Source organism: Triturus cristatus, chromosome 6 (assembly GCF_964204655.1).
Source record: "Triturus cristatus chromosome 6, aTriCri1.1, whole genome shotgun sequence".
NCBI classification, from domain to species: Eukaryota; Metazoa; Chordata; class Amphibia; order Caudata; family Salamandridae; genus Triturus; species Triturus cristatus.
In genome coordinates this window covers 571,183,262-571,327,440 of record NC_140589.1, presented here as the reverse complement: position 1 = coordinate 571,327,440, position 144,179 = coordinate 571,183,262, and positions in this window count along the sequence as shown.

Here is a 144,179-nt window from a genome sequence, read left to right as displayed (position 1 = left end):
TACTGCTCACCAGGGAAGTCTGCTGCTGGTATTCAAAGTGCATGTTTCAGTCTGCATGTCAGAACTTTTTAATGAAATAGAAGAGGATTTGAAAAGTCAAAATGTGCCCTAAGTTTTCTTTCTGCAGCACTAGTCATAATTTCTATGGCAAAATGAACCCCCTCGTTTTGTTCCTTTGCAAATTAAATGTTTTAAATGTTACCACTTTATTCCAATCAAGATGGCTGCAGGTGTGCCATACCTTTGTCATAAGTAAGGCTCCCTGTTTTCCGTTTTTACGGATTTTTACAGATAAATACAGACAGAAAACATTTATTCTCTTGTCTGTATTTATTTTTAAATGTGGATAAAAACGGAAATTGGGTTGCTTTTTGAGTAATTCTAAATACTGTCTGCCATGACTGCCAGGCCAATTGCTGTGTGGATTGATAGGTATGGGAAAGAAAAAGAAAGGAATTTTAGTAAAGAGGTTTTAACAGCAGTAGATATGCACAAAGTTGATACTGAAATATGTATATTTTCTTATCAGTGCATTGATTTTTCTTCTGTGGGGGTTTACAACATTGAAACCTCGCAGCCATTCAAGCATGAGTGCATATTTACCGGTTAAATAAATGTGGAAATATACTAATTTTAACTTAATTTTTCCACAAATCCCAAAATAAATATGGATAAATACAGATAAAATTAACAAAAAATAAATATGGATAAATACAGACGGAAATGTCAAAAAAATAAATACCATAAAACCGGGAGCCCTAGTCATAAGTAAGACTATTAGCGCTCTAGTTGTTCTTTAAAACACTCTGAGATTTCTGTCATTGGGCTATACTTGGGCTACATCTCGGTGATATTTGTGCTACATTTGGGCTCTTTTGTCTCTGGTGGCCATCTTGGGAGACTAGTTATGAAGTTTCCTAATTTCCTCATTTACTGCAGTCTCCTCAGTAGGCATACTGTCAGTTTTTTTACTTTGATTCAATGAAGAAGGCATTCAGATGTGTCACACATTTGCCATAAATTCAGAATGTTAGCACTCTAGTTGCTCATTAGATCACTGTAGTAAAGCTACTGCTCACCAGGGAAGTCTGCTGCTGGTATTGAAAGTGCATGTTTCAGTCTGCATGTCAGAATTCTTTAATGAAATAGAAGAGGATTTGAGAAGTCACTCAAAATGTGCCCTAATTTTTCTTTCTGCAGCACTAATCATACATTCTATGGCAAAATGAACCCTCTCATTTTGTTCCTTTTTAAATTAAATGTTTTAAATGTTACCACTTTATTTCAATCAAGATGGCTTCAGGTGTGCCATACCTTTGTCATAAGTAAGACTGTTAGCGCTCTAGTTGTTCTTTGGAACACTGTGGGAAGCTGCCGTAGAACACAAAGGAATCAACTGACAGTCTCTGCCCTTGTTGGATGTACATGTTTTACTGAGAATGTCAGACTTCATTCTCACATGACTGAGAAAGATAATGTGAATTTACAGAAAATATGCTCTCAGTTTAGCTTATAGATCACCTTCCAAACCTCTGTGGGAAAAGCATGTGAAAATAGTTTTCTCTCAAACATGATTCATGATATCCCAGCAGAAGGCTTTTTCACATGGTAAAATCACCTTAGAACATACTACAATTCCTAAAATGAGTATGGTACCATCAACAAATGATTTATAATGTAACTAAAGTCTTAAAACCTTCTATTAACTGCAATGCTTTTTAATAAGGTGCTATCATGTATATTGGTCCCAAGATGGCTGCCAACACTTCTTGGATGAAGTGCTGACAGCCAATCAGATCTCACAATGAGATGTGTGGTTAGGCTCCGCCCAGATATGTATATGATTTTACTTTTGATTTTCTCAGGAACTACTGAACGGATTTATACCATATATGCAAAAGGCACATGCCTGACCTGAGGACTACCTCTTTGCCAAATTTCAAGTAATTCTGTTCAGCCGTTCTGGCTGTAGCTGTGTCTAAACGTCCTATGGAAAAATGCATGGGGAAAACGCGTTTTGGGACCCCCCTTTTTTCTCGGCCCCCGCTTGACGAATCACCCCAAGACTTTTAGGGTAGGAGCTGAACGGAACGCCCCATTAGTTTTGAAAATTTCGCGAGGATTCGTCATCCGGCGCCAAAGTTATTCAAAATAGAATTTTGAGATTTCCTATGGAAACTAGGTTGTAACTATAACTATCTACTGGCGACCGCCAGTAGATAATATATATATATATATATATATATATATATATATATATATATATATATATATATATATATATGTGTATATATATATATATATATATATATATATATATATATATATATATATATATATATATATATATATATATACTTTTTTGTCACTGAAAAAAACAAGGGTTACATGGACATTATAGTTAGGAAATAGAATTAAAAACAAACTGAGAAATTCACTGGAAAAACCAAAGGTTACAGAGACATTATAGTTAGGCTGACATTTTACTCATACAAAACGAGAGAAATTTAGCAGTTATAGTTAACTGAGCTAACTATAACTGGTACCTTGCAGTTTCCTTTATTAAAGGAAGTACACACCTATGTCTCCCTTCTTGAACTTTCCAGATACTGGATAGTTTCTTGTAGGAGCTGTCCCAAACGATTTTTGAAAATTGTGCTAGTTTTTAACTTTTTTAGGCTGTTTCTACCTCCAGCCCTTGCTCCTGGTACTAAAGGTCCAGCTGAAGTGCAGAGAAGATGCAGTGAAATGTTACCAGAACTAAATCATTTTGCCACCTTCTACATGTACTATAACAGCATGGATCTAATTTTTCACAATGTGAAAAACAATAGTTGTTAATTTTTATTCTTTTTTTATTGCTGTAGTTCAAGCACTGTGAAAAAATGTAACCAAACAAACAAATATGTATTAGGATTTAATTTTGAACATTAGGCAATCATAACAAGATACAATGGTGAAGTGGAGACAAGACTTCTTAGACTCAACTTAAGGCTGCTGGTATTATAGTACCTCCAAATGTTTTTTAAATGTGACAATAGAATGTAGTCCTGTAATGTTTTATAAATTCCTTTCCTCCAGTTAAATAGCATCTTTCATTTCTAACAACTAACTGTAGACACTACCCCTAATAGGCCAAATAATGTCTCAGAATCTCATAATTCATATACATTTCAACACAATGCCACATTTTGTTATCCAAAATTTGCTTGGTACTTCTGTTCTAGAAATAGCAGATATAAGATTGTTAGATTTTATGTAGTCTTGATTTGAATGACATTTCTATGTCATTGCACTCTGTCCATCCTCTTTGGCAACTTTAAAATATTGTATAGAGGTTTATTAACTCCTTCATGAAATATGTTTGCTATAGTTGTGAAACTTCTTTTTGAAGTGGAAATGTGTCCAGCTACAAAGTTTGTAATTTAATTTTCAAATTAATTACCATCCACTCTGCATCATTGTAGCCATATTTCCATATGTTTGTACTAACAATGTATACCTAAGTTCTAATATGCAGTTTTGACAGGTCATATCTTGATGGGCCTTTTTTGTTACATTTTATAGGTCACAACTTTACAATCTGGTAACATCAAGTAGAGGAATCATTCTGAATTAATGTCAGTGCTAGAGGTGAATTCACAATGTTCACATTATGACTGCATTTATAACTTAAACCAGATAATTCATTGACATTCACATTCTCTTTCTCTAATAGGCCTAGCATTACCATTAAAAATTCTTGAGCATCCTGCGGAACATTTTGAGAAAACACTAGTGATCCAGTATACTAATCCACCTTTTAGTCCTTTCTGCAGCTCTGTTGGTGGTAACTTGCCTATCTTTGGCTCCATACGGACTATAGCCTCAAATGAAAGCATACTTTGGATAAGAATTCACTCATAAATATTTAAACCTTGAAGTGGTTCTGGAATGGAAACCAGTACTAACTTGTTAAGCAGAGCTCTAGCAGGCATTTCATTATCAACTAATTTATTGTAACAATACTTACATATAACTTGCTGTGTGGACAAGACAATGCTTTCCACTACAAATAGGTACGCAACAAACTTTTCTCAGTTATCATTATTTTCTTTTTCATATTTTAAATACCAGTCAACAGTCTGTGTTTGAATCTTGTAGTGAGTGTATCAACAACATATACAAACATAATCTGTTTCTTTAGAGCACTATGTGTCAAAGTTTGTGATCTCTTCTTCAAAGCTGTCAACTATAATACCTGTGTCCTGTTCGGCAACTCCTCCTGTAATCAGCTCTTCATTATCCAGAGAATCCTGTTCTGGACAAAAGAAACAAAAGTGCACATCATCACAAACCTTTTCTTCCTCTGCCACAATATCATACAAAAGTGTTCTATTCATTTCTCCTAAACAAAACTCAGGAATAGTGCAACCTCCTAACTAAAGTCTGCATTGTTGAGAGGTGTGCAGCTTACATCCTGAAATGATAAAAGGTGTTTTGGCAGACTTTCTTTGCTATACAATGTAGTGAGTATCCCTCCAAATTTGTTTACTTTCTAACCTTGCAAGGATTCAAACCTTGTAAAGTGCTTATTTTGTGTTTTAAACTTTGCCTTGGAAAGACGTATAAATGTTCTTAGGATATCAATGGATTGCTGTTGAATACTACAAACACTACTACAATTCCATTTGTATACAAGGCCTGACTAAGCCTTTCCTGTACCTCTTTTGCAATAATTTGTTCTACATTTCTAGATAACATCTCCTCTTTCACTATAGGAGTGCCATTTTTCATTTCATAACATTGTCCTCTTTCATCAGTACCATAAACTAATCTGTTATCCTGGAGATAGCTTTCTTCATTAAAGAAAGGCTCTGTAGTAGAAGTATGTAAGTTAGTTCTATTGACTAACATTGTTCTTCTGGTTTCATCTCCTCATGTGCAACACTATTTTGACAAGAGTATTCATTCTATTGAAAATCAAAATTAAAAGCTTCCTCTTCAAAGCAAAGGCCTTATCAACTACTCCCTCAATGTGTTCTTTCTATTTTAGTGCCTCTCTCCTTCTTTTATACGTCTACATATTTCTCAGTAAATTTACGACCACTCTACTGTGAAACATCCTGGCTCTGATTTCCTTAAACTGTCTCTGTCTTCTGATTAAGGTGTGTCCATCGTTGTTACATTCTTTCCCATTCTTGTATTAAAGATTTTGTCCACTCTTCTTCTTTCTCATAGTTTGATTTTTATTTTTATTATTTTCTAATCTTTACAATTGTCCACATATATTTTTAAGAAATTACTTTGTCCTCTTACCAGTAGCTCTTTCTTCTTTCACCACTTTTTCTGCATTTTTCCCCTTTTGTGTCTCAGTTCGGTGGAGATACTGTAGTTGCTTCTGTTGCTTTTCCCTCCAAACTTGTGTAGGCATTCTAAATGCCTGTAGTTATGTAGATATGGTTCCGTAAAATAAAAAGGTATTTGCATTTTTAGTCTAGCCAATGAACCAACTATTTTACTATTTACTTACATATAATACAAAAACAGTTTTTATGTTATGTTGCAGTTTTAACTCTTCAGATTAACCTAGCTATATAACTACATACACTTACTTCAATATACCAAACCCAAAGGAAAATACAAATCTTTATTTATTACTTATCTTTTAGCATTATAGCACCCTCTCATACAACACAGCTGCACCATTTATCAGGTCTGACTTATACATAGTGAAATACCAGTTTATCACATCTGTAGTACATTTTAAAATGAACATCAACCAAAGTGTTGAAGTACATACAAATCTCAACACTGTAAATCCAAAAGGACAACATAAGAGCAACTTGTGAACCTCTCTACCACTGTGCTAGTGGTGTATTTAGTATCTCAGTACTTTTCTTCTTAAATGTATCACCTTTACATTTTGGAAAATAGTGCATATAAAAATCTGTACATTAGTCTCTATCAGAGCATATAGCTCACTAACTCTTCTGAGTACATGCAAAGAGTGTGTCACTGTTTGGATATATAATTCACCAGATGGTTCTTAAAGATTACATATTCCTCACTAAAACTTTTAAATACATATGTTTGTGGTTGAAAACATGAATACACCCTGAATGATTGAATGAGTGCATAGATAGTTCCTAGGTGATTCCCTGAGGATACAGGTAATGCCTAGGTGATTCTCTGAGGATACAGGTAGTGCCTGGATGATTCCCCGAGCATATGAGAACTCCATGGGTCATTTCATATCTGCATTGTTACTGCCTGTGTGCTTGCATGAGTATATCACTACTATCTGGGTGTTTGGATGAGTGGATGAGTAGTACCTGAATGATTAGATAAGTGCATGACTAATGCCTCAATAATTCAATACATGCATAGATAGTGGTTGGATGATTAAATGACTGTAACTCTAGTGCCTGGATGATTGCTGGAGTGCATAGATAGCATATAGGTGATTTGTAGAGCGCATTGATAGGGCATACATGATTGTTTAAGTACATGCATAAGACCTCGCAGATTGGATGAGTGCTGGGAAATGCTTCAGCGATTGGAGGAATACATGGCTGCTGCTCATCTGTTTTGGGTGCTTTGAGCAGGTACCTCGGTGTTTAGATTAGTACATAGATAGTGCCTGGATAATTGAATGGGTGCATCAGTGGTATGTGGCTGATTAGATGAGTGCATGACTAGTGTCTGAGTGATTGCATGAGTCCTTTGTTAAAGCTTGAGTGATTGGATAAAAGCAAGTCTACTGCTGGGGTGATTGTACTAGTGCAACAGTATTGTCTCAGTAAATGAATGAGTCCATAGGTACTGCATGGGTGATAGGTTCACTGCAATAGTAGTCCTTTCATAATTAGATGAGTGGATGAGTAGTGCCTGAGTGTTTTCATAAGTGCATGGGTTGTGCCTCAGTATTTTGATGAGTACATGGGTTGTAAGCGGGTGTTTGGATGAGTGCATGGTTTGTGCCCAGGTGTTTGAATGACTGCATAAGTGCAGCCTTGGTGAATGTATAAGTGAATGGTTAGTGCCTGTGTGATTGGATGAATGCATGGGTAGTGCCAGCCTAGTTCAATGACTACATAAGTAGTACATGTGTGATTACAAGAGTGCATGTGTAGTGCCTCAGTGAGAAAATAAGTGCGTGGATAGTGCATGAGTGATTCGATGACTGACTGAGTAGTGGCTGGGTGATTGGATGAGTGCCTGAGTAGTGCCTGGCTGACTGTAAAAGTGCCTCCATTGCTGTTAGGTACAAAACAGTTGTGACTTTATCTGTGGCTCATTGTTTAAGACATTCTGTCAGTACAAAACTAACTATTTTAGTGTATCTATCCTTCTCTACTGAGCACTGTGTGAGTGAAGTTGACATATCACACTTGATTTATAATTGGATACATGGCACACTAGGAGCATGCATTGCTCTGTTAATCAGCGTGCACATGCACCACTAACTTTCGAAAACTGAAAACTACAATTCTCATATTTTCAGGCACAACCCTTTTCTTAATAGCATCCCTACTTCATTTCTCAAATTTTTCTTCTGTCTTGAAAAAATTTATTCAGCATTTCTCAAAGAAAAATTACATACCAAGTGAAGCTAGCACAAGAACTCTCAAGAGACATTCGGCACTTTTAATCCCCCTCAATTTTAAACACAGCATGTTTAAGGAAATGGACCACCCTCACCATATACATGACATTTTAACAGGTTTTATAATAGATATCCACCTTCAGTCCATCGATTCAAAAATATATACTTCTGTACATTTTTGAGTCAACTCAAGAATTTAATCTTACATATAACTATCTGCAACCAGAAAAGCCATATCTCACCATCTAAACATATGCAAACTGGTCATATAAGTTAAAAGCCACATTGACAAACACTTCCTAATACATACCTAACAAGTATTACTACTTTATCATTCATATACAGGCACATCACATTTTCTTATCTTTCATTCATGACTGCATGACTCCTGTTTAATAATGTGACTAAAAGTACTACAATTCCCAGAACGCAATTAACATAGATCGGTCTGTTCTGGACATTACACTTAGACATTTAAAATATTGTGATTTTTAAAGGAATCACACATGGTAACTTTCAACTCTACTTGCATCTTAAACACATACCCTCTGCCAGATACAGTTCATCTGATATATTTTGTCATATCATTGTGATAGATGTTTTGTCAAACTCCCATGTACATCTTAATTTCTAATCTACATTTTTTAAATAATTAAAAAGCTATATACATACAAGTGAATTCAGTTTGTAGATTATATTGTTGTTTTAGCTCTTTCTAGATAGTTTGGACAATGTTATGATTTGTAAAAACTAATCAAAGACCACTCTCTTAAAAAGCACTATAAAATGGCAACCTCTTCAACTTTCCACTCTCTGGTCTTCGGGAAGACAGCAAATGAAATCATGTCTTTCAAATTCGACTACTCTGTCTCCATTTATGAAAAGTTAGCATCTGTTAACCCTTTCCCTCTCTTTGAAAACGAGGCTTCTGTCTTCACATGTTCACAAGGATCTCAGAGTAATCGCGAAAAAAACAGGGATCCAACCCCCAAACTTCAATTTGTTTTAATTTAAATACAGCACAACAGTCTATTACATAGTCCTCAACTGGAATTTAAAGTTTACCATTACTTAAATTATGTCATACCTCCTCAACATTTAAACAAATGTTCTGTCTCTTTAGCGCCCTTTCCCCCAAATTACTCTTAGCTCAGTGTCTATAGCAACCCAGTGTAACAATTTGCAGCACATTCTGGATGAAACAAGCTACTTCCAAATGAGATACAGGAGGTGTGGTTTATTCCACTGTTTCAAAAACTTATTCATGTTTGAATGAAATTTCGGGGCATATCATCAAGACACATATTGCCGCTTTTTCGGCACATAGCACCGAAAAAGCGGCGATTCTAATATTGCACAATCATCAAGGTGGCGCTAACATGCATTAGCGCATATTAGATGCCGTTTTCCGAACGCCTCGCATTGCATCGCTAATTAGATGCAAAGTCGGCGTTCCTCACATAGAATCCATGTAAAACATCGCTGACACAGCATCGCGATATATACAAGGATGCCCCAGAGCCGTGAAGCGCCGATAATAGTTTCGCTAATGCCCCTTAATGCTGGATCCTAACGTCTGGTATTTTCTTGACTACACTATGTGTACTATTGGAGGTGGATTCTATGGTTGAGGCCACAGGGCCCTATCAGCAAGCTCATCTCCAATTTTGCTGGATTATCGCTGGTTTTCCAGCAATGTCGCCCCATATCGCTGGCTATTGCTGGAAACATTATCGCCAAAGTGCTAAGCGTTGTTGATACAGCGCTAGCCTGGCGATAATTTCCTGCAATAGCTGGTTTTAGTACAAAGCGCACTAAGCGCGTTCATCGCTGAGGCTTGCTAATATGCCCCTTCTTTTTTAAACAACAGTCAATAATAGGACTACTTCGTAATGCATATAGCACACTTTCTAATTGTATTTACTTACAAACTGAGAGCATCCAATGAAAGATATATCTATATATATATTTTTAAAAGAAAACACCTCAATTTTAACTGCTTTTCATTTGGAAAATTATCTCATTCAGATCCAGGACTGCTATTGCTACTTCACTTCAAAATGCTTAGAGTGTGCAATCTTGGCCACACCTATATCTATTTGTCTAAGGAGCCTGCAAAAAAAAAGGTATTGACAGGGAATTGGGTTTGCCAAATATGGAGATTACTTGGTTTGGCCAGAGAGGCTTAACATTTCATCAGTTGCTGCCTTTGGTTAAAACCAATGTGGAAAGTTGAGCTCCTCACCGGATGATTGTGCACTGTGGTGGCAATGACCTAGGTACATTGACTAGGGTAGGGCTGGAAATCCTAGAGAAGGATACCTTTGCAGAGCTGATATCGCTTTTTCCTCATACTGTCTTGGTGTACTCTAATATATGCCAAATGGAAGTGGTCAAATCAATTCTGTCCACAGATTGACAAAGCCAGGAAACATGTTAATAAAACTGTTTCTCCTTTCCTCAGAGAATATAACATTGTCTCTATTTGCAACAACAATCTGTGTTTTGACATGTATGGAATATGTAGTGCTGATGGGGTTCATTTTACAGACGAAGGGTGTATCTTGGCAACCTGAAACTCTGCATACAGCCTTATATGTAGCTGTCTTATACACACTTTCAAAACAAAGGCTCTTGTCTGAGCCACCGAAGAGTGCAAAATGTTGTTCATTTTCTTGTAAAATTATTATTTTTGTGAATTTTTCAATCTGCAACAATGTCGCGATGATCGTGATCACGTCACGAAAAGCAGACTTTCAACGAACACAAGCATTTTAAAAAATGTTAACTTAAAAAATGTATTCTAACTATTACAATGCATATATTACTAACTTAAAGAACATGTTTGTACACATATTTTTGTGGTAGCGTTTACAAAACTATGTTTGAACCCTAATTCCTATTTTTGTAATTACGCTGAGATTCGTGATGACTTAGATAACCGCGACGATACCACCTTTTTTTAACAGCTGTAAAACACACATATGCACACATTTTATAGTATTATAGACACTAGGGGTGTATTACTGCACTGTTTAAAGTCATATTTTTATAGGGAGTTTGTATAAAAAAAATCTTTTAAACCAATTTTCCATGTACACTAGTACTCTGAGAATCGTAAAGACATCGGTATCTGCGATCATGTCATTTTTGATAACGTGTAAAACACATATAAGCAAACATTTTACAGTAGTTTAGACACTTGGGGCCTATTAGGATGGTGAAGGACTGGGTTTTTCTAAGACCCAGCGGTGCCAGGGAACAACACCTGAAACCTTCGTGGGTTACCTGTTCTGGCGTACTAAACACAGAGACACGGGACACTTCCAGCGGCGTCAGAGATCAGCGTTTATTTTACTGCAGGGATACAGAGGTCACAAGAAGTACACAGCGTGTAGGTTCTCGGAGACTGCTTCAATTTGCAAAAAGTGGATCGCTCCTTTTATACACGTTTTTCCCATAGCCCAATACAGTGAACAAAGATTACAACTCAGTTCCCACAATAAACTTCAAAAGGGTCGCGTTCATGTTTCAGGAGGCCGGAACATGATTACCACGGTATTGCCAATTCCCAACTGTAAAAGCATATCTTCTCTGCAATAAAACACATTCCATCCTGATCGTAAACACATTAGGAGAAGGGACAAGAACAGATGCAAAGAAAGAACAAGGATGCACAACAGGTTAAAGAAGAGTGTTAGGAGTAATAAAGGAAACTTGATAACGGGATCAGAGACACCGTGTCTAATGTATGCATGGCTGAAACAATAGACCGGCACGGCAAGATGAGCCTCGAGCGGGGCCATCTGCCTTCGTCATGTCGTTTCCCTCATCATAAAAGTCATACTCAAAGGAACACGTGTCTCTCGTGTAGGCTTGAGAGTCCCAGGGTCACGAAGCGGACAAAAGTCCGTTCGCTGGCTACTTGAGGGCAAGAAACAAAATGGATGCCGTATCTAAAATGGAACCCAAGGGTTCAGATGAATAAACCCAAAAATAAGACGAACCATACGTGGTTGCGTAGCGAAACTGCGTACACCCACTATACTCGTCATTTGCGGTTCGTAGATACCCAACTCATCCATATTCGTCACCACTCAAAAGTGTCGTTCCGTCCCACACGGAACCTCAGACGCTCCTTTTGCCCTCATGTAGGCAAGCACTAGTCAAGATCAGAATCTACTTCAATATTCATCAGGTCGTTCAGTTGCTGCTGGAACATCATTCTATTCATCAACATCTCCTTGGTAACAGATGGTCGTCTTATACACGTTGTAGCACATAGGCCACATAAGGCAGGACCACACTGTACACAAAGACAACACGTGAACAGAAACGTTACAACAACCCCTACGATCATCAGAATCTTCCAACCCCAAGTTGACATCAGGCCCCAAAACCATCCTAGGAGCGTCCAATCACCTTCGTCCACGTGTATGGACTCAGAGATCTTGTGCAACTTCGAGATGGCTTGGTAAACAGTTGGAGCATTGTCAGGAATATAAATGCAACAACTCAAATGGATAACTTTACACACACCACCTCTATCTGCAAGAACAACATCTAGAACCATACGGTTCTGTAACGTCATGAGTCTATCCGCCTGAAGTTCAGCCGTGAGATTACCAAGGGCACTTGCAGTAATATTAGCAGTCGATTCTACTACACGTGTCAGTTGTCTTAAGTTCCTACTATTAACCATAGGTCCCCAAAACGGCAAGAAACCCTTAAAGAAGTCTCCTGCTTCTTGACCGGCAGTATCCTCTTTGCTAATAACACCTCTCACAACTCTAGTTTTGTGATAATCTGAGGCAACTGTGAAAGTCGGTGGTAGAAGATTCGCAATATAACAGGTACCCGAAAAATCACGGGGTAACCATGTATACGCGCGTTCATAACATACAAAATAAGTGCCCTTAGCGGTCAGAAAAACAGGGGAAGAGAGCATCGGCAAAACATACGTATCAGTGCAAGCACTGTTCCCAAGTTGTGCTCTCGGATTTCGACCCAAACCTTTCAAGCAGAAATTACCGAGGTGTGGTACAATCCATATTGGGGACGAGCTCTTAAGCTGTCTATCACCCACTGACGTACTATACTCAGCCTCGCTCAGATCCTTGTAAGCCTGTACCTCCTCACTTGGGATAAGCGATGCATCAAAAACATCTCTATCTAAATCCGCTATCGCTATCGCCAAAGGTTTGTGATACGGCCCAGGACCAAAGGTAGCAGAACGTGGCTCTCGACTGGGGTAGGAATCTAGTGCACTACGGAACATAGTTTGGAATGCTCGAGCCGAACCCTGGGAGCTGTAGGGAAGAACCAAATACGGAATACCCCTATCCATGGTATGTGGCATTAACCCACACACCCAACAATTGGTAGTGTTCATAACCAACTGATGCTGATGTAGAAGTTGAACAAAGGAGTTGTTCATGAACTCCGCACGTCTAACCTGTTCGTGTTGAGGCAGAGGATGAAAATAATGTGGGGAAACAGTGGTGAGGGAGCTTAGTTTAGGAGAAAGGGTAGGTGAAACAGAAGGTAATAACAACTGTACTCCGAAATATACTCCACCCACCAATAACATAGATACGGTCAGGAACAGTAGGAACACCTGAAACAAAAAACATTTTGTACATTCAACTTTTCTTAATTCTGATCTCTGCGCCGACATCCTTTCTACTTCCAACAGCTTAGAGAATGCCATCCTCTACAAACCGTCCGTGACGTACTTGACGCACTTCGTTCTGAGAAGCAATTATCAATCCCCAGGAGTTCCCAGGAATCGACAAAAGTAACCGACCTAGCGTCAGAAACCTGCTAAACAGAAAGGAGTACCCGCACGGCCCTACGGTGACCCGGATGGAGAGGTTTCCTCGAAAAGCTCAAATCACAAATCTCTTAGCCGCGGGACAGCACATAAAAACTCAAAAAGAAAGGATATAATTGTCCATAATGTTCATAACATCAAAAAAATAAATAAAAAAAATATACAACTAATTTTTATTAGTCCTTGAACGAAGAAAATATCGGCTTCTTCCAGGTTGAGTTTGCTCTACAAACAATTGTTCAGCTGGCGCAACAGTGTTCGATGAAATGGACAACGAGTCAGACCTTTGGTTCTCTGCTACCGACGACTCTTCATGTGGGTTTGGCAGTGACAAATCACTCCCCACCGGTTGAGCGTCGCTAAACGGCACAAAGTGCAAAGGAGTCTCAGTTTCTGTTGCCGAAATCCCAGTCCTCACCCAACCATCCGTTGGTAAGGGGATCGGCACCTTCTTCGTGTGACTGGCGTGTACCCAATTTTTCCTGCCCTCCAGTCGAACCGCAGTCCTCGTCGTCAATAAGACTTGGAAGGGTCCTACAAATCTTGGCTCCAAGTTACGCTTTCAACCAAAATTTCGGGTAACGACCCAGTCCCCAGGCCGGAGCTGGTGTCCAGGACCCTATGTCTGCGCCGGTAGAGCTTCAAAGACCTGTTGATGGATTAACCGTAGTTTAGTGGTCAAATCATGCAAGTAATCAATTAACATTGGATACTCAAGACTATCAAAGGCCCTTGGCCTCGGAACCCCCCAAATATTCGCAGGGCGGCCGAACACAATCTCATATGGGCTAAGCCCTACTCGAGAGTGTACGGTCGCTCTGGTCGATAGGAGAGCCAGAGGCAAGGCATCAGGCCACGATAAACCAGTCGTAGCTTGAATCTTGGCGAGTTTCAGTTTCAGGGTACCATTGTACCCTTCAACCAAACCCGCTGCCTGAGGATGATTAGCACTATGGAATTTCTGACAAATTCCAAGGCCCTTACACACACTCTGCATTACACTTCCCACAAACTCACTCCCATTATCCGACCATACAATCCGTGGCATTCCATACCGAGGAAAGTATTCCTTCAGCAGGATTTTTGCTGTGGACAAGGCAGTGTTATCCTTAAGAGGATAGGCCTCAATCCATCTGGAGAACGCGCAAACCACAACCAAAACATATTTTAGGTTATTGCATCTCTCCATATGGATAAAGTCCAGCTGGATAACCTCAAAGGGACAAACAGGAGGAGCAAAATGACCAGGTGGAGTGGGGGTACCCTTGCCAGGATTGTGCATCAAACACACCATACAGTTCTTAACCACTCTCTCGGCACATTTAGCAATACCCTCATTTCTCCATACAGGGGACAAGAACCTACATATTCCTTTCGCACTGATATGTGCCAACCCATGAGCCATCGTCACAACAGCTAATACATACGCATCTGGTAACATCCACCTCTGACATTCCGTCAGGTCAACCCAACATCCATACATATCCAACTTTCCCGTACTTTCTTTCCACTTAGTCTTCTCAGCTTTGGTAGCCTCGTTCTGAATTGCTTTCACACTCTCAATAGTATTTTCACACATACCAGTCTCTGTCGGCCACCTTACTGAACTCGTGACATACATTCGGGTCGCAAGATCCTTAGCCGTTTCCTTAGCAATCTCATCCGCAAATGCATTACCACGACCGACATCGTCCGTCACTTTCCGATGTGCACTACATTTAACAATTGCCACTTGTTTAGGCAGTGTAAGTGCATCCAAAAGGTCATTCACGAGCTGTCCATGTTGGATCTTCGTACCATGCGATGTCATAAATCCTCTTTCTCTCCACAATCTTCCAAAATTATGCGCAACACCGAATGCATACTGACTGTCGGTAAACACATTCACTCGCTTTCCTTTAGACAAAACGCACGCTCTTGTCAATGCGATCAACTCTGCAGCTTGTGCTGAATTCTGATTCAATCTCGCAGTTTCCACAACCGTGCTCAACGTTACTACAGCATACGCAGTCGTCACATCACCATTCGGCAATTTAAAGCACGACCCATCCACATACAAGGTACCATCGGGATCTGTCAAGGGAGTGTTTTTCAGGTCCACACGACCTTTTGTTTCCTCCTCAGTTCGTAAATAACAATCATGTGGTGGCACATCATCTGATTCCATATTAATCGGCAACAATGTCGCTGGATTCAGTACATTACAACGTTTGATCTGTATATGACTTGCCAAAAGGGTCAGCTCGTACCCAGACAACCTTGCACTCGTCAGATGTTGAGTCTTTGTCCGATTCAAGAGAGTATCAACTGCATGCGGAACCATCACCATGAGCATATTATCCATAACAAGACCTGCGGACTGTTGAATAGACGCCGCTGCTGCCGCTGTCGCCCTCAAGCAACTTGGCAACGCTCTAGCTACCGGGTCTAGGGTCGAGGAAAAATATGCACACGGGCGCTGCTTGTCGCCAAATTGTTGCGTTAAAACACTCAACGCACAACCTTCCCTCTCGTGAACGTATAATGTGAATGGCTTGCTATAATCAGGAGTACCTAACACGGGAGCCGAACACAGCGCATCACGTAGTTCAGAAAAACTTTTCTGACATTCCTCCGTCCACGGCAAAGGAGTCGAAACATCCTTGCACGTGAGAGCTATCAATGGCTTCGCTAACAGTGAAAAATTCGGAATCCATTGTCTGCAGTACGACGTGATACCCAAAAAGGCACGCACATCTCTCTGAATTGTTGGCACAGTCATTCGAGCAATTGCTGCGATTCTTTCAGGGGTCAACCTTCTTCCCGCCTTTGACAATAAGTGACCTAAGTAGGTAACTTCTTGACAACAATATTGCAATTTAGAAGGTGACACTTTCTGGTGTAAGTCACAGAGATGCTGTAACAGTGACACAGTAGCAATCTTGCAAATTTGTTCAGTATCTGCAGCTACCAACAGATCGTCAACGTACTGGATCAAAGCCGCACCAGTCGGCAGCACAAATGCATCCAATTGACTTTTAAGAGCTTGGCTGTATATCGATGGGCTCTCACAATAGCCTTGAGGTGCGCGTTTGAACCGGAAACTGCGACCTCCTAACGAAAATCCGAACAAATCACGACTTTCCTCAGCAATCGGAATGCTAAAGAACGCATTCTTCAGATCGAGTACCGAGAACCATGATGCAGAGGCTGGAATCAGAGTCAGTAAAGCTGTAATGTCTGGAACCACAGGAAACTGTGGGACAACAATTTTATTGACTTCCCGTAAGTCAATAACTAGACGGTACACAGGAGGCTTGGACGGATCAGTTCGTTTCAAAATAGGCAACACGGGACTATTACACACGTTACCTCGTGTCTCCTCGATAACATCTTTACCGATCAGATCGTAAATGATCGCTAATAGTGCCCGTTCACCATCAAGAGAAATACGATACTGTGGTATGCGTGGTAAGCGCGCATCAACTTTCAATTGAACAACATAAGGTGGGATATCCAACAGGCCCACATCATTGGGACCTGTAGCCCACAAAGAAGCTGGAAGAGAACTCAATTCCGGTGGGAGCTTATCGATCGATAGATACATAGGGGAAATCACATTCTCACCCAACGTAAGCTCCACACCCTTAGGAGAGCAGTACAGAGTCGCATGTAACCTCTTCAACAAATCCAAACCCAAAAGATTCTCACCACAACCAGTAGTCAAAATCAAAGGAGCTTCTAACTCATGAGACCCAATCGTAAGTGGCAAGGGGCTAGAAACTGGATTGCTAACGGGGGCGCCAGAGAATCCAACGGAAACATTCGTTAAGCCAGACAAAGGTGCCCAAGGGAGTTTCGAATGCATAATGGAACTTTTCGCTGCACCAGTGTCCAATAGAAAAGGCTCAACGATACCCAATGTAGCTACTTCAACATAAGGCCCTCTCTGATCAACCGGAACTGATACTTCTCCCTTCCTTCGTCTATGGCTGTCCTAGTAGATACCATCCATATCAACATCACGCTCAACGTAACAGTCATCCACATGATACTGAGCAGATCTACCAGACGAGAGATCGCGTCGATCGAAACAATTCTGCGAGTCTGAGGAAGTGGCAAAACGCTCGGCCTGATTCTGAGTAACTCCACGACCTCTACCACGTGAAGCTTGTTGAGGACCACCACGTCCTCCTCGAGCTGACACACCATTATTCCTATCACGGAGAACCGGACAATTAAACTTCAAATGGCCCTCCCCTCGACAGTACGCACATTGATTATATCCCAACACAAAACGAGGTGCAGGAGAGTCATTTCGCGTCTGCGATCTAGAGAACTGTGATTGCGATCTATTTGGCTGTTGCGAATCATTAAAATTCGAGCGCGGAGGATACGCTTGCTGCAATAAGACCTTAGTTTTAAGATCCTTTGTTTTCTTATCTGCACGTTCACTTTCCTCCTTTTCCCTATTTTCGTAATATTGGGCCGTAGCCAATATTTGAGCAGTGGTAGAAACAGCCCATGAACTCTCAGAATTTTTCAACTTATTGCTAAGTTCGGGCAACAAGTTCGACACAAACTTATCAACAAACAGCCGTTGACCACCCTCTGAGCCCATGTCCTGGCCACTATGATCGACAAATGCTTCCTCAAATCTCGTAAAGAAGTCGGATACGCTTTCATCCCTCTTTTGCTTGCACGCGGACAGCTTGTCCCAATTAACGCGCATCGCCGGCATAAGCGTTTTCATAAGAGTAATAATCCTCTGGGGCAACGCCACAATAAGCTGCTCAGGCTTAGCCCCACCGACTTGCTGAGCGTCTGCCGCTGTAAGGGCAGCCCAGTCACCGCCGAACTCAGCCGCGTGATTCTCGTGACGAATTTTCGCCCAAATCGGCTGAGGCACTACATTGCCAAACAACATATCAATATCAGCTAGATTCATAACAGTAGCATCCACCAATTGGGACAACTCCTTATAATAACCTGCTGGATTTTTACGGGGATCAGGCAAAGTTTGCTTCACCTGTAAGACTTCCGATCGTTTCCAAGGGAGGTGTATCCACACTCTCTGAAAACGGCCTGGGACAGCAGGGTTAGCACTAGGATCACCTGGCATCCATACTGGGGGAACTTCCCGCATCGGATATTGACCAGGTTGTGCCATCCATGCTGCCGTCTCCTCCTTAAACAACGCTCGGGGTTGCACTGTACATCGAAAGGATAACAAACGTTCTAGAGCTTCTCGAACCTTGTCACCTACAATCACACCAGTTGTGAACCGATGCTGGAGCTCAGAAACCTCTGACGGTACAGTATCTACCACATCATAATCCCACTCCTCCTTCAATGATTTACACAACTCCTCAAACACGAATCGTTGAGTGGGCGCATTAAACTGAGAAAATGTGTCAAACACTACACGCGAAGGATATTTAACAGGATTACGAACCCATTTACGTGCCATTTTTACCAGTGATTCGCGTTCCCTATCGTCAGGAAGCTGACTGCGCCTCTGAGCGACATCTGAAAGAGTCGAGCCGAGTATTGGCCCAAAAAGCGGAGAATAAAGAGAAGCAACAGCAGTCAAGAGACGACTATGAACAGAAGGAGAAGAGGAAGAAGATCCAGGCGCGGCGACAGTAGGGGTGGAGACAATAGCAGTAGACGCGGCACCAGGAGTAGCAGGAACAACAGACTGAGGAGGGACTTGAAAAGGCGCAGTAGGAAGAGAAACCGGTAAAAGAGGAGGAACGATCTGTGGCACAAGGGGATTCGGGAGAGCGGGAGGAACAGCGGGCTGACCAGCAGCCGCCAAAACAGCAGGTGGAGGAAGAGGTAGAATCACAGGACCCAGAGTATCGGGAGCATAGGGGGGTGGTGATTTCAACAGATAAGACAATAGCGAATCCTCTACCGCTTCTTCTCCTGACTTATCATTGTTAGGCGGTAGCACCGGATAACACTTATCCACCGCCATATGATGAAGTCGAGCACTAACTTCCTGCTCTTTCTCATCTTTGTCTCGCTGATACTGTTCAGCATCTCGCATCACCGCAATAACGCCTTCTCTTTTACTTTTCTTACTCTGCTTGATTTCTTTCTGCTTGGCCTCTTTCCGCCACAACCGGAAGGAATCAAACATGGCCGGCCTAGCCTTCTTTTTAAACAATTTAGATTCTAAATTATCTAAAACGGCAGTTTCGAAACTACCATAAGATGGCCAACTAAGAACGCCATCATTTTTAGTATAGCGGACCCAATATTCATTATACACGATAGGACCTACGCCATGGCGACTATAGAGCTCATAAATCGGAGTTCCAACCGGAGGTATCGGACATGAATCCTCCAGCCGGGAATCCATTCTGCAACATTTGAGAAACCCAAACAAAGTACTACGGCTAGGCATCGCGCACACTAACCGAGTTTACAAACTTCAAGGGCTATCGAATTTACGATATCCTCACAAAAAGTTTGCGAGACCCTCGGTTTTTGGCAATTGCAATCGTCAAATAAAACCCAACAACTAAGAACCACAAATGCTATGGTACCATGTAAACAACAAAGGAACACAGGGAGCGACCCACAAATACTTTACTGAAAGAACAATGGCGTCACCAGGAAGGCCCGTCTATCGTCTCGCCGTACAAAGGACTATGCCAGGCGCCAAAAACAGGTCGACAGTCAGGGCAGCAGTCCGTCGCAGCCGTCAGGAGGCGGGGATCTTCGCGGGAAAAGACGTCGGGCCACTTATTTCGACAACTGGATCGATGAAGCGGGGTGCACCTTCCCTCGGAGATTTCACACGAAGTTCCTCACGATCGTCGGGCTTTGGACCGGTACCGCTGATGTGGCCCTACGTTGGGCGCCAACTGAAGGACTGGGTTTTTCTAAGACCCAGCGGTGCCAGGGAACAACACCTGAAACCTTCGTGGGTTACCTGTTCTGGCGTACTAAACACAGAGACACGGGACAGTTCCAGCGGCGTCAGAGATCAGCGTTTATTTTACTGCAGGGATACAGAGGTCACAAGAAGTACACAGCGTGTAGGTTCTCGGAGACTGCTTCAATTTGCAAAAAGTGGATCGCTCCTTTTATACACGTTTTTCCCATAGCCCAATACAGTGAACAAAGATTACAACTCAGTTCCCACAATAAACTTCAAAAGGGTCGCGTTCATGTTTCAGGAGGCCGAAACATGATTACCACGGTATTGCCAATTCCCAACTGTAAAAGCATATCTTCTCTGCAATAAAACACATTCCATCCTGATCGTAAACACATTAGGAGAAGGGACAAGAACAGATGCAAAGAAAGAACAAGGATGCACAACAGGTTAAAGAAGAGTGTTAGGAGTAATAAAGGAAACTTGATAACGGGATCAGAGACACCGTGTCTAATTTATGCATGGCTGAAACAATAGACCGGCACGGCAAGATGAGCCTCGAGCGGGGCCATCTGCCTTCGTGCCCATGCCGGGCCGGTGGTAGCCACCGCAGGCCAGGTGGGGGTGAACCGCCCACGATCCACACCAGAAAAAAACCCAGCCATATTAGGCTGGGGGGTCCGCAGCGGAAGGAAAGACCGTCTGCTGCTTTAGCGCCGGTCGACGAAAAAATGTATAATATGGTGGCGGTGTCTGCAAGACACCGCCATCCATATTAGGATATTGGCGGAGATCAGCCTTTCAATGGCAGCGTTGCCACCATGGAAAGGCATGCGGTCTTTGCTTTTGGGAGCCGTTGAGGGCCCCCAGGGTTTTTGGGGTGTGGGGGGTACACAAGGGGGGTACCTATGGTACCCCCCTGGATTTGCATGCACAAGGTGGCAGGCATCGCGTGGTGCCTGTCACGTTGTGCATGCTAATGCATGACATGCATTTCTGGCATTGCCGCAGGTGCTGCTGACAGCATCGCCTGCCGCAATGTTAGAAATGCAGTATGCACCCAACAGTGTGTCGGGCGCATCCTAATGTACATGGCGGGACCGCTGAGACCTGGGCGGTCGGTCCCGTGACCTGATGCGGTGGCGTGTGAACTTTGTCCGCCCGCTATCGTAATAGACCCCTTGGGGCTTATTAGTGTACTGTTTAAAATCATATTTTTCTATGTAGTTGGTTTAAAATTAATCTTTAAACTCAATCTTCTGTTTTCGATGTGACGCCGGGCATCATGAGCACATTGATACTAGCGACGGTACACAGTGGGCCGCACTGACGGTTGCAGCACCATCATGAAGGCCGTGCACAGTTAAAAAAATCAATTTTGGACACATAACTAATACCACCATTTGTCAAACATGGGGTCAGAGTACCTGTACCCTAACCCTTTATGTCACTTCACAAAAAAAAAATCGGCCCTGGGAACCATCCCCGATACCTAAAATGGTGGCTGTAACTTTTTGTTCAGGTTGCGACCAGCCAATCAGAGAATCCCGGGTGGCGTGCGCATTTGCAAGTTCCTGTGAAAACATTGTGATTTAACCATGATCACTGCGAAACCACAGCAAAATATCCACAGCCAGAGACATCACTATATTGTTCGGATTCAGTTTCACAATAACTACTGAACGGATTTGCACCAAATAACAAAAAGTCCAATCTGCGTAAGAACATCTACCTTTCTGCCACATTTGGTGTAATTCCATCCAGTGTTTCAGGCTGTAGGTTTGACAATGTGTTCCTATGGGAAATAACATTACAAACATGTCATTTGAGATGTCATCAGTGATGTCATGAGTGATGTCACTGACGATGTCATGAGTGATGTAATATGTGACATCATCAGCAGTGCATTGCGGGCGCACGAGTTATAGTTAGCTGAACTAACTATAACGTGGGAATTTCTATGGTATTGTACAAGTGAAATGTCCAGCTAACTATAACGCCCCTGAAACGTATGTTTTTTTCTGTGGTTTTCTAAGGTTTTTAAAATGCTAATTTCTAACTATAACGTGCCTGAAACCTATGGTTTTTTCAGTGAATTTCAAAGGTTTTTTAAATGCTAATTTTTAACTATAACGTGCCTGAAACCTCTGTTTTTTTCAGTGAATTTCAAAGGTTTTTTAAATGCTAGTTTCTAACTATGCCTACAGAGGTAGGAAATGTGAAGAAAGAAGAAAAACGCACAGAAAGAAGCAAAAGAAATGCAGAAAGAAGTAACAGAAGATGAAGAAAAGTGCATGAAGAAGCAAGACATGTGCAGAAAGAACCAACAGAGCAGCAGAAAGATGCTTTGTTACAAAATCATCCTGTGCCCACAACTTTTTCAGACGGGTACAGGTGTTAACTGACTCACCAAACCTAGAGCCAGTGGTATGCTAAAAGACACTTAGAATACAGTGAAAACACCTACATACACTAGGGAACACTATGCATTGGGGTACCCCTGTGATTAGCATGACCTCCTCTGTAGGCCCCTACTATATAATAGGGCAGGGGGATTAAAACTACCTCTTAAAATGCGCCACAGGGTGCGTTTGCACACTGGTGAAGGGAGGGGGGACTGAGATGACATGTGTGCAAACGCCCTGTGGGCGTTTTAAGTTGATGGATAAAGTCCCCTTGAATCCTGAGTGTCCCTGGGGGCCAACTAACCCACCAGGTATGTTCAGTAGGTGCCACAGAGTTGCATTGCAGAGAGGTGTAAAATGGGGCATGGCCTAGGACCACCTCTCTGCAACGCAGCTCTGTGGTGCTTACAGGAGGTACATGGTGGGCTAGTTGGACCCAGGGACACTCAGGATTAAAGGAGACTTAATTCCCCAACTTAAAATGTGCCACAGGGTGTGTTTGCACACCTCACATCAGGCCCCATCCCCTCCCTTCACCACTGTGTAAACACGCTCTGTCGCCGTTTTAAGTTGGGAGATTAAGTTGCCTTGAATCCTGACAGTTCCTAGGGTCCAACTAGCTCACTAGGTACCTCCAGTAACCGCCACATAGCTGTGTTGCAGAGAGGTGTAAAAAGGGGCACGGCCTGGACCACCTCTCTGCAACGCAGGGCAGTGGCATTTACTGGAAGCACATGGTGGGCTAGTTGGCTCCCAAGGGCCCTCAGGATTGAAGGGGAATTATTTCCCCAACTTAAAATGCATCACAGGTCGTGTTTGCACATGCCACCTCAGGCCCGGTACCCTCCCTTCACCATGGTGTAAACACGCCCTGTGGCCGTTTTAAGTTGGGAGATTAAGTCCCCTTGAATCCTGAGTGTCCCTAGGGTCCGACTAGCCCACTAGGTACCTCCAGTAAGCGCCACAGAGCTGTGTTACAGAGAGGTGTAAAAAGGGGCACGCCTGGACCACCTCTCTGCAATGCAGCTCTGTGGTGCTTATTGGAGGTACCTGGTGGGCTAGTTGGACCCCAGGATTGAAGAGGAATTAATTCCTCAACTTAAAACGTGCCACAGGGCGTTTGCACACATGTCACCTCAGGCCCGCCCCTTCCCTTCACTACTGTGCAAACTAGGGGTGGGCGGAATTTGCGGAATTAACCTTCGCAAATTATCGCGAGAATGTTTAAAATTATCGCAAACAAGCAGAAATATCGCGAAGATGCGGAAGTTTTTTTCCGGCATGTTCGCGCGATTTTCTGCATGGTTGCGGGTCGCCAACTTACCCATGTGGCTGCTTGCGGGCGCGGCCATCTTGTTTTGAGTTGTTCTCGCGGTGCATGATCGCGAGAAGAAAGACGTGATCGCGCGACGCATGACGTCACTGCGGGCGCGAACTGTCGCGAGACAGCGCAAATGGCTAAAAACAATACAACATCTCATGGAGAACGCGACCGGATCAAGAAAACTTGTCGGCGAACGCAGGGATTCAGGTAAGGCGATCGCGCGCGCGCGAGAATGTATCATTTTACAGCGCGAGCAAGAAACAAATTATCGCCAAGCTGCGGAAACCGGAATTTTTGACATTTTCGCGCTCTCCGCGGAACGCAAAAATGTCAAATTATCGCAATTTCCGCGAACGGAACGAAATTTTTGCCCAGGCCTAGTGCAAACGCGCCCCCGTGGCGTATTTCTCTTTCTTAGAATGCTATGCCAATTTGAATTCTATCATGCATTTGCTACAAATATCTGTAATAATGAAAGGAAAACTCAGAAAAATATTTGGAAAGTCACCCTTTAGAAATAATTTAATCAACAGTAAAATCATTACTGAAGCATTGTTGCAAATTCTGTAGTTACCTGTCCACTGATCCATTCCAATATGATGGCCACTTACATCTCTTAGTAAGATTACAGCGGCATTTGGGTAATTTATACCATTGTCCGTTTTTGCTTCAATATTCCCCTAAAGAGACTAGGAGCACCGGTGGTGGCGGGAAACACATAGTGCAAAGGGTAATGATAGCCCGGCAGTTGGACAACTCACTCTTCAAGGTGAATGCAGTGCCTGGCCGTCCACCTGTGATATACAAATTTGAATGGATGGATTCTTTAATAGAAAATGACTCAATAACCTTTTCTATTGCTTCTGCAGCACGCCAACACCTATAACACAGGTATTTTGGAAAATAAATAGTGTTTTTGCATAAAAATCAAAAGTTTTAATATGGCTGAGTTTATTAACTCTAAATTAAAAGCTGGTATTTGATAGGAAAATGTGGGCATTTTTCTCGGAAACTAATAGGATGATGTTGGGGGACAAAGCAAAACCAAAGGAAATGATGGACGGAGTGTTGAACATTGCAAGCACTCACCCCCAGTCAACTGATCTGGGTTTAATCCATAACCATTCTTTAGCCCACTCTGCCACCCCAGTTCAGACATGGCCATATACAAATCAGTCTGACCCTGTGCCTCATGGGAACAGTCCAGCCCGAACTGCCAAGCCATGTCTTCCCTGGACCGGAAACAAGCTTCCTAGGACCGGTTTCTGGCATTTCAGCCGTCTTCGGCCAGGCTTGCTTGAATCCAGTGGCAAAGTGAGCAAGGGACTCACGTCTGAGCATACCCTGCCAACTTATGGCGAACAAAGCAAAACCAAAGGAAATGATGGACGGAGTGTTGAACATTGCAAGCACTCACTCCCAGTCAACTGATCTGGGTTTAATCCATAACCATTCTTTAGCCCACTCTGCCACCCCAGTTCAGACATGGCCATATGCAAATCAGTCTGACCCTGTGCCTCATGGGAACAGTCTAGCCCGAACTGCCAAGCCATGTCTTCCCTGGACCGGAAACAAGCTTCCTAGGACCGGTTTCTGGCATTTCAGCCGTCTTCAGCCAGGCTTGCTTGAATCCAGTGGCAAAGTGAGCAAGGGACTCACGTCTGAGCATACCCTGCCAACTTATGGCGAACAAAGCAAAACCAAAGGAAATGATGGACGGAGTGTTGAACATTGCAAGCACTCACCCCCAGTCAACTGATCTGGGTTTAATCCACCACCGTTCTTTAGCCCACTCTGCCACCCCAGTTCAGACATGGCCATATGCAAATCAGTCTGACCTTGTGCCTCATGGGAACAGTCCAGCCCGAACTGCCAAGTCATGTCTTCCCTGGACCGGAAACAAGCTTCCTAGAACTGGTTTCTGGCATTTCAGCTGTCTTCAGCCAGGCTTGCTTGAATCCAGTGGCAAAGTGAGCAAGGGACTCACGTCTGAGCATACCCTGCCAACTTATGGCGAACAAAGCAAAACCAAAGGAAATGATGGACGGAGTGTTGAACATTGCAAGCACTCACCCCCAGTCAACTGATCTGGGTTTAATCCACCACCGTTCTTTAGCCCACTCTGCCACCCCAGTTCAGACATGGCCATATGCAAATCAGTCTGACCCTGTGCCTCATGGGAACAGTCCAGCCCGAACTGCCAAGCCATGTCTTCCCTGGACCGGAAACAAGCTTCCTAGGACCGGTTTCTGGCATTACAGCCGTCTTCAGCCAGGCTTGCTTGAATCCAGTGGCAAAGTGAGCAAGGGACTCACGTCTGAGCATACCCTGCCAACTTATGGCGAACAAAGCAAAACAAAAGAAAATGATGGATGGAGTGTTGAACATTGCAAGCACTCACCCCCAGTCAACTGATCTGGGTTTAATCCACCGCCGTTCTTTAGCCCACTCTGCCACACCAGTTCAGATATGGCCATATGCAAATCAGTCTGACCCTGTGCCTCATTCTATAAGCTGCACCAGTGCATATTTTTGCTGCATGCGGAACATGCAGCACATGATAATCAATCAATCAATCAATCAAGAAAGCTTTATTCGATTTTCAAACATAAATCATAAAAGCATACATTAAAAAACATACATTAAAAAGTACATACATATATATACAAATACAAATATTAAAAGGATTTTATTTTTCTAGAATCAAAGTCAATCAGAACAATCCCCTGTTAATGAAAAATTGCAGAAAATGCATATTAAAATAATTACATAGAGCTCCGAAACTTAACAGCCAGCTTTAAAAAACTCGTTACTGCAATGATAGTACATTCATTTTCCAGCTGTAATAACCTAAACATGGCCAGTCTACAAGTACGGATCCCCCAGGACTTTAAAAGTGGTTTCAAAAAAGCCCCCCTGGGCAGCTGGTAGAATTTACAAAAAAGAACACAATGAATATTAGATTGGGCAGAGGTATCATCACAAGGGCATAGTGGGAGTTCATTTGACCAAGAGTTGCAGAGAGGGAAAGCAATCATACGAAAAAAATTCCCAAATCTGAGACGAGTCAGAAGCATTCGGGCGTAACAAGTAGGCTGAGTTAGCAGATAATTTTGGAGGCCTTCTTGCATGGTTATTTTTTGGAAGTTGATGACTGTATTTTTTGTTTTTTCCAGGTTCCATCTGTTAGTTGTTAAGTGGTTTAAGGCCAACTCTCTTAGGGTCTTCCTGGAAACCGTTTCCATGGTAGAAGGCCTTGTGAAGAACTCAGGATGGCCAAGGTCAGTCATCATGTTTCTTACGTAGGTGAGCCATTTGATATTGGTTAATCCATCGAGTTTGAGACAGTCAGTAATCAAGTCTCTATTCAATTGAGTCTCAGGAGTAACACAAATCTTATGCCACAAGAGTATAGGCGCAATTTTAATAATATCTGAAATGTACAGCATACCCAGTTCGATATGTATAAAAAAAGTCGATGTTGATTTAGAAACTCCTAAAAGATAACACAAAAACTGGTTTTCTGTTTTTTGTAGTAGTTGTGAATTTTCAATTCCCCAAAGACCCGCTCCGTAGGTGGCAGTAGAAATGCATTTAGCCTTGTAAAGAACAATCAGCTCTTTCACTGGTCTGCCACCTAGTTTAGCTGAAAACTGTTTAAGGGCGCCAATTGCTCGGACGAAGGCCAAATTTCTGGCATTTATAGCTGTATGCCAATTTCCCCTCCTATCAAAATGTATTCCAAGGTAGGAGAAATGGTCTGTGGTCTCGATCCTCTTGCTATCTAAAAAGATTGAGCAGGGCACTTTCTTTGTTCCAAGGCCACAGGCCATCGTATATGTTTTTGTAATGTTAATTTTTAACCCTCGTTCTTTCATATAAGTTGCAAACTTCAAGACAGCCCTCTGGAGACCTATCTTGTTCCGAGACATAATGGTGGCATCGTCAGCATAAAGGAGTATTGGGGTCGGAGCTCCCAAGATTGTTGGGTAATCATGCTGTGATTCCATTAAATATTGGCCAATGGAGTTTATGTATAGGGTAAAGAGGAGGGGGGCTAGAATGCACCCCTGACGTACCCCTCTCTTGATAGGAAATTTATCAGAGCACTCGCCTTTATTTCCATAGCGTACTCTAGCGCCTGCGTCACTATACAGAGCTTTTATAAACTGGAGAATGTTAAGATATAAGCCCATTTCAGATAATATGGACCATAATAACTCATGGCTCACGCAATCAAATGCGGAACTCAGGTCCACAAATGTAACGAAAAGATTTCCCTTTTTTGCCTGCGTGTATTTTGATAAAACTAAGGCCAAATTTAAACTCTGTTCTATAGTCTCTTTTCCTGGGCTAAAACCATACTGCAAGTGAGATAATACATTTTTTCCCTCTGCCCAAAGTTGTATTCTGTTTAAAATTGCCCGTGCTGCTACCTTCATTAGAGCATCTAAGAGTGAAATTGGCCGGTAGCAGGTGGGGTCATTTCTGTCTCCTTTTTTAAAAATAGGGACGACTATAGCTTCAGACCAAGATGGTGGGAGCCCCCTGCCGATTAAAATTATTTAAAACATTTGTTAACAGGGGAGCCCACAGATCAATTTCTGCTTTGTAGACATCAATCGGGACTCCGTCAGGGCCAGGGGCTTTGCCTGAAGGACTGTCTTTGATTGCTTTTGTAATCTCCATACAATTGAAGGAAATGCCTATCGGGAATGTATTTGGTAGAATTATGGATGATTGGATGGTTACCCCGTCAATCAGGGAGTTACCATAATCGGGGTTTTCTACTTTATCATATAGGTTTTTAAAGTGATTTACCCAAGTTTCACCATTAACAGCCATATCGATAATATCTGTCTGATTTTTCTGTAAATAGGGAGCATTGACCACTTTCCAAAAGGCTAAGTTGTCCTTGGATTTGGAGGCTTCAATTAAGGCCGACCAAGCCTCTTTCTTTAAAGTCTGTTTCCTTGTTTTTATGGCCAAATTGTACAGTTTTCTGGCTTTACTAATCTCAGCAGGTGATTTGATAGTTTCATGCAAAGCCCTTTTTAGAGCTTGAAGAGCTTTAGTGCAGTTTTTGTCAAACCAACCGTGGCCAATTTTAGGGTTAGATTGATGCTCTCTAGTTAGTCATTTTTTAAGTTCAAGTTGAATTTTTAAAAAAGGGGTCAGGAGTACTGATGACTCCTCTTTTTCTGTCAGACAGGCAAGTATGTCAGGTTGGCTGGATCCCATTAGAGTATGTAGAAAAACGGCGGGGTTAACCCCATCCCATGTTATGGAATAGCCGTTTTTTGTAGCTAAATTTATGTTAGAATGATATTTAAGCTTGTCTATGGGGATCTCATGAGTCTTTCTAATTTTAAGATTAAAGGCTATTGGGTAGTGATCACTGAAGAAAACGTTGAGTGTTTCCCAGGCGATAGCTAGTCCTTCATTGGATGGAGATATAAGAGTAAAATCAATGGTCGAGTTGCATCCCCGCCCGTGAAAGGTTGGTTTGAAGGGAATGTTTGGGATGCAGAGTTCGTTAATAAAACACAAATTAAAATGAAAAAGCATGTAGTTAAAGGTATCGCCCAGTGTTGAGTGAACGAAATGAGTTGGGTTGTCATCCTTATGTTTACCAAGGCCGCAAATGCCATTGGAAGCATGTGGGCAAATAGTGCAATTAAAGTCGCTCAGCCAGATCAGCACCAGCTCGTCTTTTTTCTGGGTCTTGATAGCATTAACACTCGACATAAGACTATCGATCTGGCTTTCTAGATTGTTGCTGGGAATATTGTTATAAAAGTTTATGAGGGTCAGATATTTTACCTGCCCCCAACTAACGAGTAAAATCTGATAGTACTCAGTAAATATATATCTTAGTACCTTTATGCCCTGCGTTATAGAGACGTATATAGCCAAACCTCCTTTATTTCTCCCCTGTGAGCTTATTTGTGCAGGGGCATGGAAGGTCTGATATCCTGGAATATGGAGTTCGTCTGCGGCCCATGTTTCCTGGAGACAGATAATACTATAAGAAGTAACTATATCTAGCCAGGGTTGGTGCGATATTTTGTTTAACAGGCCTGCGACGTTCCATGAGATGATAGTTTCAGCATCCCATATTTCCCTCTTTAAAGGAGCATTTTTATTTTTAGCTCTAGATGTAATAGTGTGGTAAAGAGGGGGACTAGGATGGGGTGGGCAATCAGAGTTGGAGGTGGTACCCAGGTATAATTTGTCGCTACTAATTTGTGGCTGATCAATAGGTGCCTCGCAATTTAGAGTTCCCTTATTACAAATATTAAAAATATCCGTTCCAGGATAAGAAGTATCAACATGGGTGTTAAGTGGCATAGTAGGGGCTCCACATGGATAAACCTCCAAGCTAGGTTCCATCTGTCAATCAGGGTCTTCTAAGTCTGTCAGTGCCTCAAAACGGTTTGTGACTGGTACAGTCTAAGTTGGATACTGAGGTAAATTGTAATTGTGCTGGTGTTGATGGCAGTGAGGCCTATCTGGAAAAAGTGAAAAAGTGAAACATGATAATCATATTTGATGACTACGTGGAATCACCCAAAGTATACATTTTAGCCATGACTTTTACAGACAAGCATTGGCATAGCCAATAGGTCTCGCTTTTGGGACCTTTTAAGTATTTAGTTATGCAGCACAATATCCTTGGTGCAACAACATCAACTTTTGCATGGTTAAACACTTAAAAGGTCCCAAAGGCGAGACCTATTGGCTATGCCAATGCTTGTTTCTGTATGTGGACTGCACATCCTTTTTGACTTTACTTCAGTTGGGCTTTCACAGGGCCATGAACCTCCACGTCAACCATGTGGTATGAGGTTTCTTTGGTTCCGCATGAGAAAAAGTGCAGTAGTGAAGAACAACTAGTGTTCGTTAATAAGAGTATAAAAATACCAACAGATAATCTACTATTTTAATCTGCAATGTATTGAATATTTTTGCTTTTTCATAATACATTCATGCCAACATCCTGAAACAGGAAAGACTGATTTTTTATTATTATGTTTTTTAATCAGGGTTCATTATTTTCCCACCTGACTTGCAATGAAGTGGAGGCATTTTTTGGCAGGAGAAAAATAAATTAAGCCATTTTTCTTAAAAAATAATCATGCGCCTCTAACCTGAATCACATATTTTGACATGTAGCTACAAAGTCACAAGTGATTTACAATTAATTAGTCTATATAGCATTATTTGTTGCCAATAGTTTTAATGCCACTAAGCAGAGGAGCATGGAGGGGATAACGAACTATATTAGTCCATACTAGAATATGCATCAATCCTGCTACACATAGATAAAACCTAATTACTTGTATTCATTAATAGGAGTAATGGTTGTGCATGAAACACTAGAAGGAATTTATTTAAGGAAAATGTTGACTAAATAATTAAGTGATTGTAAACGTCTTCTACATTTGCAACCAATGTTAGCGGGAATAAAGAAATGGACTTGTTGGAATAAAGAGCACCCCTGCCACTATTAAATGAACTGGAAGGGGGGGGGGCGTGTCTGCCAGGCATGAAGCAGTAAGTGAAAAGCAAAACAACTGTTACATTGGGGGGTTAAATCTGAGAGCCTGATTCCGGCTAATGGGTTCCAGGGATGTTTCACACTTTACCTCTGCACTGTGATGCTCCTGTGTGCTCCAAGTGGGTTTTTTGAACCTGTTGCAGTGAGCGTGCTGTCTTCAGCAGGTTTCTTCTCTGTACTGACTGGAGCAATGCAGGGACATCTAATGGAGGAGCCTGGGATGTGGCTGCCGCTGTATGTAGTTCATGTAGCCAGTTGCTATTCTGTCAAAAACCGCGTCAGCTGTCAAAAAGTCAAAAACTGCCAATAAACAATTGTTATAGATTTTAGGAACCTGCAATACCAAAGGCCGCTGCGCTATTGCTCATTCTGACGTCAGTGTACTGCCACAGAGATTATGAGCAACATTCCGGCCTCGGTCTTAAAGCTATGCCGTGTAAAATCCATCACAAGATGCCAGCTTGTTAAACCTCACCATAGCAAATGGAAACATTGAAAATGTCGTTTTAAAACAATACTTCAAAATTCCATTTGTGAGGATATATGGGCTTGGTAATAGAAAAAAATAAAGACGGCACCATTTTGATTGCATGGATGCAAATATGATGCTGCTGATTTTGCACACACCGATCAGTCTATTTTCTGATAACATTTACAGTACTACACAAGCACACATCCTTAACGCACATGGACACGTTTCTATTCCACGAGCATCCACGCAGACCCCCAGCAGCCCCACTGCGTCTTATTGAAAGGAAAAACACAAGGATGGTCTCTGTCGGAAGGAACTAACATCGACAGTTCTACAATGCTGGCTGTTCATTGCTTAAGCGCCCGCGAGGAAGCAGGCGAGCGCCAGCCGCAGCCCCCAGCACGCGTGCGAGGACCTGTGAGGACATGTTCGCCATTGGCTGTGCTCGCACCTGAATGCCCTGTAGTACTTCTGGTGTCAATGCCGCGCGCTACCCAAGGGAGTGTCTGAGCTCTTCACGCATGGAAGGTGGACTACTCAAGCGCACGCATTATTTAATGCAGCACAAATTAATGAGTAATGCACAGCCTTCCTTAAGGAGGTTTGTTATTTAAATGAAGCAATTTATTAATATTCATTAAATCAAAAGGAATAACATAAAATGCAATACTTACAATAGCAACCAGACAACACATGCACAAAAGATACAAACACATTTTTTTTTTAAATGTCGGCCGAAATTCTCGCTGGGTGCGCGAATCTCACGGATTTGTTTTTAAAAAAAATGCTTTTTTTGGCCCTGGTGGTCCTTGTGGGACCCCCTGAGCAGGCCTAGGGGCTCAGGGTGTTTCTACACTGCCCCCTTTCGTGTTTTGCACGTTTGTTTTTCTGTTTTCTTGTGCCTCGGTTCTACCGAGGCACAAGATGGCTGCCAACACTATCTGGTTTGGAGTGTTGACAGCCAATTAGCATACAGTTTGTCATCGGGAGGGTGCGCGGATTCACCGCGGCCATAGATATATATATGATTTTACTTTTGATTTTCTCAGCAACTACTGAACGGATTTACACCATTTAACAAAAAGGCACGAGTCTGAACCAAGGACTACCTCTTTGCCAAATTTGGTGTAATTCCGTTCAGCAGTTCGGGCTGTAGCTGCGACTAAATGTTCCTATGGGAAATTGCATGGGGAAAACATGTTTTGGGACCCCCCTTTTTCTCAGCCCCCGCTTGATGAATCACCATGAAACTTTCAGGATAGGAGCGGCCCAGAGCGGGTCATAAGTTTTGAAAATTTTGCGAAGATTTGTCGACCGGCACCAAAGTTATTTTAAATAGAATGTTGCGTATTTCCTATGGAAAATAGGTCCTAACTATAACTACCTACTGGCGACCGCCAGTAGGTAATATATACATATATATACATACATATATATATATCAATGTGAGTAGATGTGGAGTTAAGAATAGTACATTTATACTTCCTTATATGCTCGTAACTGTCCCTGGGTATTCTGTCATCGATATTCTTGTATCATTATATACAGGCCATTGATATTTATTCCTGTACAACTATGGAGGAGTCATTCTTTCATAAAGTTACATTGTGCTGGAGTGTTATCCAGCTAGTCAACTTTTAGCAGCAAAGGTGGAAAATAGTAAGGCATCACTTTAAACATAGTATCTCCTAAAGCTAGTTATAGGTGGGAGTGAGACCTTGCATAACATTACTGCAACAAGACAATGGCAGGCAGCCAGTACAGTGTAATTATTATTTGAGGTCAAAAACCTATTTTGGGACAGTATAAGACACACCCACCGTTCAGTTTGTCATTGTACTGAAAGTGCTCATCTCTCAAGGCAACAGCCTCCTTCTGATACAAACTGGGCTAAATTAATAGGTGGGCCTTAGGTATAGGTTCCCCTAAAAGATCCTTCCATAAAAAATAACACGTATTATTTCAGAAATGCAGAATTTGCGCATTCTTCTTTCTAGATACAAATATTGCATGGGCCGTATTCTGTGCCTTAATATGCTGAATTTGTAGGGCTTTATTTTAGGGGTTTAACTAGAACAGAGGTTCCCCATTTCTATTCATCGGGCATAGTTGTGATTCCCTCACTCTTTTTACATCTCTTCTTTCTCTGTTCTTTTGAACTCTATCGCTCATGTGTTTCTCGCACCTTTCGTATTCCTGTTTCTGCCTCATTTTCTCTGTGCCTTTTTTCACATTAAAATGGCCAAACACAGCTGTAAACCTTACTTGCCAAAGACATGTGCTCTCATGCAGATGTGCTCTGTAGCAGTACTGTTTGGCAAATTCAGTGGAATGTGGATACATTGAGCTTCAACTTTAATCCTCAAATTACCAAATAAAAAATTATTCATTTTTGTGAATCTTAAACTCTTACGCTACATAAATATATACAACTTGATTAAATCCAGAACATCTTTGAATGCAGATTTACTTTTTAAACAAGGCTCACATTTTATCTTCTGCCACAGTGAATTATTATGCCTTCACTTTACGGTAAATAAACCGTTGACAAATTAACTTGACTAGAAGACACACGCTTTCTAATGTCCTTCCCCGATTAAAAAGTGTAAAAGCAACATGAAGAAACACAGCATTTTTAGAGGAAGCAGCAGACGTGTCACATTTAGATAATCTCTACAATTTCCTTTTACAAATCTGCACATAAACGTAGAACTAATCATATATTGCTTAAAGATTATTGAAAAATACACCGATTCTAAAGGGGGGCCCTTGTTTTGGAATCAAAATAATGTCTGACGGTAGCTTGTGTGAAGATAGCAGTGCAGATAGCCAAGAGAGGCAAAGCACATATGGCATTTAGAATAATGAAGAGGAAAGAACATGCATGAACACCAGCTAATGAGTTAATGCCTTCAGTTTTATTCGGATTTTATATATAAACCTTCCTTTCATTGCACAGGCACAGGGCCAGTTTATAACCATGCTATGTTATTTAAAGTTAGATGGACCTTGCTCTCGATAAAGACTCCTTTTGCGGTGAATGAATCTAAACGGAAACACCATACATATAAAAACATCAAAACTGAGGTACTATTAAAATGGACCAATACTGACTTTTAATGCCCGAGGTTTGTGGTTTGAGTGGTCATTTACAGACTGTTACAGGAGAGAGGCATTTTGTTTGTATTGAGCTGAAAAACAGTTGAAAGAGTGAACTGCAGAAATAGCTATGAAGAAACTTTTTTTGTGTGTGAGAGCGATGGGGAGACATGGCACAACTGGGATATAACTCTACCATAAATACGTGATTGTGCAGGACTTTGCCAATCGTTTTGAGGTAATGTTACAAAGCCGAAAATAAAAAGGCAGAAGGATGGTTAGAGTTATCAGACGTAAGGGGTATTATTTAAACATGAGTCAAACAACAATAAATATGTAACTATTATTATTGTTAATGTCATTGGTATTATTATTAGAATAAAATATGTATTACCTTTAAAATGTGTTTAAAAAATACAAAGTACATACACATAAATGAATAGAATATATATGTAATTGTACATACAAATATATATGTGGTGTGTGCATATACATTTACTGCAAAAACAAACGTTAAAGTGACATTATAGGTATCATAAACGTAACATTTCAGAGACCGTTGTTGGACTGTTCGGTTTATATGGAAGGCTACTGCTCCATACTCACTTAATCTCATGTACTCATGATTTCTTTGAATGTGTGTTTATATTGCAAACTCTAAATAAAAATATTTGTTAAAAAAAGTAAAATTTCAAACTCTAAAAAACACTAAAATTCAACAGTTATAGTTAACACACGCCATGCCCTGCTTTTGACCTCACTTATTAGATCACTCATGACATGTCCATTGACATCATTGATAATGTCACTGATAACATCTTAAAATTATGTTTATGATGACACTTTACATAGTGGGGCATGAGGTTTAGTGACTTCAATTAAATATAACTGGAGAATGTCAATGGTTTTTATAGTTTAAAATGATATGTTTCACCTGACAACAATGTCATTTTAACCTTTGTTTTTTCACTTAATCTCTGAGTTTTATTTTAAAGTAAAGTAAGATATTGTTTCCAGACCTAACTATAACGTCACGGTAACCTTTGTGTTTTTTTCAGTGACTTTCTAAGTTGAAAAAAAAAAATTACATTGGGTAACAATATGAAGACTTGGCTTCATCAAAGAGTAAAACGTTCAAAATATAAAAGGCTTGCCTATTGGATTCATCAAGCAGTCAACACATCAACATATTTAAAGCAGAGCTATTAGCTATGTCAATAAATCACCACAATAATGTATCAGTAAATATAATCCAATATATTCTCATGTGCATGGATGCGGTTAATAATATGTACTGTTTTTTTAAAGGAAACATTTTTATTCGAAGGAACTATAAACATCTGTTCAGTCTTTTACACCCTCTACAATCCACACAATGTAGTTATAAGACACACCACAAGGGATCCTTGCACTCCAGCTGAAGAGCATTGAATTCCAGCTTAGAGTGCTTTGAAATATATTAAATATGTTAAGCTCTCCTGGCATTGTGTATTGAATGACCCATGAGACATACAGTGTCTTTTCTTCCAATGTTGTTAGGGCAGTGCTGCCCTCCCTGAAGCCCCCTCCATCATTAATAAAAAAATGGTTGGTGGTGGCCCTGCAAACCTATTGTCCCTGCGTGCGGGATCCCGGGCAGGGAATTGAAGTGCTTCCTGTCCACACTCTTGCAGGCAAGGAACAGCACAGTGTCACATGGGATGGGGTCTCTGGGGCACATCTTGTTGTCAGGCCTAGGAGTGCCTGACACAATAGGATGTTCCAGGAATTTGGGAGCCCATATCCCCCTCCCCCCAAAAAATGTTTTGGCCCCCGTTGATGGGGTCCCTGGGGTCCTTTTGAGGCATAGGGAGAGGGCTTCATCTCTGGGGTATGGGAAACCCTTTGGCCATTAACTGGTTTGGGGTTGGGAGCCTCCAGCGCACTTCTCAAAAAAATGCTTAGCCTCAGAGGTGACCCCCATCAGGCCATGGCCCAAACTGAGGTGTTCACATTTGAAAAAGGTGGGAGTCCACTGTTGTTTGCATTTTATTTATACCACTGTTCAGCAGAACTACTTAAAACAATTATATTTTTGGCCCGGGGAGGGGTGGGGTGTCTCTCTGGAACCCTGCGGGAAACAACCACTACAAGGCAGTCATTACAATGCACTACATTTACAACGCAGTCATTACAACGCAACAGCCTTTACATCACATGCCATTAGAACTCAGCCATTACAACGCATGTCACTAAAATGCATGCACTTACAACCCATGTCACTACAACGCATGCCATTACAACGCATTATAAGGTAAGTAATGAGGAATAGTAAATTTTAACCCTACATTATCCAGCACTTACCCTACTGTTGCACTCACTGGAGTGGAAGTAGTAATTTTTACCCCTACACTATCCAACACTTACTGTACTGTTGAACTCACTTACCCCTAGACTATCCAACACTTACCCTACTGTTGCCCTTAAAGTATTATGCATTGTAATGGTATGCGTTGTAATGTTATGCGTTGTAGTGGAATGTGTTGTAAATGTAGTTTCTAAAAATGCGTTGTGATGACATGTGTTGTAAAATCATGCGTTGTAATGGATAAATACCGCGTTGAAAATGTTTGCGTTGTAATGTGTCCTATTCGAACCCCGCACCAGCCCAAAGTAGTCATGCTATACCTACCCTGCCAATTATATGTTTTTTAAAATCTTTTTTTAATTCACAGGCAGAGGGGACGGTTTAGTCATCATTTATAAATCTTGAGTAAGCTGTAGCCTGGGACTGAGATCCTGAGTCCTAAAATGGTTGCAGCAACATCTTTGCTAATGTTGTTTCAACCAATCAGATCTCATCTTTTGGTCTGCCGGGTCCATGAATACGCCACTGTATGAAATGTACATACATTTTGAACCTTGATTTAATAAGATCTAGCTTTCTACCAAATTTGGTGTCAACCAGTTCAGCAGTTTTTATAGTTTTGCTTTTCAATTACCCTATGGAAAATTGCAGGGGAAAAACTAGTGTTGAAACCCATTCCTTTTTCTCGGTCCCGGCTTCATGGGTCAGCCCAAAAGTTTCCTGGAAGAAGGTGAGGGGATGAGACTTTTTTCGGGAAAATATGTGACTAGTCATCAACTGGTCCTAAAGTAATGATTTACTATTGGAAACTTCATATAGGAAAGTCAGAAAGTCAGAACTCTGGTAGTGTGTACAATCCAAGTTTATTGCTTATGGCATTGGAAATTTATCAAACCGGGAAGAGTTTGGCAAAAACCTGCCTTTGTTAACAATATACTCAGGGAAATACAACACATTTCAACCGCACTCGGCCTTGATCATGTGACATATAGTTTCAATTGCACTTTTTTAAAGGGACTACTAATGTCATAAAAAGAAATAAAATAAATTTGCTTATACACAAATGTGAAAAAAATTCATGAATTCAAAAAGTGAAGAAAAAAAAATGAAATGAATCAAAACCCCCTTGTTCCACAGACAGAATAGCATGATTATGGAGCAACAATTACAATGTAATTCATCAAGGGGAAAAGATATGGGAAAACAGGGCAAGGTCAGAAGAAAAAACATAGTGGTAGGAGACAACATGGAACAACAACTAACAGTAATTAATTTATCTGACCGAGAATTTACCCCTATTGAAACGATGTCCATAGAATAGGGCTGTCTTTTTGCCCAAGTACATCCAACAATTTTGCACAGTTATGGATAAGCACGGACACACAATTCCGCTCCGCCAGCTGACTGTGTGGAGATTTGCCTACTCTGCATTCCACATAGAACGCAGAGTATAGGACAAATTCTGCCTCCACCACGGCTATTAAAAAATTAACAATACTTTATTATAAACCCAAAAACTAAACACTTACCTCTACTGCTGGCATCCCCGGGCTGCCCTCCTCCTCTTACTCGCCATCTCCTACTTGAGTCAATCAGCTTGCAAAAACTGCACATGCGCTCACATGAGAACTGTGCATGCGCACGCATGCATGCATACATGCACAGTTTTTGCAAGATGATTGACTGGTGCGGTCTGGAAGAGATAGTAAAACATCTTGGGGTTCTACTGTATCATATCTAGATGACACCAAACTTAGTTTTTTCTTTTTCATCTGACTCCTCTAAGAATATTACCAAATTCCAGAGGTGTATGCTTTCAGTGGCCAGTTGGATGGACGACAATTGTTCAAAATTAAACTCAAACAACCACTACAAGGCAGTCATTACAATGCACTACATTTACAACGCAGTCATTACAACGCAACAGCCTTTACATCACATGCCATTAGAACTCAGCCATTACAACGCATGTCACTAAAATGCATGCACTTACAACCCATGTCACTACAACGCATGCCATTACAACGCATTATAAGGTAAGTAATGAGGAATAGTAAATTTTAACCCTACATTATCCAGCACTTACCCTACTGTTGCACTCACTGGAGTGGAAGTAGTAATTTTTACCCCTACACTATCCAACACTTACTGTACTGTTTAACTCACTTACCCCTAGACTATCCAACACTTACCCTACTGTTGCCCTTAAAGTATTATGCGTTGTAATGGTATGCGTTGTAATGTTATGCGTTGTAGTGGAATGTGTTGTAAATGTAGTTTCTAAAAATGCGTTGTGATGACATGTGTTGTAAAATCATGCGTTGTAATGGATAAATACCGCGTTGAAAATGTTTGCGTTGTAATGTGTCCTATTCGAACCCCGCACCAGCCCAAAGTAGTCATGCTATACCTACCCTGCCAATTATATGTTTTTTAAAATCTTTTTTTAATTCACAGGCAGAGGGGACGGTTTAGTCATCATTTATAAATCTTGAGTAAGCTGTAGCCTGGGACTGAGATCCTGAGTCCTAAAATGGTTGCAGCAACATCTTTGCTAATGTTGTTTCAACCAATCAGATCTCATCTTTTGGTCTGCCGGGTCCATGAATACGCCACTGTATGAAATGTACATACATTTTGAACCTTGATTTAATAAGATCTAGCTTTCTACCAAATTTGGTGTCAACCAGTTCAGCAGTTTTTATAGTTTTGCTTTTCAATTACCCTATGGAAAATTGCAGGGGAAAAACTAGTGTTGAAACCCATTCCTTTTTCTCGGTCCCGGCTTCATGGGTCAGCCCAAAAGTTTCCTGGAAGAAGGTGAGGGGATGAGACTTTTTTGGGGAAAATATGTGACTAGTCATCAACTGGTCCTAAAGTAATGATTTACTATTGGAAACTTCATATAGGAAAGTCAGAAAGTCAGAACTCTGGTAGTGTGTACAATCCAAGTTTATTGCTTATGGCATTGGAAATTTATCAAACCGGGAAGAGTTTGGCAAAAACCTGCCTTTGTTAACAATATACTCAGGGAAATACAACACATTTCAACCGCACTCGGCCTTGATCATGTGACATATAGTTTCAATTGCACTTTTTTAAAGGGACTACTAATGTCATAAAAAGAAATAAAATAAATTTGCTTATACACAAATGTGAAAAAAATTCATGAATTCAAAAAGTGAAGAAAAAAAAATGAAATGAATCAAAACCCCCTTGTTCCACAGACAGAATAGCATGATTATGGAGCAACAATTACAATGTAATTCATCAAGGGGAAAAGATATGGGAAAACAGGGCAAGGTCAGAAGAAAAAACATAGTGGTAGGAGACAACATGGAACAACAACTAACAGTAATTAATTTATCTGACCGAGAATTTACCCCTATTGAAACGATGTCCATAGAATAGGGCTGTCTTTTTGCCCAAGTACATCCAACAATTTTGCACAGTTATGGATAAGCACGGACACACAATTCCGCTCCGCCAGCTGACTGTGTGGAGATTTGCCTACTCTGCATTCCACATAGAACGCAGAGTATAGGACAAATTCTGCCTCCACCACGGCTATTAAAAAATTAACAATACTTTATTATAAACCCAAAAACTAAACACTTACCTCTACTGCTGGCATCCCCGGGCTGCCCTCCTCCTCTTACTCGCCATCTCCTACTTGAGTCAATCAGCTTGCAAAAACTGCACATGCGCTCACATGAGAACTGTGCATGCGCACGCATGCATGCATACATGCACAGTTTTTGCAAGATGATTGACTGGTGCGGTCTGGAAGAGATAGTAAAACATCTTGGGGTTCTACTGTATCATATCTAGATGACACCAAACTTAGTTTTTTCTTTTTCATCTGACTCCTCTAAGAATATTACCAAATTCCAGAGGTGTATGCTTTCAGTGGCCAGTTGGATGGACGACAATTGTTCAAAATTAAACTCAAATAAATCAGTGATCCTACTGTTTGGCAAACATGCTCAGTCTTGGGGAAATCTCGGGTGGCCAGACAGCCTGAGATCCCCCACACCTAAATCCTTGGTCAAAAAACTGTGCATTTGGTTGGACAATGAACTCAGTCTCAAAAAACAAATAACCACCATTTCGCTGGCTCCCGATTTTGTCTCCTGATAAAATTTAAACCTATCGTCAGCCTATTCCAAATTGATATCCCCCAGTTGGTCATTCAATCTCTTATTCAATCCCACCTAGACAGCTGTAACATCCTCTATCTAGGTTGCAAAAACTCTGTCTTAAAAAGGTAACAGTTGATCCGAAACAGATTGGCCAGATTGTTATTTTCCTCCCAATGTTTTGCTCCACGTCGGGCTTCTTTGCAAGCTCTATTGGCTTCTGCTGAAGAGACTAATTCAATTCAAAGCCGTTAGCATGGCTCATAGGATCATGAACGCTTAAGGTGCTCCCATTCTGTCTGATCTTATGCAACCTTATTTCACAGGAGATTATATACATGACAGGGCCAATCAGGCCGTTGTCAGAACCATTAGAAAGCACAACCAGTAAATATGAAACAACCAGCACCTACTGGTAAAATACTGTACTCAGCATCATCACATTAGGCATAAACAAATTATGCATCACATTACGTGTAAACATATTAAGCATCACATTAGGCATAAACACATTATGCATCACATCAGGGCCTTGCACCTTTCCAGCACCTCAGGTGCTGACAGGCCAACTGGCCTTCATCGGGGACCCATCTGGGACTTCCCCGCACTGCCCTATGTCCACAAAAGTCAGGGAGCTAAGCTGCCACTGCAGCAGGGTGCAGGCCCAACGGCCAGCACCGGAAATGTGGGCGAGGGTGTAACTCACCTTGGTCTTTCTTCCCTCAAAGAAGAACTGCCCCTGTTGTGGCAACTGCCCGCAGCCTCATGGTGCAGCTGTGAAATCCGGCCCCACAGAGCCTCTCAAGCCCCACTCCGGGATTTTAAGACAGAATGCCCCCACATTGCAGCTACTGAGAACTGTTGGTACAGCTGAGTGCACAACAATAGGCATCAACAGTGCCTGGGGAAATCTCGTAGGCACCATGAGTGCTCCCCTAGCTGTCTCTGCAGTGCAGACAACTTGCGTGATGCACCTGGGCGGGTGGTGCATCTCACCTCTTGCAATTATTCAAGAAAGGCCCCCATTGTTGCAGGAGTTAGGCACCCAACACATAGGTATCAACACTGCTCAACTTCATCCCCAATGACTGGGGCTGTTCTTTTCTCTCACGGGACACGCGGGACTCCGGAAGGGGGGCACGCAAGTCTGCGGTCCCTCTCTCGAGCTACACCAGCTCAGTCAGTGCTGCGGTGCACGCAGAGTCATCCTGCGGCTTCTCTGCTCTTCTCAGCAGCCCCCTTGGCACAGCAGGACCTCCTCCTCTTCACTGACCTTCTACTGGGGGCCGACTCGGACTGTACGCAGCGCTCTCCTTAACCAATGGGAGCCCCACCCAAAATCAGGCGGCCTTCGCCTGGCTTCCGGCGGCCTCTCCCGGACCGATCCTATTGGTTTGCCGCGAATTAGCCCCACCCACAACCAAGCACAGGCTTCTGCCTTTATTCCTCCTGCATTTCTTTGGGGATGGAAAACGCGGGGTAGTCTCCCACCCACCTTCCAAGGTCAGGGATTCCCCAGGAATTTGGAACTTCCTCGAAGCTTGGGGCCACTTAGCAGAGCCCCGGCTGCTAATCACTGGGAGTACGACAAGTTTGCAAGGCCTTGAGCGGAAGAGAAGTTCCTAGGTCTCGGATCTCCGCTCCGTTACTCAGGCCGCAAGACAGAGGGAGGCACTGCCCATGAAGCAGGGTCAAAAAGCGCTCCTATCCTTTCCTTATGCTACAGGTCCTTAGTGTCGTAGGGCAGGATCCCCCAAAGCCCTGGGGAAAACAGATCAAGTGCTCACCATGCACTAAGCCCCAGAGTCCAGTGGGGCAGAGCTGGACCCAGGCAGGCCAGCTCACAGGGCCCCCTGGCAGGGGGGCACTCCTTCGAGGTGGTTCCTCCTGGAACCCAGCAGTCCAAGCAGGTACAAGTAAGCACCTAAGCACAAATACATGGGGTCACAGCCCCAATATTTATACTCCAATTGTCTTTGTTCTGCCTTGGCACAGGGCTTGGAGAACCAGTCCCAACTGGTTTTGGGGTACTGAAGCACTTTCTATACAGTGCTCACACCCTCCTTTGTCAGGTTAAGCTCTGGCCCCAGACACACCACAGGGGGGCGGAGCCAGCATTGAACAAGGCAGACAGAAACCTATTCAGGGTCATAGGCTACTCCTCCCACTACTCCAAATGCAGATCTGCCCATTCAGCTTAGCGCTTACTCGCCCAGCCCCTCTGGAGCCACACACCTCACCAGCCCTTGTCACTCCAGAGCCAGACATGCGATAGAAATCAGGCAGGAACAAAGACACATATCACACAGAAATGCCAAATTCTAAAAGTGGCATTTCTAATATAGTAATAATAAATCTGTGAACACCATTACGCAGCATTTATTATTACTATTCCAAACATACCAAACTTGACCACACTGCTCCTCTCATATGAGGAATTACCACTGAAACACTTATCAAGGAATCCCCAATGGATTCCTATGAGAGGGCAGCCTCACAGCAGTGAGAAACCAAAATGGCTGTTTGTCACTACCAGGACAATCAATCATTCAATCAATCAATCACAGTATTTATAAAGCGCGCTACACACCCGCGAGGGTCTCAAGGCACTGAAGGGGGGGGGGCTGCTGCTACTGCTCAAAGAGCCAGGTCTTGAGGAGCCTCCTGAAGGTGAGCAGGTCCTGGGTCTGCTGCAGGTGGGTGGGGAGGGAGTTCCAGGTTTTTGCCGCGATGTAGGTGAAGGATCTGCCTCCGGCGGTGGTTCATTGGATTCGGGGGACGGCGGCGAGGGCGAGGCTTGCAGAGCGGAGCTGGCGGGCGGGGGTGTAGAAGTTGAGTCTGCTGTTCAAGTATGTTGGTCCGGAGTTATGGAGTGCTTTGTGTGCGTGGGTGAGGAGTTTGAAGGTGATCCTCTTGTTGACGGGGAGCCAGTGCAGGTCTCTTAGGTGGGGGGTGATGTGGCTGCGACATGGGAGGTTGAGGATCAGGCGGGCTGAGGCGTTCTGGATGCGTTGTAGTCGCTGTAGGTGTTTGGTTGGGATTCCAGCTTAGAGTGCGTTGCCGTAGTCCAGCCGGCTGCTGACGAGGGCTTGTGTCATCATTCTTCTGGTTTCGATCGGGATCCACTTGTAGATCCTGCGAAGCATGCGGAGGGTGTTGAAGCAGGAGGAGGAGACGGTGTTGACCTGCTTGGCCATGGAGAGGGAGGAGTCGAGGATGAATCCCAAGTTGCGTGCGTGGTCTGTGGGTGTCGGCGCTGTTCCTAGTGTACTTGGCCACCAGGAGTCGACCCAGGCAGACGGGTAAGGGCCGAGGATGAGGACTTCCCTCTTATCCGAATTCAGCTTCAGGCGGCAATTCCTCATCCACTCGGCGACGGCCTTCATACCCTCGTATAGGTTGGTTTTGGCATTGTGCGGGTCCTTGGTGAGGGAGAGGATGAGCTGGGTATCGTCGGCGTAGGAGATGATGTTCAGGTCGTGTTGGCGGGCCACTTGTGCAAGGGGGGCCATGTAGATGTTGAATAGTGTCGGGCTGAGGGATGAGCCCTGGGGAACGCCGCAGATGAGGTCGGTTGCTTCGGCTCTGTAGGGTGGGAGGCAGACTCTCTGGGTTCTACCAGTGAGGAAGGAGGAGGTCCAGTCCAAGGCTTTATCCCGAATTCCGGCTTCTTGGAGGCGCGTTCTTAGTGTGCAGTGGCAGACTGTGTCGAAGGCGGCTGACAGGTCCAGGAGGATGAGGGCAGCGGTTTCGCCGTTGTCTAGTTGGGGTCGGATGTCGTCTGTGGCAGCGATGAGGGCTATCTCGGTGCTGTGGTTCCGTCTGAATCCGGATTGCGACGGGTCTAGAAGATTGTTGTCTTCGAGGTGGCGGGTCAGCTATATGTAGACGATTTTCTCGATGACTTTCGCCGGGAAGGGGAGCAGGGAGATGGGCCGGTAGTTCTTGAGGTCTTTGGGGTCTGCCTTAGGCTTCTTGAGGAGGGCGTTGATTTCGGCGTGTTTCCAGCTTTCCAGGAATGTTGCTGAGTCGAAGGAGATGTTAATGACCCTTCGTAGTTGGGGTGCGATGGTAGCGTCTGCTTTGTTGAACACGTGGTGTGGGCAGGGGTCTGCTGGCGATCCTGAGTGGATGGAGTTCATGGTCTATCATACCGAAACTTTCACTGTTCATCCATGCATCTATATATCCACCCCGAGACTCTTTCTTTCATTCACTGATTAACTCATCCACGAAACAAAACGTACACTCAAACCCAACATGTGATGAAGAAATATGTCATAATTCACAAGGCTATGTGTGTGTGGTGTGTATTTGTGTGTAGTGTATCTCAGTGCATAGCATCTTGTGAAATACAGTCATTTGTGAAATTTCAGATACTGAAATACCTGTTTAAGGGCTTTGATACAGTGTTTTAACAATCCATCTGTGAAACTATATTTGCTAAAACATGTACTTATCACTATACATATATCAGGCCAATTGACTTTGTTGTGACCTTATAGTGAACATATCAGACATATGCTATCGACATAACGATTCAACATGAACCCATCTGCCTAAAAGCCTTTGCTATTAGCATGTCACCCGAACTAAATCAGACATACCATAATGAGCATAATTCTTCCCGCAAAACTAACGCATCTTTTCATTGGAAGTGGATTTACAATTATGTGTAGCCTATTGGGATATTGCTTTGGGATATATTTTTATAATATTCGAATTTTTACTAAGCAGTCTCCTAGCATATTGTGACTGTGGACCGCCAATTGAAAAGAATTCCAGACATCTGTCAGAAACACAGAGGGACGTTTTATTAGAAATATGTGCTTACCTTGTATGACTTTGGTTTGAAAGCTAATACAGTAATATTTTGGAACTCCAGAAAGATGTTTTTTAGACATGCAGGGATGAGACATTTGGAGTTATTGCAAACATGCTATATCTCTCTGTCAGTTACTGTAAGCACCCTCTGAAAAAATGCTAGACGTGAATGAAAACAGACATGTCACACAATTAAGGTACATGTCCTACTTTTTACCTACAAGGCACCCTGCCCATAGGGCTAGCTACGGCCCACCTTAGGGGTGACTGACATTCAGTAAAAGGGGGGTCACAGATGTGGCACCCACTTTATGTGCCACGTCACAGCAGCAGTAAACTACGTGCACAGGCCCTGCAATGGCAGAGGCCTGAGAGAGGTTTGAAAGGCTACTTTGGTGGGTGGCGCAATCAGCGCTGCAAGCCCACCAGTAGCATTTAATTTACTAGCCCTGGGTATCTGAGATACCACTTTACAAGGGACTGACAGGTAAATTAAATACGCCAACCAGGTGTAGACCAATCTTACCATGTTTGCCACAGAGAAAATATTCACTTTACACTGGACAGCAGTGCTGAAAGTGCTCAGAGTCCTAAAACCATCAATACCTGGTCAGAAAAAGTACTAGGAGGAAGGACAAATGTTCAGGGATGACCCTGCAAAAAGGGCCAAGCCAACAATTGTTATTAATCTTTTAATTATATTTAATTTTGTGAGCAATTGTGGATCCCTTGAATAGGCATCACAGACTCCACACGGGTCCCTGGACCACAAGTTAGGAGGCACTGCACTATACGGTTTATCATACCGAAACTTTCACTGTTCATCCATGCATCTATATATCCACCCCAAGACTCTTTCTTTCATTCACTGATTAACTCATCCACGAAACAAAACGTACACTCAAACCCAACATGAGATCAAGAAGTATGTCATAATTCACAAGGCTATGTGTGTGTGGTGTGTATTTGTGTGTAGTGTATCTCAGTGCATACCATCTTGTGAAATACAGTCATTTGTGAAATTTCAGATACTGAAATACCTGTTTAAGGGCTTTGATACAGTGTTTTAACAATCCATCTGTGAAACTATATTTGCTAAAACATGTACTTATCACTATACATATATCAGGCCTATTGACTTTGTTGTGACCTTATAGTGAACATATCAGACATATGCTATCGACATAACGATTCAACATGAACCCATCTGCCTAAAAGCCTTTGCTATTAGCATGTCACCCGAACTAAATCAGACATACCATAATGAGCATAATTCTTCCCGCAAAACTAACGCATCTTTTCATTGGAAGTGGATTTACAATTATGTGTAGCCTATTGGGATATTGCTTTGGGATATATTTTTATAATATTCGAATTTTTACTAAGCAGTCTCCTAGCATATTGTGACTGTGGACCGCCAATTGAAAAGAATTCCAGACATCTGTCAGAAACACAGAGGGACGTTTTATTAGAAATATGTGCTTACCTTGTATGACTTTGGTTTGAAAGCTAATACAGTAATATTTTGGAACTCCAGAAAGATGTTTTTTAAACATGCAGGGATGAGACATTTGGAGTTATTGCAAACATGCTATATCTCTCTGTCAGTTACTGTAAGCACCCTCTGAAAAAATGCTAGACGTGAATGAAAACAGACATGTCACACAATTAAGGTACATGTCCTACTTTTTACCTACAAGGCACCCTGCCCATAGGGCTAGCTACGGCCCACCTTAGGGGTGACTGACATTCAGTAAAAGGGGGGTCACAGATGTGGCACCCACTTTATGTGCCACGTCACAGCAGCAGTAAACTACGTGCACAGGCCCTGCAATGGCAGAGGCCTGAGAGAGGTTTGAAAGGCTACTTTGGTGGGTGGCGCAATCAGCGCTGCAAGCCCACCAGTAGCATTTAATTTACTAGCCCTGGGTATCTGAGATACCACTTTACAAGGGACTGACAGGTAAATTAAATACGCCAACCAGGTGTAGACCAATCTTACCATGTTTGCCACAGAGAAAATATTCACTTTACACTGGACAGCAGTGCTGAAAGTGCTCAGAGTCCTAAAACCATCAATACCTGGTCAGAAAAAGTACTAGGAGGAAGGACAAATGTTCAGGGATGACCCTGCAAAAAGGGCCAAGCCAACAATTGTTATTAATCTTTTAATTATATTTAATTTTGTGAGCAATTGTGGATCCCTTGAATAGGCATCACAGACTCCACACGGGTCCCTGGACCACAAGTTAGGAGGCACTGCACTATACGGTTTATCATACCGAAACTTTCACTGTTCATCCATGCATCTATATATCCACCCCAAGACTCTTTCTTTCATTCACTGATTAACTCATCCACGAAACAAAACGTACACTCAAACCCAACATGAGATCAAGAAGTATGTCATAATTCACAAGGCTATGTGTGTGTGGTGTGTATTTGTGTGTAGTGTATCTCAGTGCATAGCATCTTGTGAAATACAGTCATTTGTGAAATTTCAGATACTGAAATACCTGTTTAAGGGCTTTGATACAGTGTTTTAACAATCCATCTGTGAAACTATATTTGCTAAAACATGTACTTATCACTATACATATATCAGGCCTATTGACTTTGTTGTGACCTTATAGTGAACATATCAGACATATGCTATCGACATAACGATTCAACATGAACCCATCTGCCTAAAAGCCTTTGCTATTAGCATGTCACCCAAACTAAATCAGACATACCATAATGAGCATAATTCTTCCCGCAAAACTAACGCATCTTTTCATTGGAAGTGGATTTACAATTATGTGTAGCCTATTGGGATATTGCTTTGGGATATATTTTTATAATATTCGAATTTTTACTAAGCAGTCTCCTAGCATATTGTGACTGTGGACCGCCAATTGAAAAGAATTCCAGACATCTGTCAGAAACACAGAGGGACGTTTTATTAGAAATATGTGCTTACCTTGTATGACTTTGGTTTGAAAGCTAATTCAGTAATATTTTGGAACTCCACAAAGATGATTTTTAGACATACAGGGATGGGACATTTGGAGTTATTGCAAACATGCTATATCTCTCTGTCAGTTACTGTAAGCACCCTCTGAAAAAACGCTAGACGTGAATGAAAACAGATTGGAATATAGCTATTGAAGAATGTGGGACTACGATAGATGTTGCAAGAAAACAAAGAACACAGTATGACATGGGCAGTGAAAAAGGAACCACATGTATTGAACACAGGCTACTGGAAAGATTATTTTACATTGCATCTGCTTTTTGTAGGTTATTTAAATAATAGAGATGACAGCAACACAAATTATGATACTGAATTCACTAACTTCTAATAAGTTACGGTAATTTGATTACCTGACATTTTTTCCTCTTGTGCTACTAACAAAACAACTCTACAAATATAACAAACACGTTAAAACAAGCATTGGCAAAGCCAGTAGAACTGGTCTTGGCATTGTGGTGCAATGGATACTTTTCGAAATTTTTTGCATTTTTTATTGAAATGCTATGCCGCATAAATTCAAAAGAACAGAAAGCAGTTCATCACCTAAATATGGCGATCAAACGTTTGCAAAAAAAATCACTAATTTGACAGTATTACTAGTGATCCTTTTGATTGTGCCATGCATTTTATCATAATTATTTCGGAGGCAAAAAAGCAGAATCATTACCCAACTGAGCATTCAAGCTAAATACAGCTATAATATCACTTTAAATACTTCAAAAATGAGAAGGAAATAAATCACCATCTAACTGGCCACTTGAAGTGAAAGCAAACTAAATAGTATTTTTAAATACAATATATAAAAATAAAATGAAAAAGGACACTTTGATAGATTTTTATCACCGAAGACAATGAAACTTTATTTAAGTAGATGCTAACAATGTGCCCCAGCTTTGCACAGTTGCTCAAAGTAAAGGAAGCTTTCAGGTAAAGTGGGCTGATCCACTGCCTTATGCTGCGATGGGCGTAAGGAAATGTGTGGATGACGCTTTGTCACACCAACGGATGTAGTCTGCTGACCACAAATCACAGTATGCATGGATTTTTGTTTTTGACAAACAATAGTATGGTGACATTGAGACAATCTCGGAGCACAGAGGTGCGCCAGAGTTGGCAGCGTCACGTTCTGACATTTTCAAAACACAGGGATGTGCTGTACTCACAAGAATACAGCGCACCCTTGTGTTTTCCGTAGTGCTGGCGCTAAATGTAGGTGTCTTGTGCTGATGCAGGCACGCTTGCACCATAATTCAAGGGTGCTTGTGTTGCAGGAAATGATTGTTAATGTGCAGGAAGGTGTACCTTCCTCCACATAAACAATCACTAATGGTGATTTGATACTTCTATGTGTGCTGCAGAATGCAACACACATAAAAGAAGCAAATCTTTATAATTTAATGATTGTTTATCTTCAGGGCAGGACACCTTCCTGTACATAAAGAATCATTAATGGCATTTTGCTCTTTCTATGTGTGCTGCATTCTGCTGCAAAAGCAAAAACGGGGAGAAATAAAAGTATTTCTCCTGGTTTCGCCATTCTAGCACCTGCTCTTGCACGGCGTTAGTTTTTGGCGCTGCCTCAGATTTACACCTCATAAATCTGGGGCAGTGTCAGAAAGCAATGGGCGAACACCCACAGCAGGACCCATTGCATGCCCCTTTCATGCTAAGTGATGCGTGAAAGGGGCCTTATTTATAAGGCGGTGTTAAGCCACAAAAAGTGACTTAACAAAGCTTTGTAATTTTGGAGAAGGGCATATTGCCGCAAGAACTTTGCTAAATGAGACGTTCTTAATCTGCTGAGACTGCTAAACTGTCTCAAATCCCGGCCTAAAAAGTATTACCATTTCACAACCCAGTAATCTAGTAGATGCCTAAAAGACAGCAAAAATATTTCAAAAGATTAGGCTGCAAATTTCAAGCCCAGCTTCTAATGGTAGAAATTGATGTGGATAACAGCATTACGGATCACCTATTTCTGATGCTTTAGCCAGCTCTCCTGCTCATTCTCAAAGCCGAAATAAGAACATCGAGCAATTGAAATCATGCTGAAAATGTATTGTATAAGTTATGCCTTACAGGTCCTGCAGCAGCTCAGTCATTTAAGAACAAGGAGTGGCGTAACGTATTGTAAAATGTTCCATCATTTTTGTTTTATATTTTGTTACTATTTGTCTGGGCCACTGCTCCTATAACAATACTATAAAGTCTTCTATGACACCATCAATAAGAGGCCATGATGGCGATGCTAGAAGAAACACATGTGCCATTATTGTCCGTCGTGAGAGATGCGTATTAATTATAACTTGTTGTGGCACCAGCCAGGCTACTTATTCCAAATACCTTAACGCTCTGGGGTCATCCTAAAGATTCTTTTACAATTGTTTTAACTTCAATGATTACAGGGAAATGATAAGACAAAGATGTGAAATATAAATCAGAGTCTTTTTACCCTATATTTTATCACATGAATGAGGCTATTTCCGAAAGGCATTCAACAATAACAATCTTTTCTGCACTGACTGGGATGCACGTTGTAAATTGGTTTAGGAGTAATCAAGAGACAGACACTGGATTTGTAATCCCGTCTGATTTGGACGACCTAAGGAAGGAATGAGACTGTAGGTTTGTTTCTGTTCTGTTTGTTTTAGAGTGCCTTTTGCCGGTATTATTTCACACACTCATTTACGCGTGCCTAACAGAACAACCATTTGCAATGCAATAGGTCTCGCATTTATGCGCATTTGAGCTATTGGCATTTGAAATAACAATGCCTTTTATTTAAGTTTTTTTTAAAACATAAATAACAGGGATTGTCATTTACAGTGCTAATAGCTTAAAGGCGTGCACTCCACCTTTTTTTAAAGATGAAGTGCCGAAAAATTGCAGATCTCGCTAAGACAGAGGTCTTCAATCAGGGGGGCCGTGGTGTCACGGGAAGGGGGACGCGCATTCCCCAGCCTTATTGTCGGCACACAAGGATTACTGAATTTCATCTCCACAGAGCGTTTTACCAGAGAGAGCCTCACACTGAGAGCTGCTGCTCTGAGAAGCAATCCTGTTGTGCCCACTTCTCACCAGCTGATGAAGGAGAATGGGTCTTGGCAACAACGACCATTAGGAAGCAGTCAGGCTCTGCAGGAGGGCAGTACTAGCTTAATTGACCTCGTGCTGAGCCCGTTCATGCACTATGTCCACATGGGAAGATGCGATCTGGTCTTGGAGGGGGTTTGGAGGGGGCCGTTCTCAGCAAAGGGACCATGGGATGGAAATCAGAGGCCAGAACCACCCAACTACGAACTTTCCTTCTGCTATTTCGAAATTTGTAATTTTTCTAGTTTTTTTTTCACCTAGTCTACACAAATACTTTTCTAATGCATACTGTAAAGGGCTCTTGTATTTAGAAGTGGTTTTAGATTTTAGATTTTTTTATTGTGGTGCATAGAAAACCTGTACTGGAAAGGCTTTTGATGTCTGGTGCTAGAATATTTAAATTTCCTTTTAAATACATGTTTGCTGATTGTTTTTAGGATTTATTTCTATTAACTTTTAATTTTTTATTGTTTGCTCTCATTGAGGTATAATTCTGCCAAATATTATATTTATACAGTGAAATCGCACGACCTTTCATGTGATGAAGATGGTTTCCACAGTGAAAGCACTCTAAAACCTATTTAAATAGCCGTTCCCCTACTTTCTGGAAAAAGACAACCTTACTGGGACGGTTAATTCTGATGGTTAATATACTTCAGCTGGAGTGTCATTCAAGGAGTGTCATGTGCTGTGAAATGGAAACCGGGCAGACAGTTAACTGTCAGGGTGCAGCAGCTTGCCTGAAAGAAATACAAATGTGTGCTAGGTGCTAATGTAAATAAAGGGTGCTTGAAAGCAGGTACTGGTTTTAATTGATCAAATCACTCAAAGCGTTGTGATGACACAGATACATTCTTTTTGAGTGGTAGTGCAAAGAGAATAATTGAGCTGTGAAGTGTGTGCTTTCAATTGTAATTAAATTTGTATAACGCTTACTACCCCAGGGGGTGTTGAGGGACAATTTTGTTTTAAAAAAAATTATGTACAATGTGGGTATTACTAAAATGCAAGACTTAAATAATGACTTACATATTCACAGAGCTTTCTGTAACAAGCTGTAACCTTCTAGCACAAAAAATGCACAAGTCACTGTTCTCCACTGCACCATCAAAGAATTAATTCTGTGAGTCCCTGGTTACACATACACCTCTGCAGTGCATTCAACCAATAGAGGTTTCATAATGTACAATTGTGCATTTCCCACCAAGAAATAACTTTTAACATTTATTTTTCACTTAAGCTACCAGTTATTTTATACCTTGGTACCTGGCAGTCAGGAACTCAAAAAATGTACAGAATACACTGTTTAATAATATTTCCCCACCGTAAAAAATACTTGCCATGGGAATTAAGGGTGTTTATGGTTATTGATGGTGAGTAACAGGTTGTAGAAACTTTTGAGAAGGGGGTCATGGTATCAAAAAGTTTGAAGATCTCTACGCTAAGGTGACCCATGTAAGCATAAACTAGTCAACAAATCATATGTACTAAATAAAAGTGAAAGCGCACATGGTGTGCTGAATGTTGCAGGAAAGTTCTTGTGCCTTCAGTTCCAGAAACGTATTAAAGAAAAGAGGGCCATATTAGCAAGGAACGGCGATAACATTATCGCCGCTTTTGAGGCAGGAAACTTCAGCTAAAGCAGCGATAATGGGCTTGATAATATGCCCTTGTGAATTCCCATAGAAGCCCAGGTTCTGGTGTGAACATGGGCTTCTATGGGAATTCACACGGGCATATTATCAAGCCCATTATTGCCACTTTAGCGGCAGTTTCCTGCTGCTAAAGCGGTGATAATGTTATCGCCGTTCCTTGATAATATGGCCCATAGTGTTTCCAGACGAAATAAGATGTACTGTGTAACAACTGAAGTAAAAGGGCCAGTCCTCATGGGAGGTTAAAAATGAAGACAAGGTGGTACTAAGGAGGGAATAACGAGGTCTATTAAGTATTCAGAAAGCCAATGAAAAATATGGGCTTCAAATACATACTCTAATACAGCATGGCTCCCACAGCAGCGCATGCGCTGCTCAGATTCGACCTACAAAGCGGACATCATTTGCCTGACTGTGCAATTGTCTGTTAGCGTCCCTCCTTTCCCCTGGCTGGTGTTTGAGCACACTTCTATCTTCATCTCATCTGCCATTTCTCATTCCTTTCCTACAAGATTCAAATTCAACATCCACAGTTTACAGTTGTATTTTTTCCTTGACTCCGATTCTGAACCTGCACAAACGAATGGTTATCTTTAACCGACCGATCATTGGATGTGCCAAGGTGATTGAACATAGACTCCAGTAAAACCGATGTTATTGTTTTAGCCCATAGTTTAACTTTCATAGCATGACCCCCAAGAAGAGACGCATGCCTCACAGCATTAAACTTAGTAACAGCAGAGGCGTCTTATTTCTGAGCTTTCTCTAGCACCCCAGGGAAAAGCCATGCCGAGAAAGGTTTCCCTAAATACGTTTACGAAAATGTTTCCACTGCTGATGAAACAGTGGATATCTTAACCTGAGATTGCTCTCTTCTATCCTGCCTGGAAACTTGAAAGGCAAAATGCTGTGAGCCAAAATGTCGCCTGACAGAAATATTGCACAATGAATATATTGCTCACGAAAGCATCATTCCATTTAATGTAGATTTTCTAGTATTATCTCCGACATTATGTCATTTTTGAAAACGGTATTTAGGGTACAACATTTCTGTCAGATCTTTTTAGCACCTATTCTGGTACCATCTTGCCTTTATTTCGGGAGCAGTTTGTATCTGAAGACCAGTGGCGATAATTATCACATCCACTGAAATCCAGCATCAAGTTGCTCAGAATTTTTGGATGCGATTGTTAACACATATTCCAACTTTCTGGTGACAGGCCACTTGTAATCTGTCCCTCAAAAGGGTACAGAGAATCCAGAATATGCCTGGCCTCCTACGTTTGAAATTTCATTATAAGCAGCACACCCCTCAAGATTTCAAGCCCTGCGATTGATACCTGTAAGGTACATACTATCAGCTCATAATTCAGTTGCCTATATAGGACTCGAGTTTTAGGTAAGCCAGCAATGCCTGGTTTAAATAGAAAACGCTTCACACTACACTCACTATCAAGTTAAGTTAATTGACAGCAGTTGGAGATCATCACCGATCTGACCACCACCACTGTTGAGTGATGCTTGTCCCGTTCCCCCTCCCCCCAAACAAAAGATTCCCAATTTAGGGGTATATTCACAAGGATTTATCACCGAGTCATTTATTACCTCCCCATTCACAAGTTGGTGCTAACAGCCCACAGCACTAGTTTACCTGCGATAGCAGCCCCAAAAAACATCACCACAGAGGATCCCTGCAACTATCGCTAATGAGATGCAGAGTAGGCATTCCCGTGCCAAATGCCGCGACCACACCACACCTCAACATTCTCAACGACCAGACAGATATGCGATAACAACTCTAAACCAGCTATAAGGCACGTTAGCACCAGGAAATCTACACCTGCTCTGACCTGATGTTATGGCGGACGGCAGCCAGCATCACAAAAGGGAGACCAGCCCAGGGCCACATCGGAAGGGCAACAGATACCATGGAGGCCCCCATCATGCGGCCCGGACACCCAAGAGGGCCACAACACCCACCAACACCACCCCCCGGACCACCCCTCCCTGGCCCCCCCCCAAGAAAGACATGCCACATTAGCTACACAAAAACATGTACAATATATTCTGCATGATGTCGCACAATCACAACAGTTGAAATGCATGTGTCGTCACAGAAATGAGTATCACACATTCTCTTTCGAAGAAACAAATAAAACTTTATTAACATGAACACCGAAATTAAAAGAAGACACAAGGCGGCTCCCTACGGGACAGTCCGTAGGTCACAGCCTGCAAGACAAAAAACATGATGAGAAGATGTGTCCTGCACACATCAAAGGACAGAGAGAGAGCAAAGGAGAGAGAGAAAGGAAGAGAGGGAGAGAGAGAGAGAGAGGAAGAAGAAGAGAGAGAGAGAGAGAGAGAGAGAGAGAGAAGAAGAGAGGGAGGGAGAGAGAGAAGAAGGGAGAGAGAGAGAAAGAGAGAGAGAGAGAGAAGAAGAGAGGGAGAGAGAGAGAGAGAGAGAGAGAGAGAAGAAGAGAGGGAGAGAGGGAGAGAGAAAAAGAGAGAGAGAGAGAGAGAGAGAGAGACGCCCCTGCGCACCCAGGCCACACTGCTCACCTGCTGCCACCGGTGTGTCTCCAACCACGTGCCGGTATGTAGAGCAGTACACCAGGACACACATCTGAGTCAGAGCCGTCATCTAAAACAGAGTCGAGATACATGACTGGCGCAGTACACACACTTGCACAAGACAACAGCACCTGCCCGCCCATGCAAACCCAGGTGGAGGCATCACAAAGGCACCTGCCACCCACGGAGCATGCCCGCCCATCACTGCTCACCTTGCGCCACCGGCGTGTAGACTGGTGTAGTGTGGTTCCAATATTCCTGATAGGCCGTGCGCATTGGAATAATATACACTATAGTTTTGACATAGGACTGAGGTCAGTATGTCTCTATCGAGTACATTAAACTTAATTACTTGTGTGTGCCAGCTAACTCAGAGGTCACTAGAAACTTCTCGAATAAACAAGAAAGAATTGACAACTGCATAAACATGACAACTTTGTTTCCCTTAGAATCGGAACAATCTCAGAATCGTGGAAACAATAGATAACAGTTTCACTCAGTCAATCGTGCATGCTTCGTTTCTACAGCGCTAAACAGAAAAAGATAGACGGGCATTTCAATAAAAAGGGTTTATTGAACAGTCTTATTTCTCGTGCAAGAGATATGAACTGCTACAATCGTAAGACAGAATGCGAAGTAAAATATGTACAGCGTTAGATGTAAGATAAAATAATACTGCAATAGCATGGTTTATAGCTATGACAGGTATTTATAAAAATGCATACATAAATACCACAGGCTAAAATGTTAATACTCATCTGATGCTTCTAGCTAGTTCTACCCCAGTGTACCTAACCTAAGTGTAGTACGAGGTAAGAAGTAAGTGCTGTTTGTCTATAGTCTAGTTTAGCTATAGTTGCCAAGATTTGCCAAAAGTCCCTCTAGGTTCTAGTCCGCTCCATACCTTAGAATGAGTGAGGTTGAAATCTCTAACACCCCACAAGGGGAGTCAGAAACACTGGAGCTGGATTCTCTGCGAGGAGGATGACAGCGTCTGGTCAGTGCGCCAGGCGTGGACTTGACTTCCTTCCGAACTTGCCGTGGCGAGTTGCGTCGTGCAAGTAGACTGCCGAACTGTGGTTTGCCATGCTAAGTGAAGGTATATTTATACCTTGAAGGTGTTTAGGAATGCCAGTATTGACGTAAAAGTCGGGTAGATGAACGTCATGAATGAACCCCTAAGGAATAGATGTTCATGCATAAGAAATGAGTTCTTGGAGAAATCAATATTCAAGCAAGGGCTAAAGGCTTAAGAGTCTGGTTTTCCAAGAACTCGTTGTGACGTAGATGAACGGATGTAGGTGGCTATGCCTGTATTTGATTAGCATGGATAATGTCTAAATAAGGGTAGGATTTCTATGCCTAAATATGGGCAATGCGAATTGTGCCTATATAAGGACATAAATTAGGAAACCAATGTACGGTATCTAAATCAACACATAACACCTACTCCAGTTTCTTATGAACGACATTACTAAATCCTAAATCTGCTAAACATATCTAAAACATAGATACATACGGATTGCTTAGAACATGTCTAAAAATACATTTGTAAAATGCATAAAAAACGTTGCCATGCATAAAATGCACTGGTGCTGTACATATCAAAGCAATGATTCATCCTAAGCATATATTTATATAGAATGCTAAATGAATGAACATATATATACATTATGAAATGGCCCGTAAATACAGAAGAAAAAAAAAAGAAATCATTTTATGTCAAGTTACATAAATCAATCTTGTTTGACAAGGTGACATATTGTCTCTGCAAGTGTATCAAAGAAGTCTGTTCTCTACTATAAGCAGATTACTGTGCCAAAAAAGAAAAATACAAATTTGGAGTAAAAAAATTGCTCATAGAAAAAAGTTCCAAGTTGTGGTTATTGTTTTGAAAAAATGAAGGCCAATTTCAGAGTCATCCCGGTACACAGTGTGCCGAATCAAAAGTCAGTGTATGAGGATGGAGCAAACATGAAATCGTCTAATCCTGTAGACAAAAAGTCGTCTACCGTTGTAGGTGAAAGTCGGATTACCTCGTTTAGAAGACTATCCGCACATAGATGAGAAGCATCGCCTTCAGCATGGGTCGCATCAGCAATGTTTGTATCGGATGTTACCTGCGTGCCGGTTATTTTCTCTCGCACCTCAGCAGTAGCAAATTGCGTCTGTGAGATCTCAATGAATGCCGTCATCAGGATTGGTAGCCGCTGGGGACAACACACAGCATGGGCCGTTACCGGGTCCAGCAGAGTATCGATATCCATAGGCATGACCCATGGGAGTGTTAGACAGATGTCTAGCACGCATTCTTCACCGCAGATCAGGCAGCGTAGAACAGGTAAGATGCAATCTTGCCATATTGGTCTGAATGACAGAAACCATGTGGTATTTCATTCTCGTAGACGAGGTAAACCCAAAATTTGGATGATGCGCTCACGACACTTCATTTCCAATAGAGCTCTCTCTATGGTGCTTGGATTGACGTCTGTGATTTGGCTTGCCATATCGGAGCAGTAGGAGCAAAAATAGGATCCCTGCAATGAGTCCAAAAAGTAGTGGCAGTCCGCCAAACACCGAGTGCACGAAGTTGGGAATTATTCCAAGGACTGCTTGAAAAGGTGCTAACAGTCCTGAACACACGGTCTTAAAAACATGTACAATACCGCTCGTATCAGACATGTTTAAGATACGTTCCAACATTTCTGAGAAATGTACAGGGCAGTTTGTATTCAAAAGCGCATGTATCTCGGCAGAAGTCCTTGCGACTTGCAGATCATAGGTTTCTTTGGTCGAGGTCGGTGGCACAGTTTGTTGCAAAAGAATGGCTTTCATTCTGCTTAGAGTATCAATTCGTATAGAAGAGATGTTCAGTGAAGGCCATAGAGGCGACTCCCTGACTGTCTGTATTTGTGGAAACAAAACTTGCATACAACAAGTGACCCTGGATGTAACCATTACTAGATATGGGATACCGGCCAAACTTGCCACAGCAGCTGTGATCATTCAACATGAGGTAACTTCCATTAGAAAGTAATCCAAAAATTGGAATAATCACTGCTGCTGGTGAGCCTTGCAGGTGACAGGATAAGTTGGTAGTGTAACCATCGCAGGCCCCGTGGAAATTAATACCCTGACAAAGGAGAGAACCGCTTAGTGCGTTTTCACAGTTAGTACCGCTAAGAAACACTTTACGCCCAACACTCCAACATCTATGTACGTAAGGTAAATCCCAAGATGTCTTGATTTATTCTTTACCCAACCTTTCATATTTGCCTGCTCGTATATGTTTTAGGCAATATTGAAAATGGAAAGTTGTAACAGGCGGAGTAACTTTACCATGTATGATCCACTCAGTAGCTGTTTTTTCTGCCACCGTGAATGGTAAATTCTCCAGTTTTGCAATGCTCAGCACCGTATAGTCTGCTCCCCTTTGTGCCAGTCTGATCTGTTTATCAGTGAGATTGAATTCTGAAAACAGTGACGTAGTGTTGATTAAACGCCAAGGCACATAGCCTGAACGCAAGTTTTGGAGCACCCAGTCTAATAGCATTATAGAACGTAATTGAGACTGACCATGTTGCAACATGACCAAGTCTTGTTCCATGATGTCTATGGCAGAAGACACAATGCTGTCCAACAAATATATCCTGGACGACAGAGTTGTTAACCCATTGTCTACTACAGAGAGAGATTTCTCTAAATTAATACGATCAATTTCTCGTATTCGTTCTGCAGTCTCTGCTTGGGTAATCTTCCATATTTCATTATAAGCAGCAGAGATACTGGCATATATGAAAGGTTTTTGACGCGGTTTTCTCAGTCCTAGCAAGAATTCCCTAAGGTCTGCGCCTTCTTTAAGTAAAGATAAGTGTTGTTTTACATCCTGCAGTGTAGCTTTCTGTAGCCAATCAAGGCAGAGTTTCCCTACACTGGGGCAGATTTACAGGCCCCTTGCACCACTTTTGCGTCACTTTTCCCATGTTAAATGTGACGCAAAAGTGGCGCAAGGGGCTTGTAAATCTGCCCCACTGTATGTTGTTACTATCCCTGGATGCTGTCTTTGAACATAGCGTGGGTCTGGCCTATTGATAGTGAAACCCTGTGTTTTGTTCAAGAATCGATTTTGACAGTTGTTTGTGTCTGTGGGCCAGAGCAACCATTTTTTCCATTCTGGATCTGATCTGTTGTGACGCAAAATATTACGTACGTCGACCTCCCCCATGTAGTGCTATTACTTGCAGGTGTAGGTATGGTCGGTGTATTCATGTCTTTGATCTTAGCTAACCCAAGGCAAGACGTTTGTTGGACAGTGTCATTCAAAAACATAATTTGCTCAGGGATTATACAGGCTCTAAACAAAGCTTCTACCCACTGCACTTGCCAATCTGTTGTACCCCACACAGATTTTTGTCTCAATGTTGTCTTTCCATGAGTCGAAACCCTGCCTAGACAGTTGGGCAATAAAGGCTAAAAAATAAATCTGTTTCGTATTGGTCAACATATTTTTCGTTCCTTTCTTATTTACATTCTTAAAATACAACGTTTCTGGATTTGATAAGTTGAACCCTGAAAAATATGGAAATTTCATTGCAAAGGTTTTTGAGCTACCCTTTGGAGGTGTAGGACAATGTTCCCATTGGTTATACATAAATACATTTCTAGGTGATGCAGTTTTATGCAAGAAATGATGACCATAGTGGTTATAACAATACATTTGTTCATAGTCTGATGAACCCTCTAAATATTCATGATTTGTGAATACTGCAGACATCTCTAGATCAGACATCATGTTATTAACAGTCTCGAAGTCCCAATCATCAGAAAAGGTACTAGAGGTAATAAAGTCACTTAATTAAATTTTAAATAAGTGTAGAATCTTCAAATGTTCCGACGGGCCAAAAATGTCAAATTCAGTTCTGTCCCAAACTATACCCTCTGGTATAGGAACGGCTGTGATGTTCACTGCTGACAAGTCTCTCGCTTCACGATGGGATGATTTGTGTGGCTGGAGAAGTAAGTTCACTCTTTTACTTGCTGTGTCCATTTGAATATATCTTCCATTTATAAGCATACCCAGAGTTATTACCAGAGCTAACCAGAGTAGAAAGAAGAATATTCCCAATACAATCCATAGTTCAATCCATGGTGAAACCAGATAAGTCTTTTTCAGGAGATGAAAGAAGTCTGTTCCTTGTTCTTTGAAAGTTTTTTGTGCTGGCGTCATTTCAGGTTCGCTGGGATCCTCAGAAAACGTATTAAAGTTCATGAAATAGCCAGAGGCAGTTCTGTCAATGGTTGGAATTGCATCAGGATTCGTTAAAATCGCTGGAACCAGTTGATCACTTGTTACTTCGTTGTAGACATGTATATCAGGACGAACTGTCATTTGGGTCTCAAGAGGGACGAGTTCCATAGCTTTGTTGATTAGTCCTTTATTTCTGACTGTAGAATCTTCAAAGGTGATGAGTCTCTCAGTTTGAACCTCCTGGATTGTAGCCAGCGGAGTGTGTCTGCTACATTGGCGGAGTCCACTTGGCCTACTGCTTAGTATTGGCCACATAGTGTGGTTTGATCAGGTTGATAGACACAAATCTTTTCTCCTTTTTACCAGCAAGGGGCGGCAGTAGTACTGTTCTTGATCCATGGATTGCCAGGACAGGTACTGGTTGTCTGTAAGAAGGCCCAAATTCCTTCTTGTCCATGATATTTTCTCTGACTAGATCACCAAGCTTTGGGATCCAGACAGGCCTTGCTGGGACGGTTGGTTTTTCCCCAGTGGTGGTTGACTTCAGGAACACATTGCTTTGTTTCGATCTTAGTTCATTTAAGTCCTGTAAAACAGCCAAACGATCTTTGATATCAAACTTTTTATTTTCCACCACTGTGCCTTTCATCTCAAGGTCCGGAAATAACATTCTATTTCCAAATAGGACTTCATATGGAGTGACACCCCCCAGAGAGCTTCTTGGAAAAGTTGTTTAATGAGCGTTGGACCCCATGAAGATGTTTGACCCACCCATCACCCGAACCGAATACCTTGGCTGTTATAGACTGCTTTATGTCCCGGATTTTTCTTTCCACAACAGAATTTCCCTCAGGATGGAATGGAGAAGAATACCGCAATGCTACGCCCAAACAGGCCATGGCTTCTTTGTAAGCTCTAGAGCAAAATGCAGGACCCTGGTCAGAATGTAGTGTGCCAATTGCGTATGTGCCGATAAAGACTCACAAATGTTTTATAACAGTTTGTGCGTAAACCGAGCGCTGAGGCCACATCCAAAGGAACCTTAGATTAGTGTTTGTGGGACTGCATTCGTCCACAGGGATGGCTGCATGTAGATAGTCTAATGCTGTCTAACAATGGTGTCTGAACTGGGCTGGCTACGTTGTATACAGGTGCCTGGTGGTGTTCTGCACTGCGACCACTATTACAGTCAATGCATTCATTGATACAAGTGTGAATCAGTGTATTCATTCCTGGCCACCAGTACATCTCTTTTAGTTTTAAAATTGTTTTAGAGATCCCTTGATGTGTCAGACCCTCTCCCAGATGTGCTTCGTAAATCAAAGCTGTTCTTCGTTCCATGTTTGGTATTACCCTATCCCACACTGCAGGGATTCGAGCAAACTGAACATTGTTCGCATCAATTATATATGAGTATTTGAGTATTTGAGTGGAAACCTTTTAGGTAACGCTGCACCGCTGCCTTTGCTTTAAGCATTGACAGCCAGTATTATTTCACTGTCTATTTTCATTTTTGAACGAGTGATTGCAGCTACGGAAGCCGTTTGCACAGCCTCTTTCGCGGCTTCATCAGCCAATGATTTCCCTTCAACGTGAACGCCATCACGTTGAGGACTCCGCGTGTGTATCAGGTGAGTGTTTTGTAGTCCGTTTCACAACTGAACTACTTGTTCCCAAAGCGTTTTATGCTTGATTGTGCCACCTTTTGCATCTTTGAAACCATTTTGAAGCCAATTCTGTAAATAATAATTGTGTGATTGAACACAATAAAAAGAATCGCACACTATGAGTGTGGGGAAATCGCGATCTGTATTTTCAAGTGCCATTTTAAATGCTTGTAGTTCAGCTCGCTGAGCAGTACAATCTCCTAGAGATTGCGTTTTTGTGACCATTGGTCTAAATTTGCCATCGCGCATTTGTCTTTTAACGATCTCGCATGCTGCACTATAAGCTTGCTTATCCCCCGTAGCGGGTTGTGCAGATCCGTCAGTATAAATTATAAATTCGTACTGGTCAAGAGGGAGAATTTCAGTAAGCTGAGGAATTTCGTGTTTGTATTGCAAGAATGCTTGTGTTTTCAAATAAGGATCATAAACATATTCAACATCAGTTGCAGCAAGAGAATTAACCCATTGTATCCATCTTGGATGTAAAGCTTTTGCATTTGGAATACTCGCTTTTGTAACTGCCTCTAAGGCTGGTACAGGGGTTACGACCATAATGCATTTCCCCTGTGCTAGGTCTCTTTCTTTTGCTACAGCGGTTTGAACTGCTGTCAGAATTTTTTCTGTCGATGTGAATTTCATTTCTGCTTGCGCATACAAATGTGATTTGTATGCAATTGGTACTTTTTCACCTTCATTAAATTTTAAGTAGGTGAATCCGCATTGACCCGGAAGGATTCGGATCACTAAATTGCGTACGTTTACGCTTGTTTGTAAGTGTTTTGTTGCTAACATGTCAGCTTGAAGTGAACGCAGGATATCCCGTGTCCAATGTGTGATTATAAAATCTGGTTTGATTAATTCGTAGAGAGGTTTAAGCCTTTCTGCGTAGTTTAGAATGTATGTTCTTCCAAAATTTAGGAAACCTAGAATCGATTGTAAGTTTTTCATTGTTTTTGGAGGTTGGAGCAGCGCACACTTTTCTAAAAAGTTGGCTGCCAGGCTTTTGCCTTCACTTGATAGTTCATATCCTAGGAAAAGGACTTTGAGATGTACAATTCTTGATTTTTTTTAAATTGAATTTATAACCTTCAGAGGTGAAGCCCAGAATAATGGTATTCACCCTGTTCAAGTGATTGTTCAGGTCATCGTCTGTCAGATAGATATCATTGTGCTCTCCATGCCACTGGAATCAAGCTATCCTGGCTGAAGAGGGGTGAAACCCCGAAACCGGTCCTAGGATGCTTGTTTCCAGTCCAGGGAGGACCTGGCTTGGCAGTTCGGCTGGACTGTACCCATGAGACACAGGGTCAAGACTGATTTGCATATGGCTGGGTTTAAACTGGAATGGCATGGTGAGCAAAAAAACGATGGATTTAGGCCCAGATCTCTGTACTGGGGTGAATGTATGACATTGTTCTGCATTCTGCCCATCAACTGTTGTTTTTGCAGATAGATATCATCGACATATGACAATGCCTTGTCATCATCAATTTGTAGTAACTCTGTTACCCTTGCTGAGAATAACCCTGGACTATTCTTGAATCCCAGAGGGAGACAACAGAATTGACGCTTGGTCTGGACACTGCCTTTGTGCAGTTGGTTCATTTTTAACTGGATCTTATGGTGAGGTGAATCCTCATCCCATCCTACATGATTTTTGAATAATGCTGGGGCTTGGGCCACTGCCCATTTCCTGGCATAAGTATATTTTAAATGCACTGGAACATGGTTAGAGAAGGCTGGCATAATGATGTCTTCGCCATGTGGGCACTCTCTCACAAATTCTGGTGGCCAGTCCTGTTCTGCTAGAAGTATATCATAACCCCTTGAAAGATGCTCCCAAAAGAGTGCTTTCACTTTTCTTGGTATGTCACTCTCTATCCGGAGTGTTATTTCATATAACCTATGTGGAGAGCTAACCCTGGTGTCTACAGTCTCAACTTGAATGTCCTCATTCAAGTCCACTGTCTCCAGAAGTCCCTTCAGGTTCTGGCGAGCTATTGATACTTCTGCTGCGCTGTCCAACATTGTCTGAGCCCATTCTCCGTTCTTGAGTTGTGTTCTCAGAATCCTCGGCATGTCTTATCTTCAGACCTGCTACTTTCTTCTTGGAGAATTGAGGTTTTGGTTTGTTTTTCTGAACGTGTTGATCGTCTTTGGACTTTATGCGTTCTTTTTTGTGATCTGACCGTCCTTTTCTTTCGGATGTCTGTAACGATATCTGAAAGGTACGAGAGGAACGTGTATCAGTATCTTGATACCTGGCAGGTTTTCTCAAATTATCCCTATTCCTGAGGTTATACCTCCTTTCAGAGGGCTCCTTTTGAGGAGATCTACCTCGGGATTGAGAATCTTTCTCTTTTGAATGTCGTTTATTATTGTAGCACTTCTTTTTAGAAGAGGTAGGATTGTTTTTAGTGAAGGCCTTTTCAGGACTTTCAGACAGTTGTGGTTTAACTGGTATCCCTTCCAAACTGTCTCGGCCTAATTCTTCATAGGATTTTTCTATTATTCTGGCTAGTTCTTGTGGTTGTTCTGTTGCATCAAATTCCCTTAATTTCTGGTGGATGCTGCTTCTCCTTTAATATTAGATAATATTATTGTTGAGACCTGGTCGAAATTTTTCAGTAACTTCATACCTAAATTCAGAGCAGGCCCTGCCCTGTATTCGTTTTGAATTTGTTTCAGAACATCAGGTATTACCGCCATAGACGGAACACCATGTGTTTTAGTGTAGATAGCAGCAAAGACTGTGCCCCAAGTGGTGCAGTCTTCCAGATGTGGTGTTATCCCCATTGGTAAACAGATTGTTAGAATCCTATGTTTCTCATAAGGGCTGGTATTTGGAAATACCGCTTCGATTTGAGTAATTTTTTGAGCTATCCAGAACGGAATTTGTTCATGTTTTGTGGGCATTTTACCCATGACTGCATATAAAGTCTGTGGTGTGATTTTTAGCGCATTCCCTGGTGAGAGGTTTGTCTTGGAATGGCTATTGTTGGTTGGACTGTGAAAGTCCGCATGACATATTGAACCAATTGTCTATATATTTTGATTAACTCCTTGAGTTGAGCAAGTAATTCTACGTCTGACATTTCTTCAATGTCCGGATGAGGTGTGTAGCCGGCTAAAATTGGCCATGTTGCTCCTGGTCTTTGAAATGGCCTGATGCTCTGCCCTTGGTGCTGATGAGTTTGCGTAGTACTCCAAATAGAACAGGACTTTTCCCCCACGAGATACTGATGGGGAGGGCAATGCGTATGCCTGCCGTGCCATCTACAGCATTGATAAACATCACAGATGATTTGGTTCTTGATTATTGCAAGGGATTGGCTTATGTGGTTAATTCTGTGTCTCACCAGGTCGAGGCAGCGACTGCACCCACCTCTAAAGATCTCCTGTATGAAGAGTTGCTTGATGCACAGCGGCGAGGTCCATACCAAGCGATCCTGGTTACTAGCACAGCTATGAAGTGTGGAGGCTTAACAAACTTGATCCACGCCTCTCACACCCACAGAGTTCGTGTACCTTTGGAAGAAATGGCTCCTCTCGATCAAAGACATTCAGCTGAGAGCACTAACTTGGAAGAGAGGACAAGTCAAGCTGTGAGGGTTTCAACTGAAACAGACTGTTCTCTGGGTCGAGTTGAAGGGGGTCAAGCTGCACAAGATCCCATTACAGACACCGAAGGAGACAGAAACATTGGAATCGAAGCAGAGTCAGATTCAGATGACCAGAAGGGTGTGGAACAGGCAAGGGTGGAAAGGAGAACACAGGGTGGGGGTGAAACATGGCCAGTGAGAAATTTCCTATAATTTATCTGTATGGTGATTGATAAAGTTAATCGTTTTTATTGCATAACAATGAATGTATTTATAAATTATCAAGAATATTCGTGTCACTGTTTTAAAAAGCTGCTCACTATACATTTTATTATTGGCCTGTTATATCATGTGAATGATTGAATGAATGGATTTATTTATTGTTTCAATTAATTAAAATTGTTACAAAAGACTGGGCGTGTTGTCTCCTTCTGCGCTCCTATTTCAATTGTTAAAACACATAATTATATTTCATTTAACAAGTCAAGCAATCACAAAGCATGACATTAAGAGACTATACAAATTAGAAATATATTCACTTGTTTAAAGCTGTGGTCAGTCTAAAATTCCTGGCTCGATCTTTACTTATGAGTTCTTTGAGCTGGCATGCAAATTTCGCTAGTCTGTCCAATTCCATTGGAATCTCCAACTTAAAAAGGAGTTTCATTGCGTCTAAGCTGGTACGAGTGCCGGATTTTAAAAACAGAGGTGTTAGTAAAGTGCAACGTGCGTGATTCCGTCGGGCACAGATGCCAACCAAGTGAGCCATAGCTTCCTCGTACTGTAAAGACAGTCTGCAGATGGTGACCGCAGTATTGGCAGTACCATGAATCGGACTTACAGAATTTGATTTAGAATTGTTTTGTTCAAGGCTGAGTCAAGATATGGCTGTCTCAGATTATCCTTGTAGGAACTAGCTAAGAGACCCATATGCTGCCAGAGGACTCTATTAGCCTCATGGTGTCTTGCTTAGATAGTAGTCCAACTTGTTTCTTTAAAATGTTGTTTAAGATTGCGGGTTGGTGAATAAAATCCCGCCAGTTGAACAGGTTAAGGTGCAGTTCAGTGAGGCAGTAAGAAGGCTCTGCCCAGGAATTTTTACCTTCCATAAAGATTTCCTGTAAAATTGCTTTCATTGTATCTGGCAGTGCTGCGCAAGCCCTTCAATAATATAAAATAATCGATGCCCAATGATCGTAAGATTGTTTGTTTAACCTGAATTCCAGCTGTACCAAGGCATTCCGGGCATGGGCGGGTATCTTAAAAATCTGTTTAAATGCTCGGCAGTTGGCAAACTCCATGGTGTTTATTGATGCCACAGGAAATGCTAATTGGCCATATGTAATTGAGGGAAGTAATTTAGCTCTTATGACCTTTCGGATGGGCTCAGTTGTCGGGCTGCGCAGTTTGGAGTTGAGTTTGCAAAGGGCGTATGTCACCGCCTTAGCTTTTGCTTCTATGGATGCAATATGTGCTGTGGACTTGTTTGAGTTTGTTGGCATATTTTCGAAAGATTACTACCTTCGTTTTGTTTGCGTTTGCTGTTAGATCATTTTCATTGTTGTAAATGCTTAGTGCATCCAGTGCTCTTTGCATACCCGTCTTAGTGTGATACATTAAGACCATATCGTCTGCATACTGCATTAAGAACAGTCTAGTCAGCCCAAATGTAGGAGCTAACAGGTTGGCTTTTGATATTGTTTTACCAAGGTCTGCAGTATTTAGATTGAAAAGCAGGGGTGCCAGTTCACACCCTTTGTTTCAGCCCTCGGTCCGTGTACACTTTTTTTTTGTTGCTGTCTTCATGGTTAGTTTCACCCGTACCCAGGTTCTGGTGTAGAGAGGAATGATGGCTTTCAGCAGCATGGTCGGGATCCCCCAGCTTTGTAATTTTGCCAGAGCAGATTCCTGTTGACACAGTCGAACGCTGCAGAATTATCTATGAAGCCTCCAAAGAGCGGGTGCTTTATTTTCTGGGTGGACTGTTCTACCAGATATGCTAGGGCTAGAATGATGTCCAATGTTGATGCTCCTGCCCTGAAGCCAGATTGATAAGTTGGTAGGCTTTCGTCCTCGTTGGCCCAGTTTTGCAGATCTTGTAAGAGGAGGCTTGTGTATCCCTTTGCCTCAATATCCAGAAGGGCTATTAGCCTATAGTTGGTTATTTCTCGAAGTGTCACCTTTTTGTGAATTGGTTGTAATAGGGAGCCTTTCCAGGCTTCATCAATTTTTTAGTTAGCCATACAGAACTGATATAACGGAGTGAATAAAGTTGCCCAAAATTCACAGTCCTCTCTAAAAAGGTGTCCAGGTAGGCCATTGGGTCCCGGAGCCCCATCCCTTCTGATGTTCTTTAATATTAACAGCACACGATTATGCACTTCGAAGGTTTTGGTTGTTTCTTCCATGATTATATGATTGGCGTTGAGCCTGCTGATGCTTGTGAAGGATCGTTGTTGGTAAGTAGGGATGTTATATCATGTGTTAATGTTTTTGAATATTGTGCGATTGTTAAGATGTTTTAAGTGCAATGATTTTTGTTAATTAAGCAATAAATATCTTCGTTGATGCACTGATGACTAAGGGATATTTCGCTTTCTTTCCCCTAATGTTACTTAGTGAGTGGGTCAGATAAAAATGACTGGTGATTTTAAACTGTGTACTATATAGTAAGATAAACTCAGGAAACCTCAGGCCATCCTCTCAGATGCAAGATATAAGAAGACCATCAATGATGCTAACTGAATGCTGGCTAGCCAGGATTAACCCATGCGTCCTGTGTTTGTAAACAACATTCTCATTTTGACATGACTTTCATTAAGCATGAAGTCCTGCAGTATACTAACAACAATATATGCCACTCAATTACATCTGATCATAACCCTTTGTTAATACCTGTTCAGCATGGTTCTCATTAAAATCAGTTAAAAAGATTAGCATTTGAAAGAACCCGTATTGGTGATGTTGAATTTAAAAACGTGTATTGGAGTTTGTGCCATTTAATTTAGGCACAACACCTACCCTTATAAAATGGGATGCTCTGAAAGCATATGTTAAATATCCCAAAAAGTGATGGATGGAATGCTTGAATTAATCTCATCCACTGGTAATAACTTGGGCCACATACCAATCCATTGTTATTTTATGCTCCAGACCACCTTAGTTTGCACCCAGCTATACTATACTTCAGCATAAACCAAAAATAATCAAACTGAAGTCACCACTAACCTCTAGATTTGAAGGTTGCTTGAGGAATAACTGGGAACCAACCAGTCTACTCCCGGATCAACAGTGCTCAACAAATCCAAGACTGTACTAAGCACATACAAGAAACATTGATTTGTAGTTACAGAGCTCTCCTTGTCAGATGGAGGTTCTCTAGGATTTCAGCAGCCTCTCATGACTGATGGTTATTTTTAGACCAAACAGAGCATAAAACTACTGGTATTCTCTAGCCTTACAACAATTTATAATACTCAATTCTTTTCATTTACATGTTAATGTAAATGAAAAGAAATAAGACTTGCACAAGATATATTCTAATAACCAATGTCCTATGTTGAGCATTCAACATATCAATGGCATATTACGTTTATCTTGATATAACTAATAGAGTCATCATGAGCCCGGCCTGGTTTCGATGTTCAATAGCAGTTGTTGATGTTCCACAAATTAAAACACAGAGCAGAAGCAAAGGTTTGCCCAATATCTGCATATAAAGCTGCAGGAGCCCAAGAAGCAGTTGTGATAGCCCAAATATGAGAGAATCCCAGTAGGCAGGTGTTGGACTTGGCCCTTTTTGCAGGGTCATCCCTGAACTTTTTGCCTTCCTCCTGTATTTTTTCTGACCTGTTGTGGGCTGTTTTATGACTCTGGACACTTTACCACTGCTGATCAGTGCTAAAGTGCATATGCTCTCTATTGTAAATTCATGTATTGATTGGTGACTCCATGATTGGATTATTTGATTTACCTGTCAGACCCTAGTACAGTGCACCATGTGTGCCCGGGGCCTGTAAATCAAATGCTGCTGGTGATCTGGTAGCACAGGTTGTGCCACCCATAGAAGCAGCCTGTAAAGTGTGTCTCAGGCCTGCCATTGCAGAGCCTGTGTGCAGTCTAGTACTGCCATGTCGACTTGGCAAGTGCACCCACTTGCCAGTTCCTAAACCTTCCCTTTTCTTCATATCAGACACCCCTAAGGTAGGCCCACGGGCAGGGTGCATTGTACGTATAAGGTAGGACATGCCCTGGTGTGTGTGGTATGTCCTAATAGTGAATTACAGCCATTTTCATTTTTCACTATTGCAAGGCTACCAGTCCCTATAGACCAGAATGGGCAGTTTGATTATAACATCTTATAATCCTAACTGACCCAGGGAACAGGGTAGAAATTTAAGTTTAGTATACTTGAACTCAGAATCATAAAATACATCTTTTAGTGAAGTTGGTTTTAACATTCTGTTTGAAAATACCACTTTTAGAAAGTAGGTATTTTCTTACCTAACCATCCATCCTGCTCTGCTAGCTCGTGTATTGTGTGTCTGGTTTTGTGAGTGTCAGGGGCTGGGGGATTCCAGGAGACAGGGTGAGTCAGCACAGGGCTGAATAGACCTATATGCATGTAGAGTGGTGGGAGGAGTCAGCACCTGGGTCTGAATAGGACTGTGCCTACCTTCCACAATGCTGGCTCCACCTCCTGTGGTGCGTCTGATGTCCCTGGCCTACCCTGCCAAAGGAAAGAAGGAGTCCTGTAAACAAAGTGTTCCAGGACTGCACAGAACTGGTTTGGACTAGGTACAGGCCCCTCTGCCGTCAGAGGACAAAGGATTTAGTAGTATAAGTATGGGGACCCAGACCACAAGACTTGAGATCACTTCTGGAACAACAAGACAAACCTCTGCCAAGGAGAAGAATCAAGGAAGGTTTAGAAGTTGGACTGCCCCCCTGCCAGTGTGCTGTGTTGCTGGGTTGGCCTACAGTGATGTCTTCAGTGCCGAGGAGAAGGAACTTTCATCATCTTGCAGAATATTACTCCAAGGGCTTGAATTTGTGCTTGCCTCCTGCTGAAATCTCAGGGACAAAAGACTTCACCACCAGCTCCCCTCTGAAATTCCTTGCTGGGGATTCTGTCTGCAGAAGCCTGCGTGTTGCTGGGAGCTGGAAGCGCGACTCAACGAGAAGGAGTGTGCCGCAGTTGCAGCTGTTGGCGTCGCATCGCCGGTGAAGCGTGTCGCCGCCACAGAGGTCGCCGCCGCATCACCAGGGAAGCGTGCCTTCGTCAAAGCTGTTACCCGACGCATCACCGGAAAAACGTATCACCGCTGCAGAGGTCACCATCGCCTCACCGGAGAAGCGTGTCGCAGGGCCTGTCTGGCTCCAAAGTTACAGAGTTCGCCGCACAGCCGTGCACGCATCGTCTTCACGTTGTCGCATCAAGGCACCATCTTGTCGCATCGTAACCGGAACACAGTACGAGAATCAATGCATCACCTCCTCTCCAGTAAGGAGCAAGACGCATCCCTTACTCTGTGCAAGCATTGAGGCGTGACACATCTTCTCCCCAAAGAAAGGAACGACGCATCTCCATCCCTGCAAACGTTTTGTTTGTTTTGTGGTACGCATCCAGGTATTTTTGTGAGAAACGTGTCGCATTTATCACCAACTTGAACTAAGTTACTTCTACCATCTTTAAGCCTATTTTGAGTACAATATTGTGAATTTTTGTCGTTTGTGGTCTTGTGTTAAGTCTATATAAAGAATACTTATTTGTATAAAACCTGTGTGGTGTCCATCTGTAGTGTTTTCACTGTATTACTGTATCTGTTCAAAAATGCTTAACACACTGCCTCTGAGATAAGACTGTCTGCTCGTGCCAAGCTACCAAGGGGGTGAGCAGGGTTTATCCGGTAGTGTAATCCCCTTTCCCTGACTTAGAAGCAAGAGTCCCAATTTGGTCAAAGGTACCTACCTCTGCCAACTAGAGACCCCAAGTTCTAACAGCAGGTGCAAGAGACAGGATGAGAACCCAGCAGGAATTCCATAATCCAAGAAAGTAATATCTAACTTTCCCTGACTATCACTAGCATAAGGCCTCTGTAGACAGCACTGGGATTGGTTGAAATATTTCAAGGATTCAATCAAAGTTGTTGGCACTGTAGAAGAAATTTCAAGAAGTGTTGCAAATAGATAATTTTTGGGATGATGCCCTTGGTGAAGTGCTGAGCCCAAGCAGAGGAACACATGTAAAGAGAAGAACACAAGCAGAGGCTTTGTTTCATCAATAGGGAGAAAAACGAAGCGCCTGGAAACAGCCTTAGTGTGGTGCTTTTTTACACTGTGGAATGTTCAAATCCGGCTGTGGATCCTCTATACCAAGGATCCTTGAACCCTGCAGTAGCTCTTTGAATCCATTGTAGCCTACCAATTGGACAATAGCACAAGGAAGGACAAGGGAGACCAAGAAAGGTGAGAAGTTGTTATTTCGCATATAGAGACACAAAAGCACAAAATTGCGGTAACCATAACAACCAAAGTGCACTGAAAGTGTAAAGTGAGTAAACTGTGATAAAAGGCAACAATCGGCGGTACGAACACTCCGAGAAATGATAAAGGTCAACAAAATTATTTCACATTCATGGACATAATTTCATTCTTTATGGTTGACCATTAGGCCGGCCGCAATTGGCGTTGCGGGGTCAACGGCGTTTCGACCTCTTTAATTCGAGGTCCTCATCAGGATGATGGTTACGTGACTTATTAAAAGTGCTCTATAGGTATAAAGAGATAGAAGGAAAATCAGTAAGGCACGTCCAGGGTAATGTTATAGAGATAAGGAAAGACAGTAATAAAGAGGTACCTGTTATCAATAAATGGAGGTAGGGGAAATGGATCGGACTGTACCGATAGCCAGGAACTAATCAAAAAACCGGGTAAAGACCTAAAAGGCAAGGACAAAGGCGTCAGATAAGCGTGGTGATGGGTCGGGGGGAGGGGGGCAGGGGGTCGGGGAGGGCGGTGCAGAGCAGGAGGGTTTTGGCACGAGGGACTTACCAATTCGAAGTCCAATTTCCAAGAAGGGAGGGAGGTGGGGTTGAATGTGCAAACGGGAGGGAGGCAGTGACCTAAAAATTAAGAAAAAACAAAGGAAGTAAGGAATGGATAACAACAGCAGAACAAGGCAACCGGCAGAATAATCGGGTATTTGGCGCGAAACTTACCGGGGAAAGCAAGGCAGGGTCACGGGATAGGAATGAATTACAATGAATCCTACGTGTATCAGGTAACAAATACGAGTGCTGGTCTTAATCCAAGCCAACTGGGGTACTGGGCGGAAGAAATATATCAGGAAGAAAATTGCGGAGACCGGTCACGTGAGAGTAATGGTGGGTCTCCTACGAAAAACACTAGAGCGCTAGAGCGTGGGGGCGGGGAATAGATGCCCCGGGGGGACCGAATTCAAAGTGAAGAGGGGGAAACGGAAAGGATAAAACCAACAACGGACAATGAGGGAAAAGGCCACAATAGACCCAAGAGCCGAAAAAGCAAAAAAGAGAAGAAAGCACCCGAAATGTGCATAAGACTTTCTAACCGTAATATTCATACCATTAAGGATACTTTTAAAATGGAAATTATAGTAAACATAGTATACAATACTTTGCACTGGAGTACATCATTCTATTGAAAGAGCTTGGTGGTACAAACAGATTAAATTCCATTAAATAAACAATTTCTGTTCAATCAATTCAACCAACGAGAAAAACACAGACGGGCAGTAGGGATATTGAAGTGGTCATAGAACATTAAAGTAAAAACATACATAAAAATTAATCACAATGCTCATTCAATTATTTACACTTAAGAGATGCATACAAAATTATAATTAGGAAGGACAGCAATTCCAATAGGAATTCAGAATACAATTATTGAAAAAGTATAACAAGTAACTTGATAATTATGAGAAGGGGTAGTATAGAAATATACGACAACAAAGGGTATAATTAGATCAAGTTGACAAATCAGTAAATGCAATCATTTTCATTAGAGATAGAAAGGTAATAAAAATTCTAATAAAATTCTGACAATATTGGTCCTAGTTACAGCATGACATTATGTACAAAAGCTGGTATTATATACAAAAAGGCAAAGTGTGTTACAGAAGTAAAGGATTCTACATTGTAATAGTGAAGGTGTTCCATTCGTCAAGAGAATTCAAGCCTTGAGCAACAGAGTTACAACGGGCAATCCAATGGCACTCAGATTTGTTAAGTAAGAGTTGCAGGTTACCACCGCGGAGTGGTAATGATGGACAATCTATGACTTGCCAAGTCATCTCTGTTTCCAAATGATTATTTTCTTTGTGGTGTATTACCAATGGGGCAGTGGTTATATTGCATCTAATGCGGCTCTTATGTTAGGAAATACGTTCTTTCACCATTTGTGTCATTTGCCCCACATGGGCAACGAATCGCAGATATTACAATTTTGGTACGACGGTTTGAAAAGTGCTTCAGCTGGTATGTGCGCTCTGGGGTAACAAAGACCTTGGTGTTATTGGTAAGTTCACAGACGTTACAATTCTGACATTTGAAATGGCCAACAATGGGCGGTAAGCCCCACAGTGTCGTAAAGGACTGATCTTTCTTTTCTTTACAAGGCCATGTAATGGCATGGACCAATTTGTCTGCGAGGTTATTACCTCTTTTATAAGACAGTAGTGGTGGTTCAGAGAAATGTGTCAAGGAACAGAGCAAAGTCCAATTCTTTTTGAAAATTGTACCAACCTTGTTACTACATGGACTGTAAGTGGAAACAAATGGGATGCGTGTATTTTGTCGCTTGGTAGAGGGGGCGAGAAAAATCTCCCTATGGCTATACCATGCACGTTTAAGTGCCCTTTTAATGAGGTGTTTAGGATAACCTCTATTAGTCAATTTTTCAGAGAGGATGGCAGCCTCACGGAAGTAGTCTTTGCGCCACTTACAGTTACGACGTATGCGCAAAAATTGCCCATACGGTAATCCATCACGCAGACCACATGGATGGTAGCTGGAATACAAGAGCAAAGTATTGCGTTCCGTATGTTTTCGGTACAAAATTGTCCCTATGGTACCATCCTCTGCATGTAGTGTGAGATCCAGAAAGGGAAGGTCATTTTTCCTAATATCATAAGTAAATGTAAGATGTGGTTGATTGTTAATAAGCCAAATGACAAAGGAGGATAGATCCTCTTGTTGTCCTTGCCATAGAAGAAGAATATCGTCGATGTAACGACGCCATAGTACAATCTTATTCAGGAAAGGATTTTGGGCAGACAAAAAAATGGTAGACTCCAAGTGATGGACATAAAGAACCGCAAAATTTGGGGCGAAACAAGCGCCCATTGAAACACCTTTAATTTGAAGGTAATATGTCTCTTTGTACAGAAAATAGTTATTAGTTAATGCGATATTGAGTAGTTGAATGATGAACTCAGTAGGAATCTGCATTGGTTTTATTCTTGTATTCAAAAGATGTTCAATAACAGCCAGACCATCAGCTTGGGGGATGTTGGTGTACAACAATTCAATATCGAGACCAGCCATAAGGTCAGTATCTATATTGTGTGGAAGGTCTTCTACAATATTAATATTAATATTTTACACAGTTGTCACTGCGCCGTTTACTCACTTTACACTTTCAGTGCACTTTGGTTGTTATGGTTACCGCAATTTTGTGCTTTTGTGTCTCTATATGCGAAATAACAACCTCTCTTGGTCTCCCTTGTCCTTCCTTGTGCTATAAGATTAATTACTTATTGAATAGTCCCCTCACGTGAATTGCCTGTTGAGACATTGTGTATTGCTGCCATATATTACCCAGTCTCAATTGGGTACATGGGTTTACTCCTGTTATTTTTTGCCTTACAAATTGGACAAGGCATACAATCATGGATTGTGGGGTGTCTGCATGGGGAGAGGATAGACTATGCTAATGATGAAGGAAACAGCTGGTCAACACACATTTGACAATACAGTCATGGATGGCATGAGTCCTGTTGTGGCATGTAACATGTTGGCTGTAACAGTTTGCAATGGACCACAAAATTATGAAATCGATGTACAGGTTCTTTCATGAGACATAGGTGGATTCTGTGGGTATGTTGGGTGAAAATAACTACATTTTTGGCAAGCATCTATTCTTGACTTCAGTCAGCATGGGTTTCACGCAGTAGTTACATGACTATTGTTTACTTTTCACGCAGATATGGTGATTGAATAATGTGATGTACTGTGGTGTGTCAGTTTAACACAGGGGAGCTAATATATGTACTCTTGGTTGTTTATCATTGAAATTATGTTGGTGTGTTTCATTAATTAATGATTATGGGTAATGTAGTTTTTAGTTTTCAATCTAGAAACAAGTTATCATGTAAGAGGAGCGATTATGTCATTGAGCATTTATGTTGTTTCTGTAGACTTTTAATCAGTTTATGTTTAATTGGAGGTACAGAGGGGTGTCTTTTTAGGTTGAGCGTAAATAGCCCTTGAACTGTCGCTTAGCGACCTGTTGTATTTGCTTTGTGGAGTTCCAACTCCACCCATTGCTTGGCTTTGTTTTTCATTTGCCTCAGTCAGTGTCATTTAAAAACCCTTGCTTGCTAATGGTCAGTCATGCCTCTTTAGCCCTCCTGTTTTTTTTCCACTCTACCCACGCAGCAGGGACTAACTGGCACATGCATCAACAATGCCATTTGCGATTCCTTATTAGCGAAAAATAAGGATTCGTTAATAAGGAATAGCAAAAGGCTATGCATGTAGACATCGCTTAACAAATAGCGATTTCTAAACATTCCTTAATTGAGACTCGCGAATTGCGAGTCGCAATTAAGGAATACCTCCCTATTCATTCCTATGGGCCTAGAGGCCCATAGGAATGAATGGGAAGACATTCTCAATATGCGATTCTCAATTAGAGAATAGCAAACTGAGAATGCAATTTCAAGGATGCCAGGGTGTCAAACGGACACCCTCTTGCACCCCTGAAATCTGCATATGAGTACATCTTGCACACACACATGCCCCAAGGGCATGTCTGTGTGTAAAATGGAACTTTGAAAATTTGACTTAAGTGCATTTTTCAAAGTTTTTGCAAATTACCATGAATTTCAACTTCATGGTAATTTGCTCCCCCTATTAGCGAAATCGCTAATTTTTTTACTTTAATGCATTGCATTTAAGGAATCTCAATTTGAGATTCCTTAAATGCAATCGCAATTTAAGTAATCGCAATTTAGAGATTACTTAAATTCGATTTTTGCATTTGGGATGATGCATCCCAAATGCAAAAATACCGGTCGCAAAGGGGCAGATTCTGAGAATCTGCCCGTTTGCGACCGGTTTTTGCTTTGATGCATGGGGGCCTAAGGACTATCTCATTATTATTATTATTTAAATATCTTTATTTGCATTTTATCAAACAAACAGGTTACAGTGGATATAGATGAGAAAGGAAAGGACGGGGGAGGGGAGGGGAAAGGGGAGACAGGTAATTAATCAGACTCGGAAAAGACCTTGAATAAACAATCAGTACAAAAGCAGGAAAAGACCAACGATCATGTCCGGTACAGTCACAGACTGTGGTGTATATTAAGTCCAATTCAGCTAGTGACTAAGGACAGTCTCATTATGCTATAGTTCTTTATCTGTTCTTTGGGGGACTATTTTTTCTTGATTTCCTGCACTGTTACTGTATGCCAGTGTTCAGGTCTTGCGCTATCAATGCTTTGATTCAACTATAGCATTTCTACCTCGCACCTCCTCTTAATGCCACAGTTGTGTTAGTGCTGCCTCCCGAGTCTGCATCCCACTCCATGGGTTGTATTTATTTTAGGCTCTTTCCAATTTTGGATGTTGACTAAGAGTTGGGCTTTTTTTGGTAGGATTTCATTTTTTTTTTTTTTAAGGGGGATTGAGATTGTTTTAGCCTTTTTTCCACAGTGATGTAACAGGAATTCAGGCACCACCACCCAGCTCTGTTGTGGCTCTTTGATGTTGGCATCATCATGTATGGTGCTCCAACTTTTTGTCACTTGCTCATGGCCCCGGCTACACTTCAGCTTTCATTTTTCTGACAATCCAACAACAACCTCTCTTTGACCCGCTGGATGCTGGTGCCTTTGCAGATCACGTGACTTAAATTCCTTTGCTAAGGGTGCTTTTTCTCCAGGAACTAAATGCTGCAGACACTTTATGAGGTGGCTGGCTGTATCTCTCCTCCTTGGAGAACCACTCTATCTTCAGGCTGCCGGAAGACGTCGGTGACTCGTGAACAGCTTCAGTGCTGATAAGCAAGCCCATCCCTGAGGTAACCCTAGTTTAGATGGAGTTCGACATTAAATTGTGGCAACTTCTGCGGTGACCTCCAAGAGCCACAGGGTCCGTACCTATGTAAAAGTTCAGTCACCATGTTCCTCTGACCCGCCCTTCCATTTCTCTCACCACATAAAGCACCGAATGGGGCTTCAGCAAACCCCTCCATAAGGCAGCCTTAGTTTGGCTGGAGTTTGACATAAAACTGCTGCAACTTCTGTGGTGGCCTACAAGAGCCAAAGGGTGCGTACATATGTTAAATGCGGGTCATCAGGTCCCTCTGACCCGCCCTCCCATTGCTCCCACCACAGAAAGGGCCACTTGGGACTCAGCAAACCCTTCTCTAAGGCAGCTTTAGTTTGGCTGGAGTTCAACATGAAATTGCGGCAACTTCTGCAGTGGCCTCCAAGAGCCACTAGGTCCGTACATACGTTAAGAGCGGATCACCTTCTCCCTCTCACTCTGCCCTTCCATACCTCCCACCTCCCACCACAGAAAGCACCACTTGGGGCTTTAGCAAAACCTTCCATAAGGCAGCCTTAGTTTGGCTGGACTCTGACTTTAACTTACAGCAACTTCCGTGGTGGCTTTTGAGAGCCACCAGGTCCGTACCAATGTTAAGGATGGGTCACCACTTCCCTAGAAGGCCAAGCTTCCATTGCTCCCACCTTCTGCCACAAAAAGTGGCCTCTAGGGCTTCATGATGACTGTCTTGATGGCCCCTCTCCTGATCCAACAACCCCCACTACTGGCTTTCGTCAACAATCTGTGAGGACGACTATGTACACACCTAGTGAGGGGGCTATTAAACAGATGTGTCATCATCTCCCGTGTCCTTGAGTCTGGAGCACCCCTATGATGCATATTTAACTTTTGATAATTTAGTAGCTTCACTTCCAATAAGCTCTCAGCACTGACTGCAGTTCAGTACACATAGTGCACTAAATCTGTACAGATAGGTCTGTCACTCACTGCATAGGATTGAATGGTAAAATCATCATGTCTCTCACAGAATAGACATTACTGACGGCTGTACGGGTAAGTGATCTCTGTTCACATCTAATAGGCATCTCACTAAACACTCACCTGTGACTGATGCACAGATAAGAGGTGTCAGGAATCAAGGATTCCTGTCTCACATAAGGACAGGGCAATTCATTAATAAGAAAGTCCAATAGTAGAATATGAAACTTTACAACTGTAACATGTAGCCACATCAAACTTAACAGCTGTAAAACACATCAAACTTTACAGCTGTAACATGTAGACACATCAAACCTTACAGCTGTAACATGCTCATTTGTTTACTTGCACGTCTCATCTTGTGCCGGTGTCTCACAAACGTACACACTCTCCATGAGTATTTCTCTCTGATGTCTACTGCAGCCACAAGGTTCTGTTTTCTTACTTACACTGTTGGGAATTCCCAGCCACATTTCTAGAAGCACATTGTTGCCTGTAAGTGTGAGTTTGTGCACAACTGTTTGCACCACTGCATGTAGCTCCTGTAAAGTCTGTGAGTGTGTGAAAGGCTGTTTGTACCACTGTCTGTCCAGCCTGTGATGTCTTTGAGGGTGTGCATGGCTGTTTGTACAACTGCTTCTAGGGCATGTGATGTTTGTGAATGTGCGCATGGCTCTTTGAACCACTGGCTGCAGACCCTTTGATGTCTCTAAGAGTGTGCACAGCTATTTTCACGCCTGCATGTAGAGCCTTTAAGGTAAGTGTGGAGTAGGTAGAATGGATAGACCCAGTCTGCTTTCCCACTGTGCATTAAACAGTTGAGCGGACAAGTATGTTTGCCAGAGAAGGGGTCTGTTAGTTGTGTAAATCTGTCACGGTGCAGAAAGCTTGCAAATTTATATCATAATACCTGTTTAAAGTAGCCTTTTTCTCTGAGCTGATTCCCACAGAGTGTACTATGATTTACTGCAATGACGTTACCATTGCATCAACTTCAAGTGGTCCAACTTCTAATGAAATCTTTAATATGCACGCACTCTTCCTTCTCGCCTCTCTCATGTGGTCCATTTAAGTTCTTTGAGAACAATATCTTCCCTGTGCCTTTTCAAGATTTTTTCCCTCAATCCCATGCTCTCCTCCTCTTCTAGGGGTGTTGTCTATGTATGTAGGTGCTCCCTTTTTATATGTCTGCGCCCTGCTCTCCCTTTCTTCCTCTCTTTTTCACACACTCTTTCTGCTCCTCTGTTTGGAGTTTATTCACCACTTTGTGCACAAACAACCTATCGCTCTGTATCTTCCTATGTATTCTATGCACCTCTGATCCCTATCTATTCACCATGCCACATATTTCCACTACACAAATACACACCATACAATACCACCTCACATAAATCCACAACTCACAATTTCAATCCAACCCACAGAATTCCTCTCCACACCACATAAACCCACAACACGTCAAACAAAAATGCATGGGTAAACAACATTATTATTTGCAATGCCAGTAGCTCTAACTCTTGCAAATGAGAGTACTATTGCATTGCAAATGCTTGTTCACCATCTTGTATTGTAGTTACTCCTGAGGAAGAAATTTATCCCCGAATGCATTGCATTCAATGTAAAGATTAAGCGTCATGAGAAATATTGAACCCTCTAATGCTGCTAAAAAGGCCTTGTGAGGGCTTGTGGAAATATTGCGAGGAAAAATTAATAAATATGAATTGAAGGTGTATAAAAATTATTAGATTAAATATGCAGTACTTTCAGAATAAACATATGATAAAAAATGTTGAAAATCCTAAATTCATTATACACATGGCTGTGCATCTTGTTTGGGGACCTGATTCGGCTCCTTTTTGTGAGAAATGAGTCTTGTTATGCCATCCATGACTGCCTTAGCAACAATGCCCTGGACAAGGTGTGGAAGGGGTGGCCAAAAATGCCCAGGTTCAGAGGTAGATGGGAGTCAGAGAAAATACCTGTAACAAGACATAACACTTCCCCAAAAAAGGCTGCCCTAAATGCCATTGTTTATCTGGGTGATGACTGAGGAATAGACAGTGGAATATACAAACCAAACTTAGAACATGGACATGCCTAGTTGTTTCTATGACCTAGGTAAAACAATTCTCCTCCTATGCCCCTGGAGTCCAAAATGGCTTTCAGCTCATATTTCACATGATCACCTAAGTGTGGATCAATTCTGCTGTGTTCTATATATGGCACGAGCAACAAAACAGAAAAGGATGCACCGAGAGATCATCGGGAAGAACTAACCTAGCTGCCACTGGATTAAGCAAATGTCCTATAGGAGAGAAATGCAATGAGTGTGTGTTGTAAATGGCCCTTTCTACAGGGTCACCCCTAAACCTTTTGCCGTCCTCCTCCCCTTTTTGATAAATGTGCTTTTGTTGGCTCTAGGACTCTGTGCACTTTACCAATGCTAACCAGTGCTATAGTGATTCTGCTCTCTCCCCGTATGTCCCATAAACATGGTTTGATTGGATTATCCACAGTTGCCATATTTAATTTAACTATAAGTCCCTTGTAAAGTAAACTACCTGTGCAGAGGGCCTGTAAACAAAATGTTACTGGTGGATCTGCAGCACTGATTTTACCACCTACTTAGGTTGCCCTTTAGAAATGTCTCAGACCTGCTACTGTGTGTGCAGTTTCCACTGCCATGCCAACTTGGAATTTATAACCCTTGCCAATCCTTAAAACTCCCCTTTTATTACATGTAGATAACCCCTAAGGTAGGCCAAAGGTAGAACAGGGGCTGGGAGCTGTGTAATTACATGTTAAGACATGTACTTTTAAATTTTACATGTCCTAGTAGTGAAAAACTGCCAAATTCGTTTTTTAATACTGTGAGGCCTACCCCTCCCATAGGTTAACATTGGAGATTCCTGGTTACATCTCATAAGCTGTAATTCCCAATTAGAAGGAGGTAGAGCTGTTATTTTTTAGTACCTATGGAATTGCAATGATAAATACTATTTACTGGCAAAGTCAAATTTATCATTACAATTTTAAAAATGTCACATTTTAGAACGATGGAATTTTTCTGCTCTTAGCCATTTGTGTCTGCAGCTTAACTTGTCTCCAATACACGCCTGGGGTATTTAACAGCTGGGCTTTATGCCTCCCACTAGACAGCCACACACAAAGAGAGCTTGTGATTTGATTGACCATCCACATCCTGATTGGCCATCCTGGGCAGGGTGAGAGGGAGGAGCTGCTCCCAGCCTCACACGTATGCCTGAATAGCCTGTATCCTGTCCCCACACAAAGGACTGCTTAATCCCCCCATTGTGAGTCTGGAGCAAGGGCAGGAAGAGAGGACCTCAGTGCACTTCAAAGCCCTTCTTTGAAGTCTCCCCTACTTTAAAGGCACCACTGGGTGTGAGAACTGGACTAATGGCCCTACCTCTTCAGCACACTTCTGGACTTGTGGAAATTCTGCCAGAAAGAAGGTGTTGGTGTGCTTCTGAAAGACTGCCACACTGCTGGACTGCTACTCTGGAAAAACTTTTTTTTTTTTGCTGTTCTGACCTTCTGCCTGCTGCCCTCCTCTCCTGGGTGAGAAGGACTGGACCCACATCACTAGAACCCAGAACCAGAGTGACTCCAAGGGCTTTCTGGCTAGCCTCCTGATTAAAGTCTCAGGTACACAAAGACTTCCAACCACTTGCCTCTGCACTGTTAGTTTGTTAGTTAGTTAGTTAAGTTTATTATGCATAGTTAATTAAAACCAGTGCAAACATTTTACAAAACACATTTTTTTTTTTTTTTTTTTTTTTTTTAAATAGCATAAAATTTGGTCATTATAATCTTCCAGATAAAGCACAGGGTAATTGTCCAGCAACATTTTTTCCCTGATGCAGGGCAGCATGTTCCTTGACGTTCTTATGACCTCCTACTTGTTCTCTGTGTAGTTGGTCTCTGGTTATAGTAAATTTGACAGTCTGTGCTCGGTCATTGCATGGAACTTAACTTATCTGCAGTTCAGTTTCGTATTTGCAGGGTTCATACAGGCAAGGACTGCTTGCCTTCTAGTGCTAGTCCCTAACTGCTTGAACTGGTCCTTTAGGAGGTGTTGACGAGCTGGCCGAAGCTCTTCACAGAGGCAAGTCAGGTGGAGGATATCGCCCTTTTCTTGATTGCAGAGCGGACAGGCTTCTTGGCCCTTGCTCCTGAGCCATGGTGGAAGATGCTCTCTACTCGGCAAAACCCCTAATCTCATTTTCAGGAACCGCAGTTTTGTGGCCTTGGGATAGCCCTGACTAAAGTATGGTTGTGGTGTCAGGGTTTTATATGAGTTTAGGGTCATCCATGCGTGGCTTCTTTTTGTAAATGCAGCCTTATCCTCTAGTAAGGAGAGAGACTTTACGTTTTTCCAGACCAATTTTTTAAAAGTGTTGTGCCCAAGTTGCATATCCCAGATCGTAGTTTGTTTGGTGACCCCCAGGGCTGCCTTCAAGTAAGATCTTGCTTGAGATTCATCCCTGCTTTGGATGTCTTGCCATAGCAGCGAATTTAAGGTATTAGCCATGGCCAAGCGAAGTTTGTGGCAGCAGATGATGTAGGCTCCCTGTCTGGCAAGGTCTTGTTTTAGCAAACCATACTCCATTCTTATTTGGGCCGGCGAGGTGTAGTGCGGGAGTGAGAACATTATTCTATAGGCTTTTGTTTGAATTATGTCCAAGTTCTTAGAATCTCTGCCTCGTAGTGCCTCACTGCCATTGCAAATGGAAGGAACTAATTTAGCCTGGATGACCTTCAAGTAAGGAGTCAAAATTGGCCCCATCAGATGATTGGCTACATTTTTTAATGAAATGGCTATGCAGATCCCTCTCCTTTTTATTTCTTGTTTATGCAGTACAAATGTGCCATCTTTGTCAAAGATGACTCCAAGATATTTATACTCAGACACATGCTCTATTTTTTGGTCGCCTAGTGCCCATGGCTTCTGGTATTTATTCTTGATGTTGATTGACATGGTTCGGGTCTTACTCAAGTTTATTTTTAGATTGTTATCCGTTGCATAACTATGCATTTGAATCAGAAGCTGCTGCACTGGGATTCTGCCATCTGTGTATCTGCCCTTCCAAGTGGTGCTAACCTAGCCCTGGGCCCTTAGAAGTGGGTTTAAAGTGCTGCTCCTGTAGAATTCACACATCGCCATTGACACAAAGGACTTAGAATTCCTCCATCACTACCGTTCTGAGGACTGAATTTGACACATTGCCAACTGTGGGACCCAGCTGCATCATTCCAGGCGCACCTTCATCTTAATCTTGCTCGGAGTCGACGTATTGTCTTCGGTCTACGGACCAACGTCAATGCATCACCTCCTCTGTACCTTGCAACAACAGAGCCACACTTCTGCATCCCACATCTCGTCTTCGACAACAACGCAACCTAGGTACTTTTTAGCGGGCCAAGGCTGGACCCTGTATTGACCTGTGCTCCATCACGGTCAGCCTGAATCTTTGGATTTGAACCGGTCTCGAGTGACCAAATAGCCTCCGTTGGTGCTCATTCTTTTAAGCACTACATTTCAGTTTGTTCTTTCAAAATTATCAACTCCGGTTCCACTTATTGGATTTTTGTCATTTTTGTCTAGTTTTGTTCATTTAATTGAGCTCTCTTTTTCTAACAAGGGGGCTTACTTACAAGTCCCTTGCGCCACTTTCGCGTCAATTTTAACATGGGAAAAGTGATGCAAAATTGGCGCAAGGGGCTTGTAAATCTGCCCCTAGGTTTGGAATATTTTTGTGTGGCGTTTTCTCTATTTATTGTTTAAAGTGTTGCACAAAAACTTTACACATTGCCTCTTAAGTTAAGCCTGATTGCTCTGTGTCAAGCGACCAAGGGATGAGCACAGGTTAATTTAGGGTGTGTTCGTGACAAAATGTTACTCCCTTTAGAAGATGGCACACAAGATGGTGTTCTCCAACTGGTTTTCCATTCAGGATGATTCACCAAAATTGCTGAATGATATAAGTAATCTGTATGATAGGTGTTGCCCCTGATAGCTTGCAATGCAAAACAATTTACTATTTACATCTGCTGAAAAGGAATCAATAGATTTTACCAGACACCAGCTTGACCAAACAGACCAAGCTGATTTGTAAGCCTCGGTACTTCCTGGCATCCAGGATTTACTGATATAGTGTGAAGCTTTCGTTTCCATTTCTAATTGACCTCATTTGTGTGGCAGCTATTTGAAAATGGTTGAATGAAATCTCCAAGTGCTTGAATCTTGAAGTTATCATGAGTGCCAGTCTGAGACTGTATTGGGCGCACCCTCACTGAAAGTTTGTGAGCCAGACATACTTCCCAGAAACGTTTTGCTAATTCTGCAAACTTTCTGGACTTTGTGCCTCCAAAGTGATTGATATATCTCAAAGCAGTGAGATTGTCCATCCGAACAAGAATAGAGCAACTTGGATTGCAAGGAAAACTACAAGCATCTCTGAACAGTTTGTGTGTATTGTATACTCCTGTTGAGAACATGCACTTACAGTAAAGATTTGACCACACTGGGCACCCAAATCTGTCCGATTTGCATCTGATCTATGTAAAGATCTGCATCCGAACCAAAAATTGTTCTACTGTTCCAGGCATCTAAATTGTCTATCCACTATTGTGGGTCCATTCGAGATGCAGGATCAAAATATATGATATCCGAATAAGCTAGACCTTTGAAAGATTACACATTTTTAATCTGTGGAGGGCTCAATGATGTAGAAGTCTTGAAAAGATGGCTTTTATGGATGAGGATAGAAGACCGTTAGTGCTTGCAAGAGATCTCAGAGAAATTGTAGAGATATGTAAAATTTGACATATTTCTAATTGTATTGCTTTTACCTGGGGTAAATGAAGAGTTGGACTCTCCGATATTATTAGAAAACCTAGAAATTCCATTTGTTTGGAAGTAGTTAGAATAGACGTCTCATTGCTCAGAAAAAGACCTTTATCCTGTAAAAGAGAACATGTCATCTGAAAGTGTAGAGTGTGAAGATTTGAGCCATCAAATGAATGTCAGCCAGATAACCCACTACTGGCTTGCTGACCTTCGTAAAGCACCAAGGTGCTGAAGATAGACTGAATGGGAGTGCAGAAAACGGAGAGGGTTTTCCATTCCATTGAAATGAAAGATATTTCCTAAATTGAGAATAAATCAAAATAGTAAAATACGTGTCCTGTAAATCTAGGTGAAACATGCAATCATTTTGTAATAATGAATCTCTGTGATGAATTATAGTTTCCATCTTGAAATGATGGTAAATGACAAACTGATTGAAATCACTTAGATATATCACGGGTCTCATTTCTTGTTTTTGTAACTACAAATAAAGAGCTTTGAAAGGTAGTTGAATGTAAAAGGGACTCTTGAACTGCTTGTTTGTCTTGAAGATTTTTCATTCCTTCATTGGCCAGAAAATTCATTGCATTTAAAAATGTTATGGGTAAAGGACGATGATTTTGAAACGGAGTTGGGTAAAGTTCTATAGAATAGCTCTAAACAGTGTCCACTACCCAAGGTTCTGCTGTTATGATCTACCATCTGTTCAGAATAAACCTTAAATGACACCCTATACTACGAAGGCATAAAAAGTTTGACTTACCTGTTGGGTTTGCACCTCTGTGAACTTTTCAGACTCGACTGCTAAAGCCTCTACCCTTTTGGGGCTGGAATTTGTGCTGCAAATACAGAGAGTTTTAGTTTCTGGTTTCTGTCGACACAGCCAGCAAAGCAGCTCCTGCCTCTGCCAGCCCTGGCAAAAATCCCTTGACCAAAAACCTTTCACAATGATTTCTGGGCTTTATCCAAAGAAGCAAAAATGGTAACGTACAGGCTTAATTCCTTGATGAAAGAATCTCCAAATAATAAGCCCTCTGCTTAAATTCGGGCATCAACCACTCCAAATTTGCTAACTTGTGTGCTAACTACAAAAGGAGACCTTTTCTCCTTTCTTGAGTTATAGCAGAGTTAGAATTTCTCATGAGAGAAAATGCCCTCTTAGTCCACATGGACAATTCCTCAGCATGTATTGATGTATTCTCCAATCTGGCAGATTCCGCCAGGTCTAAAATGTGTGCAAGAGAACCTACCATGTCCAGCATTTTATTTTGAAAATTCAACCAAGCTCTATCTACTCCTTTTCTTGGGTCCTTGTCAAATTTAGGAAAGAATGTTAGCATATTTGGGTCGGTAGAGGGGGTTGAAGTAATATTAGATGACAGAGAATGTCTAGGACATTCTGATTAAACTTAGGGGCTGATTACAATGCCAGATAAACTTCAGTCCGTCTGCCATTGTATCGGGGATTGGGACCGACCGACATGCTGTCGGGTCCCATAGTAGGCATTACAATTTGACCGCCAGCCCCGTGGTCGCAATGCCTATATTTTACATTGCTGTGGCTGCTGCTGGCTGCAGCACCCGCCGCAATGTGAAAACGGGACACTGCACATATTCCTGCACAATGTGGCAAGCACCATAGGTGCCCCCCAACACCCACAACCAAGGGCTGAGGGCTCACTGAAACCCACTATGGACCCCCAATTGTCCTTTACACCAGCCTTTTCATAGTGGTTAAGCTGCCATGAAACAGCTGGCGGAAAGGGACATAGTAACCCCTACGGTGGTGCCTGGTATGCACCACCAACATTGTAGGGACCACAAGCCCCTCCACCACACTGGCGGGCTTAAGGAGCCCGGTGGATGCGTGGCGGTTGGTCTTTATGACCTCCACACATCTGCCCGCCATCATAATATGGCATGCGGAAGATTTGGTTGGGATGGCAGGGAGACTGCCACTGACAGCCTGTAAGTGGAAGTCTCCCCGCCATTGTAATCAGCCCCTTAGCTCTGCATTGTTTGACTGAAAGCTAACCGTATTCTGCCTGCAATATCCTCCCACACATGATCAGTTGGAAGCCAGTCGGTAGAATTAAGGTGATGATTTAATTTTGGTTCAAACATAGGTTGACCGTCAGAGTCTAACACCACCTTTAAATTAAGAGTCAACATGAGAAAAGGAATGCAGTTTGCCTTTGTTTTAATTAGAGCGAGCCCAAAAATGTGAATAATCAAACTTTGTATTATTATCATCAGTGTCAGGATAGTCTTAAATGTTCTGAAATACAATTTGATGTGCATCTTTGTTCAAATTAGGTGAAGTCTCCTCCTTAGAAGTGGGCCTCGGAGAAACATCACCCTCTACTAAATGTGAGGGACCCTCACCAACCATGCAGTTTTCGATTTTTTAATAGGCAAATCATTAGGGGTGGGCGGAATTTGCGGAATTAACCTTCGCAAATTATCGCGAGAATGTTTAAAATTATCGCAAACAAGCAGAAATATCGCGAAGATGCGGAAGTTTTTTTCCGGCATGTTCGCAAGATTTTCTGCATGGTTGCGGGTCGCCAACTTACCCATGTGGTTGCTTGCGGGCGCGGCCATCTTGTTTTGAGTTGTTCTCGCGGTGCATGATCGCGAGAAGAAAGACGTGATCGCGCGACGCATGACGTCACTGCGGGCGCGAACTGTCGCGAGACAGCGCAAATGGCTAAAAACAATACAACATCTCATGGAGAACGCGACCGGATCAAGAAAACTTGTCGGCGAACGCAGGGATTCAGGTAAGGCGATCGCGCGCGCGCGAGAATGTATCATTTTACAGCGCGAGCAAGAAACAAATTATCGCCAAGCTGCGGAAACCGGAATTTTTGACATTTTCGCGCTCTCCGCGGAATGCAAAAATGTCAAATTATCGCAATTTCCGCGAACGGAACGAAATTTTTGCCCAGGCCTACAAATCATACAGTTGGATGTTAAAGAATAATTTTGAACAGTAGAAACTTTAACAGACGTAGTTTGTATCTTGCACTTTCTGCTTTTTCCAGCAGAATGGCCCAAAATATTTTTTGACATAATGCTCCGTAAGTATTTTTGATATTTTTTGTAATTTTTGTCATAGAGGAGGATACTGATTGTTCCACGGAAGACTGATTGAAAACATTTACATTATCACAAAATTCCTCGCCCTCATCATCACCAGCAGACGAAAATAACCACTGTTTAAGTAAAAAAGGAATTTGAAAGAAGGACGGTATAATAATAGAGCAGCAAGGGTTACATTTGTTCTTTTGTGGAAGGCTGGGCCAAGAAGAACCCAGCAAGTCCTAAGGAGGTGTCAACTGCTGTTCCGAATGTGTCTCAGAAATATTGAGCAAAAGGAGGAGTTGCGTAATTAATTAATAATAATTGTAGGTAATTGTATCTTTTACAAGGATTTGTGATAATAATTTGCGTTAACAAGGGGGGGCGCTAGAGGGCGCACAGCGGAATGGCTGCCATCTAAGACAGCTCCGCCGGTCAGGCTCAAAATGTGGTGAAGACCCACAGTCTTGGAGAAGGTACGGAGCGACGAGCGGAGGAGTGCCCGGGCAGAGCGGGATGGTGCCCTGCTCACGCTGTGGAGGTGAGGACCGGGACCCTTCCGCGCGATAGCTGCACACAATTCACGTTGTATTGAACTGCTGGGTCCCAAGCGATGGCACGAAATGGCGGCTGCCACTAACGGCGGAAAACCTCGCTGGAGCGCGCGCGGACAGGAGATCAGCATGGCGCGGGCTAGGTTCAATGGAGCCCCTAAGTTGGATCGTCCTGCGCATTGCCCAGTTGTGATGAGAGGGCATTCACGCTCCCTGCGGGCGTGACGTGAGGCTACCTGCTCCTGTAAGAACAACGTCTGCCGGGTTTTGTGCAGCACAACATGAAATCAGTGGTGGTGCATGGTGAGGCGGCTTATATGACGGCTGTATATTTGGGTGTGAGCTAGGCCTGGGCTAAAATTTCGTTCCTTTCGCGGAAATTGCGATAATTTGACATTTTCGCGTTCCGCGGAAAGCGCAAAATGTCAAAATTTCCGCATTCCGCAGCTTTGCGATAATTTGGTTCTTGCTCGCGCTGTAAAATAATACATTCTCGCGCGCGCGATCGCCTTACCTGAATCCCTGCGTTCGCCGACAAGTTTTCTTGATCCGGTCGCGTTCTCCATGAGATGTTGTATTGTTTTTAGCCATTTGCGCTGTCTCGCGACAGTTCGCGCCCGCAGTGACGTCATGCGTCACGCGATCACGTCTTTCTTCTCGCGATCATGCACCGCGAGACAACTGAAAACAAGATGGCCGCGCCCGCGAGCAACCGCATGGGTAAGTTGGCGAGCCGCAACCATGCAGAAAATCTCGCGAACATGCGGGAAAAAAACTTCTGCATCTTCGCGATATTTCCGCGTGTTTGCGATAATTTTTAACATTTTCGCGAATTCCGCCCACCCCTAGTGTGAGCCCCAGCAGCACTTGATGCGAATGAATACGTGGCAGGCTGCCCCTATCTTATCCTGGTGACATCGGGTGTAGAAATAACGTGGAGAATGAACTGGGTCGACTAGCGTTACTGCAATCTGCTCCCTTATGTGTTCGGAGGACGACGGCCTGGGGATGCTGGGAGCAACGATTGTTGCTGCTTACACCATGGGCCTGGAAGTTGTATTTTGACGACACAAAGTGGCTGTGTATCGGGCTCAGCTGACCACCTGACCCATCGATCAGACGCGGTGAGCCGGCCATAGAGAGGTACATCTGTTATTGGGGCGATTTGCTCTGCCTCTGGAGTGATTGACGGTTGGTGAGAAAGTCCGTCGCTGTTGGGCCTGTTGGCTATAAGTTGATGCATCTGTGCCAAGTCATTCACGGACTCCTTCTATATCAGCCTAGCAGTGTCTGGGTGTGTGACAATGGGGAAGCCAGATAAGCACCAGTCAAAACTCCCATTTGAGGCAAAGCGGCAAGCAAAAGGCGCAACGGCGTTTTCGGACACCGAGCCTGACACTGTCACGGCGGCATCTACTGGAATGGAAGGTGTGCTGCAGGCTATACAACAAAGTCTGCAGGACATAAACGGAAAATTGGACACTATCACGCTGCGAGTCGACAATATGGCAGCCAGTGCTGGATAGACATGGAGAGCGATTGGTGGAGGCTGAAACTCGTATCACTGCGGTAGAGGATGAATCGCAGGTCACGGCCCAAAAATTTACAGAAATTGAAAAGCTACTGGAAGTTATCAAAAATAAGGCGGACGACTTATAAGCGAGGTCTAGACGCAATAACGTCAGAATTATGGGGGTTCCGGAATCTACCAATATTGGGCGGATGGAAACCTACATGGAGGAGCTGATTTGTGGCGTGTTTGGAGCTGAACATCTTTCATCGATCTTTTTGATTGAACGTGCGCACAGATCTCTGGCCCCACGGCCAAAGCCTGGAGCGCCTCCCAGATCTATAGTTGCCAGGGTCCTCAATTACAGGGACCGGGATGTTATATTGAGGCTGGCACAAGAAAAACGGCAGATAAGCCACCAGGGTAATGCGCTGGAGTTTTACCCGGATTTCACTGTATCAGTCCAATTGGCGCGGAAAGAATTCAACCCGGCAAAAAAGAAGTTGCATGAACTGGGAATAGAATATGCTATGCTCTATCCCACGCGATTACGGGTGACCTATGAGGGTCGCGCTGTTCTTCTCCAGGCGCCAAAAGCGGCGCTAGAATTCATTAAGAAACTCAGCACCAAACTCAAAGAACAAAAACGAGCAGAGCAGAGCCGAGATTCGGATTGAGAGATGGCGTGGGTTGGGCTCGAAATCGGACATTGGGGGTCAAGGACTGGTATGGCTGATGGATGCGCTGAGGTAAAGATCGATTCATAGATATATTGAATGAGTAGGCAGACTCAAGTAGCTCATGTGGGCCGGGGGCTATCATGAGCAGAGGAGACTGAAAGTATAAACAATCTGGCCTGCATTATTTCCGAGCCGAGAACTGATGATGCGTCTCATTCCATACTGATGGTAGAACGGCTGCGGCCGGGGATGCTGATGCTTTCAGATGGGGACATTAGTGCACTGTAGCATGGTTCCGCCTTGGGCAGAGGGACTGGATGATGAGGGTGTGCATGCCTCGCCTCGTTGGCTGCCCCTACTGAGCTATAATTGACAGCCATAATGTCAATCGTAAGTGGAGCATCGGGGGTGGCTAGGGTGGAGGGTGGCATTCAGATTGAGGCATGCACCCTGATGCAGAAACGCAAGTTTTAGTAGCTGTCAGTCTCACTAAATTGGGAACCGCTGTGCACTGAAGGGGATACGGGTGGAAAAGCTGGGCTGTTTGTGATAGCGGGCTGTGCAGATCTGGTGGGGCGGACCGACAGCCAGTATGCCAACCTTCATGTTGCAGGAAATGACCACATCCATTTGGTGCGGGAACTCCCCAAACTAAGTTAGAGTATGTTGTTTTCATATTCTGAGATCTGTCTTTGGCATGGTTGGGATGCTGAAGTGGGAGGAGGGTTGGGGTTGGGAACTGTTTTGTTGGCCAAGGTACATGAGAAACATCGCTGAAATCGTTGGGATGCATACTACCGATAATCCGTACCTAAAACCTGGAAGTGGGGCAGACTGTACACATTATATTATGCTGGCATGGGTGGTACTAGCTGAAGATGGCGGATGTGAAATCACGTACTAAGCATTTAAACTTGTTAACGTGGAATGTTCGGGGGCTTAATAACCCTAAAAAAATCAGGCAAACACTTGCATATCTGGATAGACTGCACATAGACATTGCCCTTCTGCAGGAAACACATTGCGCGCCGACAGCTCATAATCATATCGGGCGCAGATGGGCGGAGACAATACACCACTCATCATACTCATCATATTCCAGAGGGGTCATCATCCTGATTAAAAAGGGGTTGCAGTTTGATATAGATACTACTGCCACGGATGATTTAGGGCACTTTGTTCGTATCACAGGTACGCTACGGGGACAGAGAATTGCTATCTGAATATATATGGCCCGAATGTTGATGATCCTGAATTCTATCATACTTTATGGTGTAAACTTAGGGAACTACCAGACATCCCTTTGATTTGGGGAGGTGATTTTAATATCGCACTACGTGACGACCTGGATAGATCGGGTAAAACAGTTGAACCTCACAAAAGGGCTTTGGGTAAATTGAGAGATGTCATGATTGATAGGGGTTTTAATGACATTTGGAGACTCAGAAACCCAGAGAGAAGGGAGGCCACGCATACATCAGCTGCACACAGTAGTTGGTCCCGAATAGATTATTGGTTAGTCTCTGATGACATAACACTATGGACACGCTCTGTGAATCATCTGCCCAGGACATTGTCTGATCACAGTCCAGTGTTACTTTCCTTAGAGCTGCCACTCTATGTGTCGCCCCCTTTCAGTTGGAGGTTCAATGCAAAAGCTTTACTGGATCCAGTGTATGTAACTACCATAGGACAGGCTGTCAAGGAGTACTTTGATCAAAACAAACCCACAACGGAGGATCCTGGCCTGTTGTGGGAAGCTTTTAAGCTACACTTTGAGGAATCTGCATAAGTACTAATGCTGGCATCCTTAGGGATATACGGCAGCAACTGGTTATGCGTGAAGACAAGCTACGTACTCTGGAGCGTGAATATGAGCGTACACAAAATACCAAAATATTGGGTGACATTAGAGTTGTTCTATCCGAATATCAAATGTATGCTGATGACAAACTCAAATATATAGCAAAGCGGCAGATAGCGAGATCCTATGGTGAGGGTGGTAGGTCCGGTACATGTTTAGCAGCTAAAATATGCGCTGGTCATGCACCACAGACTTTCCGAGCGGTCCGGAATGGTAATGGGGAACTGCAATATGGTGCACAGGGTATACTAAGGGAATTCATGACTGCGTACGGGGCACTGTATGCTTCGCAAAATACGGCCTCCCCGGATGAAATAATGGATTACCTTGATGATGTAGCGATAGCGTGGCTATCGGACACGCAACGGGAATACCTGTCCTTGCCCATCACGGTGGAAGAGGTAACGGAAATTGTTAAATCCCTGCCAAATGGGAATACACCAGGCCCAGATGGGTTTACGTGCAAATTTTATAAAACCTTTATTGACCAATTGGCGCCTCATCTGGTTGAGATGTATGGGAGCGCCCATGAAAAACAGATGTTGCCGCCAACATTGAGAGAAGCTTTATTAATTACTCTACTAAAGCCAAGCAAAGATCCAGAATATTGTGATTCATACCGGCCTTTGTCCCTAATCAATGTAGATACTAAGATTTCGGCCAAACTACTTGCTACTCGATTACAACCATTAATAACCAATTTAATATTACTGGATCAATCAGGATTCATCCCCTCAAGGTCTACTGCTCATAATACATGGACGCTATTTGCGTTATCGCATTATTTGACACCTACGGCTAAAGCAGCTGCAGTACTTTTAGATGCGGCTAAAGCATTTGACTCTATTGAATGGTCATATCTCCACACGGTGTTACGGAGAATGGGATTTCCTCCTATTTTTCTCCAGTGGATACAAATACTGTGTACTGCGCCAACGGCGCGTATAAGAGTTAACAAATATATAACTGAGCCCATGGCTATTGAGAGGGGAACAAGGCAGGGCTGTCCAATGTCCCCATTGTTGTTTGCGATAGCACTTGAGCCGTTGGCATGTAAAATTCGGCAGGGGCATCACTATTCGGCGCTTCAATTTCCGGAGAGACCGTTACACATATCGTTATATGCAGATGATATGTTGCAATATGTTCGAGACCCTGAGAAATATTTGAATCCTCTCTTGAGGGAATATATTAAGTTTGCGCAGCATTCAGGCATCAAAATAAACTGGTCCAAATCCTTAATTATACCTTTAACGGACAGTACTCACCCGCACCTCATGGACTATCCACTAGAATGGCAATCCGAGCCGGTAAAATATCTGGGTATTTGGTACCATCGTGACCCTGAAATCATAATCCGTACTAATTATGGTAGGGCAATTGACGCACTGGAAGGGAAAATAAGGCGCTGGATTCAGCTGCCACTATCATTGGCTGATCGCCTGGCCATTGTAAAGATGGTAGTATTGCCTAAATTTCTGTACCTTTTTAATAACATACCGATCCAACCTCCAGCCGAGGTATTTCGTCGGATTTCCTCCATGGACCTTCAGCTAATATGGGCGGGTAAGCAAGCTAGGATTGAACTACGAGCTCTCACGCTGCCTTATTGTCAGGGAGGGTTCAAGGTCCCGGATTTTTTGCTTTTATTATCTATGTGCACAAGCACAATATGCGCATTTCTGGTATCACAAGGTCCCTTACCTCACACATGTTGCAATTGAAGAAGGCGATGCCTATCCAGTTCCATTAAATGCTATTATAACCCCTCATAGGCCCCCACTGCATAAACGCGATATAAACACTATAGACACGACAAATAGGGCGTGGCGAACCATGGGTAGAAAGGCATGCAAACTGCCATTATATGCTCCTGCACTGCTGCTGCACTGTCATCCGGAGCTTTCTGTCACTCAAGAAGAAGTAGGCATGGGTTTGCTAAGGCAAGTGGGCCTTGATACTCTGGGGGATTTATACAGTAATGGATTTTTTAGAACACTGGATGAGCTTTCATTCATTAGCAATCAAACGTTATTATATAAATTTAATTATCGCAGATTGCAAGGTGCCATGAAGAAGTTGTATCCATCTTACCCGGTGGAACAACCGACATTGTCCACCTTACAGTTGCTGATCACCTCTCCTACGGCTAAACATATGGTGTCGAAACTTTTTGTTAAACTGCAAGAAGATATAGCACACACGACACATAAAGCTCTGGGGAACTGGAACAGTTGCCTTGACGATCCATTGACAATGGAAGAATGGGCTATGACTTGCTCACTAACTGGTTTGTTAACGCCTAATGGAAATTTGCGCATGCTGCACTACAAGTACCTTCACCAGACTTACTATACGCCGGCCCGGCTTAATAGATATGGTCTGCGAACTGACTCTAGATGCTGTCGCTGTAATGCAGTAATGGCAGATTTCGTACATCTGGCATGGTCTTGTGGTGCAGTTGCGGAGTATTGGTTAAAAGTAATGCAGATGTTGGGTACTATGGTGGGCATTAACGTTGAATGCACTGTTCGCACATGTCTGTTGGGCCTGATACCTGGGGTACGCGCCCAGAAGCGTAAGTTCTGTGTAATTGCCTTACTCCTAGCCAAAAGGAGAATATCATTGTGCTGGAACAGCAGACAGGCTCCCAAGGTCAAACATTGGATCCACGATTTAACGTATTGCAAAGATACCCTGCAAACATATGAGGAAGAATTACCAACTGGTTCAAAGCCTAGAAACTATTGGAAATACTTGACTCAATATTTACAAGTGTATCAAGTAGATTGATTGAGTGTAACAGCTGCACTATAGAAGATGTGTTTTCAGGTAACATTGCAAAGTTACAGAACTGGAAGACGGATGTTGTTGTACTGAGGCTGGGTTGTTAATTGTATGTCTGGCAATGTATAGTTTTGAAAATGCTAATAAACAAAACAAAAAAATAATAATAATAATAATTTGCGTTAACAAAATGCATGCTATATGGAGTCCCTCCTCACCTTTATCACCCTCTACCCATACCTAATTGGTGGTAGAAGTGGTCAGTTTCACTTAAAAACTTCTGGTAACATTGAGCTAGGTTGCAGAGTGTGTTAAGAACATAGAAGGAATGAATGTAGTAAATGAAAAATCTTAGTGGGATCATGCTGATATGTTTTTCATGAGCTGCGAACACAGGAGTCTTTCATTTGTTGACAAATAATGCTTTTAAAAGGGAATTGAAAATCTATTTAGAAGCCACTGTGGAAAAAATCCATTAGCTAATGAACTAAGTCTGTTTTCATGATTGAAAGTTGATAAACCCACTTACTAGGGATTTATGGGCATCCACAATGTGAAAGTAATGTTATAATATGATACTGATATCAACTCAAGATCACCAAAAGACTTTGCATGTCTTTGGAGGAGTACCACACCAAATAGGAGGTGGTACTTCCTTTGTAATACCTTTGTAATGACAATGCAGTTTTGCATTTTGAGAAATAATGAACTGTCAATGTCCTCTTTATAGTGACTTATGACTTTATTGTTCTGTAGCTTAGCAGTTCTTAACCTTTTGACTTCTGTGGACCCTCTCTAAATCATTACTGAAAGCCAAGGATCTTGGACTCCTCAATTTTTAGGATTTTAACCTTAAAACAATGCACAAAAATAAGAAACAATTATACAATGAACAAACATGCTATATAATATTTTATTTAGTGCATAACAAGTGCAAAATATTTTTTAACTTTAACTGGGAAGCTTTAACTTTTTAAAATGCATTCATAGTTCTAAAATATGAAAAAATATGGTAGACTCTAGCATTTGTTGGCACCCAAAGCATTTTTTATTTTTGTATGTGCCTACTAGTTCCTCAATTAGGTGTGTAATATTGCTGTATTTACAATGCTCCAACAAATCGATTTAGATGTACTAACTTAATAATTGGTCTTTGAATGTCAAATTCCTTTCAATTTACAGACCATTCTAAAATTGTAGAATGTTAAGTATATATGTACTTGATTAATCTGCTATTATTCTCTAATTGTTCAAACAGATGTGTACCCCCCCCCCCCCCTGGGTAAGCATCGCAGCCCCCTAGGGGTGTGTGGACCCCTAAAAACATTAGCTTTACCTAAGAGCACATTGACAAAATGGAAACAACACTCTTTTGATTTACAGACCATTCTAAAATTGTAGAATGTTATGTATATATGTACTTGATTACTCTGCTATTATTCTTTAATTGTTCAAACAGGTGTGTACCTCCCTGGGTAAGCTCCCAGTCCCCTAGTAGTGTGTGGACCCCTAAAAACATTAGCTCTACCTAAGGGCACATCGACAAAATGGAAACAACCATTTTTTGATAACTTTTAACACAAGTCTGAGAATTGTGTAGCACTCAAAACAGCATGGATTGAGCCTGGTGTGTTTTCTGCTCCCTAACCCAGTTTTACATTGACTGGAGCCTGTCATTTTGTAGTAGTGTACATGATGTATTTATACATTTCAGTACCATTTTGATGAACTGTGTCATTAAACCAGCCCCCTGAATACTTAAAACAAACTCTTTGTCTTAATATTAGACTGTCAAATGTTTCTACTACAAAACAGTAATCCTGTAAACTGCTGTGAAACAGCAGATTCTGTGAAACATTTGGCCTTTTATGTTTTTTCATACAAATGACTTACAACAGGCAGGACATTACCCAACACCTCTTTAGCTCAAAATTGAATTATTTAGCTCTAGGCACAAGCACTTGTCTGATACAAAGATCAAAAGGTTACAAGTGGTGGGATAACCTCCTCTTTTATTGATTTTTAAAATGTATTTTCTGTCCTCATGTCACCACCAAGCTGCATGAGCAGGAGCCAAGACACCTTGACCCAAAGTGTCTGCCAAGCATATTTGCTGAACATCTCTCATTGTTTAACAATTACAAAGAGGGAAAAATGTCCCTTTTTCTCAGCAAAGGACAGGGGTGTAATCATAGGACAGTTGCGATATCGATTGACAGGCCACAAAAGGGCTCCATCTTTTCTCAACTGAAGCCATCTTACAGCCCAGATCCAATCTTCAAATATAGCTGACAGATCTGAGCCAGTCTGATTTGTGTGGCAGATCCGGGGTAACCCATTTCTTGCAAATTTCCATCCTTGCAAGTAAGATCAGGAAAAAGATCATCAAGGCTTGCTTCTTATTTAGCTCATGATAGGACCAACTATTCAATGCAAATAGAATTTGGGAGCAGCTTACCTAAGTCTCCTGATCAATGATTTCTCCAAGAGTCTCACTCATGTCCTTCCAAAAGACGGTCAATGGTGAGCAGTCAACTAACATACGTTTATCGTCCGTCTCCACCTCCCTGCACTTCTTACATTCCAGAGGCTCAGAAGTAAATTTAGCAAGCTTCGCCAGACATCAATAGGCCCTATGAAGAGTAAACATATGATTCTTTTTGAGTGGTGCAGCTTTAACTGTTGACTAAAGTAAGCTTAAGGATACACGCCTTAACTGTTCATTGATCAACTCCAATAGATCCTTTTCTCAGTGGTGGTATGGAGGCCCAATCTTTTCCTCCAGTGCTGAAATGATTGCTCAATACTACTGGGAGACCTTTTTCTTGAGTTGTTGTGTGGCACCTATTCATGCACAAAAGTCCTCCTGAGCCGACCAGCCAAACCCTGAAAGATTTTAGATGCCTGCCGAGAACCTAACTGCAAATATTTACATTTTGAGACTCTGCCTTAGACAGATTGGAAAACTATTGCCATTCAATCAGAACATCACCTTTCCTGAAATCTCCCCAGGGGGAACAGTTGCTATGCCGAAGGGGATAGCTATGTTTGTCCTTGAGCAATTCGGGAGAACCTGAAGATTACCAAATTAGTGCCGGGTCTGCATAATAGTGCATGCCGGGAGCTTTCCTGTTATATTCCCAGACCTTCAAAGCATCGAAGAGTACCTTCAGCCTCAACCGCTTGAAAAATTTGTGGTCCCGAAATGTAACCAGGAACTTAGTTTGCCCTATGAGCTGAAACATAGCTTTAAGCTGTTGACCCATATATCCAACTCTCCAGCCAGGAACCTAAAGTTTTTGAACTGAAAAGTGTTGTAATAAACTTGAAAATCAGGAAGGAAACAGCCCTCCTTGCGTCACCTCCCTACTAAGTTTTTCCCAGTAGATCCTAAGTCTAATGCACATTTAAAACTACTGACACTTACTTGCATTTTCTGAAGGACCTTGCTTGAAAAGGATTTTGGTATGTGGGCACATGTATCAAAGTACAAGTTTGCGAGTCCTTAATAGCTATTTTTTGTGAATCGATATTAAGGACTCGCAAACTGCTATGTAGGTAGGAATCTGCTAATATTTAGCGATTCCTATGCATTTCTTATTTGCGACTCGTAAATTGCGAGTCGCAAATAAGCAATGACTTCCCATTCATTTCTATGGGCCTTGGCCCATAGGAATGAATGGGAATAGCCTTGCACAATTTGCGAGTACCTAATAGCTACTCGCAAATTGCGCACGCAATTTCAGGGCTGCAAGGGTTCCTAAAGAACACCCTGTTGCACCCCTGAAATGTGCAGGTGTGCACATGTGGCACACATACATGCCCAAAGGGCATGTATGTGCGCCACTTGACACTTTGAAAAATGCATAAAATTGCATTTTTAAAGGAAATCGCAATTTACCACCAACCTGAAGTTGGTGGTAATTTGCGATTCCTTACAGCAAAATCGCAATTTGCGATGTCTCCCATAATAGCATTTAGGGAATCGCAAATTGCGATTCTCTAAATGCTTGTGCAAAATAGGGAATCACAAATTTTGCAATTCCTTATTTTGCGAGTGGGTTTCTACTTACCTGCATTGCACACAGCTGAATTGCGATCGCAAACGCAAACATTTTGAGAATTTCAGCGTTTGCGAACACAATTTACGTTGATACATCTGGCCCATGGTGTTAAACAACAAAGTTAGCTTAGGGAGAACAAACATCTTGATAACATTCACCCTTCCAAATATACTGAGGTTAGGTTAACCCACTTTATAAGGAGAGCATCTGTCTCCCAACACACCCCGGCAAGATTCACTTCTGTCAATACCTCCAAACTTTTTGTTATTGTGACTCCTGAATATCTGATTTGGTTTCAACCTGGAGCCCCACCTCCTCTTTAGCCCATGACATGACTTCTGTCTTCCCTTCATTGAACAGATAGTCGGACAAGTTCCCAAAACGTTCGGCATACATCTGTAATCTAGGGACATCAGAGACTAGTTTTACAGTGGTGTAAGGTGATGCTCTCAGCATACAGTGCTATTTTAGTTAATATCCCTGCAACTTCAAAGGAGATAATATTCCTATCCAGATGAATCAACTGGGCAAAGGGCTCAATAATAATTTAAAGAGAATCAGGGAGAGAGGACACCCCTGTCTCATACCCCTAATCACCCAAAAGGATGCTGTGAGTTTACAAAGATGTTAGCCATCGGGGTCTTATATAGGGTTTTTATGATCTTAACCACTTGACTGCTGAAACCAGAGTGCTGTAGCACCTCCCGTAGAAAAACCCAATTAACCCTGTCTAATGCTTTAGCGACATCAATCATTGCTATTGTCAAAGGGAGGTTGAAATCTTCACCAATATCAATCACGCTGATCAGAAGGTGTGTCATCCAATTGTCAGCCAGGGACAAACCCCAATTGATCGGTGTGAATTAAGATTTAAATGAAAGCTGAAAACCTTTTTGCCAAGATTCCTGAAAAGATTTTATAGTCACAATTCAGAAGGAATTTGGCCTATAGGAGTCCACTAACCTGAGATCCCTGCCTGGCTTAAAAATCAAGACCACCGTTGCTTCGGTCCTTGAAGGCTGAATTGCACAACCTGCAAGATACATCTCATTAAACAGAGACCTCAAAAGGGGACCATAGCACTTAGCATGTGTTTGTAAAATTCAGCATGAATCCCGTCTGTGCCTGCTGCTTTGCGTTTGGCTTGGTCCCTGATCTCCCGTTCAGTGATCTCTGCCCGAAAGTCAACAAACTGCTCTTCTGTAAGGCATGGAAGATTTTTTATCATGTAGCCATTTTTTGATTGCTAGGGGTCTAGACCCAATTCTTGCCTATGTATCTCACTAAGATTGTGCAACATCTCTCCTTTGATCTCCTCCATCAAAATCAACACTCTGACTGTTCCTGGCTGGACAAGCGCATTTATGTTGCTCCTGCCCAGATCCATTTTCAGCTTCCAGGCTAATAATGCACCAATTTTTGCCTCGTACTCAAAGTGCTGCAGCCTGCTAACCTACCACTTGATTTGTAGCCTATTTTCCAGATAGATCTTAAGCTCCTACTGCAGCTGCTAAAATTCACTCCTCAAAGAGGGCTTAGAGTTCGAGTTCTGCCTTGCATTAATATGTAATTCAGCTTTCTTCTAAGCAATCTTTGCCATCAGATCCCTCTGAGACTCTAAGTTCTTACTAGCCTGGGCATTCAAGATCTTGAAAATGCAACCTCCGATGTCGGCCTCATATGCATTCCCTACCATAGCAACAATAGTCGTGCCCTGATTATGAACCAAAAATTCATTTTTTTCCATTTTAATGCCTCAAAGACTCTCTCATCCAACAGAAAACCCCTTCTCAGGGTCCATCTTGAGAGAGCTTTCACAGATGGTAATTTGAGAACCTGCTGTGCTGCTGAGTGACGGACACCCCTGCAGGGACATGCATTATTGACTGAACTGAATGGATTAACCCACGGTCTAGGAGAAATAAATCAAGGCACAAATGGTGCACATAATTTTTGCTGTAAAAAGTATAGCTTCCCAAGTTTTTTCATCACTTCTGCCAGATGTCTATTAAGTCAAGATTCAACATGATATCCTTTAATCTTGTCTTGACCTAGCTCATACCCACATGAGGGGGCCTGGAGGTCCGATCTCAGACTTTGTTCAAAATAATATTAAAATCTCCCTCCCAACCAGGCAGGGTGAAGGACACTCCACTAATTGTATCTGCAAACATACTCAAAAAAGTAGGGTTGTCACAATTCGTACCATAGTATCCTGTGCAAGTGAACTCAAAAGACCCAATAGTCAACATAACCACTAAACATCTCCCTGAATTATCCATTGTATGCCTTACCATCCCTATCCCAGTGTATTTTGTTTATGACTATGGCTACTCCCCTAGTGTTTTATGACTATGGCTACTCCCCAATTGTTCCAAACAAATATCCTCTTGGACCTAAAAGCAACTCTTTAAGACAGATTTACATTCCTGCTCTGCTAGTTGCATCTCCTGCAGGATGATAATCTGAGCCCATGTAACTTTTAAGAATTCTAGCACCAACTTATTCTTACTCCCTCTTCCTAAGCCATTCACATTCCATGTAATTACTTTAACTGTGGAAGTCATCTTGAATTTATGATGACCCAAACATCCTCACATTTTCTTGCGATCTTTGCATCAACCAAAATCACAACTGAAGTGTGATATGTGGATATTTGTTTTTATTTTTTCCCAACTGCTCCCAACCGCTGTGCACCACCTAAGGTACCATCCCAGAATTATGTGCCACCATCTTCTCACCTTCAGGTCATTACCTGAGGAAGACTCCTAACCCCAGCTTAGCTCAATTGCCATTCTTATAACCCCACAGTTATATAACTAGACCCAACAAAAGAGAAAACCAAAGGGAAAAAACATATGGAAAGAGCAGAGTAGACCAGGCATTCTCTCTGAATTGGCCATCCTTAGGCATCTTCAGAGTAACTCAGAACTGACTGTATCTTATGGATTAAATCATCAACTTCCTCTTTTATCCTTAGATTGTACATCTCATTCTTCCATATCACTTTTAGGATGGCTGGAAATTGGAACTACACCATGGCCCCTAAATCTCTCAGTACTTCTATCTTCTCCCCTAACACCCGCTGCTGCCTTGCAGTGATTCTGCCTACATTTGACCTGATATGATATGAAATAGATCCATGCTTCAGAGATCTTTCTTTAAGATCTGCTCCTTGACCACATATGACTAGAAGTTTACCAAAATCTTCCTATGTGCTTTACAACTGGGGCTTTGCTTAAATGGATCTTTATGAATTTTCTGAATTTCCCCCTCAAGATTTACTTTTGTCTGGCCTTTTATAACCCTTTCCCTTAAGAGCCTAATAAAACACCTCTTCAGATCTGATCCTTATCCAGTCTCTAGGACATTTAAGATTCTCAAATTGTTCTTCCGAGAATTAATTTCTAGTCTCTCAATGTCTTCCCTTAACTGTTGGTTTTGTCACCTCAACTCTGCTACTTATTGCAACGTTTTCGTTAACCAGTGTGTTGTTTATTCCATCTGCTCTTCTAGGGATTTTGCGCGAGTAGCTACGTCATCAAGTTTGAGTGCCAAATCCTGCCATGCCCCCCAAATATCCTTCTGATTTTGTTTGGATACCTCAACTTTCTGCATAATCTCCTGTTTTAACCCCAGTAAGAAAGCTCAAACAGCTTGGTATTATGTGCTTCAAGAACTTGAAATCTTTTCTTCACAGGGACAGTACCTACAATCAGCTCAACCTGTAACAGTATTCCCTCATCCTTACTACAACTACCTACTGCTTCAGAAGTTAACTGACCCTCCTGTGATGCGAGGCTCTTATCTCTGATCTCCATAACTCTAAAAATAAAGAGTTTAGGGAAGAAGCAGGGTTTTTAGTGGTGCACTAGAACCAGTCTCTTACCGTATATCTTTTCCTCCTGTGCTTAGTCTGACTTGTACCTACCCTCCACAATTTCTGGGGCAACCTGCTGCTCAGATCCAATGGATTTCTGTGAAACAGGAGAATCCCTTAAACATTTAAAACGTTGTTTTATTCACACATTACTTACACTGAGCACAGTCAATCCCCAACACCGCTTTGCTTCAAATTTCCAGTATTTACCACTAGACATGAGCACTTCTCTGTTACAAAGATCAAAATGTTACAAGGGATGGGATACACTTCTCTGAAGAAAATCCTTGTTATTTATCCGAGCCAGCAACAGTGTGGAAGGAATAATCTCCCGTTATGTGAATAAAAAATTTGGTAATAGGACCGTGTGTGCTATTAAGCCACTTGTTGCAACAAATTAATGCAAAACTACACCAAACATTAGAATTCTTCTAAAGTAAATACATATATAAAGAGACAAAAACAAGTAGCAAAGAATCACCAGCAAAAGTGTACCAATACAATTTGAAGCAACTTTAGAAGACATTTTTTCGACAGAAAGCAAATAAGTGTATTCTGTAGTTTCTCAAAGAGAATTGGGAAAATATATTGTGAATATTAGGGAAAATACAAGAGCGGCAAACTGCTTTAAAATCATGGGAGAACTGAACCACAATAGATCTGTGTGTCACGACTAGGTCACTTGAATTCATCCAAAAGCAAATGATTCACTTTGTACCGATTTGTATTACAATTTGTTACACAATAATTTGATGTGATGACAAAAAGGATTAATTCTTTAAAAAATTGATTAATAAATGTGAAAGCTATAAAAAAAATCTGGTAAATCACTGCATGCCAAAATCTCAGGTTTTATCTGATTTCAAATATGTGAGCCTGATAAAATGTCCACACTCAGGTGAACATAAGCAGACGTGCCTTGTAACTTATTTTTGCTGTTTCGCTAATATTTGTTACCAGTTTGAGCATGAGATACAATGTGAGGAGGAAGAGAGCTTAAAACGCATAAGCTAAAAGATTGCATCCACTATTTAACTTAAAGAAAGTCAATGCTGATTGTGTGTTTTTTCTTGAGTAACCCATATTGATAGTCTGTGGAGTACGAGCATTCCAGCATCCGCACATCGACCTCACAGTGTGCAGCCTATTTCTTGTGGTCTGGAGCTTGTTCTTTCCATTGGCAGGCATCTGAGATTGTTAGAGTGAAGCCTGTCTTTCTCCTGGCAAGTGAAAAGATGTGCTCTGTGGAAACATCAAAACCTTTCTTTTATTTTGTTTCAACTATGATGCTATTTTCTTGTCAGACAGCAGCAGGGCGTGTGATTATGGGCATTGATTTGCCAACATTCATAAATCTTTTGATTTTGTGGGCTCTCCTTTTCATAAACAGGCCAATGCTAAGAAGATTGGGAACATTTTTTAGTCTCACTTTATTAACCGAGAAGCAGGAGCTCTTATATTAGTCTGTGGGAAGTCCAGTAAATGTAGGTCTGAATATATGTTGGCTGTACATGTGGGTCTGAGTTGCAAAGTGATGTCATGCCTCGGAATAATAAATTAGTATAGTTTGGTACGCCTCAATCTAGGCTGTTGGAGCAGATATTAATGGTCGGAGGAATTAATGACTGCTTAAATTTCCAGCAGCAGGAGGGAGCCAGAGTAACCAAAGATGAGGATTTACAGTGAATAATCTACTACTTTGATGATCATTGTTTCAATCCTGCAGCATGGTCTAAAGCTGAACTGCTAGTTGTATTTGAGTTCATTGTTGACGTTTATGTCTTGAAGTTGATCAGAACTGCATTGTCAAGAATGAAAGACCTTTGATGGTCTGTAATTTGCATGGCTTTATGGGTCCAAGTGGACTGTGACTATGCCTTTTTAGAGATGATGAGGCATGTGCTTTAATTGGAAATTGATAAATGTCTTTGGATCAGTATCTTCTCCAGCTTAGCCACACTGCTGTAACGTCATCTGATTTCCTGCTATTGTGTGTTGAAATTCATTCTTTGTCAGAGCCAAAATAATGAGATGCCTGTATCTTGCTCAACATGTGACCTGACACAATTTACCACTCACAGCCAATACAGAACAAGCTCATGCACCACCTGACATATATATACACAATGATGGGAATAATGCTAATATAAGGGATGTGTTACAGTTGCTTTATGCCAATGTTGCCGTTCACAGCCTAATCTTGGAAGACATATTGTCATATGAGACTAAACATACATAACCAGAACATCACAAAGCTACTGCTTCTATACAGAATACATTCAATGTCCTCATATACATGCACAGGTCCAGAAACCTAATTTATCTCTCCTGTACAGGCACAAGGGCTGGACAATTGCAATGTGGGGCTGGTGTGTGCTTAATATGTCATTGCTAAGTTGTCAAATGCCAGCGCACTTCAAGAGCGAGGGGAATTTGGCTGTGTAAACCCATAAATCCCTCTACTAACGTTTCACATAAGAGGATTGGAATCAGTGGACATAGTGCTATGCGCTGATACTCATGCATAATATTTAAGGGAATTTCTAGTCCGAAGATTACCCTGGATTTTCAGGCTATTGTACAAGTCTGATCTATTTTATATTCATCAGCATTTCCTCTTCCAAACATTTACCGCAATATTGTGTGATATCATATAATCAAGAGAATAATGTCACACACACACATGCTGGAGCATTGTGTATGCCTGAAGGCACTGAAATAAGCATGTACTATGTTTGGCCTGGTTAAAACAGCATAGGGGATACGTATGGGAGCTTTGCGTCATGCTTGCACCTCGCACCATGGTACATGTGTGACACAAACCTCTAAGTCATCTTTGAAACCACGAAATTTACTTTGCATAGCTTTGAATGGCTTCAAAAATATGGAGTAGTACAATGCAGCACAAATCACAGCGTTGCATTACTCTTCGTGAGGGAGGCGTTGCATGGGCGATTGGTTGTTTTCACGTAACTCCCATGGTTTTTGACTCAATTCCAGATTTCCCAAACCTGGTATCCCTGGAAATGTGCCAAAAGATGAGATGCCTCCCAATGAGCGGCATAACTACAAATATTTCTCCTCACTTTTTCCTCTTTCTATGTGTGATGCATTTTGCAGCACACATAGAAAGAGTAAAATGCCTCTCAGGATTGTTTTTGTGCAGGAAGGTTCTCAAAGAAACTTTGGGGCATATTTACAAACCCCTATCGCCACCACAACTTCACTTTCATAGACATTGTGGTGGCGATAGGGGCCTCCCCTTATTTACAAGGCAGTGTTAAGCTACTTAAAATAAGGCACCCTTTGACGCTGTATTTAGCGTGAAAGGGGAGGTCAATGGGTGTTGCGGTGGGCGTTCCACCGCAACACCCATTGATTTTGACACTGCTTCATATTTACAAGGGCAGCGTAAATAGGAGGCAGCTCCAAAATTAAGATCAGGGAAATTCTGGTCTTAAACAGGCGGAACAAGGAGAAAGGCTGTATTTCTCCTTGTTTTTGCTGTTTCCATGTGTGCTGCCTTGTGCACACATAGAAACAGCAAATTGCCTATGATTGTTTTTATGCACGAAGGTCCCCCTTCCTGCAAATAAACAATCATTTAAAAAAAATGCAGTTTTACATCTTGGCAACTAAATTTAGCGACAGTGCAGGGCGAAACACAGAGCTGCACTATATTCTAGTAAATATGGTGCAGCACTGTGTTTCTAAAGCAACGAAGCGTGTCATTTGCCTTCTTGGTTTAACAACACACTTTGCCAATTTATTGTAAATATGCCCCTAACTGTTGAACTAAAGAAATATTGAAAATGAGTAGGAAAAAATGGTCATTTGTTTTAGGATTTCTTAACGTAACATTTTGTCACAATGGCAAATTTACAAAAGCTAGATCCTTTTGTCCGCTTGACCCTTCTGGTTGCGGCGATATATAGGGTTCGAAAGTTCTTCAAAAACGTGAGATAGCATACCCAACAACTGAAGCTACCCCCTACAATGGGTTTTCTTTGTGAATGGAGTATAGACCAATTCATATGGTGAAATGTGTAGAGTAATAATGGGTATCAAGGAACCCTATGTATTTCGAAAACAGGCACCAGATAAAGTAGCAGTATAGTTAGGACTCCTAACTTTAGGACTCCTAAATGCCTTCTGTGAATATCGAAAGTCTTAAAATTAGGATTTTTCTCAATTTAGTAGTCCTAAGTTTAGGACTCCTAACTTTAGGACTCCTAAATGCCTTCTGTGAATACCGAAAGCCTTAAAATTAGGATTTTTCTCAGTTTAGTAGTAGTATAGTTAGGACTCCTAACTTTAGGACTCCTAAATGCCTTCTGTGAATACCGAAAGTCTTAAAATTAGGATTTTTCTCAATTTAGTAGTCCTAAGTTTAGACTTAGGACTACTAAATTGAGAAAAATCCTGAGTAAGTGCCTTCTGTGAATACCAAAATGGTAGTAAGTTTAGGATTTTGTCTTAAGTTAGTTCTGTGAATCGGGCCCATGGAGTTTAGGAGCTGTGGATATTTGTACCTCTCTGAATTTGTGGGTATCCGTTCTAACATTTGATTCAGAGGGAATTTTTCAAAATGTCTTCTTTCTTACAAAGTGGCGTACATTTGGAAGGCACAAATACAGCAAAATTCAATTAGTAATAACAAATGTTCTACTATTCTATGTTCCCACATGTCTTCAAATCAATCAATCAATCAATACATTTATAGAGCGCGCTACTCACCCATGAGGGTTTCAAGGCGCTGAAGGGAGGGGGGGTGCTGCTACTGCTCGAATAGCCAGGTCTTGAGGTGTTTCCTGAAGGTGAGATGGTCCTGGGTCAGTAGTAGGTGTGCGGGGAGGGAGTTCATGTCTTGGCTGCCAGGTAGGAGAACGATCTTCCTCCGGTGGTGGTTCTGCGAATCCGTGGGACGGCGTCGAGGGCGAGGCTGGCGGAGCGGAGCTGGCGGGTGGGAGTGTAGAATGAGAGGCGGTTGTTGAGGTATTCGGGGCCCATGTTGTGGAGCGCTTTGTGTGTGTGGGTGAGGAGCCTGAACATGATCCTCTTGCTGACGGGGAGCCAGTGCAGGTTTCTCAGGTGGGCGGATATGTGGCTGTGGTGAGGGATGTCGAGGATGAGTCGTGCAGAGGCATTTTGTATGCGTTGAAGTCGTTTCTGAAGTTTGGCTGTGGTTCCTGCGTATAGGGTGTTCCCGTAGTCCAGTCGGCTGGTGACGAGGGCCTGGGTGACCGTCTTTCTGGTTTTGGTGGGGATCCACCAGAAGATTTTTCGGAGCATGCACAGGGTGTTGAAGCATGAGGACGAGACGGTGTTGACTTGCTTGGTCATCGTGAGGGAGGAGTCCAGGATGAAACCCAGGTCGCGTGCGTGGTTCGTGGGTGTCGGTGCAGTGCCTAGCGCTGTGGGCCACCAGGAGTCATCCCAGGCAGATGGGGATTGTCCGAGGATGAGGACCTCTGTCTTGTCTGAGTTCAGCTTCAGACGACTGAGCTTCATCCATTCTGCGACGTCTTTCATTCCTTCCTGGAGGTTGGTTTTGGAGGTGGCTGGGTCTTTGGTGAGGGAGAGTATCAGCTGGGTGTCGTCGGCGTAGGAGATGATGTTGATGCTGTGTTTGCGTGCGATGGCGGCGAGGGGGCTCATGTAGATATTGAAGAGGGTTGGGCTGAGTGAGGAGACTTGGGGTACGCCGCAGATGATCTCGGTGGCCGCGGAGCGGAAGGGAGGGAGGCAGACTCTCTGGGCTCTGTCGGAGAGGAACGAGGTGATCCAGTCCAGGGCCTTTCCTTGGATCCCAGTGTTGTAGAGGCGGGTTATTAGGGTGCGGTGGCAGACGGTATCAAAGGCTGCCGATAGGTCCAGGAGGATGAGGGCGGTTGTTTCTCCGTTGTCCATCAGGGTCCTGATGTCGTCGGTGGCTGCGATGAGGGCAGTCTCGGTGCTGTGGTTGGCTCGAAATCTGGACTGGGATGGGTCGAGTGAGTTGTTTGTCTCGAGAAATGCAGTCAGCTGTTTATTGAAGGTCTTCTCGATGACTTTGGCCGGGAAGGGAAGAAGAGAGATGGGGCGGAAGTTCTTGAGGTCTTTGGGGTCCGCTGTGGGTTTCTTCAGAAGGGCGTTGATCTCTGCGTGCTTCCAGCTCTCAGGGAAGGTGGCTGATGTGAAGGAGTTGTTTATGACGTTCCGGAGGTCTGGTGCGATGATGATGTCGGCTTTGTTGAAGATATGATCGGGGCATGGGTCAGAGGGGGAGCCAGAGTGGATGGTGTTCATGATGTGGGTGGTGTCTTCAGTGCTGATGGGGGTCCAGGCGCTGAGGGTGGTGGTGGGGGTGGGGGTTGTTGGTTCGGTGTCTGGAGGCGGAGTCTGGGGTCCGAAGCTGTTGTGTATATCTGCGATCTTGCGGTGGAAGAACGTGACGAGGGAGTTGCAGAGGTCTTGCGATGGTGTGATGTTGTTGTTGCTGGCGCTGGGGTTGGAGAGCTCTTTGACGATGCTGAAGAGTTCCTTGCTGTTGTGGGTGTTGTTGTCAAGCCGCTCTTTGAACGATGTCCTTTTGGTGGTGCGGATCAGCTGGTGGTGTTTGCGAGTGGCGTTCTTGAGGGCTGTCATGTTTTATGTTGTCCGTTCGTGGCGCCAGGTTTTTTGGAGGGTTCGGCGGGATTCCTTTGAGTCTTTGAGGGCGTCTGTGAACCATGTGGTTTTCCTGTTGCCGGTAGTGCCTGGGGGTTCTTCAGTGGAGCGAGGTCGTCGGCTCAGTTGGTGATCCACTGTGCGAGATTGTGGGCTGCGTCATTGGCGTCAGAGGTGTCGGCTGGCGGGTTCTGGCTCAGTGATGAGAGGAGCTGGTCTGTGGTGATTTTGCTCCAGCATCTGCGGGGGATCTGTTGCGTGCGGTGGTGGGATGTAGTCTTTTTGAAGGTGAAGTGGATGCATCTGTGGTCGGTCCAGTGTAGTCCGGTGGAGTGGCTGAAGGAGACGTGGTTGCTGGCAGAACAGATGGGGTCGAGCATGTGGCCAGCGTGGTGGGTGGGGGTGTTCACCAGTTGTTTGAGTCCGAGGTTGGCGAGGTTGTCGAGCAGGGTGGTGGTGTTGTTGTCGTTGTTTTTCTCCAGGTGGAAATTCAGGTCCCCTAGGAGGATGTATTCTGGTGAGGCTAGGGCGTGCGGGCTGATGAAGTCTGTGATGGTTTCGCTGAATTGTGTGCGCGGGTCCGGGGGTCTGTAGATGAGCGTTCCTCTGAGGGTGGTCTTGGGGTCGGCATGGATCTGGAAGTGTAGGTGTTCGGCGGCGGAGAGTGTGTCTTCGGCGTTGGTCGTGATGCTGATGGTGTTCCTGTAAATGATGGCGATTCCTCCTCCGGTTTGGTTGACGCGGTCCTTCCGGGTGATCTTGTAGCCGTCCGGGATGGCTATGGCGATGTCGGGGGCTGAGGAGGCGTTCATCCAGGTTTCCGTGAGGAAAGCGACGTCTGGTGCTTTTGTGTCGAGAAGGTCCCAGAGTTCGCCAACGTTCTTGTGGACGGAGTGTGTGTTGAGAAGGATGCACTTGAGGTGGTTGTTGTTGATGTTAGGTCCGGTGGGTGGTCTGCAGGTTCGGAGGCAGATGAATTTGCAGGCAAGGCAGGTGAAGAGTCCGTGGGTGTGCTTTGGAGTGGCTCGGTAGCAGGCAGGTGGTCGTCCGGTGTTGAGTGTGTTGAGGGCGGCGGAGTCGTATCTCAGTCGGGTACCCTGGTTCCGGCGTGGGCCAGGGGTTCTGGCTCTGGGCGTGGTCCAGGCGCGGACGGGCACAGACGGGCTTGCCTTTGGCGCGCCAGCGGCGCACCCGCTGCGCGCGGCTGCTGCGCGGCTGCAGCGCGGCCTCCATATGAGGGGCTGTGGGAGGGAGGAGCAGCTGGGAGGCGGGAGCGGGGCGGCGAATAGGACAGCGGGGGCGGGGCCATAGGGACGCAGCGGCGGGAAAAGGACACAGAAAGCAAAAACGGGGACCAGGGGGGCGAGGTCAGAAAGGGCACAACAGTGGCGGCAAAAGAATACAATAAAGGCAGCAGGTGACAAACAAAAACAGAGAGGCAACAGTGACGGCGAAAGGGACAGCGGGGGGCGGGCCGCAGGGACGCAGCGGTGGGAAAGCACGGGCGGGAGACACAGAAGGCGAGCGGGGGGCAGAGGGCACAGAGGGTACAAAAGTAAGACCATGTACAGCACGGAAGGCAAGCAAGGGGCAGGGGGCACAAAGGGCACAACAGTGAATAGAAGTAGGCAAACAGTAACCAGTGTAAACAAAACAAAATAAAATGGCAACCAGTCAGTGGGCAGGAACGGAGGAGACAGGAGCAATCAGGGCGTCTTACAACAGGTGCAGTGGCAGTGGGACAGAGTCACAGGGAGGATCGTGTGGCGGCTGAGGGGGGCGACCTACCTGGTGAACAGGGTCAAGGGTCCTCACTTGTGTGGGTGTAGTGCCTGCAACAGGAAACAGGCCAAAACTCAACATGGTCTTATCACATTTTTTCACTGAAAAAATGACCCTTGTTTGCAATGTGGTTACCACTGGATTTTAGGCCACATCTCAGCTAGCACCTAGGGAAACTTAGAACACCCATACATTTATTAACACTATACACCGAGGGAGATTCAGGGTGGGTGACTTGTGAGGCTCTCACCAGAGTGCACTGAGAATCCCATGCAAACCTCAAACTTTGACTAAAAAACTAATTTCCTCACATTTCTGTGATGGACAGTTCTGAAATCTGTGGGTAGCCACAAACTTCCTTCTACCTAGCATTACCCCAAATCTCCCAAAAAAATTGTACCTCAGTTTTGTTGGTAATTGGCTAAAATGCAACATATACACATCGCGTTTTTCACACAAAAATATAACACGTTTTTTGCAACGTGGGTAGCTGTGGATTTTGGGCCGTGGCTCAGCTGGCCCCTAGGAAAACCGAGCACCCTGCATCCTCCCACTTGTCATGATAAAAACGTTGCCTCACCTGTGTGGCCGGGCCCAGTATCCACTAGAGGAACAAATCAAACCAAGCTCAATGGGTGCTCCACTGTTGTACTTCCATCGACCTAGGTTTGATGCTTTTCTGTCACGGTCACTAAGCCCAGCTTCACAAGTGGGGTAGCATTTTTAGCACAACAAGTGGGAGAATGCTTTGTGGTAGGAATTGTGTGGATTCCTCCCGATTCCGGTAGTTATCATCCCAGAAATGCAAAGAAAAAGTGTGATTTTAGGCAAACTTTGAGCTTTGCAGGAAATAGTGGGTTAAAAAACGTTGTGGAATTCATGGAGAGAACACCACCCTGGACTGGCCTGGATGTCTAGTTTTCAGAGATGTGTGTATCGGTAGGCTTCCCTAGGTGGCGGTTGAGCCCAGACCCCATCAATGCAGCTATCCCATTGGCAATTCAGGTTTCTTGACAGGAAATGTTGATGTTTGCACTTTACATTTTGGGACCTTTCCTGTTGTGGACACTAGGCCAACTCATACAAGAAGGGTAGTGTTTTCATCGGCGCAAGTGGGGGAATCCAGGGCCGCAGGATTTTTGTGGATCCCTCTGTATTCTGAAAGTTTACATCATAGATATGAAAATGTGTGATTTTAGGCAGAGTTTGAGGGTAAGTAAATATCATTGAATCCATGAAAAGCATATCATCCTGGACTACCCTCGATGTCTGGTGATGCAAAATGTCTGCTATCTGGTAGTTGTCTCCAGGTGGTGGCCTACCCAAGCCCAAAAAGTGCAGCCATTCACCGTGGCAAGTGGGACGATAGTGGGATTGAGCCACTTTCTCCTGGCCTAAGTGTGAAAACAACACTCTAAAGAAATGAAACTCTCGCTTGCAATGTTATTGTCCGCAGGAGAAGAAAGACTGTTGAAGGTTTAGGGGTGAGGGTGGGGTGTAAAATCAGGTTGGTCCAGACCCACTCCAAAATATTTCATAAAGACAGTAGTCTTGTCATCCAGTGGGCTTTCAGTCCCCAAGGGCAAATTGGGAGCAAACTCCCTGTCTGCTCACAGGGTAGGCAAAAATACTGGTTTGCCTTCTTTGGGATAGGAGTAAGGCCCCTGGTCAGAGTGCGACCCCTTTGTTCTTCCCCAAATGCAGAATGCCTGGTGTTCAGTGAGCTTTCTACCCCCTGGGGGGAAAATTTGGGGCAACACCCCAAATTAGAACAAAGTTTCCATCCGCCCCTGGGGTACAAAAAGACATCATTGCCACTTCTTGGTGGGCCAGAGTATACCAGAACCTCCTTTTGTTTGTTTTGACGCCATTTTGAATTCCCTGTTGTGTAGTGATCTTTATGCTCCCACAAAGGGACAATTAAACCCCCTGTTTGCTCCTAGGGTGGCAGAAAATCAGTATTTTCCCTTATAGGGTGGAGGTGTGGCAATGCCAGAGTGAAACACCCGTACACCTTTCATTTGCCCCAAATGCAAAATACCTGGTGGGTTTTATGCCTCCTGGAGGCAGATTTGGGAAACATCCATGTAGGAAATTGGGTTGGTGATTGACTGGGGTGTGAGCCCTGGTCAAGTAGCAACTGCATTCCTTCTCATAATGAGGCACAGGGCAACCCTAAATTAACATGTGCTCAGCCCTCTGGTACCTTGGCACAGAGCAGTCCTGCTTAATTTAGTGGCAATGTGCAAAGTATTTAGTTGGAAAGTAGGTTATTGGTAGGGGTAAGTGTGCACCTACCACTAGTAATAAGGTCACCAACACGGTATCGGTGCCAGTAAACGTCTTAGTGAATTAGCCCCTTGCTAAACCATTGGTAGCTGATGAGCAATCAGGCCTAACTTAGGAGACAGGAGTGTGAAGCATTGAAAAACAACAATAGAGCAAATTAGTAAGACACAACATACAATAAAAATCCCACATCAATTTATAAAAATAGGAAATGTTTTTATGAACAAATAGACACCAGAATGACAAAAATGCAATGTCGGGAACCAGTGATATACATCTTCAACCTTGCGGTGCCTATTATGTAGACACGAGGTAGATTGTCTCTTTTAAAGTGCCCAAACCACCAAAAGTTAATTTGCACACAGTTTACTTTTTAAAGCAGTCTACAAAGCCAGGCTGCCTTTAAAATGACAGCAGGCATTCAGCAGTGTACACTTGCAAGTGTAGGAAAACTGCTGGACCTCTACACCTCCATGCCCTATTATACACTGAAGACTTATAGGTTGTTTGAACCCCCTAGTCCGAATAAATACTAGGGACTTATTGGGTCTGGCAATACCAATTATGCTAATCTAATTTTAAAGATAGGCTGCAAGGCAGGACTGCCTTTGAAAGGACAGCAGGCACACAACAGTTCACATATGCAAGTGCAGGAAATCTGCTTGGCCTCTAAACCTCCATGCCCCATTATTTACTAGGGACTCAGAGGTAGATTGCACCACCTGGCCCTATTATCTACAATGGACCTATAGAGTCTGTCACTGCTAATTGTAAGTGTACCTTATTACATGTACTTTTTAAACCTAGCACTGCCCTGGGCCAGTTTAGCAGAACCCGTGATACAGTCAGAGTCAGTTACCACCTGTATCATTGAGAAAATGTGGGGGTTAACAGGGCAAAAGGATGACCTTATAATATATTTGTACAACACTTCAAATAGTAATAAAGTGAAAACACCACACAAAAAGGATCCCACACCAAGTTGGAGGAACAGAAATGTTTAAACTAAATAAAAGAAGACTAAAAAGACAAAACTCTAATCAGTAGATCCGGAGATATGCAATTTTAAAGATTTTAGGTAAATAGTACCAACTGTGGATATCTGGTCACACTGGACTGGAACAAAGTCACAAGTTTAGGCCGACCGTGATAGAGCACAGGCTGGCTACAGAGACCCAGATAGGCCCGCTGAACAAATTACCTTAAAGTTCAATCCTGGTTTTAGGAGCATTGAGAAGATGTGCATTGAAGATATGTCACCCAGGCAAAACGACGCGTTGGTTCCGAGGATGTGATGCAAAGACCTGCATCGTCATCGAAGATCCCGCCAACAGGGCTTGCAATCCGAAGTATAGCATTGTGGATGCAGTGCACAGTTGGAAGTTGCATTGGTTCCAAAGAGCTGTCAGGCTGCGAGGCTGCGAGGCTGCCATGCAGATTCCATTGTTGTGGCTACCTTGGATGAGGGATTAAAGGGCCTGTGTTGAGGATGTGACACAGAAAGGCGGTTCCGATGGGCTGCAGTGACAATGAAGGTCTTTGCAATGGGTCCAATCCACACAGCTGATGTGTCAGTTCTGCTTGGGGTGTGACACGCAGCAAATTAGATGAGTCTTTTACGCTGGATCGACAGAGGCTGGCAGAGCACATTAAGCCCACTTCCAAGGGTCCAGGATTGGGGTGGCACCAGTTGGCAGGGTATACTCATAGATTTATTAATAACTGTCTATTATATTATAACTGTCTATTTTATTATTTATTTATTTATTTCCTTACACAGCACTTCTATTTATGTTAATTGGTTAGCCATAATGTCATGATGAGAGTTGTGCTTTATAAAAAACTGATTTAAAAAAAGGGCATAGTCCACATTTAGGTGCAAGGTTGCTGAAAGTTGTTGTGTCCATGAGGTCTCAGATCAGGAGGACAGCCGACTGGACCTTAGAGTAATTCTTGAATTTGGGATCAATAGAGGCCGGTCCAATCCTTCTCTCCTAGGCAAGAGGGCAGCCGGCCAGAGCACAGCGGAGCAGCAATCCTTCTGAGCAGAAGTCCAGCAGAGTGGCAGTCTTTCAGCAGCACAGCAGTCCTTCTTCCTGGCAGAGTATCAACAGGTCCAGAAGTGCACAGAAGTGGTAGTGTCTGAGGTCCAGTATATATATATACCCAGTTGTGCCTTAGAAGTGGGGAGAAGGTTTTAGAGGCTAGCGGTATGCATTCCTTTGTGTGGACACAGGCAAAAGCCTATTCCTATGGGAGCCTATTCCTGTGGGAGGGAGGAGCTGGGTCCAGCTCCTCCCTCCCATTCTACCAGTGATGGCCCATCCAGGCACACCTTAGCTCCCCATTGTGTGTGGCTATCTCGGAGGAATACACAAAAGCCCAACTGTAGCCCAGACCCATTCATGTGACCCAGAGACAGACTGCAGGCACCAATTGACTATGGCAGCTTTCTAAAAGTGGCATTTTCAAAATTGCAGTTTAAAATCTGAATTTACCATGTCAGGACACCAAACATGAGCTGATTCCCCGTTCCCATTTGGAAATTACACTTATAACTGACTTTTTTTTTTAACTCAATTTTATTGATGTTATAATAGTCATATAGCATAAATATGATATCGATGTTTGATGATACATACATAATCAGAAGTGGACATACAGTACAAAATCAGGGTATCTATCATTGTTCAAGTGATATAGCACAGTCCACATGGATTGATCATATTAATCTACAAACAGCAATACATGTTTGAATCATGTCTGCACATAACATTACAAACTAACATTTCTTAATTTAACAATTCCCCCCACCCACTGTTCTAGTCTCCACCCTCACATGTATATATTACAGGGGTATATATTCTCGTGAATATGTATAGCATTTAAAGATAACGTACATATAATGGACCTTAAACGTTGCAGTATCTGTCAATATATTGTTTTAATCAGGTTCAGTCCTAATGGCGGCCGTTAACGGGGAGGATGTTACAGTGCCTTGGGAGGTTGTAGGTTCCAATAGATCTATAGCTTTCAATGATTCTAGCATCTGATCCCATTCCATGGATATGGGTATTTTATGTAAGCCTCTGGGTTCTTCTCTACGTATAATAGTACTCTCTGCGTTTACCGAGTGAGTCATTTCACTCACACTCACTTTTAGCAATATTGTTAAAAGTGAGTGTGATATATAAGACAAGCACGTCATGCTCTAACACTTGAAAAGCTCTTTTAAGTCTAGGGTGCTGTTTGCCCACATATAAGACTATAGGCAGAGCGTTATGCCGACACTGGGCCAGATGTATCAAAGAATTTTACCCATTCTGTGCCTAAGAGAAAATGTGTTCATACAAACGGCCCACAGTTCGCTAGTCATTTGCAGTAGATGCAGTTACACAGTGACTCCCGGGAACTGACTCTAATAATGACCCCACCACAAAAGTTGTGGGCCAAAACTTTTGACTTAAACAACTTAAGATTAAAAAAATTAGTAGTCTACTCACCATAATGGTAATGTCAAAACTGTGTTGAATTGTTATTTTCCTCCAATGGCCCTTCTAGACCTTTATGTCATTTACTAGGGTGTTATTCAAGCGGTGGCCCGCATCATTCTGGTGCTCAAGTCCTGCCCATTTTGATGGAGGTACCATTGTCCTTCACCCCTAATAAGTGCTGTACTATCCACTAGCTGGAGTGCATCAGAAGTGATGAAACGAAAATTCAATTCTAATTGTGGGGGTGCATCATAATCACGTTCAGAGTGCACCAGTATATAATCACTTGTGTATTAACGTGAAATGTTAGAATTTTTAAATGTATTAACATGAATACATGGTGTATTTTAGGCACGTTACAAGTAGCATGGAGAATCAAAGTAGAAAACAAATGTAACTAGCAGGAAACATTAACATGAAGAACTCATGTTGTGCAACTGACACTTATTCACATTTTAAATGTGTTCACTAATTACATTATTTCCTCTTATGTCCGCTAAAATTTGTAGACCTGAAGTGCAAGTCCCTGAAACTCTCGCTTTAGAAGTAACACTTGAATTTCATTTGTGATGTGGAATCTGTTCTTTCTCACATTTTGTGTTGCAGGTGATTATGCGCTCACTTAGATAGAATAATGTCTTTGTTTTACTAGTCAGGTAAGGAGGGAAGAAGTTACAATCGAGTGGCTTGAATCGATAAAGGAAGGTCGTTGTGCTTCACAAAGGAGAAGGCCTAGGAACCAAGGACAAATTGTATTGAGGAAGGTAGACACCGATATCATGGAAAATTACCTTCAGGATTGTACCATGGGTGGATGGCGTGATCCAAAGAGCATCCTGGGATTGCAACCTGGGAATAAATGGTTAGTGAGAGTAGGGATAGTGTGTCACTGCTTTCTTGCCTCCAGAGAGAGGGCATCCTGGAACGAGCTCTGTCTTTGGTAGCTTTATGCTACTTGTCACATTGATCGTGGAGAGACTTCATGGGAAGACTCCATGTACTGACACCTTTTTAATTTGCCTCTTATAATGCTTATTTCGGGATGTCACCTTAGTGGGATGGATTTAATGCTTTTCACTCACCAACCCTCGATGCAGGGAAATTTGGACTCATGCTTCCTGATTTTCTGTATTCTACTACTTGAACTAATTGTGTTGCTCATGCTGCACCATCTTAACTGGATGTGCCGATTAGGCTTTAAGCTGATTCCTCTGTATATCTATACACTGGGGAAGAAGTGTCTCCACATGCAGTTATTTTTGACTTTCTAATAAATGACCTAACCTTAAGTAGTTGTCCGTGGGTTATTATGTATCCAAAGGAATTATTGGTTAATTGATTGTTCCCTTAATGACTTTTCTTCCCTATACACTTTCATGCTGCGAAAAATAACTAGCCGAGTGTGACTCTAGCACAGTGTAGAACTTATGGGCCCGGCCCTTTTAGAAGGCAAACCCTATTTAAGTCACTGCAAAGTATGTCAGTTTCCAAAATGGAAAAAACAGAAACGCCCCCACCCCAAACCCCCTGCGAGAAAACTCCTGGAGCATCAAGTAAATGTATTGTGCTTCAGAAAGCAACCTCCTCTTTTTTAGTTTCTTTTTGAAACACAAAACATGCTGACTGTAATGCCATGGTACGGTGGACTCGCCAAAATTGACAGTTTCTCCAAAACTGCTGCTGCCATGTCGATGGGAACACTTCGACTAAAATGAATTGCTGTCATGGTGGAACTTTAAGCTTGATGAGTAGGTTGCTGCAGAGCTAGTGGAGGCAGAGCCTTTACTGCCTGAGTGATTTGGCAGCCTGTCCAACAAACCTTAAGCGAGATCCTTGATGATTAAACTTTTAATAGAACTGATCCCAAAGACCTACAATGTTGTAGCTAAGCATGAATTGATTCCCTGCACAAGCAGTGGGTAAACCAAAGGAAGGATACCTTGCAAAACTCAGTGACTTTCCAACATGTTTTGATGCAAAAGAAAGTACAAATATTTTCTTATTTTTAGACCTTGTGACTGCTTTAAGGTGTGGAATATCGGCTACATTAGAATGTTTTGGAATACATTTAGCCTATTGAGAAAAACATTCCCCTCCATATTGACACATGCTTACATATTGGAAGAGGGACCAATGATGAGCATTCCAGACAATCTGGGACATGTATAAAAGGAAAATATGGGAACATTTCAGCATCCCACCGTTTAACATATTTCTAAAATTCTTACCAGAACATAACTAGCATGAATTAATTTCCCTAAACGAGGTAATTCTTAACAGGGGTCTGCTTACTTATGTGCATGGCACAGTGTTAATAGATCTTACTCATTTAGGTTTCCAGTGCACATTGATGTATTTTAGGATGTGTAACAAGCTGCAGATTAATCAGAAAATCTAAATCAAAATCAGAATTTTACAGAAATTACACCTAAAATAAATTAGTGGCTAAGCACCTTTTAAAGGATGCATCGTTTGTTTACTGAAGGGTTTGGCAAATTATTATCTATATATCTATCCCTATTGTTGCAATTGGCAGGAATTCACTCTATCCACTGTTGAATCGAACAGTGTGGTCAACACACTACCTATACAGTCTCATTGTCCCTCTCCTGAAAATCCTCCATCCTAATCTAGGTCCCCCCAGAATTCCTCCATCAACCCTATCACCACATCCAAAACTCACTGCCGATCCTTGCCCTCCTTACTGATTTCTTTGCCCACCCGAACGTACAACCTCTCTAACATTGTCCTTGATAATTTCCATATCTGGCCCAGGGTAGCGGGCCCATCTCTCAGTCCTGCCTCTGTAAATCCTAGAGCTGATGCCCCTCCTTTTAGCGGTACTCCCTCTTTTCTCTTGCCGATGTCAAATTGTCATTGACCAACCTCCTAATGTGTTGATCCCCTCTCCCTTCTTCACTGACCTTCCTGCATCTCCCCCTCACAGCTGGTTGCTCCTCGAACTCCCTTGCACAGATTCTAAACCGTATGGAACTGAAACTCAACTCTCTGGCTACAGAATTAGCACATCTTAGACTGTTTCTTTCTTACCAGAGCACCCAGGCCCACCCCTACACCTACGTTACTTCACCTACTAGTTCTCTTAATTCTCCTCAATGCCCCCCGTGGCCTACCCGCCCCCTTTGCAGGTGGGCACACAGGCTTTACTGTACTCATTGCACTCTCTTCGCTCCGGAGTTAAATGCTGTCTGTAACTCCTATCTTCCCAAGATCCAGGTGACTGATCATTTGCCTTCCTTCAACATCCCAGTCATAGTGGCCATTAATCGAGCCCCTGCAACTCACAACACGCCCAGACTTCCAGCGCAATACACCACAATCCACACCCTCAATTCGGCTAAGACTAATACCTACCCTCTTTCTTGCATGCTCGTTAACTGCCGATCTGCAGCACTCCTTCTACGGAGATCACTGTAATCATCCTCAGTGAGGATTTTGACATTGCTTTCCTCACAGAAAACTGTCTCAACGACCACTCGATGGCCAGTCTTGACCTACTTACACCGCCCGGGTACTCCATCATTAGACATGATAGACCTGACAGTGCTGGTGGAGTTCTAGCCATAATCCACAAATCTTAAATCCAACTCTCCCTTCTAAAGAATGCTGAATACTCAACCTTTGAATACTTTGGTGTTGAACTCAATGTCAAAGGCTCTCCATCAATCAAATTGCACATCTACCACCCGCCCGGTGAGCTCCCTATCTCTGCTGAAGAGCTTTCTGAACTCCATACTCATTTCTCCCTTTCTGACTCGAAGAATGTGTTTCTAGGCCATTATAGCATTCATCGGAATCATGCAGAAGACCCCACAGTCAGGCGCCTCGCAAATCTTTTTGAGATGAATGACCTAAAACAGCTCTGCAACAAACCAACCCACATCAAAGGCGCGACTCTGGACGTCATCATCACTAACCATGAACTGGTCTCCCTCAATGACATTGTTCCCATTGACTGGTCTGACCACTATCTCATTCTGTTCAACATCTTGACCTTCGTCAACCCTCCCCCAGTCTTAATCAACAAACAAAAGATTTGGACCAGAAACATCAAACAAGTCCCTTGAGTCACAAATTCATGCTCGACTACAAAATCTCCCGCACTCTTAAAACGCAAATGATCTCACTGACCACTTCAACAAGGCGATAACTGTAGTTCTGGACCAAGTTGCACCACTCAAACTAAAACAACAAAGAGCAATCCAATCTAAATCTTGGTTTAACCTTGACCTAAACAATTAAAGAAGAAAACTTAGAATAGCTGAAAGGACTTGGGGACAAAACCCCTCATCATTACATTCAACTCTCCTTAAAACTGCTAGGTTAGTTTACAAGAACCTTATTTTCAGAGAAAAAGCATCTTTGTTCCGTACCCAACTTGACCGTGCGAAAAATAGGCCCAGAGAACTCTTTAAAATTGTCAAAAGACAAACCTCACCTGCCCCTCCTGACCCAACCGCCTCCAAAGAAAGATGTGAGGAAATTGGCAGCTTCTTCACAGACAAAATTGCTAAAATCAATCAATCCTTCCTTCAAGTCTTCGCCTGTCCTACTCGGCAAATCTCTCTTAACTTCTCCCCTCTCTACATGACAACCCGACCTCCTGATCCTTTCTTCAATCAATCAACTCAAATTGAAACCGAAGGCAACCTTTTTAACACCCAATTGAAAAATGACGCCAATTGGACAAACTTCAAACCCATTACCGAGCTAGAAGTCTTTAATATCATTGCGAAATTAAAGCTAACCTCACACACCAAAGACTCTCTCCTGACAAAACTAGTACATAACCTAAACCACATCATCACCCCATGTTGGACAAAAATCATTAACTCCTCCCTTACCTCTGGATGTGTACCTGATTCCCTTCAACTTGGGCAAATCACTCACATACTTAAAAACCACAAGGCTAACTCTACTGATCTCAACAACCTCCGTCCCATCTCTAACCTCTTGCTCCTAGCCAAAACCATGGAGTAATGTGTCTTACAACAACTTGACAGACACATAGGCAAATTGAACCTACTGGACTCCTTCCAATCTGGTTTCAGGAAAGGCTGCAGCACAGAAACCGCCATGCTTAATATTGCCTGCCTTCTTATCCTACTTGACCTCTTAGCAGCTTTCGATACAGTCAACCACTCATCCTCACTGGAATCTCTGAAGTCTCGCTCTGGCCTCAATGGCGCAGTCATTAAATGGTTCACTTCCAACCTTCAACACCAAACACATCAAATTAAAATCAATTTCTGTCTCTCAAATCCTGCTTCTGTCAGTCTTGGAGTCCGACAGGGCTCAATACTCTCCCCCCTCTCTCTTCAACTTCTTCATAGGAACCCCTTACTATCATCTTGAAACAAGCTGGGATCAAGTATCACCTTTATGCTGATGACACGCAACTCTACTATAAAATCAAATCTCACAGCGACATCCTTCATTTTAGGATTACACTTAGCAAAATGTTATCTTGGTTTTACTCTAACCATCTAAAACTGAACCCTAACAAAACAGAAATCATTCTATTCTCCCCCAAAAGTATCCACCTCCCTATCCAAAGCTGGATCGCTGACCTCAAAATCCTCAAATGTCCGCTCACTCTATCCAACATGGCTAAATCAATAGATTTCACCCTGGACAAAGATCTGCCTCTTAAGGACTATATCAAAACATCAGTCAAAGGAGCGCTTTTGACACTTAAACACCTCAAAAAAATTAAACCTTTTTTTACTTCTGATGACTTCAAATGGGTTGTTCAATCACTAGTCCTATCCAAGCTTGACTATGGGAACGCTATTCTCCCTGGGACCCCAAAAATTCACCTCGCTCCCCTTAGAATATTACTCAACATGGCTGCTCATCTCATAACTGACTGCAAACGGTATGAACACATCACGCCCGCACTCAAGTCCCTCAACTGGCTCCCCATCGAAGGTAGATGCATCTACAAGACTACCTGCGTCACCCACAAAGCACTTCACTCTCAATCCCCTGACTACTTAAACTACAAACTCACAAGAGCTGTGTTGGAAACGGCCCTTTTTGCAGGGTTATCCCCAAACTTGTTGCTTCTTCCTCCTTTATTTTTTCTGACCTGTGGTTGTTGGCAATAGGACTCTGAGCACTTTACCACTGCTAATCAGTGCTAAAGTGCATATGCTCTCTGTATAAATTGTTATATTGATTGGTTATCCATGATTGGTATATTTGTTTCATCTGTTAGCCCCTAGTAAAGTGCACTGCGTGTGCCAGGGCTGGTGATTCAAATGCTACTAGTGGGCTGCAGCACTGATTGTGCCACCCACAGGAGTAGCGCTAAAATGATGTCTTAGGCCTGCTTGCAGTGCCTATGTGCAGTCCAGGACTGCCATGTCGACCTGGCCAGTGCACCCACTGACCAGGCCGTATCCTTCCCTTTCTGTACATGTCAGGCATCCCTATGGTGGCCCTAGGTACCCCCCTGGGCTGGGTGCAGTGTATCTGAAAGGTAGGGCATGTACTGAGGTGTGTAACATGCCCTGGTAGTGAATCACAGCCATTTTCGTTTTTCACTGCTGAGAAGCTATCTTGCCCATAGGATAGAATGGGGAAGGCTGTTTACATGCCTATCTTCCCATAAGGGCAAGATAGAAAATCCAAGTTTGGTATCTCTGTGTTCAGAATTTAATTATACATCTTTTTAGCAAGATGGTTTTTAAATTCACTGTGTGAGAATAGCACTTTTTAGAAAGTAGCTATTCTCCAGTTTAACCTTCCTGTGTGCCTGTGTGCTGGTTGGCTGACTGGTGTCATGTGATGGGCTAGGTGGCTCCAGGAGCCTGGATGAGTCAGCAGCAGGCTGAATAGGGAGATCTGCTTTAGATGGGTGGGAGGAGTAGTCCCTGGGTTTGAATAGGGCTGCCCCTGCCAGCACAAAGCTGGCTCCACCCCCTGCTGGCCAGGCTGAGGACTCTGCCTCTGCTGGCACAAAGAAGGCTCCACCTCCTGCTGAGCGTCTAACGACCCTGCCCCTCACTCTGAAAAGAACCAGGTGCTCCAGAGCAGAGCACACCCAGGAACCGGTTTGAGCAGGGGAATCCCCCCACTGGAACAAAGAGAGACAAAGACTTGGAGGGGTATAAGAAAAGGACCCCAGACACCTAAACTTTAGATCACTTTGGAACTAAGAAGAAACCTCTGCCAAGGAGAAAGCTGAAAAGGACTGAAGAGGAGAAGACTGCCTGCTTGCTGTTTTGCTTTGCTGCCAAGGAGAGGGGAAGGACTTTGCTGTGTCCCCTTCTTTTGATTCTGATCTCCAAGGGCCTGAGAAGAGCTGGCTCCCTGTTAAGAAGTCCCAGGAACGAAAGGACTTCACCACCAGCTCCCCTGGAACTCTGCTGAGAGAGTTCTGACCTGCCTTGGAGTGCTTGCCCAGTCTTGGGGCCTCAGGAGGTCGTTTTGCTGTGTTTTGGGAGCTGGGAAGCAGAAGCGTGAAAAAGAGCAACTGGTACCCAACGCATCATCCGATTGCGTGTCGCAAGAACGAGAGTGCGTGGAAAATTTCATCGCGGCATCATCGCAACACGCAGGGTCCCCACATCGCCGAGTGCATCGAGCATCGTCCCGAAGCGTGAAGATTCCTGACATTGCGAGGGTCGTCGCAGAACCAGCTTGCGAGCTGCACCACTGCCGGTGCGTGAAAGTCTCCAGTCATCGGGTGCGTCGACGCAGAGTCCCGTTCCGTGGCGCATCTAGAGTTGCGGCGCCGGAAGACAACGCTGCGCCGCGCATCGTGCCACATCGAAGCGTCTCGCATCGAACCTGTGCGTGAAGCTTCCCCCTAAGAAACCTACGCAACGAAGGCCAAAGTCATCGCATCCTCCCCTTACAGATCGGAGCCGGCGCATCCACCTCTACTGCGTGAAGCAGGGCTGCTGCAAAGCCTCCCCAGGATCTCAGGAGTATCGCATCGCCTTTGCAAGGTTCCTTGTTATAGCTTTCGGGAACCTTATCGCAACTACAGGTACTGTTGGGCACGAAAGTGTCGCATTTTGTGCATCGAGAGTCGCATTGTGCAAGATACTGACTTTTACATCCTGGAGTACTTTCTGCAAGCTCTTGAACTATCTTTAACGTAACCTTTTGAATTATATGTTGGTTTGTCTGTAGTATTTGGTCTTGTGAAGTTTTGAGTAAAGATACATTATTTTTTTAAAACTGGTGTGGAGTAAATCTGTGGTGTTTTCACTGTGTTACTGTGAGTGTTGGTACAAATACTTTACACATTGCCTTTGATAGCCTAGACTGCTCAGGCCAAGCTACCTAGAGGGTGAGCAGGGGTTATCTTAACAGTGTATCCCCCTTTCCCTGACTAGAAGCAAGGGTCCCTACTTGGACAGTGGTACCTACCCTGCCAACTAGAGACCCCCAGATCTAACAAGCAGGATGTGCCAGACCAATGAGAAGCTCCAATGCTCTTCTTCTTTACCCCCGTTACTAAAAAAAACTTTACCCAGACTCGCTCTTTCTCAGGCAATGCTCCCTGCATCTGGAATGCCCTCCCGAGGGACCTTTGCTGCAACCCTTCCTACCCAGGCTTCAAAAGAGACCTGAAACACCATCTCCTCAATAAATACTGGAGTCCTTGAATCTAACCCCATTTATTTTTGTTCTAACCTCATTTCTTTAATTTGTCTGTTCATCGCTCTGTTTCCACTGGCTCTTTGCGAGCCAACACTTTATGTCCCCTAAATTGTTAATTGTTTGGACCTCATTTTCAGCAACTTCATCCCTCATGTCCCTACAAATCGTTCTTTTTGCAGATTTTATGAGTGTTCCTTCTCTTTTACACTTCCCTTATTTTTAAGCGTATGTAACCATTGATTTTAAGATTATTGCCTTGCTCCAAAATCTGTGCTGATCTTTCACTTCCTTTGTCATTTCGTATGTAACCTGTTCCATTGACTGTTGCCTTGCTCTTAATTCTGTAAAGCGCTACGATACCCCTGGGTCAAGCTAGCGCTATATAAAACCTCTAAAAATAAAAATAAAAATAAAACACACTTAATTTATCCTTTTTTGTTTCTCAGGAAGTGAAGAGTTCTTTGTCCTGTACTGTTTAAGTTTTCTTTTATTGAAACATCAAAGATAGTACTGCCAACAAACCACTTACATTATAAATGTGTATGCATGTTCTGAAAGGCAATACATAACCCTGGAAGTAACAATTCTATAGAGCGCCTTCAATGCCACACTCTAATGTGAATCTAAGGGCCAGCGAGGACCGTCCAGGGTCCCACGAAACAGAGAATGGGAGAGAAAGGAGCAAGCCTCACAATCTCTACGCAATCTTTCACATTATGCGTGCCTTCACAGGCTTCCCCAGAAATGTTTAGGCACTAGGGGGCATATGTATCAAGCTAATTTTTACTCGCAAACGCTGCGAATCGCAAAATACAGCGTTTGCGAGTAAAAATTCGCAAAACGGGATGTATTAGTCAAAATCCCATCGCAAAATTAAGGAATTGCTAATTTAGCGATTTCTTAATTTTGCGTAAGCATTTAAGAAATCGCAAATTGCGATTTCTTAAATGATATGTAAAAAGCACCCAAGTTGTGCGAATTATCCTTAAGAAATCGCAAATTACCACCAACTTCCAGTTGGTGGTAATTTGCGATTTCCTTTCAAAATGCACTATTTTTAATTTTGCAAAGTGCCACGTGACGCTCATACATGCCCTTAGGGCATGTATGTGCGCCATATGCACACACATGCTCATCTCAGGGGTGCATCAGGGTGACACCCTTGCACCTTTGAAATTATTCTCAAATAGCGATTAGCAAATTGCGAATTCGCTATTTGAGAATTACTTCCCATTCATTCCTATGGGTCTCCTGGCCCATAGAAATGAATGGCCAGGTATTCCTTAATTGCGATTTCGCAATTTGCTAATCGCAATTAAGGAATTTTAAGAAATCGCAAAATGTTTGCGATTATTTAAATACATCCCGTTTTGCTATTCTCAAATAGCGATTCTTTAACAATCGCTATTTGAGAATCGCAAATGGTGATGTTGATACATATGCCCCTAGGACCTCATAAGCACGTGCGCTGCTTCTGGTTGCAGAAAGATGTGAACGTTCCTTTATGCTTCAATGTGAGTCTGTCTGTTCTTGTTAATCACCAATATACCTCAAGTGGCAATCAGATGCCTTTTAACCGATTGTAGGGCCTGTCTCATCAGAAATGTCCAACCCAAGCCCGGAAAACAAAAGTGGTCCCTTGTACCTGACGTGTCTAAACCTGACTTCGTGGCTGCAGCTCTGATTATTGCTCCTTTTTGCTTCAGGTCTAACAATTTCATAAATAGTCCACTACCATCTGAACCATTCACGAAAGAGCGGTTTATTGGTTATTGAATGTGCGAAATAAAAAATGAGTACAAAGATTGAGGTCCCTTGTGCATTTGTTGTCTAAAGAATGAAGACAACCACGAGCAATATTTAAATGAGGTGTCCTACGGACAGTACGTGTATTACTTCCTTAAGTGTTGGGAGTATCAGCAGTTGTCGAACAAGCAAGGGCGAAACTACTCGGTGGGTTCTTCAAACTCGTTTCCAAAACATTGCCGCATAATGTGCTTATATGTAAAAAAAATAGTACTTTTAAATAATTGTTTGTGACTCTTGACTTTAAGCTAAGTATGCACAGTACACATGACACTGCTCACAATTACCTAATAACGAATGGGATATCTTCTGCTATGCAGTAACAAAACATACAGATGCACTGCAGGATAAAACATGCCTCAGTGGATTTTTCCTTCAAGTGGAAGAGATGTATGAGATTCATATGGCATAAAAAGTTGTTTAACTAAAAAACAAAATATTTTAAAAGATCGATAGAGCTTCCTCAGAAGTGTCCAGGTAAAGTGGCAGGATTAAACAGAAGTACTGCACTATGAGGTGATAAGGAGGCACATATTGAAGATCTGTAATGGGAATCAGAATACCTGCTTTGGAATATTGACGTTTGTGGTTCTAAAGGCCTTAAGCATGATTAGTTGTCAAATTCTTTTTTATATTTTATTTCAGACTTTTCGTATATTGGCATTCACCAGGTACATACAACAACGGGAAATAGTGTAATGCTGTAGTCGGAGGACAAAATAGACCATAGAGTGCTTCCGAAATATGGGCCAACTACTATTGACGTATTGTGAGGGAAAAAATGGTAAACTTATCAACAGTAACAGAAAATGGAATGGCTGGGTTCGTAAATATAAATCCGCGCATGCTCATTTGGGGGCATATTATCAAGCCAGGCGATAACATTATCGCCGCTTTGGCGGCAGAAAACGGTCGCTAAAACAGCGATAATGGGCTTGATAATATGCCGCAGAGAATCCCAATAGAAGCCCATGTTGACACCAGAACATGGGCTTCTATGGGAATTCTCAAGGGCATATTATCAAGCCCATTATCGCCGCTTTAACGGCAGTTTTCTGCTGCTAAAGCGGCGATAATTTTAACGCCGTTTCTTGATAATATGCCCCATAGTTCTTTTGATAGTGCAGTTTTATACTTCTAGATTAGTTTGAATAGGTCCAAGAAGTAACATATCTAAGTATGTAAACATTTTATGTTTGGGTATGTGTCTACATATGTATATATTTCCACATACTGCAGAGGAAAGAATAAACCTTTAAAACTCTCCCAAACCACTGCTCTTTGACTCATCTTAAACCTCTTTCAAACTCCCCAACTCATACCAACCGTTTCATACTACTACAGACTTCCAAATAAACATTCCAAACTCTTCCATTTTTTATCCCTCCTTTATCCTAATAATTAAAATGACAGGTGCACGTCCTCCTCTCTCAATAACAATTTATATTTTCCATCTACTTTAGTTTTTACAACTCTCCCGAAACCACTACTCTATGACTCATAGTAAACCTCTTACAAACTATCCCCCAACCTCACTCTCTAACTCATCCCAAACTTCTCCTACCACTTTGGACCCCAAAAAACCCTTTCTGAACTCTTCCCTCCTATATTCCATTCATCCAACTAACAGGCACTCATGTCCACCACTTCAAATAAAAATTATTATTTGTCCTCTATTAATCCATCACTAATTCACTGTAGGTACCGTAGTAGCTTCTGCGCCTCATTAAGGGTTGTACCCACTACAAACAAGCCACATCCAATAGTTCTGTTACAATGTAATACTTGTTAACAAATTAAGCATTAGAGATCTAGATAAGCATCGAGTAGCTCAAATGCAAACTTAAAATTCTACAAATTGTGAACAATAAATGAGTCAGCTTCACAATCGCATAGACCCTCCCCATCCTACTGGATGGATCATTTAATGACCCTTTACTGGCTGGCTACAATCAACACTCCATATCACCCAGCCCCCCTCAACTGTATCAAGCCTACATCTGTTCGCAGAAGCTGCCATTCCTTTCCTCAACCTTATTGATCTGTGGTGCTCTGTGATGTTAAATACTCTTGGTGGGGCCTCCCAGGCCCTCATTTATGAGGTTTTGCCGAAGGGCAGCGACGCAGGCCTTCCTTCTGCATTGCCTTACGGCAAAAGAAAAGGGCAAGAATGCTCCATTTCTATCAGATACAGCACATTCCTATCCTTTCACAAATGGCTGCCATGCGCCAGCGCAGGCACCTTTGCACCATGGTGCAGGGGTGTCTGTGTTGCAGGGATGATTGTTTTTGTGCAGGAAGGGAAAACTTCCTGCGCAAAAACAATCTCAAGGCGTTTTCCTATTTCTATTTGTGCCGCAGAACGCACCACACAAAGAAAAAGAAAAAAAGAGGAGAAATATCCTTGTTGTGCCTCCCTTACGTCTTATGCCTCCCCTGCTGCCTCAGGTCTACAATGCCTCGTAAATCAGGGGCAGTGTCAAAAAGAATGTTGCTGGGAACAATCCCCTCCCGCCCCCGCACCCCCCCGCAACACTCATTGTACGCCCGTTTAAAACAGAGAACTGCATTAAAGGGACCAACATTTATCAGGCAGCAATAAGCCAAAAAGGTGGCTTAGTGTTGCCTCGTAAATACGGAGCAGGCTCCTGCACCACAGAATGTTACAACATGTCACGTTCCGGCGGTGCAGGGGGTCTCATAAATAGGCCTCAAATGTCATTGATGGCAAAATGATGACCTGAGTGGCAGAGGAGGCATCCCCTATTTTGTTGCAAGAAAGAAGATCTGCTATCTAGTCTTTAGGCTTGGACATTGTTCCCCTACCCCACTTTAGTGCCACTCGTTGCATAGTTAGCAGACACACCATGGCTGTGCATCTTCTCACTCCCTAGGTATCTTCTTGATGCACAGTAGTGCTATGAAGAAAGAGGGAGCTATTTCCATCTGTGTCATTTTAGAAAGGTCTGCAAAGATGGAAGCAGGCATGTTTATTGTAGATGATTGATACTATAACGTACCAACGCATTTGTACTGGTAGGTTGTCGACTTTATTTAGTGGACTCTTGTGGCCCTGTTCACTTCAGTAACTTAGATATTATTCAGACTGGAAAAATTCGTCCAAAGACGAAACACGTGTCGGCTGTCTTCTATATGTGCAAACAAAGTTAAACCATTGAATCATCTACAATAAATTTACCTGCCTTCATTTTTCCAGACATATAAAGACCCTGGAGTGCTCTGGGTGTTATTGTATATGTATTATAAGAGGGTTTTTTTTTCCGATGTATGTCGTACATCACTCAGGTGGCATGGTGTCATTAGCCTACGAGCGCAACTGACTTTATTTGTTGGACCTTTGTATTATTTACTTGGCTATGGGCAGAATGTCCATGCCACTGCCATCAACGTCGTGTTCATTTTAGAAAGGCTGCCAACCACCTAAACATGTGCAATAGGTGGGCACCACCAAGCCACAAGTATGTAGTCCTGTCTGGGAGCATGGCGTTGTATGCAAATTTGGGTCTACATTTAAGCCCATCCCCTCAAGGACGGCGGCATATAATGTCGCCTGCCTAAGAATTGTATACTTCTCTGTCTGCTGTTCAAAGATATTTTCTCTGTTTGAGTTCAAGATTAATATCACACATTATTAGAAAGTATTTCCTCCAACTCTGTCTCTCATTTAATTCTGGCTGTGATAGTAGGGGCCATTTTACTATCTGTAGTGGCTGTTTGTTTCTTAGATATGATGCCACGGTGCACATTACTGATAATGAGTTGTGTCGAGGCTATGAGCAAAGGCTGGGAGAGCAAAGGTAGGATGCTTTACCCATGATGAAAGGCTAAGTCTGAAGAAAAGGAAAACATCAAAAGTCTGGTCTGGGGCCCAGTCAGGACAGTAGTTAGTGGTAAATAAGTTGCCATATCCTCTAGTTGTTTGATATAAGGGACTTTATAATGCTAATGATACCGTTGAAAAGCATATCTTGCTTGCACAACCCAAAAAGAAGGGTCTGACTGTGGCACAGTCAGCACTTCTCAACTGAGACAGGGTTGCACAACTGTGAGTATTGTATATAGTCATGCAAAAAGGGCCCTGAGAGTGTAGCAGGTATGCTGGCGATTCGATACAATAATGTGGGCAAAAAGACATTTTTTATTAACCACGACCTTGCCGCTAATGAAAGCAGGAGGGGTCACCTTGACGAGGTTTTTTCTCTTCTGTCTTGTTTATAATGGGCCCAAAGCTGTCTCGCTCAACCCTCTGGGACCCAATGTATTTTTACACCTTATTTAGAACGCTGGCACGCCGGCCTGTTCGGCCAGCACCAGGCCCCAATTATAGACTGCGTTTATTCACAATTTTTTAGTGTCAAAGCCTGTAGGAGGCATAGTTGTCATGAGAATTGCCTGGTTTGCTAGGATAGAAATAATTATTTCTTGTAACATATAGGGCAATATTACATCGTCCCCGGCTGCCTTGTGCACAGATAACAAATATGAGGAGAGCAGGTCAGCATACTTACCATACGCAAAACTTGGGCATTAGTCCATTTGCCTCTCGAGCCTTGCCAGCAGAAAGGGATTTTATCACATTTCTTCTCTATCGTGAGAAGTCGGTTTAAGGGTTCCTCTCATGGGTTTCAACCCAAGCTAGGGCTGCCCTTGACAGATATACCTCTATTCTCACATGTGTTATATCTGACCGCTTGTGTAGAGGTGTGCATAGTATTTGGCAAATGCCTCCAAATTAGTATTTGTGGCTGAACAGTTTATACCATCAGTATGCTTAATTTCTAGGATTTCCCAAGAAGCCTTCTTAGATTGAAGCAGCCAACTCAGGGATTCGCCTGGACCTTCAACTCTGTCCTAATTGTCCTACTTTTTCGTGTTTTCATAACTATTTAAATCCGCATCTCTATGCAGCTTAAAACGTGGCTGAAATCACTTAAAACAAAATCACAAAACCACTGTCAAATTGCCTGTCTGCTCGGTTCCTTTATTGACGAAGAGCAGAATCGGATTTTTAATCGTATGAATGTTCGAAATAAAAGTTTCAGTGATTTTTTTGCGAAGTCTTGGCAACAGCAAATTACATGGGCCGCTGAGTCCTTCCAGTAAAGACAAAAAGAGTATCTTGTAAGGGGGTGAGCATATTTTCATTTTGACTTATCTCACCCAGGTTGAATAGTACAGATCTCAACTTCACGAGATCACCTTCAAATTCCAGGGATAGTATTTCTGTCAAATATATTACACTGAGGAGCATATTCACAAGGAGCTATTGCCGAATTAACGGCACTTTATCGTAGCCTAAGTCGTGATAAAAATACCTCCCCATTCACAAACCTGTGTAAACAGTTCCACAGCACCAGTTTACCCGCAATATGAGCCGCAAAAACACTGCCACAGAGGACCCGCGCAACTATCGCAAACGAGATGCAGAGACGGCGTTCCAGTGCCAAAATCCACAACAACATCACAACATTCTCAACGACCAGACAGAACTGCGATAAAAACATAAAACAGGCGATAAGGCGCGCTAGCACCAGGAAATCTACGCCTGCTCTGACCTGGTGTAAAGTCGGACAACAACCTGCACCACAAAAGGGAGACCAGCCCAGGGCCACACCCGAAGGGCAACAGAAGCCATGGAGCCACCCATCATGAGGCCTGGACACCCAAGAGGGCCACAACACCTCCGACACCACACCTAGGCCCGCAACACCACCCCCATCCCGGGACCACCCCCAACCCCGGACCAAGAAACTGCACACCAACACCTCGAATCCCAATACAAACATTTTGCCTGATGTTGCACAAGCAGGAAAATCAACAGTCATGCATGGCCAGTCAAACAGCAATGCAATCACCAACACAAAACACCATACAAACAAAAGCCCGAACAACCCGTACAATGTGTCCTAGCGGCTCCTCACTGGACAATCCGTAGCACACAGCCTAGAAGACCAAATCCAAGAGAAGAAGGTGTGCCATGCGCCCAACAAAGGAAAGAGAGGGAGAGAGCGAGGGAGAGAGACAAAGTGAGATTGCACAAGCAGCGCAAGACCCCTTGGGCATCTGAATCCACATGCCAACATGTGTGTGTGTATCACCATCCGTACATCATGAGCCCAAGGCTGTGTCCTAATCTCAGCGCCAAAGCCACATCACATTCCCAAACTGCAAGTAGTAGTCAGACAAACATCAGGGACGAACGATCCTTTGTTCCAATGCAGAAGGCGGGAGGACAACTGCACCTCTGACCTTGGTCCAGAACGCACCTGGAACACCCTGAGAGAGATGCCATGGCAGACGAGGACGACTCCCACACCACGCATTCCCCAAATGAACTATCCGACACATTCCACACCCCACACACAGAAGGCTCTGCCTGTGGTAACCCCGCATGCCATGCTTTTGACACTCACGGAAACAGCAACCCACTCTCCCCAACTTTGCACACACAACCCAATCATTGCTCAGAGCTGTGGCATATCCTCCACACAACTGCCGTAGTTCAGAAGAGTGCCCGTTCCACGAGATGCACCAACGCAATGGCAGGCAATACCGGGCACATGCATGCACATACTCTAAGATATGGGTGACAGTTACCAGCTAACCAGGATTTTACACCCTCAGTCTGGACAGTGGAATGTAATCAGTGCAGTAATACCAGTTGCAGAGCTTCAATACAATAGGCGTTTAATTGTGGCACCCTCCGCTTCACGGGAGGGTGCTGTATGGTCACAGGTCCTAATCCCACCGCTCGCCAACAATGTAAGACCTGGGGTCACCAAGCCCTAAGGGGGTAACGTGACTCGAGCGGCTGGGCACCCAAAGGCTTTTGTGTAAAGCGACCATACAACACACACCCCCTCTGAAGCAGGGAACGCACACAATAAGGGACGCCACACTGTAGGGTTTATGTAAACAACTCAAGTTTATCTATGCAGTTATACATCAATACAGTTCATTCTATGTAAATGCAATTCATTAGATGTAAATGCAGTTCATTATATGTAAACGCAGTTCATTAGAGGTAAATGCAGTTCACTAGATGTAAATGCAGTTCATTACATAGGTTAGCATCTGTTGCAGCACTCATACATATCGGTGCTGCAGGCAGTACCTGGTGACTTCAGGGCTATTTCCCCAGCAATTCCCTCTGAGGCCCTAGGCCACACTCGTGTACCTTAACATCCGCTGTACGGACTGGGGATCGTAGCGCCACACCTGGGGTCTAGTAGGGACTCCAGGCAGCCTTCGCGGGCTTACCGCCACCCCTGGTACCCTTAGCGCCTCAATGGGCGATTACCGTGCTACACGCACCAATCAGGCCTGGTACACCTTTGAACAGAGCTTAATAACACAGCGCTACTCATTATAACTAAGCCTTGAACACTTCTGAGTAGAGCCTATGAACATAGCTTTACTCGTACTAATTAAGCCATGAATCCTTGTGAGCAGAGCCTATGAATATAGCGCTACTCGTAATAACTAAGCATTGAACACTTCGGAGCAGAGTCTGCAAACATAGCTCTACTCGTAATATCTAGCATTGAACACTTCGGAACAGAGCCTGCAAACATAGCGCTACTCGTAATAAGCCAGCATCAAGCACTTCTGAGCAGAGCCTACAAACACAGCGCCACTCGTAATAGGCAAGCATCCGGCACTTCTGTGCGGTTCGTGGGGCACAACGCTACTCGCGATAAGCAAGCCTCAAGTACTTCTGTGCAGTTCGTGGGGCACAACGCTACTCGTAATAAGCGAGCTTCAAGTACTTCTGTGCAGTTTGTGGGGCACAACGCTACTCGTAATAAGCAAGCCTAAAGTAGGCGGTCCACTGCTACGCGATAGTCTTGGATGAAGGGGGCAATCCCTCGGAGGGGTGTCAAAGTCTTGGGTGCACGGGGGGAACTCCCATGGAGGGGAACCAGGGTCTCAGGGTGCGGTGCTGCTCCCGGTCTGTAGGGGGCACACCAGGTCCGTCCTAAGCCTCCCGGGCTTACCTTGATCTCGACGTCTGGACGCGTCCGACCCAGCTCCGGACTCCGCATTCAGTCCTTCCGCGACGGGGACAGGCCACGGCCTCACACACCTCCGCCACCAGCTGCGACGGCAGTGACGGGGCCCCGGGCTTCTCCGCGCTCCTCGATGTGATGAGGGGAACACTTCAAGCTTCCGGGCCGAGGCGGTGAGCGCGCTCTGGTCCCCTCGCCCAAGGGGGGGGTCAAATTAAGCGGGAGAGTTCCACGCTCAACGGGGATTGATGCAGGGGATCTCAGGCCAGGTCAGGGAGCGCAGGGGTCTCAGCGCTAGTACCTGGTTGATCCCCAGCAGTTCCGCAATCAGCTTTGGCATAAAGTTTCAGTGTTCAGGTTTGACATGAAGTCTCAGCATTCAGTTTCAGCATGCAGTCAGGACATGAGGATTCAGCATTCAGTTTCAGCATGCAGTCAGGACATGAGGTTTCAGCATTCAGTCCTGATGGCGCAGATGTCTCTGGCGCCCTTGGGGGGTTCGGTACCTGGGGGGTAGGGATTGAGTAGGTGACTAGGTCCTTCCTAGTCAGGCTGGGCAGAGGTTCCCTGGGTCCTCCTACTGCTGGGCAAGATCAGTGGGCTTTACAGGATCCCTCACTCACTTAAGAGGCAGCACCTAAATCCTGTCACTCTCAGAGGCATAAGTCCCTGGCTAGGCCCTACCGCCTAAAACTCCTGCGTGGATTCTCCAGCTCTGCTTTACCCCACTGGCCAACTGACTAGAAAAAGTTCCCTCCCTCTGTTAAGTATCCCTAGGTCAGGTCACCTCTATCCAAGGCGGCAAAAGTAAAATCCACACCTCCCTTCTAGAAGGTTCCAGCACATTCCAGGAGCTTCCCCATTCTACCTATGGGACAAAAAAGGCGGGCTGGTGTCGCAACATTGTTGTGGGGTCCCAGCCAGCTCCTGGCAGCTAGGGTGCTACTAATGAAGACCACTCTGCAGTAGCAGGGGCCTGTGGCAGCCATCTTGGGAGAAGGGAGCACCTGCACCTTAACACTGATTATTTGATCTAACATGCATTAAAAAACGAAAGAGTTCAGGGAAAAAGGGCCAAGTCCAACACAACCCCCTTCCAGCCAAAAGCCAGGGTAGACCGATCAATGCCTTGATGGTCTTCCCTGCTTGGGGCGAGAAAAGGTGGACGCAGGCCCGCAACTGCAGAAGCACCCGCAGGTTCTCCTCCACTCTGGAACCCGATGGATCCCTCTCAGTCCTCCCTGGACCAATGAAGCCACCCCACTGGGGCTCCCTAGCTGGTTGTGGCCAGGACCGGCCCCTGGGCCATCCAGATGTCTCTGGCCCTTGTGGTTTCGCAGAGTGGGGGGCAGTAGCCCCAGGCCTGTAGTGCCCGTTGACCACTCCCCTCCTCCTCCTTGCAGTCCCAAACTGCCACTGGTCCTTCCACCTGGGGTCCGCACCCTCAGGCTGACCAGCCATCAGGGGCGAGGCTCTCCTCCCCCTACCTCTCCTTCTGGGGTTCCTCACCCTACTCCCATGCGAGGCACCCTCAGACCACCACTCTCTCCCCAGTCCAGGGCCTTGACCCTTCAACTGGTTCCCCAGCCTAGGGTCTAAACCCTTAGGCTGCACCGGTGCCAGGGGCGAGTCTTCCCTCCCCCTGCACCCCCTCCCAGAGTTCCGCACCCTCCCAACAGGAGAAGTACCCATGGCAGTCAATTCTGGGGGGACACTGTTAACAGATGCCCCACCCGCCAGGTCAGGCAACCCCTGAACCTGGCATCCCAGCCCAGGATCTAAACCCTGCGACTGGGCCGACCCCAGAACCTCAGGAGCTCGGATTACAGTCGCCCCGGGTCCTCCTGACACTAGGGGCTCTCCCTCACCGGGCAGCACATCAGGACAGCCTAGGCTCCCAACCTGGTGCTCCCTTATGGAACTCTCCAGGCCCTGAGACTGCGGTTGGGGCACCTCGGGATACCTCCCCGTCTCACTCCTTCCTATGGATAGGTCGTGAGGCCCTACAACCCTTTCTCTTCCCGGGGACCTAGCTGGGCTATTCGCCACCTCTCCCACCTCGCTGGGTTGGAAGATCCCTGCACCACCCCCTTCAGGGTCACTCCCCAATGCCTCCTCAGACACCCTGGCAATATCATCCTTGGATAAACAGAATTTTGACTCCTGGGGATCTTTTGGTACGCTGCCACCATTGTCCTTATTGGACACCTTTAACTGGATAGCGCGCAGCTCCAACTCCTTCAGCTGAAGCTCGTGCGCCATCTTCCTTTCTTCCATTGCCCATCTCTTGTCGTCTCTCTCCCTTTCTCTCTTTTGTTCCAACTTGGCCAGCTCCCACTTTAACTGCCTCTCCTCCCTTCTGTCCTCATACGCGCTCCTCCTAGACCCTGTCCTACTGCTGGCCCCAGAATGTCTCCCTGGGGGCACATTTACAGACATATCCACATTGAGGATGTCTAGGACTTCCTGGGCGCTCTCCTCCTGAGGTGCCTCTGGCGCCTCCTGTCCCTCATCTTCTCTCCCTTCTGGGTGGGCCTCTACCCATGCCCTTATGGCGGTACGGAGATCCGGTCCTTTGGCCCTCCGCACCCCAGGCACCCCCATCCCCTGCTCGAATTCCCTCAGTTGCCTTACAGTGTACCCCTCGAGGTCAGCTAACTGGAACTCCATCGTGACAGGTGGGGACCTAGATACTAAGGAAGAAAAACTCTAGGATATGGGTGACAGTTACCAGCTAACTAGGATTTTACACCCTCAGTCTGGACAGTGGAATGTAATCAGTGCAGTAATACCAGTTGCAGAGCTTCAATACAATAGGCGTTTAATTGTGGCACCCTCCGCTTCACGGGAGGGTGCTGTATGGTCACAGGTCCTAATCCCACCGCTCGCCAACAATGTAAGACCTGGGGTCACCAAGCCCTAAGGGGGTAACGTGACTCGAGCGGCTGGGCACCCAAAGGCTTTTGTGTAAAGCGATCATACAACACACACCCCCTCTGAAGCAGGGAACGCACACAATAAGGGACGCCACACTGTAGGGTTTATGTAAACAACTCAAGTTTATCTATGCAGTTATACATCAATACAGTTCATTCTATGTAAATGCAATTCATTAGATGTAAATGCAGTTCATTATATGTAAACGCAGTTCATTAGAGGTAAATGCAGTTCACTAGATGTAAATGCAGTTCACTAGATGTAAATGCAGTTCATTACATAGGTTAGCATCTGTTGCACCACTCATACATAACGGTGCTGCAGGCAGTACCTGGTGACTTCAGGGCTATTTCCCCAGCAATTCCCTCTGAGGCCCTAGGCCACGCTCGTATACCTTAACATCCGCTGTACGGACTGGGGATCGTAGCGCCACACCTGGGGTCTAGTAGGGACTCCAGGCAGCCTTCACGGGCTTACCGCCACCCCTGGTACCCTTAGCGCCTCAGTGGGCGATTACCATGCTACACGCACCAATCAGGCCTGGTACACCTTTGAACAGAGCTTAAGAACACAGCGCTACTCGTGATAACTAAGCCTTGAACACTTCTGAGTAGAGCCTTTGAACATAGCGTTACTCGTACTAATTAAGCCTTGAATCCTTGTGAGAAGAGCCTATGAATATAGCGCTACTCGTAATAACTAAGCATTCAACACTTCGGAGCAGAGCCTGCAAACATAGCGCTACTCATAATATCTAGCATTGAACACTTCGGAGCAGAGCCTGCAAACATAGCGCTACTCGTAGTAAGCCTGCATGAAGCACTTCTGAGCAGAGCCTACAAACACAGCGCCACTCGTAATAGGCAAGCATCCGGCACTTCTGTGCGGTTCGTGGGGCACAACGCTACTCGCGATAAGCAAGCCTCAAGTGCTTCTGTGCAGTTCGTGGGGCACAGCGCTACTCGTAATAAGCAAGCCTCAAGTAGGCGGTCCACTGCTACGCGATAGTCTTGGATGAAGGAGGCAATCCCTTGGAGGGGTGTCAAAGTCTTGGGTGCACGGGGGGAACTCCCATGGAGGGGAACCAGGGTCTCAGGGTGCGGTGCTGCTCCCGGTCTGTAGGGGGCGCACCAGGTCCGTCCCAAGCCTCCCGGGCTTACCTTGATCTCGACGTCTGGAGGCGTCCGACCCAGGTCCGGACTCCGCAGTCAAAACTTCCGCGACGGGGGCAGGCCACGGCAGTGACGGGGCCCCGGGCTTCTCCGCGGGCCTCAACGCGATGAGGGGGCACACTTCAGGCTTCCGGGCCGAGTCGGTGAGCGCGCTCTGGTCCCCGCGCCCAAGGGGGGGGTCAAATTAAGTGGGAGAGTTCCGCGCTCAACGGGGATTGATGAAGGGGATCTCAGGCCAGGTCAGGGAGCGCAGGGGTCTCAGCGCTAGTACCTGGTTGATCCCCAGCAGTTCCGCAATCAGCTTTGGCATAAAGTTTCAGTGATCAGGTTTGACATGAAGTCTCAGCATTCAGTTTCAGCACGCAGTCAGGACATGAGGTTTCAGCATTCAGTTTCAGCATGCAGTCAGGACATGAGGTTTTAGCATTCAGTCCTGATGGCGCAGATGTCTCTGGCGCCCTTGGGGGGTTCTGTTCCTGGGGGGTAGGGATTGAGTTGGCGACTAGGTCCTTCCTAGTCAGGCAGGGCAGAGGTTCCCTGGGTCCTCCTACTGCTGGGCAAGATCAGTGGGCTTTACAGGATCCCTCACTCACTTAAGAGGCAGCACCTAAATCCTGTCACGCTCAGAGGCAAAAGTCCCTGGCTAGGCCCTACCGCCTAAAACTCCTGCGTGGATTCTCCAGCTCTGCTTTACCCCACTGGCCAACTGACTAGAAAAAGTTCCCTCCCTCTGTTAAGTATCCCTAGGTCAGGTCACCTCTATCCAAGGTGGCAAAAGTAAAAACCACACCTCCCTTCGAGAAGGTTCCAGCACATTCCAGGAGCTTCCCCATTCTACCTATGGGACAAAAAAGGCGGGCTGGTGTCGCAACATTGTTGTGGGGTCCCAGCCAGCTCCTGGCAGCTAGGGTGCTACTAATGAAGACCACTCTGCAGTAGCAGGGGCCTGTGGCAGCCATCTTGGGAGAAGGGAGCACCTGCACCTTAACACTGATTATTTGATCTAACATGCATTAAAAAACGAAAAAATTCAGGGAAAAAGGGCCAAGTCCAACAATGCACAACCCACGTCACGTGGAACAGTACCGTGCACGTATGCTGCATTTACTGGGCGCAGTACCACTGGCAGTGCTGCGGATCAGTTCCGCAGTGGCTACGTCACATGACCCCAGCCTTGGTTCCACTGCCGAACATGCACAGTCGAGTGTCCCATGGATGTCTGCCTATCCAATACAACTGTTGATGAATTGGACTATGACTTGTGTCTGCACCCCCTGTTGGATAACGAACAGGAGTGTAACCGAGACAGACGTGCATGGGATGCCTTGACATACTGCGTATGTATTAGCAGTTGTGCATGGGAGATTGCACACCTGCCCGGAAACAGGACAACAATGTACTATTGGAACACATTGCACATGAAGCTGCACGGGCATTCATGGACGTTCCTGCA